General features: G+C 42.7%; 1 protein-coding gene across 1 annotated transcript; it reads right to left on the reverse strand.

The window, feature by feature from the left end:
- Positions 1-30,546: 30,546 nt before the first annotated feature.
- Positions 30,547-102,747, reverse strand: LOC135873831 (ATP-dependent translocase ABCB1-like). The gene is made up of 27 exons (XM_065398444.1): positions 102,724-102,747; positions 101,324-101,383; positions 82,155-82,308; positions 80,917-80,983; positions 80,528-80,719; positions 79,273-79,444; positions 78,428-78,552; positions 74,773-74,950; positions 72,733-72,846; positions 70,405-70,515; positions 67,880-68,005; positions 65,960-66,163; positions 65,289-65,459; positions 61,123-61,284; positions 60,002-60,043; positions 56,764-56,910; positions 55,708-55,812; positions 54,965-55,042; positions 53,503-53,586; positions 50,356-50,559; positions 43,229-43,329; positions 41,143-41,283; positions 36,835-36,991; positions 34,444-34,641; positions 33,355-33,561; positions 32,273-32,419; positions 30,547-30,744 (listed from the first exon to the last, which is right to left on the reverse strand). The coding sequence occupies exons 1-27, from the start codon at positions 102,745-102,747 to the stop codon at positions 30,547-30,549; spliced, it is 3,669 nt and encodes a 1,222-aa protein (XP_065254516.1).
- Between the last annotated feature and the right edge of the window lie 39,756 nt (positions 102,748-142,503).

The following is a 142,503-nucleotide window of genomic DNA, read 5'->3' on the forward strand; positions in this document are numbered from 1 at the left end:
CGCCTTGCTGTGGTTCCTTTTTTTTTTAAAAAAAAAGAAAGAAAGATGTGAAATCAATTTTACATATGCAGTGGTATGGAGGGTTTAGATTATAGGCTACAACAATCTGGTGGGCTATTGTGTTATTGGGAATGGAAAATTCTATAGGGGTGACAATTAATCCTTGTGTAGAACAATGTCTATGCACCACAAATTTCACAAATTTAAGATCTCAGGTTTAAGTGTAACTAAAGAGGGGCACAGTCCTTATGTTGAACCTCTGCACAAGGGTGAATTTTGCCGTCTGGCCCTGCTGTTGGAAGTTGTATCTAATGGGTGTATTGCTGATTTCAGTAAGGTGAATGAGAACAGGTGTCTGCTCACACAAAACAAGGCACAGAAGTGGAGTCTAAGGGTTTATGACTTTAAATTGGTTGGTTTTAAAATTTGTAAGGCACCTAGAATCCCAGACAGGCCCTGTAAAAACGAACGGAAATAAATATAACCATGAAGTTGTAAAAACGCAAAGCAACTATGGAGATTGAGAATAACTCGGAGTTTACATGTGGAAACAATGGCACATGGCTAGTTTAGAATCCCAGAGTCTCCCAAGCTGTAACAAAGCAGATTTTTAATAGGCATAATTCAGAAACAGATGAATAAACAGTAGTTATATGAATATCTGACCAATTCAAGTGTGGAGGAGGGATTCCTTGATGAGGAAAGGAGTGTTCCCTTGAGACTTGAAACCACTAGACAGAACTGAAAAAGCCCGTGTTAAATACTACCAAATACTCCTTCACAGATCCAAGACATCCCTGTTAAGTAATAGCTTGTCATCATGAAAACAGTCCTTTTTAATAGAAATATTGATATTATTAGAATACAACAATTGCTGCACTAGTTGATGCTGTTATAAAAGGCGTATTGGCCATACTTCATTATAGATTTTTGCTGTGAGTTTACAATTTACAATCAGATTCTATATTCAGTTCATAAAACAATGCTCATCTTTAAAGGCATAGAATCAATTTTTTAAAAAACAAAATTCATTTCTCTCTCTCTCTCTCTCTCTCTCTCTCTCTCTCTCTCAAAAAATCAATTTCTTGCAATTTCCCTGCTCCACTGGCACAAATTGAACCTGAAGCTGGCAGTGCTGGCTAGTGGCTGATTACTCTAAAGTACGAGGCTCCTCGGGTGGCATAGATCCAATGCATTGTAGAGGACGATGTTGCAACTTTGCAGTGTCACTGGGTCACTGTATAAATCAATGTGTTGATTTACAGTACTTGTACAACAATTGAGAAGATAATAGTTGATACAGAATAAATATACTAATTTAGTCTCAGGGCTTCGCTGATGCCACAATCTGCAACCGATTCCTTAGCATGAATTAAAGCGCATGGTTACTTACAGCCAGCTCTTTACAATGCATATAATTTTGGGCCTGATTCAACCATGGCATTACGCCAGCTTTATAAATAGGGGTCAATCAAATTTGCAGCCATGAAAATCATGTCACAGACTGTGACATTTGGTCTCCCCCATGAAATCTGGCCTTTGGCTGCCAGCTCTGAAGGCAAAGTAGAGATCAGTGGCTGATGGGCAGGCACCTAGCTCTGAAGGGAGCACCGCTGCCAGCAGCAGCATAGAAGTAAGGGTGGCAATACCACTACCCCCAATAGACCTGTGATCCCCTTTTGGGTTGGGGCCCCCAGTTTGAGAAATGCAGCTGAGACATCACACGTTTTTGTGGCTTGGTCACGGCATAAATAACAAATTTCATGGACGTGTTACACATCCACAAAATTTGCTATTTATGCTGTGACCCCAACCCATGAAAAATGTGGGATTTCTCTGAAATTTAAGTAGACCCCTATTTATCAATGGAATTCATACTGATATAACACTGGAGTAATGCTGTTATGATTTTGCTATTTAACTTTACTCTTTAAGTGTTTATCTTTTTAAACATTTACAATTATTAACTATTCAAAGAGTTAAGGATTTTCACTGACTCCACTCTCTACGTTGCCAGGGAAAATGAATTGCAGATTTTGTCTTTCCTACTGTTGTCTAAGAAATAAACTTACTGACATATTTTACAAAACACAAATATTGAGCAATATATTTGGGGCTTATCATCTCTCTCAATGTGCCAGTACATCAAGTGAACATTCCCATTATCCAGCAAATGAACTTAGTGTCCATAGTTACCCCTTATATGAGCTTCTCCCCTAATATGGCTCCACCATTCAGGCTCCTGTGCTGAATTAAGCCCATTATAAATCTTGGGTGAAATCCTGAGTTCATTGCAAGTCAGTGAGAGATATGCCATTGACTTTAATGGGAGGTGAGAGAACACTCTCCAGCTTTAGTTATAATACAAAGTGTTAGATGACTTTAGGACATGCACCTCATCAATACAAAGAATGTTGCATTCCCAAAAACAAAAATTAGGCCTGGATCCAACAACTGATGGCACGGACTGGACACACCGCTGCACCCAATTACAGGATTGGGGCTTTAAAAGGAGAAACACTTTTTTTCAGCAATCAGTTTGTGAAAAGGATTCTATTTCTGAGAAGTTTCATCACAAGACCAGAAATTTCACCTGCGATCTTGAATTCTATCATGTCCCCATATCAAGTAATTCAATAAAGCAAATGCCATGGTCTGATGGCTTATTGTAGTGAATCAAATGTCCAAAGATGGAGTGTGGGCCTCACCTTTTAAAATGTGGCCAGGAAAAGGAAATTCACTTGGCACCTGCCCAAATCCCACATTTGCACATGCAGTCCATGGGATCACACATCTACTCTAGCTACCCAGGAGTACGTGCAAGAGCAATTTTTGGCAGGTTTGGCCATTGCATCTATGTTTGGAAATTTGGTCCAATTTATTTTAAAATACAAAGAGGAAGGTTCAACTTAATATACAAATCGGGCTAATAATACACATTTCCAGGATACGTTCAGCTTGTGCACTAATTTTGGACTCCTAGCTTCTTCCTTTGTCATAAAATTTCCTCTCCCTATTTGTCAAATTGATTTATGAACAATGAACAAATAAATTCCTAAGTAAAACACAGCCACCGAGAAATTAAATACAATTAAAAATCTTTTCCCATCTCACCGTACCCAATGTTAGTATTATACATTATAAAATGAACAGAAATCTGAGGACTCCTCCACGCGACTGAAGGGCCCCCCGCCGCCGAAATGCTGCCGAAGATCCAGACCGCTGCCGGGTGAGTACAAGCGCCACAGCTCCCCCGCTTTGCCCCAGGCCCCCTGAATCCTCTGGGCGGCCCTGGGGGAGGTTGTACCATATCAGCATGGTTAAAGCACCAAAACGTTTTGTACACATAAAAAGTTGTTCAGTCGGTGTAGGTCCAATATAGGTCTCCACCCCCCGCCTTTCTTTTGGGTTAGAAAGTAGTGGGAGTAGAATCCTTTCCCCCGATGTTGCGTCGGTACATGTTTGACTGCACCTAGGTGGAGAAGATGAGCCACCTCCACGCAGAGAAGGTGCTCATGAGAGGGGTCCCTAAGAGGGACGGGGAAGGGGAAAGGGTGGGTGGGGGAGATAGGAAATGGATGGAGTAACCTGACTGAGCTATTTCCAGGACCCAGCAGTCCTGCGTGATCTGTTGCCAGACATGGTGGAAAGCCTGGAGGCGGTAGCCAAATGGGCAAATAGGCGGCGGAGTCAAGGGGTGGTCGCACAGACCCCAACCAGCACTTCAAAATTGTTTGTTACCTGATGGTGGGAAGTAGTTTGTTGCGCCTCATTTTGCCTGCACCTATGAGGTCTGTTGTGGTTTTTCACAGTGTCATACTGTCTGGACTGGGGTCGGTGATATTGTTGTGCGCTGGGCCTCTGATAAGGTTGATACCGTGGTCTCCTGGGGATGAATGGGTATATGCCCAATGTGCGCAAAGTGGCTCTAGAGTCTTTCACAGTGTGAAGGACTTCATCTTTTTGTTGTTGTTGTTGGAAAAGAGTTTATCTTTGTCAAAGGGGAGAACCTCCACTTTGGACTTCAAATCTTTGGGGATACCAGATGCCGAGAGCCAGGAAGAATGGCGCATCACCACTGCAGTAGTGCGGGCTGCTGGATCAGCCATGTCCATGGACGCTTGTAGTGCCATCCTAGACACCAATTGACCTTCAACGAGGACTAGCTTGAAGTCCGCTCTCCTGTCCTCCGGTATGTGGGAGGCAAATCAAAGAGCTTGTTGAAGTTGTCATGGTCATAGCTTGCAAGGAGGGCATAATAATTTGCAATTCTAAATTGTAGAGTAGAACAGGATGAAAAACCTTGCGGTCTAGGAGGTCAAGGCTTTGAGGTCCTTGTCCTTTGGAGTGGGCCGGTAGTGTGGCTGCTTTGTTCTTTGCATTGCTGCTTCCACCAGAATAGAATTGGGTTGTGGGTGGGAAAATGAGAAATTGACGTCCCTCGTGGGCATGTGGAGGCATGAAGGTGACTTCTGAGGCTGATGGCGAGGCAGGACTATAATCTTAAGTCAAGGCTAATATAAAATCATTGAAACCAAAAGGGCCTGGTTCTTTGGCTGGAACTTAATCCAACTAATTTTTATTTTTGATAATATGTAACACAGTAGATGGTCCGTTTTCCCTCTTTCATACAACAATGTATTTTCTTAATAGGAAATTCAACTTTCTGCTGGTTTGCAGAACAGTCTGCATAAGCATTCTCCTTCATATCTATTCTTGAAGAAGAAGAATGAGAAAACATTGATCTCCTAATTGTTTGTCATATACAAGGTCACACTTTCAAAGTCCTGTCCAATAACTGAGCCATGGAAAATATGCATGTAAGTGAGTAAACTCCATGTATTCCCATGTGCACAGATACACAGAGAAATGTCATAGTTACACAAACGCATGTTTATGCTCACTCACAACTAAGGTATTTGATGGGTACTGTGGACATTGTGTGGCATATCCATTGCAGAGGCCATGAAACAATAGGCCCCCCAGACTACAACTTAGCTTGAGAATCCCCATTTATTTTAGGCTGGATAGTCCCGAAAGAAACAACTGTTTTTTTTCCATGCTGCAAGAGACCCAGAAGGCTGTGGCTGCAGAGCAGGTCAAGTTGACCCATTTGAGAGTCTCTGTGCCCTGCACAATAGACTTCCTTCTCACCAAAAAAATAAAAAATAAAAAAATAATTACCAACATTGCTGAGAAGGCCCTTTGAGTCAATGGGTGAGATATCTGCAGTGAGGAGTCCTCAGTGGTGGAAATCACGATCTCCATCAGCCAAATTCAGACCTGTTTCGAGTGCAGTTCTGTTGATTTCAATGGAGCTGCAAACTCTTTTACAGCAGTAATGAATCTGGCCAAATGTGTTGGTTTCTGTTTGCTAATTAAAATTTGACTGAATTTAAAAATGTATTGGAGAGCCTCCCTTCAGTAACTGATACCTGAATGATTTGTTTTGCTGGTAATAGTTTTATTGCATCTCTATTTACATTCAGAAATGTCATTACAGAACAACAACATTCATATGTTGGGGCATTGTTTGGTTTGAAGTCAAGAAAATGATTAAAGGCCAGATGATGATCTGGGCTGAGTGGAAAGCACAGGAGCTGACGCGGAGCATGCCACACTCTCGCCATGCAGCCTTGGGAGGTCCTGGGTCCAGGTATTAGAGGTTGGTGAGTGCTGTGCACCCACTACTTCCCATCATGGGGAACAGATCTTATTTACTGGGTTAGCTAAACATTTAGGGGTCAGTTCTTTGGACATGCGCACACACGCACTCTCCCAACAGCATCAACGGGAGCTAGCAGCCTCAGTACCACAAGCTATTCGCTCATGCTGACAGCACAGGAGATATCGCCCTCTCAGACAGTTTCAGGCCAGGCAAGTTTTCTGTACAATTAAAGTTTTATTTATTTCGTACATTTTAAATGTTTTGTTATAAACCCAGCGTTGCAAGCGCATATTTCCAAGGTTCTTTATTGTAGATCAACAAAATAAAACCCTCCAACACCCTTCAAAATCCGCTCTTCTGCTAGTAATGCTCAGCTCGATAACAGCTTCTTCTCCTCGCTCCCCCCTCCCACTGATCCCTTTCCAGTTGCTATAGTGCCACCATGTACTCCAGATCTTTACTCAAACCATCATTGTGCTTTTTAACACAGATCTTTTTGGTCAGCTCTCTCTCTCACTCACGCAGACACAGACGACTCTTACACTTCTTTAGGTATGTTGGGTCAAATCTTGCCCTTAGTACAACGGGAATCCTGCAGAGACTGAAATTACACAATAGGGGAGTACGCCTACATCACTGTTGTCAAAGAAGTAGTTGAAGTCAGGGCCTCTTTCATCCCTAGGCTCTAGAGGCTGTAAGATAGGTTTCCCTTCTCTTCTGAGAGCTTGAACTACAAGCTTTTTTCTTGTCAAGGGGATCTGCAAAACAATATGAGTAGCATTAGATTGGAGCCAAACCACCTTAATCCCTATTAGGATCACTGACTATGCAATGAGCTGAATGACGTGAATAATTATAAGACATTATGCTATAATGGTGCCAAAAACTATTACTATGTGGACAAATAGTCCAGTTTAATAGCTGCATTTCACATCCTATGTGGAGAAAGAGAAAGGCTTCATAAAGCTCTTTTACCATCATTCCACAACAGGGGTGAGCACTGGGAGATGCACCACATAGCTTGGTACCAGGACCACTGTTGTTAATGGGGACAGGGCTTTGTAGGGCATACGTTTATTTGCTATAGCTCATACTTTGCCTCTAACAGTTCCTCAACTTCGTCCTCTTCCACTGAAATTATGAAAATTGTGGTCATCGTTCTAACATTTGAAAGAAAAAAAAGACGTAAAATGATACATTTTTCCTTTTCTTAACATTTAGAACATTCTCTTCTTATGTTGCCCTATATCATTTCCAAGGTTTCTCTCTTGCGTTGCTGAGTCCAAGGGCTCATGTAAGTGACATACAGATTGTCATGAACACAGCAGCCCTTACTTGAATGCTAAGTCTTGTCCCGGCACTGTTGTGCTATTTTCAATTAAACAAAAACAGTTCTTGCCAGAATTAGCAATTTATGGTCACGATGAAAGAATGACTAAGGGCTAGGAAGTGATTTTGTGAAACAAAACTGAGCTAAAAAGGTTAATTTTGGTGGTGTCACATCATGGGCAAGTTTTGAAAACAGCTCTGCTCATTTAGACTTTCTTGGCCCCCTGTCGGTCTCTGTAGTTGATCAGGTATGTCCTTAAAGCATAGAAGTCCTTTTCATGTCAACAGTTTGGCCTAGAATTTTGTAGGGAAACTATTATGACCAGAATCAACACAAGAACAAAGTGCCTGTCCCTTTCACAATTTACATTTTGGCCAGTGTTAGAAAAGCAGCATAACTGTGTCTTATGAGGATACAGATGTGTACGGGGAGACTTTGGCAAACCAGTAAAGTTCTTGAAACCACGATGGCTTATTGTTAAAAAGCAACCTAGTCAGCAGGCTGTAAAATGGCCATGCAGCTTGACCAAGGCAGGAGGGGAGGGGGTTTTGGGTGCCACAGAAAGGGCAGCTTGACCCCGCGTCCTTCCTGATAAGAATTGTGTTGAAGTTGCTGATACATGCGTTTTAAAAGAGTAGGATATGCCCCAGGAATGTCTATTGAGGTCTCAAGGCTGCAAGTTCTGGAAAAACCCACACCTGGTTAATCAATAATCAGAAGGAACCTCTTGCTTGAAACTGCTTACTTAACAAGGTTTCTTTAAGGGACATGTCATTCTATTACTAATGTATAAATAAGGGGACTCGTTTGGGGACTCTTCGGGACTGGTCTCTCCCTCTGGATGCATCTTGTGTTCCCCACTGGCAGACGGGCTGCCACTGTGCCACTCGAGAGCCACACTCAGCTTTGGTAATTATCAAGGGTTGGGGGTGTTTTACTAACCTTGTTGCAGACGTGTGTAAGTGCTGAGTCTAAGTAAAGTTTAGCTTTAAGTGAAAGCACTCTTGTGTTGTCCTGTTTGTGCCAGCCATCTATCGGTCGGATGGCCGTGTCTCCCCTGATTTATTTCCTGACACCTCCTCGCACAGAGTAAAAGTTACCAAGAGCTTTGGGTTGAAAGAACCCCGGGTAAGAGATGTATGCTCAAAAGTACAACCCTATTCCAAGCCAACCCCAACAAGCCAATTCTTACCCAGAGTAGGAACAATCTGTAGAGAGAGGGAGGAGGGATATTTTTAGCCACATATTAATATTCAAATCATGCCTTCATGCCCTTAGCTATGCTATGTTACACTCTTCTGAGGTTCAGAGACAGTTTACTGAGTAGTGTCTCAGCAATGTTTCAAAGGGCGTGTCTACACTGCATCTGCTAGTGAGCTTCCCAGCCCAGGTCCACAGACTTGTGCCAGTGGGCCTCATGCTAGTGCTCTAAAAATATACGTGTAGACCTCGCAGCTCAGGTTGGAGCTCAGGCTCTGCAACCTCAAAGCACTGTCTACAAAGCTATTTTTAGAGCACTAGCAGGAGCGCTACTAGCACAAGTCAGGAAGGCTCACTTCCAGATGCAGCGTAGACATGCCCAAAGGGGAGTCAGATACTATTCCAACATACTCAATGCTGCCCATATGTTTGCTGATAAATTCCTAGCTACAGTGTCAGACAGAGTTCTGGACCATCATATGCTTTCATATGTTTACCTAAACCTAATAATCATGCTTCTTGAGATTTTGGTCCAGCACTCCTTATACAGTCCTATTCCATCATAGATCAGTTTTAAGCAAACTCCTCTTTCCTTAACATAGTACTACAGACTAATGAACTACCTTTATATTCCTAGAGGAAGTGTGATAGTGAGGATAACAAACATTTTTTTTAAAGCGTCAATGATAAAATACTATGAGTGTATTACAAAACATGACACTCCACAGGGATGAAATACTGCTTTTTTTATTTTTTTTAGAGAGCAAGTACAATAACGTTGCATTAACTTAATGCTATGTCATAGCTGTTACAGCTCTGATAGAAAAATAAACAGCTCACAGTACACTACAGTGTCAATTCATTAATAAATATAATCAAATAGAAGTTAGTAGTCAACTGAAATGAATAAGCAGCTACAAAAGTATACTAATTTAAACAAAATAGTCAGAACATTTTCAGACAAATTTAAGTAGTGATTCATTTAAAAAAAAAAGTCATTTCAAGCTGGAAATGAACAATAAGAGTTACAAATCTATTAAAAACCTGCTTCCCTTTCTAAAATGTTCTATGTATCAAACTTTTTAAATCTAAAGAATTATTATATATCCACATACTTCTTTTTTTAATCAAAAGGCAGCACATTAAACATGAAGATAATCCCCACATTATATTAGTCATTTTCTCACTACTTTGTTAAATGAGACACTTTAAAGTAGTTTTATTTTTTGAAAACAGTAGTAGTAAGTGTGAAATAGATCTTAGCACAGTGAATGTGTCTAAAATGAATGTGTTTGCAAACAGGAAAAAAAGGTAGGTAGCTGGGGTGAAGCTGTAGCACCAATGAAAACTCCCATTGGCTTGAAAGGGGACAGGATTTCAACTCACATCAACACATGCCAGACATTTTACTGATTTTTTCCTAACTACGTACCTTGTTTCAAGAGTGTGCAACAGAAAAATAAAACAAAGAGGAAATGGTAGCTGAAGAAGAATTTCTAAAGCAAAAGAACTTCCTGGACATTTATTTTCAGAAAGAATCATCTTGAACAACATTAAAATATACTGGGCTTTAATTCTAAACTAGCTTGCACTCTGTGCAACTGCACTGATTTGTCCCATTATATACAAATTATTCCTGCTAGGTAATTTTAACCTATTGCTGACATCAATGTACAGTACACTCAAATTTCCCTTGACTTCCATCAGAGTTCTGGGTATAGAGCAATAGCTAAAAACAGTAACAGTCTTCCTAACTACTGCTTCATTATTGTTTACCATATAAGTCTTATTTTTATATTTCAAATGCATGGCATAAACGCTACGGATACATTTAATTTCTAATTTGATTGGACAGTTTGTTGCATTCAGCATTGATTGATTGATAAATATAGTGCAGTGAATCAATAAAATTTCTTGCTCCACACCTTGGCATTTCCAACTAAAAATCAAAGCGGATGTATCGTTCAGAAGTGCATTTTTCTAACTGTGAATTGTACTGCTTACTTAGGGCCTGCTCCAAAGCCCACTGACGCAGGGCCAGTGTAACCATTTAGGCGACCTAGGCGGTCGCCTAGGGCACTAGGATTTGGGGGGCGCCATTTTCTTCGGCAGCGACCGTGGCGGCCGGATCTTCGACCGCGGCGGCCGGATCTTCGGCCGCCCTGGTCGCCACCGGCATTTAGGCGGAGGGAGCTGGGGCAATGGAGCGTGGGGAGGGCTGCCTGCAGCGGGGGGGGGAGGGGCGGCACGCAGGGGAACTCCCTGCCCCAGCTCACCCCTGCCCCGCCTCCTCCCGAGCATGCTGTCGCTGCTTCACTTCTCCCGCCTCCCAGGCTTGCGGCGCCTAAGCTGATTGGCACCGCAAGCCTGGGAGGCGGGAGTAGTGAAGCAGCCACGGCGTACTCGGGGAGGAGGTGGAGCAGGGGTGAGCTGCTTCACTTCTCCCGTCTCCCAGGCTTGCGGCGCCAATCAGCTTAGGCGCCACAAGCCTGGGAGGTGGGAGAAATGAAGCAGCGACGGCGTGCTCAGGTAGGAGGCAGGGCAGGGGTGAGCTGGGGCGGGGGGGGTGCCTCAGGGCGGGGGGTGGGGAGCTGCCGCGGGGGGGCGCCTCAGGGCAGAGGGGAGGAGCTGCCACATGGGGGGCACCTCAGGGTGGGGGCTTGGGAACTGGGGGGGGGCGCAAGGTGGAAATTTCACCTAGGGCGCGAAACATCCTTCCACCCGTCCTGCACTGATGTCAATGAAAAAATTCCCATTGACTTCAATGGGCTTCAATTGAGGCTCATAGGGTCCAGTCCTACAACCCTACCTCAAGTAGTCCCTCTTAGTCAGTTGCCAACATTGCCCTTTGTGTTTACATCAGGGAACAGGGTTAGGTACAGAGGGTGCAAACAGCCTCCTCATCTATGCAGGGGCTGGACACAAAATGGCCCTTACACTCTCCTATGCACAAGGAATATCTTGTGAGTGCCTCTGCCAGTCTAACCTCTTCAAAGTATCTGGGAAGGGCCATGGTTTCCTGTACTGACTAGCAGAACAGGTTGGGCGCAGAGGATGGATACTGTACTCTCTTCAAGAGTGCACTCAAACCTCGCTCCCCAAAGCTCTTGGATGCATTCTGCCTGCTTTAGACACTGTGCCTCTTCAAGCCCCTCCTAAGGCAGTACATTTCTGCACATCCCTCAACCCCGAGCTGTGCCTTATAGGGCATCATAAAACCCAACGTGGCTAGTTGGAAGAGTAGGTGTTGCCTGAAAGTAAGTTTCACAGGTTCACTGCCGTAGTTAACAACACATTCACAATCACACACATGTATGGGGAAAAAGAACTAATTCCCCAGTGTGCCTTGAGAAAGCAAGGGTATCATAATATTTTACCACCTACAGCAAATTATTTCTTCTAATACAAAACCATACTTTACATAGGAGATTTTCGAGCCATCACACTGAAAAAAAATTAATACAATTCAAATAACTGATTACATGTAAAGTATGGCTAGACAAATGTGGTTTCTTTTTAAAGTCCTCTTTAAACACCGCTTGTGAATATATGGGAGTATTTCAATCTGTCACAATGAAAATTCCACATACATCACGTGCACATTTTCTGAATGAACAAACCATTTCCCCATACTCATTTGTGACACTATAATAAATGTATTCATAGAGCTTGGAAGTAATTGACACTGAGTCATTGTAATTCTGTGAGTGTTATTAAAAGGCAGTGAGAGGTTTGTGGGTTTTCTTTAGGAGGTGGGTCAGAGTGGAGTTTTATTTAATACTAGCTGCTAATCTCTTGCTGCCTTGTTTTTAAATGATGAAAATGGGATTTAGACAACCTCTGGGAGGGGATGCAATCCAGCATCACTAACTCTGGTTATTGCTAGAACACCAGCTTTGCTTCCTGATTTATATACGTTAGTGCAGGGCTGATTCAAGCACATCCATGGCCCCCTGAGAATGACCTCAGGTTTATCCCCTCCTTCCGATGTAATAACTTTTTCCTCCTGCCTCTGGGATTATAATTAAAACTGTATGTTGCCTGAAATAAAAAGCTACTAGTTTGATAGCATAAATGGGCTGGCAGGGAGGCTGAGAGAAGGACAGCTGAGGGAAACGTACAAAAGCGCAGCATTGAGCAAGCTGTGGGTTTGAAGGTGCAGAGAAATGTTGTGGAGAGAAGGGAGGAAGCAGCAGGAGCACGAAGCAGCAGGCAGCTCTAAGTGGCAGGGCAGTGCCAGAATTGAGGGAAGGGAACTGCCACAATAAGACAACAGGTGCCGTCAGGTGTAGAGGGCAAAAGTGACAGGGGACCCAGAAGGAATCTTCTCACCTGAGCAGCAGGAGCCACTTGGGCAGAGGTTGGCTCAAATCACCAAGTTCTTGAGGTCAGCAGGTGACAGGAAGGTTGAGGAGGAGGAGGGTCACAGAAAACCCCAGTGAAGGCAGGAGGTGGGCAGCAGGTGAGGGGAAGTGCAAAGGAAGCCCTGGTCAGCGGTAGTGGATCAGCCTTGCAAAAGGGCCAGAGGAAGCCCCATTTGGGGACAGGAAAGCAGCTCCATGAAAAAGATGAGACCAGCTCAGGGGAATAACCTGCTGTGAAGGAGCAGAGCAGTATCCTCAAGGGGGGAGGGGCCCTAGATCAAGCCCAACCAGGGGCTGCAGACCCCTGTCAGAAAGGGTCTGGTAAAAGGCTCTGATTAGGAAGGAACAGCCACCAGGAGGGGGTGGGAAAACTCCTCAGCCAAGGGCTACAATAGGAGCATCATATAAGACACCTGGGAGGCAGGAGCCACAGCCTCTTCCTAGATAGTATTTTAATGCCTTTCTCCTTGACCCCCTTTTTTTCCTCTTAAATCTTCCTTTTCATTTATATCCCACCAGTTGTGCACGTGTGGCTGGGCTGGTGCCCCAGTGCTGGGGAGTGGCAAAATCTAGCCAGAAGGGTTTTGAGTCTTCGAGATACAGCGAGAGGTTCAGCTCAGCTTGCTCACACTGTCCCTTTGCATGCAGTACAGAGAGGGGAAATGAGGAGCAGGAGCAGAACACTTTCTCAAAGCCTTCCTGTGAGGGGTCCCTCCCACCCAGGGCCAGCTCCAGGCACCAGCGAAGGAAGCTGGTGCTTGGGGCGGCCAATGGAAAGGGGTGGCACGTCCGGGTCTTCGGCGGAAATTCGGCAGCGGGTTCCTCAGTCCCTCTCAGAGCGAAGGACCCGCCGCCAAATTGTGGCCGAAAAGTGAAAGCGGCGCGGTGGAGCTTTATCTTTTTTTTTTTTTTCACTTTGCCGCTTGGGGCGGCAAAAAAGCTGGAGCCGGCCCTGCTCCCACCCCAGGTGCAGCCTGTCACCAGTGGGTCTGCAGCTTCTGACACATAGGTCTTGCAGGATCAGTACTAGACTAACAAAATAACCAGTTCTTTAACCTATGTTAATCTCCCTGTTGTTCCCCTAGACTCACTTGTTAATGGCATTTGTACAATTTCCTGTAGAGACCACATGAAGGTCAAGGGGAGCTTTATGAAAAAGGCTGATGCACTCTCATGCTTCTAAAAGGTGGAACCGAACTAACACATTGCTCACCTCTGCTGTCACTGAATGGAGAAACTCTCAGCCGCGCGATCCAAAGAGAACAAGGCTTCTTACTAATATGCAACCTTCTGACATCTCTCTTCCCAGTCATTGGGTGACCAACAATTCCCATCAGCGATTTTCTCTCTTTTTTTCAATCTTTCCCCCATAAAGCTTTTCCCAAAGGTTATTATTCACTGCATGTGGAAATGCCGGGTAGAACTTTGTCAATCTCTTTTAGCTGCAGGATTTGGTTAACCTAGATGCTTTATCATCAATAATAATAATAATAATAAATAATTGTTTGTGTTATGCGAGTGTCTAAAGGCTCTAGTCAGGATTGAAACTGCATTGTGCTAGGTAATATACAAACACATAGGAAGACCGTTCCTATCCCAAACAGCCAAGATGTGGAAAGTGGGTGTGACAGACAAGAGGAGGGAAGCAGGCATAGAGGATACATGGTTATACCATTAGTGCCCTACACAACTTCCAAATCATCTCAAGTAGTTTTGTTCCCCTGTTCAACATGTGAAAATCACCTGTACCTGACTGTCATTCAACTAAGTCATCAATGGTTGGATAACTTTTTTAAAGGTTTACAGCAGAAGTGAATTTTGAGAAAATATTTGGAAACTCTTCCACTGGTGTATGTTCATTTTATTATGTTTCTCATGAGTCTGTCTTTCTAGGTTGATTATTCTTTGGGCCAAAACTCTGTTTTTGGAAAGAGACTAGCATATTTTGAATGCAACCGTAGTCTAAATATTATTAATAATAATAATTAAGGCTGTCAATTTATGTCTGTTAACTCATGCGATTAACTAAAAAAAAATTAATCGTGATTAATCACAATTATAACAGTAGAATACCAATTGAAATTTATTAAATATTTGTGAACGTTTTTCTGCATTTTCAATATTGGTTTCAATTACAACACAGACTACAAAGTGCACAGTGCTCATTTTATACTATTATTTTTTATTACAAATATATGCACTGTAAAAATGATAAACAAAAGAAATATTATTTTTCAATTCACCTCATACAAGTACTGAAGTGCAATCTCTTTATCATGAAAGTGTAACTTAGAAATGCAGATTTTTGGGGGGTTATGCAACTGCACTCAAAAACAAAACAGTGTAAAACTTTAGAGCCTACAAGTTCACTCAGTCCTACTTCTTATTCTGCCAATAGCTAAGACAAACAAGTTTGTTTACATTGACAGGAAATACTGCTGTCTGCTTCTTATTTACAATGTCACCTGAAAGTGAGAACAGGCATTTCCATGGCACTTTTGTAGCTGGCGTTGCAAAATGTTTACATGCCAGATATGCTAAACATTCGTATGCCCCTTCCATGCTTTGGCCACCATTCCAGAGGACATGCTTCCATGCTGATGATGCTTGTTAAAATAATAATGCACCAATTAAATTTGTGATAGTACTCCTTGGGGGGAGACTTGTATGTCTCCTGCTCTGTTTTAACAGCATTTTGCATATATTTCATATTATAGCAGTTTCGGATGATGACCCAGCACATGTTCGTTTTAAGAACATTTTCACAGCAGATTTGAGAAAATGCAAAGAAGGTACCAATGTGAGATTTCTAAAAATAGCTACAGCTCTCGACCCAAGGTTTAAGAATCTGAAGTGCCGTCCAAAATTTGAAAGGGACGAGGTGTGGAGGATGGTTTAGAAGTTTTTAAAAGAGCAACACTCTGATGCGGAAACCATAGAACCCAAACCACCAAAAAAAGAAAATGAACCTTCTGCTGGTGGCATATGACTCAGATGATGAAAATGAACATGCATCAGTCCACACTGCTTTGGATTGTTATTGAGCAGAACCCTTCATCAGCATGGACGCGTATCCTCTGGAATGGTGGTTGAAGCATGCAGGGACATGTGAATCTTTAACGCATCTGTCACGTAAATATCTTGCAACGCCAGCTACAATAGTGCCATGTGAACGCCTGTTCTCACTTTCAGGTGACATTGTAAACAAGAAGCAGGCAGCATTATCTCTGACAAATTGTAAAACCAACCTTGTTTGTCTGACTGATTAGCTGACCAAGAAGTAGGACTGAGTGGACTTGTAGGCTCTAAAGTTTTACATTGATTTATTTTCAAATGTAGGTTTTTTTGTACATAATTCTACATTTGTAAGTTCAACTTTCATGATAAAGAGATTGCACTACAGTACTTGTATGAGGTGAATTGAAAAATACATTTTTTTTTGTTTTTTACAGTGCAAATATTTGTAATCAAAATAAATATAAAGTGAGAACTGTACACGTTGTATTCAGCATTGTAACTGAAATTAATATATTTGAAAATGTAGTGAACATCCAAAAATATTTAAAATAAATGGTATTCTATTGTTGTTTAACAGCGCGATTAACCACGATTAATTTTTTAAATTGCGTGATTAATTGTGATTAATTCCATTTCTGCAGCTTCACGTTGGAGTCCATTTTTGAAGTGAAGCTGCAGAACTGGAATTGATTTGCAAATTGGATACCATCAGATTAGGCCTGAATTAAGACTGGGAGTTGTTGGGTCATTACAAAACCTAAATTTAATTTCCCCAATACTAATTTCTCCCTACTGTTACTCACACCTTCTTGTCAACTGTCTGTAATAGGGCACTCTCTTACCACTTCAAAAGTTATTTTTCCACCCTTGGTATCCTGCTGTTAATTGAAGTATCTCTTTAGACTGACCTCACACTTGGTAAAGCATCCCCCATCCTTTCATGTATTTATACCTGCTCCTGTATTTTTCACTCCATGCATCTGATGAAGTGGGTTCTAGCCCACGAAAGCTTATGCCCAAATAAATCTGTTAGTCTCCAAGGTGCCACAAGGACTCCTTGTTGTTTTTGCTGATACAGACTAACACAGCTACCACCCTGAAACCAGTTCATATTTGTCTTTACTCATACTATATTGAGTAGTAAGGACTTTATTTAAATCTGATCTGATTAAATAGCATATCAAAAACTATGACAATAAGAGATTACGCTGAGCCAAAAACTACCTTAAGATGGAGTTAAGGTTAAGAGTTCATAGCAGTAATTTAGGGTAAAATACTTCACAGGGATGTTGTAATTATCCTCAAAACAAGCAATAGAAACTCAAGAAATTCATAGTTAAAGTTCCATTTAAAAAAAATCAAAACCTGTTAAAAGTGTGGAAATCCTCAGGTAAGGCACTCAAGCAATCTTACTTTGTCCTGTAGCAGGCAATAACCACATCATTATGGCTAAGAAATTGTGGTTTGGTATCTGTGGTCCTATATTAGATTAAACTGATTAGTAAAGATATTAGAGTTTTCTTTATTTTGAACTCATGGGATATGGTGGTCCTAAGCTGCTCCTGCAGAGGGAGAATTCTCCCATAGCCAGTTGTGGTTCCTTTATGTCCCCTATGTGCCACTAGCGTGGCGTACAGGAGCTGGGATCAGAATTGGGCTTCATGTTTTTGTTGAATACTTTATAGGTGCTATGTGTTTGTGGGATGGCTGAGTGGAGAAAGAAAATATGCGACTTTCTAGGCAAAGCTGTATTTTTTTTGGAAGAAGGAATGTCTGTGGGCAAAGAAATGAGACCACACGAGGGGCTCTGATTTTGTGGCCGGAAACGCTTTCTGAAGATTTAGGGTTGAATTCTGCAGCCTTTTATTATGCAATTTCCCATTAAAGCCAAGGGACAAATTCTGGGCTCCTTACATTTCCTCCATCCCCATCATGAAATGATCTAGCTTGGCTATTTAAGTGCAGGGAATAGGACCTTTTCCCAGGAGGGCTGGTCATTAGGGCTTACATACAAGAGGTAGCATTGGTTTAACTAATTGTACAATCCCATCCAACCCCCTGGGTACATACTCAGGCAGCTGCCCTGACCATACTGTTATTTTTAGGAGCTAGCTCAAGCACAGCTAGCATGTGTACATCTACCCGAGCTGGGAATCACCCCTCGAAGCTGCTGTATAGATGTGCTCTGTATGGGTAACTAACATCACGTTGGCACGTGTTCACATGACATCTGTGTGTGATGGTTTACGCGACTGTCCAGACTGAATAGACAACTTGTAATAACAAAGGTTAATTATTTTCTTAAGATCCTATCCATGATTAAAAGAATCCACTGAAAAAATGTAGGAATTTCCTATGATTCATCAAACCGTTTGCTCCCTTCCCACCTGCTCATCACTAGCCAACTTTTGTTTATTTACAAAACTTTTTCAATGTGTATACCTCTGCAAAAGCGATTATGTCTGCTTCACAAGGATGTATCAGACATTTGCTTGTAACAAGCAAGCTCATGAATACATTTATATAGTAGGAACATTTAAAATGATTACTAACATGTAATTAATTACTATGGATGCAGAAAGATTTTATTAGTGTCAGGTCACACTGCCATGTCATGAAACTGAATGCATGAATGAAAAACAATTGCAAATGTTATTTAAAAGGTGGTGGTGGGAAAATGGAAAACATAACAGTGGAAACCCCCCAAAAGGATTGCCACAAAGGCATGGAAAAAGTTGCTTCAGGTCTCAAAGTATGTGTGAAATAAGAAAGTGGGGGGAAAAAACAGGAATGTGAGTCATAACAGGGAACCCTGTTTATTTCAACTAAAACTACTTTACCAAGTATTAAAAGTAAATCACATTACAGATGTCTCTTCACTTCACTCTTGCATCATAAAAGTGACCCATTAAATTTTTGTTTTCATGCTCACTATTGCCAATGTGATATGCACTTCATTTATAGTAAATAAAACACTAAGCCCATTAATGCTGCATAAAGTGGTAGTGGTTTGATCCAGTTTCCTCTGAAGCAACAAATAAACTAAATTGCCAGGTGTGTTCATATGAATAGCAGATAAGTAGAATTCTCATTTTCATATCTCCTGAGGGGAAGGTTCATAAGAGCAGGCAAGGTGTGGGTAAGAATTGTCACAGAAGCCGTTTGTTTTAAACAAAAGTTTTACTTAAAATTGTTCAAAGATCAAAATAATGTCCCACCACCACACTCAAGAGAAAAACAAATCTGTATCCCAGGCTCTCTGGTTATTCACTCAGTCATTCTTGTAAAATGTTCTGGGCGCTACTGCTGCTGTAACCTACAAATAACTTTCCCATTTTATATACTCAGTAAAAATAACCCTGCTTTTCAGAGCTCCTGCATCTACTCCTCCAAAAACCAGGGAACTGATTTCTCCTCATCCTAGAAATCCTCACCAACAGCATGCCTGTAAAATGTGTGAAACCATTTATTCCCTATTGTGTTTGGGGTCTGAGTCCCATTTTTTTTTTTGGTGCCAAGGTGGACCCCCAAAGACTATTTCTGGGGGCTGGTACTCTGACCCTGCAATACCAGACATTCAACACCTGCTCCCCTTTTAACGTACTGCTTCCTCCCATAATTACAGACAGGTACAAAACTTTGTCACCTCACAATTTACCCTCTTTTCCAAATCATTTATGAATATGTTGAACTGCACTGGTACCAGTAGAGATCTTTGGGGGACCCTGCTATTTACCTCTCTCCATTGTGAAAACTGACCATTTTTTCCTAAACTTTGCTTCCTATCTTTGAACTGATCCATGAGAGGACCATCTTTCTTATCCAACGACTGCCTATTTTGCTTAAAAACCTTTGCTGAGGGACCTCGTCAAAGGCTTTCTGAAAGTCCAAGTATGCTATATCCACTGGATCAACCTTATTCACATGTTAGTTGACCCCCTCAAAGAATTCTAATAGATCGGTGAGAGATGATTACATTTTAAAATGCTGTGTTGACTCTTCCCCAACAAATCATGTTCATCTAGGTGTCTGATACTTCTGTTCTTTACTATAATTTCAACTAATTTGCATGGTACTGAAGTTAAGCTTACTGGCCGGTAATTGCTAGGATCATCTCTGGAGCCTTAAAAAAAAAAAAAAAAAAGTCAGCGTTACATTAGCTGTACTGTCACCGAGTACAGAGACTGATTTAAGTGATAGGTTACATACCACAGATAGGAGGTCTGCAACATCATATTTGAGTTCCTTCAGGACTTTTAGGTGAATACCATCTGGCCCTGGTGACTTTTATTAATTTATAAATTTCTTCCTAAACCTCCTCTACTGATACCTCAATGTGGGACAGTTCCTCACATCTGTCACCTAAAAAGAACAGCTCAGGTGTGGGAATCTCCCGCACATCCTCTGCACAGAAGATCGGTGCAAAGAATTCATTTAGTTTCTTTGCAATGACTTGGTCTTCCATGAGTGCTCCTTTAGCATCTCAATCATCCAGTGGCCCCACTGATTGTCTGGCAGGCTTCCGTCTTCTTGAATACTTAAAAAAAATTGCTGTTAATTTTTGTGTCTTTTGCTAATGGTGCTTCAAATTCTTTTTTGGCCTCCTAGTTACACATTTATACTTAGTGTCAAGTATCAGGGGGTAGCCGTGTTAGTCTGTATCTACAAAAACAACAAGGAGTCTGGTGGCACCTTAAAGACTAACAGATTTATTTGGGCATAAGCTTTCGTGAGTAAAAACCTCACTTCTTCGGATGCATAGAGTGAAAGTTACAGATGCAGGCATTATATACTGACACATGGAGAGCAGGGAGTTACTTCGCAAGTGGAGAACCAGTGTTGACAGTGCCAATTCAATCAGGGTGGATGTAGTCCACTCCCAATAATAGATGAGGAGGTGTCAATTCCAGGAGAGGAAAAGCTGCTTCTGTAATGAGCCAGCCACTCCCAGTCCCTATTCAAGCCCAGATTAATGGTGTTGAATTTGCAAATGAATTTTAGTTCTGCTGTTTCTCTTTGAAGTCTGTTTCTGAAGTTTTTTTGTTCAATGATAGTGACTTTTAAATCTGTAATAGAATGACCAGGGAGATCGAAGTGTTCACTTACTGGCTTATGTATGTTACCATTCCTGATGTCCGATTTGTGTCCATTTATTCTTTTGCGGAGGGACTGTCCGGTTTGGCCAATGTACATGGCAGAGGGGCATTGCTGGCACATGATGGCATATATAACATTAGTGGATGTGCAGGTGAATGAGCCCTTGATGGTGTGGCTGATGTGGTTGGGTCCTCTGATGGTGTCGCCAGAGTAGATATGGGGACAGAGTAGGCAACGAGGTTTGCTACAGGGATTGGTTCCTGGGTTGGTGTTTCTGTGGTGTGGTGTGTAGTTGCTGGTGAGTATTTGCTTCAGGTTGGGGGGTTGTCTGTAAGCGAGGACTGGCCTGCCTCCCAAGGTCTGTGAGAGTGAGGGATCATTTTCCAGGATAGGTTGTAGATCGTGGATAATGCGCTGGAGAGGTTTTAGCTGGGGGCTGTATGTGATGGCCAGTGTTGTTCTGTTATTGTCCTTGTTGGGCCTGTCCTGTAGTAGGTGATTTCTGGGTACCCGTCTTGCTCTGTCAATCTGTTTCCTCACTTCCCCAGGTGGGTATTGTAGTTTTACGAAAGCTTGATAAAGATCTTGTAGGTGTTTGTCTCTGTCTGAGGGGTTGGAGCAAATTCGGTTGTATCTTAGGGCTTGGCTGTAGACAATGGATCGTGTGATGTGTCTTGGATGGAAGCTGGAGGCATGTAGGTACGTATAGTGGTCAGTAGGTTTCCGGTATAGGGTGGTGTTTATGTGGCCATCACTTATTTGCACTGTAGTGTCCAGGAAGTGGATCTCTTGTGTGGACTGGTCCAGGCTGAGGTTGATGGTGGGGTGGAAATTGTTGAAGTCCAGGTGGAATTCTTCAAGGGCCTCCTTTCCGTGGGTCCATATGATGAAGATGTCATCAATGTAGCGCAAGTAGAGGAGGGGTACTAGGGGACGAGAGCTGAGGAAGCGTTCTAAGTCAGCCATAAAAATGTTGGCATACTGTGGGGCCATGCGGGTACCCATAGCAGTGCCACTGACTTGAAGGTATAAGTTGTCCTATAACTTGTGTTTGTGAAAATACTCCCATATATTCACAAACACAATAGGGAATAAATGGTGACAGGTAATCCAAAAGTATAGCTATCAGGGGAATGGGGAACTTCAGCACCCATTGGGACTGTCCTACACTAATGCAAATAAGAATACAAGGACATTTATCTCCTAAACACCAGCAGAATTGGCATCTCCTACTATCAGTTTGTCTAAGTATTTATACTATGCTCCTCACCATGGCTGCAGTTTGAATTAGCATGTATCAGTGTAAATTTGATTCCTGACCCCAAAGAGCTAATCAAATTTGACAGCAATTTATGTTGAATTTACAGGTGAGTTGAATGGTTAATTATGTTATGGCTGCTCTCCAAAATCTTGGCGCACATTTGCTCTCTCAGGACTTCATACTTTAGCAATAACCCAGCATGCTTAGATAAGGACTGACCAGATGTCCCGATTTTATAGGGACAGTCCCGATTTGTGGGTCTTTTTCTTATATAGGCTCCTATTACCCCCCACCCCCTGTCCCACTTTTTCACATTTGCTGTCTGGTCATCCTAGCACTAACGTAACATAGATTGTGACATACATGTTTTATGCCCCTCCCCCTTCTTCAATGGGTTTGAGATGCCATTAGAGTCAGTGAGTAGATGTGGGCTGATGTTTTTTCCAGAATGCTGATGACAACCAGCATTGTGGGCCAGGCTCATGGCCACACTGGTTCAAACTGGCCACATTGGGCAGGGGAGGAATCCTCTTAAGTAGGGGAACCCTCTGGCCGTGCACCCCAGACAGCCTGCAAACTGGCCAAGATATGATCTAGTGCTGCAGAGCGGCAAAGATGCTGCCCAGTGTAGCAGCTGTGGCCAGGCAGAAGCGGGTGGGGCTAAAATGCCATTTTAGCCTACAGGTCCTCCGGCGTGGCTCCTGTGTCTTGTACCAGGTTGTTGCCTGTTGGTTCCAGAATTGGCAGCTGCAAAGGTGGCTTAATACCACATTTGCCTCTTCACTGCTGGCCAGTATCTCGACCAGTTTGCAGGCTGTCTGGGCCTGTCTCTCCAGCTGATCTGGACTGGAAAATGCAAGTGGGTCCTTCAGTGGTGGGGTAAGACTGGAGTAAAAATGAGAGCAGGCTGGTGGGGGGTGATTATGGTGCATTGGGAGAAGCTATCAGAGAATATGGCTGATTATGGGACCCCCGACATGAGTGGGAGTGTTTGGCCATTTGTTAGCAAAGCTTGCAACACAGAGATCTGGTTAGATTTATGCAGTACAGCCCACATACTTGAACAGGCATTTGATTGTGTGGGGTTTCTTTTGGAAATCTGAAGAGGTAAAGAGTTTGTTCTGTTTTCTTGGTCACTGGCTGTTTTATGTCGTCTGGGATTTGCTTTTGTTGTGTTGTGTTCTATTGCGCTGGATTGTAATTATAATGGGAGACTGATATTGGTGTGTTTTATTATGTTTACACTGAAAATAAATAAATATTGGTTCTTTTAAGTAGTGGGGGGTGTAGAATTGTGGAAGACAAAGTAAACCGACCCATGTTACCTTCATCATATTTGCCATTTTCCTGTTAAATTTCGTCCTTCGTAATACAAGTGAAGAGGCCAGATGTATACAGTGGGAGTGTAACAGGGTGCTGCCTAGGAGAAACAAGCCAGGCCCCTGTTAGCCCTGTTCCACAGGAAGAAGGGTATTAGTTGGGCTGGCTGAGGGGCCATGCCCTAATTACCAGAGTGGATCCACCTGCAGGCCTGGATAGCCAGACTGCCCTATAAAGCTGGCTAAGAGACAGGAAGCAGGGGGAGACAGGAAAGGGAGGAGTGTGGGCTCTAGATCCCTGCTGGCTGGGAAGTTAGTAGTCTCCCAGAATGTTGTAAATACCTGTAAATAATAGGTGGTGGGAATGGACACAAACAATAAAAGGACACAGGTGCTGCACTTCAGTTGGTCTCTGACTGTTTGTGGAGGGGCCAGGAGCAGGCACTGCTACAGGGAGGTTTTCCAGATTCATTTTTTAACAAGTGAGGTGCAGCCACAGAGTCATGTCCTTTCTCCACACATAAGATCAGCATCATCACTGAACGCACACTCCAAGCATAGACTAAGGGTATGTCTACACTACGAGGGTATTTCGATTTCACTTAAATCGAATATGTGGAATCGATATTGCAAAGTCAAACTTGTGTGTCCACACTAAGGACAGTAATTCGACTTTGTGAGTCCACACTAACGGGGAAAGCGTCGACATTGGAAGCGGTGCACTGTGGGCAGCTATCCCACAGTTCCCGCAGTCCCCGCTGCCCATTGGAATTCTGGGTCGAGCCGCCAATGCCTTCTCGGTAAAAAAAAAGGGTCGAGGGTGCTTTTGGGTAATTCTCGTCATCCGTCTATCACTACCGCCCTCCCTCCCTCCCTGAAAGCGCCGGCGGGAAATCAGTTTGCGCACTTTTCGGGTCAGTGACAGCGCGGACGCCACAGCACTGCGAGCATGGATCCCGCTGCAACCATCGCTGCAGTTGTGGCACTTGTCAACGCCTCGCAGGTTATCATCCACCTTTCCCAGAGGCAGATGCAGATGAACCAGGCGAGGAGGCTACGGCACCGCGGTGAGGGCCTGAACTCTGAGAGGGGCACAGACCTCTCACAAAGCACGGGACCCAGCTCCGAGGACATCACGGTGACAATGGGTCATCTGGATGTTGTGGAACGGCGATTCTGGGCACGGGAAACAAGCACTGACTGGTGGGACTGCATAGTGCTGCAGGTCTGGGACGAATCCCAGTGGCTGCGAAACTTTCGCATGCGGAAGGGGACTTTCATGGAACTTTGTGAGTTGCTGTCCCCTGCCCTGAAGCGCAATGACACCCGGATGCGAGCAGCCCTGACTGTCCAGAAGCGAGTGGCCATAGCCCTCTGGAAGCTTGCAACGTCAGACAGCTACCGGTCTGTCGCGAACCAGTTTGGCGTGGGCAAATCTACCGTGGGGGTTGTTGTGATGCAAGTAGCCAACGCAATCGTCAAGGTACTGCTCTCAAAGGTAGTGACCCTGGGAAACGTGGAGGTCATCATAGATGGCTTCGCCGCGATGGGATTCCCAAACTGCGGTGGGGCTATAGATGGAACTCACATCCCTATCCTGGGACCGGACCACCAGGCCAGCCAGTACATCAACTGAAAGGGCTACTTTTCAATGGTGCTGCAAGCACTGGTGGACCACAGGGGACGTTTTACCAACATCAACGTTGGATGGCCGGGCAAGGTTCATGACGCTCGCGTCTTCAGGAACTCTGGTCTGTTTAGACGGCTGCAGGAAGGTATTTACTTCCCGGACCACAAAATAACTCTTGGGGATGTGGAGATGCCTACAGTGATCCTTGGGGACCCAGTCTACCCGCTAATGCCCTGGCTCATGAAGCCCTACACTGGCGCCCTGGACTCTGAAAAAGAACTCTTCAACTACCGGCTGAGCAAGTGCAGAATGGTGGTGGAGTGTGCTTTTGGCCGTCTCAAGGGGAGATGGAGAAGCTTACTCACTCGCTGTGATCTCAGCGAAACCAATATCCCCATTGTTATAGCTGCTTGCTGTGTGCTCCACAATCTGTGTGAGAGCAAGGGGGAGACCCTTATGGCGGGGTGGGAGGTTGAGGCAAATAGCCTGGCATCTGATTACGCCCAGCCAGACAGCCGGGCGATTAGAAGAGCCCAGCGGGACGCCCTGTGCATCCGGGAGGCTTTGAAAGCCAGGTTCCACAGTGAGCAGGGTAACCAGTGACTTTTAAGTTTCTGTAGAGAGAAGCTGAACCTGCCCCCGTTTTTTTACCCAGTTAAGGATGACTATCCTCTTCAGTTACAGACCCCCTCCACCCCCTTCCAAAAAAATAAAATCAGTTTTACTTTTGTTATTGAACACCGTTGTCTTTAGTACTCTTTTCGCGGGAATCTTTGAAACCGGGGACGCAGACTGTGGTGGGGAGCGGGTGTAGTGTACTGATGCAAATGATCCTTCTAAACTCCAGGAATGACAGGATTCACAGTAGTGGACTGGTTGTTTCAACGGAGCCTGCCAGCCCTCCTGAGTGGGACTGCGTGTATGTGGGGGCTATGTGACTTTATGGCAGGGGGAGGAGGGTTACAGATCCCCTGCTGCGTGGCTCTGTGATCCAGGACAAGGACCGCTGCATACGATCTGTAACTGCCCTCCCCCGCCACAAAGTCACAGAGCAACTAACCCCCCCCCCCCCCGCCCCCCACAGAACATGAAAACCACCTCCCAGACTGACCAGGGTAACTAGTCACTGCACTGTGTATGTGCCCTGCTGCTGGACCTGCCCCCGCCTCTGTAGCCTGCTAAAGGTGACTGTCCTGTCCAATTACCAAGCCCCTTCCCCCCCTGCAGACAGACTCTCCCTCAAAACAGCATGACTGAAACAGTAATGAACAGAAACGTATTTTTTATTAACAACCACACATGAAACTGGGGGGTGAAACTTGGATGGGGGCTTGGGTGAGGCGGGAAGGAAAGGACTTTTCAAATTTTGGGGAATGACAGCCTTCTGGTGCTTGAGCAGTCTGCAGGGGTGGAGTGAGAGTTTTCACGGACTCTGCCGCCCCTCCTTCTTTGGACTTTGGGCGAGGGGGGTATGGGACTTGGTGGCGGTGGAGTGCGGTTACTGATAGACTGCAGCGGGGCTCTGTCCTCCTGCCTCCGTTCTTGCAGAACATCAACAAGGCGCCGGAGCGTGTCCGTTTGCTCCCTCAGAAGTCCAAGCAGCGTTTGAGTCGCCTCCTGGTCTTCCTGCCGCCACCTCTCCTCACGTTCCATGTGTGTCCAGTGCATTTGGGACAAATTCTCCCTCCACTGGTTATGCTGTGCTGCCTGGGCTCGGGAGCAGCCCATAAGTTCAGAGAACATGTCCTCTCGCGTCTTCTTCTTCCTCCGCCTAATGTGCGCTAGCCTCTGGGAGTGTGATGCCAGGCTGGGTTGGGAGACAGTTGCAGATGTGGCTGTGGGAATGAGGAAAAGGCAGTGAATTCCTCCGAAAGATAAATGTAGTTGTGAATCAAGAACATAGTCTTTCTCTGTGAACAAGACCATGAACCACACCTATCACATGTGCACTGAGGACAAGGTCGAATTTTCGAACCTCGCCTTCAGTGCCTGGGCTTTTGCACTGCCGATCTGGGAACCGGGGCAGGACACGGTACTCTCTGTAGCAGGCAAACATGGTAAGCCGTAGACTTGTGGCAGATTAAAACGTTAGGAGTACCACTGGCCACCTTTCACATTGAAAGCACTGCCAGTCTGTGCTGCCAGCAATCGGCCAAGCAGGAACTCTGGCCCTGTCCCACCCCCTCGCGGATGTGCCAGGGAAAGATCCCTGGATGCTGGCCCTCTCCCGCCCCCACCACGTGGCTGTAAACCAGCGGTCACAGTTCTGTAAAGGAACTTGTTGCAAGCAGTTCCAATACTAACAGTCCCCTACCTAATTCAAAGCAGGTTGTCATGAGTGACATTACTCTCATGAGGATCCCGGACACCGAGATCCAAAGGATGCTTCGAGAAAGCCTGCAGAGACCGGGGCCCTATGCCGCCATGCTATGCAAGTCACTCATACCAGAGTACCTGCTTGTCTCCTGGCGCGGGAACGTCTCGTACTTCGGAGGACCAAGTAAAGCCGCTCTCCCCAGGAACCTGATGAACAGGCTATCCCATTACTTGCAGGAGAGCTTTGTGGAGATGTCCGTGGAGGACTACTGCTCTATCCCCGGACATAGACAGGATTTTCATCTAGCTGCAGTAGCAGGGACTAAAGAGTGGAGCAGCTTGGGCAGCACAATCATGCACAACCGGACACTGTTTGATTTTTTTATAAATAGTTGTTACTGATTACTTAAGCGCCCAGGGGGAAGAAATCATGAATCACAGATTGTTATTAGTCTTAATATTCAAGTTTTGTAAAAAATAAAGGTTTATATGTTTAAAGCACTTACCGCTTGATCCTTCCCCTGAATCTGTGTCCGGGTTACATGCTGGGGAGGGTTGGTAGGGGATCTCTGTAAGGGTGATGAAGAGCTCCTGGCTATCGGGGAAATCAGCTTGGTAAGCGCTGTCGACTGCCTCGTCCTCCTCATCTCCTTCCTCTTCTTCCCCGTCCGCTAACATGTCCGAGGAAGCGGCCGTCGACAATATCCCATCCTCAGAGTCCACGGTCAGTGGTGGGGTAGTGGTGGCGGCCGCACCAAGGATGGAATGCAGTGCCTCGTAGAAACTGGATGTGTGGGGCTGGGATCCGGAGCGTCCATTTGCCTGTTTGGTCTTCTGATAGCCTTGTCTCAGCTCCTTGATTTTCACGCGGCACTGCGTTGCATCCCGGCTGTATCCTCTCTCTGCCATGGCTTTAGAGATCTTCTCATAGATCTTTGCGTTCCGTCTTTTGGAGCGCAGCTCGGAAAGCACGGACTCATCGCCCCACACAGCGATGAGATCCAAGACTTCCCGATCAGTCCATGCTGGGGCCCTCTTTCTATTCTGGGATTGCACGGCCATCTCGGCTGGACAGCTCTGCATCGTTGCCACTGCTGCTGAGCTTGCCACGCTGTCCAAACAGGAAATGAGATTCAAACTGCCCAGACAGGGAAAGGAATTCAAATTTTCCCGGGCCTTTTCCTGTGTGGCTGGTCAGAGCATCCGAGCTCGGACTGCTGTCCAGAGCGTCAACAGAGTGGTGCACTGTGGGATAGCTCCCGGAGCTATTACCATCGATTTCCATCCACACCAAGCCTAATTCGATATGGCCATGTCGAATTTAGCGCTACTCCCCTCGTTGGGGAGGAGTACAGAAGTCGAATTTAAGAGCCCTCTATGTCGAACTAAATAGCCTCGTGGTGTGGACGGGTGCAGGGTTAATTCGATTTAACGGTGCTAAATTCGACATAAATGCCTAGTGTAGACCAGGCCTAAAATACACTAACTAGCAAGAGCTGGTTGTTCTGGCCCCAGAAACTTCTAATCCCACAATATTTTAAAGAATGATCTGATACTTGACACTTCCAGGCCTTTTATGTCAAAACAATTTTTCCAGCAATACAGACTTGATTGAATTTGGCTGGCTATTGCCACAGAAGAATGCACTGATGAACAACATTAAGCAACATGCCAAGAATGATGTACGTACAATCATCTTCCTGTATGTCATATGTAATGCTGATACCTTTCTCTAAGATGGCAAAATGATAGGACCACATGTCTAATGGATGTGGCAGCTCATATGTACTGTCGGTTGACCAAAGCAGAGCCCTTTTCTAAACCTTTAATGTCCAATAGTGCATGTCTCCTCAAATGTTTTGCCCAGCTCTATTCAAACAAGTTCAAAATTAACAGATTGGAAGCAGATTGAGCAGTGAAGCATTTTGGCCTCTACTCTACATTATCTGTGTTGATGTGACTATGAGATCCCATTAACTAGCTACAGATGTTCTATAGTTCATATATTACATGGTCTTAAAATAAACTAAGTTTGGCAATCCTCTCTGTGTAATATTTGAATGATTTTCCACATTATTTATTATATGCTTCACCTTTACAGTAAACAGACTTAACAATTGGTTCCAGTGTAAAAACAAAGCCAGACAAAGGGACACATTTGATCCCAGTTTGGATAATGGGGAAATACTGTGAGAACAGCCATTGATTTCTCTATGACCAGAGGTGGAAAGTCACTTTCCTGCACACGTCACGGTGGTGCCAGCAGAAACTGACCAGCCCTTCCCAATGTGTCTACAGAGGCTCAATGCTCCATAGTGGGAGTAGCCCTTCCTGGTAGCTGCTGAGAAAAGCTGATTGGGGATGAGGATGAATGGGGAAGAGTGATCACATGTATTTTGGCGAGGTTGAGAGCAAAGTTTAAATGTTTTTATATTTTGTTTCCCTCATAGACCTAGAAGGAGGGAAACAAAGGAGCAAAAGACATTATAATTTTTAATTTCTGTCTGTCACAAGTAAGCAGAAGCATCTGAAAGTGTGAAATATTCCAAGCTCCTGTAAGGTATAAATACTAAACAAAAACCAAAGGTGGTTTTGATTTTGTCCTTGGCAAACCAAAAGTTGAGTTTGCCAGAAGCAAACCCAAAACAGGGCTGCCCGAGTCTGTCTGTCTGTCTCTCTCATGACATATGTTCCTCAACTGTTGTTTTAAGCATGATGGTTGACTATATTAAGGGAAAAAAACTCTGATAATAAAATATTATAACAGAGCTGTGTAAACCACTATGACTATAGAAGGTTCGATCAACATTTCTAAAACTCCATTTAAAAAGCTGAAAAAAATGTTTAACTCTAACTTCATATGGTAACCCCACCCCAGTTTTTTGTTTAATGTCAATCATGTAAATAATTATTTATCAGCTCCAAAAGGAGCCATCATGGTCACTGGGCCAATAATAATAATTTTTAAGTCTTTTTGAAATAGCCTTAATGATTTCAAAAGAACCAGTAAGTTCCGTTAGGTCAATAATACAGGTTTTAACAATAATTTATAAACAAACAGTTTGTGATCTATTTTGTCAATATATATTTCCATGAAAGGCTTGTAATCATTAATATAAAAGCAGTTTAAAATTAACCAACACGCCCCAAAGGATTTTACCAATAGGATTAAGTAATACTAAAGCTGTGACAAAAGGAAAAAATAAATGTCTCTTCTCTGTTTTTTACTACATGCCTGTGTTTTGAACCTGCAGACATCTCAGTAATGAGGTGCATCCTTAATATTACTTAGCTGTGGGTTGTGTGTGTATTTATATAAATAGATTAGTTTGTAACATTAATGTTAATGAGAAACTTGTGCATTTACAAGTGCATAGTAATGTCCTTCCTTTGCCAGCAGCTGGCTGTGAGTCCCTTGTTCCACTACTTTTCCATTATGAATCACTGCTATGACATCAGCGTTCTGGACGGTCGTCAAGCGGTGAGCAATAATAATGCAGGTTCGACCCTTCCTGGCATCGTCCAAGGCTTTCTGGACAATCTGCAGACAGATGCAGAGAAAAACTTATTACTTGGAGAATCTTCCCGTTCACCTTTGCCTTTATAGTTCACATTATCACTTGGGTGTTCCTCACTGGGGTTTAGGAGTCAGTACTTCCCATGCATGAAGGAGGCCTCAAACACAGGGGCCTGATATTCCAACCTTTATTTGTGTGAGTAATTCGACTGAAGTCATTGAGACTACTCTCATGAACAAAGGCTAGCAGAATGAGCTCCATAAGGATCTAGTTTGGACCAATATAAAACTTAGATTAACATGCAACACAACTAATTTGCAGAGGTGTAATGAATTGTCTGTGATATTGGCTGCTTACCAAATGTGTGTGTTATATTTGACATTGCATGCTGTCTGTTTCCAACTACATGCCAAATTTAGAGAAACTAACAACCTCTGACCTCCCTGCCATATGCACTTGTCCACGTGTTTGTTAGTCAGACATGCACAATACTTAGATCAGTTTGGAGAAAGCAGACCAGCCAAATACATAGACATGACTAAAACTTGCGTGTTCATTGATAGTACCAGCAATGCCAGACACTTCTTGTTGTCCATAAAAATCCAAAATTCAGGATCCTGACATCTGGCTCACAACTGGATGGCGGTTTGCATGGTGGCATTTTTCACTTCTACTGCATCCGCATCCAAATGAACAGTTTATTCGTCCCTATGGAGTCTCCCCCCTCTCCTGGAGATGGTGGATGCAGTGGGGAAGCTCAGCCAGCTCAGCAGCAGAGGATAGTTTAATTACTCTCTCTTCACTGCACAACATCTCCTGAGAGGTGGGAGGTGTTGCTGAAGCCTTTTTTCCAAGCCAGCTGCTCTTGCATGTCACCTCTTACCCTCTGAACGCAGGAGGATCAAAAGACTGGGAAGCGGACAGAGGCAGGACAACATTAAACTTCTTCATTGTTCCATTCTGTCCTGACAGCCAGCAGTTCTACTGGCAGAGTGGATCCCTCTCGGTCTCTGTAGCAACACCTGTTCACCCAGACAGAGCAGGAAATAGTGCAGAAAGAGACCCACTTTGCTGCTAGTGCTGCTGGCTGAAGGGAAGAGGACGGAGCTGGTGACTTGCCTTACAAGGCCTCCTCTAGTAGATCACAGTCTACTGTTTGAAGACACCTGTCTCAAACTCAAAGCTGCTAATTATGAATGGGATTTTCCAAAGTGCTCAGCATTGGCCTAACTGTGAACCCATTAAAAGTCCCATTGATTTCATAACTGACTTTGAAGGAACTGAGGCAGGCCCAAACTGAGGAGTTCTGAAAATCCCACTTTGTCTCCAGCCCCAAGTGTTGCTGACTACCATCAACTCCCAATTTAGACACCAGGAGTTGAAGGCACTCTACACCTTGCAAAAGCAGGCCGTAGACAGAGAGTGAACTAAGGATTGTTCTGTGAAACTTTCAAAATTGTATTGTAGATGGAGCGCCTGTGCTCTTGCAGTGAAGCGTTCGAACCCCGTAATTTTGTGTATATTATAAATGGTAGAATGCATATTACTAACCTTTTCACTTTCCATGTCAAGAGCAGATGTGGCTTCATCCAGAAGCAGAACTGCTGGCTTACGAACTAGAGCACAAGCAATTGCTATTCTTTGTTTCTGACCTCCAGAAAGTTGTGCTCCTTTGTCACCCACTCGGGTATTATACTTCTGTATAAGTAAATATTCATTGTGAAGGAAAGTTAGAAACAGAAAGTTATATTTTTAATAGCAGATAATGTACTATATTAAGCATTTCCACCATGAAAGAAAAAAGAATAATGTAATGGTTTTTAATAAAAAATAAAATTTTATAAGATCTTATTAACTGTTTGAATCAAAATGCAGATCTACAGCTACACATATTGATAACTGCTCTGTAATGAAAATTCATTTCAGCATTAGAAAAAGACTAACTCCTAAGTGGTGCAACCACTGATGTGTCTAGTCAAAGACACCTGTACTTAAACATATAGATCTCAAGAAAAGAGACCCACACTCAGGAGGTGACCGTTTATTTCTTACACATCCAAAACTTTCTTCTAAGTACATTTTCAAAAACTAGGTGGTAATGAAAAAGAAATATTGTTTTTTTCAATTCCATGCAACTCTACAGGAAGCCCGATTTCTCTGGGCTTTTCCAAGGTCTTTCTCCACTTTGAGAACTAAGTCCATGGCAAACATGAAGGTTAAGATGTACTTGAAACATTTTACCTTTCAGATAAGACTAAAACTAGAGAAAATTTCTGCCAAAAAAGGAAAAAGGATTGGCAAAGTTTATGAGGAAATGAAAATAAAGGTTTAGAATCGAATGTCTCTTTTATAGTTGTTATATAACATCACTGTGGTAGAGGAAAACAAGAAAACTGGAGCGCAGATTTTGCATTTGAATTAGCTAATTATGACTGTGTATGTGTTAATACATATTGCAAGTTACATTTTTAAACATCAGCTTCCTATTTTCCTCTTTGAGAATTGTAAACACAAAAAAATAAGCTTTTTTTTTTTTTTTTTAAAGCATATTGTTTTGCATTAATGGGAGTTGCTTAGATAAGTCACAGTGAGTATTTACCCCACACTGAGACTGGAAAGACTTTTTCCTTTACCTCTGGGAGATTTTCTATGAAGGTGTGAATATTTGCTGCTTTAGCTGCCTCTTCAACTTCCTCCTGACTGACAACCCTACTGTTGTCTCCGTACTGGATATTTTCAGCAATGCTGCAGTCAAACAAAATAGGCTCCTGTGACACAATACCCAATTTGGACCTTAACCATTGCAAATGCAAAGACTTGGTATCGAACCCATCTGCAAACTAGAAACAGAAAAAGGGAAAAATCATTCCCTGCAGAATGCAATACTCCTCCTCAGGTGTACAATGTAAATGTGAAACACCAATCTGTAAAAATCCTCTGACCTGTGTTAGAGTTACAGTAAAAGTAAAGTGGTTAGTGAACCACTTCTGATGAAATAATAGATGATCAGATCTTTCATCCAAACTTGAACTGAACCAAAACTCTGAAAATTCAAAAGAAGATCAGATAACCTTTTCTTCTCAGAAGTATTTTTTTGTGCACGTCTGCTCTGCTAGCTTCCATAATAGATGTGGAATTGCCAATCTATAATGAGATGTGCCCACAGAATTTCCATCTTTACTGATGATGGCAGGTACCAGAGATCTCATGAGAAAGTCTGTTCATGAGCTTCTTAGACCTAGACGATTGAAGAGCTCCAATAAGAATCCACATCTTTGGGCATTTATTCAAACGTCCTTTGACTCACCATCTCTAGGCTATTCTTCTTGGAGCTCTCATCATCATTAATAGGACTTGCATCAAAAGTCTCATCAAGTGATGAATTAGACCTCAAATTGTGTCATGTTAACATGACTACAGGACTAGTGGCAAGGGTTACATTATGGGAAGTATATTCTAATGTCCCCTCCAATATATCAAGTAAATCAACCAAGAGATGCCTTCCAGTGATCTAAAGCCAGGATGGGGAGTCAGAAGATCCAAAGTTCTACTCCCGGCTCTACCTTAAGGAAGTCCCAAGTCTTCTCTGCAGTACCCGGACCTGTAACAACACTTATCCACCTCAAAAGGGGTGTTGTGCGGATGATATAATGTTTGTAAAATACTTTGAAGAACAGTTCTATAATCTCTTAGCGTTAACAGCTTCACAAATCTTTTCTTACCACTTGTCCTGCCATAGGGTCATAAAATCTCTCCAGCAGCTGAATGGATGTGCTTTTGCCACAACCACTGCTCCCCACCAAGGCTAGCGTCTGTCCTTTATTAACCTTCACGCTGAGTCCTTGCAAAACTTGAGCTTCTGGTCGTGTAGGGTATATAAAATGGATGTCCCTGAATTCAATGTTGCCATCAAACTGACTCTGGAAACGGTAGAAAATACAAATGTATGACAGAAGACCTGTCTATCTTGTACTGAAGCATCAAACACAACTCATTATGGTCATTTAAATGAAGGCGTGACAAGTCAGTTTATTATTGCTTAAATATGCAGTGCGATTGGATTGGTATCTTCTGTGTACGGGACCTCCTTCTTGAGTGGTTCTTTCCTGCATCTCTCTCTCATTTATATCATTCCTTTTCAGCCTGGTTCACAAGGACTATCATTACTTTAGGTAAGTAAACAACCCTAATACCTCTCTTTTATGTCATCATTGCATATAATCCAGACACTATCATTGTGTGTGGAAAACATAGTTCCTGCCCCTGGGAGTTCACTCTCTAAATAGTGTCATTTAAACACATAGTACGCAGGATGAACATAGTACAAGGCGAACATCAGATCTCAGATTGGGTTAAACATTTTTACTTTGGTGGATTATTAATAGTTTTCAAGGACAACTATGTTTTAAGTGTAGGTTTGAATAAGGAAAGGGTAGCTGATTGTCTCTTTTATGTAGGAAGGGAGCTCTGAGTATAAGAGGTAGCAAGGAAGAAGACTTGAAGACAAGGGTGAGTGAAGGAGATGTTCGGAGAGACTGTGGAAGCCTCCTCTGATGCCTGGGGGATGGGACAGCTCTAGGACCACAATACCAGCACTGCGAGTACAATGGGCTCTTACAGCACCTAGAGAATTGGACTTTCAAGGTTTAAACTCTTTGGGCCAAATCTTAGCTTCACTGAAGTCAAAGGCAGCTGCTTCACTGGCATCAGGATTTGGCCCAGAGTGGTTTCACTTTCAATTAACATCTTTATCCGCAAGAAGATATTTCCCCTGGAGCATTAATAGTCTGGGCATGTGGAGCTGATTCAGGAAAGTAGTCAAGCACATGTGTGACTTAAAGTTGTGCACATGAATTACTGGCATGCTTACAGTATGTGCCTGAGTCCTTTTCTGAATCGAGGCCACTATCCAAAAGCTAGAATTCTAAAGCAATTTCAAGTTTCTGAAAGGCTGGTTCTGCTTGTAAAAGCATTTATGAAAAGCACTGAGAGACAATATGAAATGTGTTCAGTTTACAAATACAAAGATGAGTTTCTAACTGTCAACACTGGACTTTGAGAGACAAGCTGGGTTCTTTCCATCTCACGTATAATCACCAGGAACAAAAGGTTCTGCAGGCCAAGTTACGTCCTCATTAATACTTGTGCAACCCCTTTGACTTGAATGAGGTTACTCAAATGTTGTATGCAGTGTTGTTATAGCCGTGTCAGTCCCAGGATATTAGAGAGTCAACGTGGGTGAAGTAATATCTTTTATTGGACCAACTTCTGTTGGTGAGAGAGACAAGCTTTTGAGCTTATACAGAACTGAAGAAGAGCTCTGTGTAAGCTTGACAGCTTGTCTCTCTCACCAACAGAATTTGGTTCAATGAAAGATATTAACTCACCCACCTTGACTCTCTGTTACACAGATGTAACCGACTGGAACTTAGCAAACAAGTCTGCTGATAATGCACAAGAAGGAATAGACTCTAACTCACTCTCCCCCACAGCTGCATAGTTTACAGGCCTAAAAAGCAGCGAAAACATACTTGTATTACTAAAGAAAGCAGTTATAACTCTGGGCTTGTCTTCACTACCAGGGAGATGGACACTGCTGCAACTGATTCAGCGGGTGTCGATAGCGGAGTGCTCTCTGATCGAGTCTGGTACTCCACCGGAACGAGAAGCGTAAGGTAAGTCGATGGGAGAGCATCTCCCGTCAACGCAGCACAATGAAGACACCGCGGTAAGTCGACCTCAGCTACATCGAACTCAATTACATTATTCACATAGCTGGAGTAGCGTAACTTAGGTCGACTTACCCCGGTAGCGTAGACAAGGCCTCAGAATACATCCAACGGACAGAACAGGTGAATGAAATGTCATTCTTCCAGTCATCTTTCAAAACAGAACCGCACTTAAAAGTATTCTATTAATTTCTCAAGCAAAAAGGTATTAAATGGCACTGGGCAAATATAAAATTATTAAGTTATTGCTGTTAAATTTTACCCTACCTGTCTGGTCCTGTCTTCTGTGACATTGCAAAAGGCAATTTAATAAGATTAATACAATTAAGGACAATACAGTACCACCAGGTTTGTTAGTTTCAAGGACTTTCTGAATGGCCTTACCAGTTTTGTACCCTCTTCACTATAGCTGTCAATTAAGGGTTTCCGATCCAAAAGCTGAAAGATTCGTTGGGAAGAAACTTTAGCTTTGCCAAAATCTGGTGCCAAAGAAGTGGACTGCCCAACATTTATAACACCGTATAGAACTGAGAGGAAGGCTCTGAAAACCAAACACAAAACATCTTTCAGTTCATCTAAAGAGAGACTTTTTTATTATTGTTCATAAATTACAAATATTGTTTTCCTTATTTAACACTATCTATAAATCTGAGAACTGTGACATTTTTACAACTTTATGGTTTAGAAAAATTACACACAAAGGATTAGAAACAGAGGTTTACAGCTACAAACATTTTTAGGGGTGACTTAGGCCTGGTCCACACTACGAGTTTAGGTCGACTTTAGCAGCATTAAATCGAATTAAGCCTGGACACGTCCACACGACGAAGCCCTTTTTTTCGACATCTTTATTAAGGGGACATTCAGAGGTGCCCGTTCCTGCTCGGCTGAACAGAAATGTTCCCCGCTGTTAGCCACGCGGTGGGGGGGAGGGGTGAAGTGATCATCCCAGAGAATTGGGTGTGTGGGGGGGGGGCGGGGTAGTTGGGTTTGTGCTGCATGTTAACTCAGAAACCGCAGCCCCTCCTTTTACATTGCAAACCCATTTTAAATGGCCAACCCAACGGGTCCTTGGTATGGGAAATGAGGGCGCTGCTGTTTGAAGGTTAAAAAAGCCAAAAGACTGTGGCTTACCATGGCTGCCTGCAAGCCGAATTCTGTTGCCTGGCACTGCGTGAGTGATCTCTCACACCAAACCGGCAGGCCCTCAATATAAGAGGAAAAATGCGACCTTGTAACGAAAGCACATGTGCTGTGTAATGTGAACAGCAAAATTTAACGTGAAAGAGTGTACCCATTGTTCTCTAAAATGTGTCTTTTTTTTAACTACCTCTCCCTTCTCCTCCACCAGCTGCAAATGTTTCTCCTTCGCAGAGGCTAGTGAAGATTAGAAGGAGAAAATGGCGGACTCGAGATGATATGTTCTCGGAGCTCCAGATGTCCTCCCACGCTGACAGAGCACAGCAGAATGCATGGAGGCAGTCAATGTCAGAGTGCAAAAAAGCACAATATGAATGAGAGGAGAGGTGGCGGGCTGAATCGCGGGCTGAAGAGAGCAAGTGGTGGGCTGAAGAGGATAGGTGGCATCAGCTTGCTGACAGAAGGCAAGAGTCGATGCTCCGGCTGCTGGAGCATCAAACTGAAATGCTCCGGCTGCTGGAGCATCAAACTGAAATGCTCCAGCGTATGGTTGAGCTGCAGGAAAGTCATCAGGAGCAGAGACCGCCACTACAGCCCCTGTGTAACCAACAGCCCTCCTCCCCAAGTTCCATAGCCTCCTCACCCAGACGCCCAAGAACACGGTAGGGGGGCCTCCGGCTACCCAGCCACTCCACCCCCGATGGCTGGCCTTCAATAAGAGTTAAAGTTTTAAAGTTTTAAACTGCAGTGTATCCTTGTCCTTCCCTCCTCCCCCACCCCACCCAGCGCTTCCCTCCTCCCCCAACCTTCCTGGGCTACCTTGGCAGTTATCCCCGTAGTTGTGTGATGAATTAATAAAGAATGCATGAATGTGAAGTAACAATGACTTTATTGCCTCTGCAAGCGGTGCTCGAAGGGGAGAGGGGAGGGTGGTTAGCTTACAGGGAAGTAGAGTGAACCGGGGGTGGGAGGGTTCATCAAGGAGAAACAAACAGAAGTTTCACACTGTAGCCTGGCCAGTCACAAAACTCGTGTTCAATGCTTCTCTGATGCGCACCGCGCCCTGCTGTACTCTTCTAACCGCCCTGGTGTCTGGCTGCGCGTAATCAGCGGCCAGGCAATTTGCCTCAACCTCCCACCCCGCCATAAATGTCTCCCCCTTACTCTCACAGATATTGTGGAGCGCACAGCAAGCAGCAATAACAATTGGAATATTGGCTTCGCTGAGGTGTATTCGAGTCAGTAAACTGCGCCAGCGCGCTTTTAAACGTCCAAATGCACATTCCACCACCATTCGGCACTTGCTCAGCCTATAGTTGAACAGGTCCTGACTCCTGTCCAGGCTGCCTGTGTACAGCTTCATGAGCCATGGCATTAAGGGGTAGGCTGGGTCCCCAAGGATCACGATAGGCATTTCAACATCCCCAACGGTTATTTTCTGGTCCGGGAAGAAAGTCCCTTCCTCCAGCTTTTGAAACAGACCAGAGTTCCTGAAGACGCGAGCATCATGTACCTTTCCCGGCCATCCCACGTTGATGTTAGTGAAATGTCCCTTGTGATCCACCAGGGCTTGCAGCAGCATTGAAAAGTACCCCTTGCGGTTTATGTACTCGGTGGCTTGGTGCTTCGGTGACAAGATAGGGATATGGGTTCCGTCTATCGCCCCACCACAGTTTGCCAATCCCATTGCATCAAAGCCATCCACTATGGCCTGCACGTTTCCCAGAGTCACTACCCTTGATATCAGCAGGTCTTTGATTGCGTTGGCTACTTGGATCACAGCAGCCCCCACAGTAGATTTGCCCACTCCAAATTGATTCCCGACTGACCGGTAGCTGTCTGGCGTTGCAAGCTTCCACAGGGCTATCGCCACTCGCTTCTCAACTGTGAGGGCTGCTCTCATCCTGGTATTCTGGCGCTTCAGGGCAGGGGAAAGCAAGTCACAAAGTTCCATGAAAGTGCCCTTACGCATGCGAAAGTTTCGCAGCCACTGGGAATCATCCCACACCTGCAACACGATGCGGTCCCACCAGTCTGTGCTTGTTTCCCAGGCCCAGAATCGGCATTCCACACCATGAACCTGCCCCAGTAACACCATGATTTGCACATTGCTGGGGCCTGTACTTTGTGAGAGGTCTATGTCCATGTCAATTTCCTCATCACTCTCGTCGCCGCGCTGCAATCGCCTCCTCGCCTGGTTTTGCTTTGGCATGTTCTGGCTCTGCATATACTCCAGGACAATGCGCGTGGTGTTCATAGTGCTCATAATTGCCGCGGTGATCTGAGGGGGCTCCATGATCCCAGTGCTATGGCATCTGTGCTGAAAAAAGGCGCGAAACTATTGTCTGACGGAGGGAGAGAGGGAGGGAGGGGCGAGTGACGACATGGCTTACAGGTACAGGGAATTAAAATCAACAAAGGTGGCTGTGCATCAGGGAGAAACACAAACAACTGTCACACAGAATGGCCCCCCCAAACATTGAACTCAAAACCCTGGGTTTAGCAGGCCATTGATTTCACGGAGGGAGGGGGAAGCAAATGAATACAGAACAAATCTGGTCCATCTATTTTTTACATCTTAAGCTGGCAGCAGACGTTGCAGCATGACTGATAGCCATCGGCATCTTCTGGATGCTTGGCAGAAAATGATGTACTACGACTGCTAGCCATCATCGTCAAGATGGTTCAATAGGCCAGGAGACAAAACATGTCTGCCCAGGTGCCTCTGATTGAACTCACTGAGGAATACGACGATGACGGCTACCAGTCATACTGCACCGTCTACTGCCAAAAGGCAATTAGCTGCTGCTGTGTAGCAATGCAGTACCACGTCTGCCGGCACCCAGATGACATGGTGACAGTGAGCTGAGCTGAGCTGAGCGGGCTCCATGCTTGCCGTGGTATGTTGTCTGCACAGGTAACCCAGGTAAAAAGGCACGAATCGATTGTCTGCCGTTGCTCTGACGGAGGGGGAGGGGCCTGACAACATGTACCCAGAACCACCCACGACACTGTTTTTGCATCATCAGGCATTGGGATCTCAACCCAGAATTCCAATGGGCAGCGGAGACTGCGGGAACTGTGGGATAGCTACCCACAGTGCAACGCTCCAGAAGTCGACGCTAGCCTCAGTACTGTGGACGCGGTCCGCTGACTTAATGCACTTAGAGCATTTAATGTGGGGACACACACAATTGACTGTATAAAACCGATTTCTATAAAACCGGCTTCTATAAATTCGACCTAATTTTGTAGTGTAGACATATCCTAATGGTATGTAATTTCTCCACGCAGAAGCATTTCACAAAGCCCGTTGTCTGCAATGAAGTGTCAACAGTAAAAGTTTCTCCATAGTAAATAAACTGAGCCAGGCTCTATACATGCCAACACACCTGTTTCAAGCTTCCTCTCCCAGAAATAACTCTTCTGCCTGAATTGAACTCCTGACCAGATTCTAAACTGTTGGACCTCTTGCACTATTGCCTTAGTAACTAGACTTATACACAACTACCATGTGTTGAAATCACTGTCTTTGGACTGATGTGTACTCACATAAATACATTTTCAAAGTTTGTATAACAATTAGCAATGAGCCATGCCCCGAATCTGAAGATTGCTGCCTCAAGAAAGTAGGTTGCACATTGGGCTATTCCATAAGTAAGTCCATATAGGGGGGCTTTTGTTAGAGAGTCCCTGATAAAAAAAAAAAGATTTATGTTAAAGGAAAAAATTGTCATGAAATGCCAAGAACAGAGACTGGCCGGGAGAAGGTCAGACCTTTGGATTAGGGGTGGCAAACCATATACCTCAGTCACTCAAATAATAAATAATAATTAATAAAGCTGCATGCTAGGGGCTCCATGAAGGTGCCTCTGGAGAGAACTTATGGCAAATGAGACCCCTTCATCCCAACCAGCTGTTTGTTGGATAGGACCTTATGATAAAATTCCCTTTAATAGTCATAACATTTTAACACTTGAATGCTGGTTTCCAGAATAAATGTTTATGGATGGCCAAGGATCTGACACAAAGCAAATTGATAATTTCGATAAGTCTCTTATGATCTTTGAATGCTTGAATTTTTGGACAATTTGGATAAATGTAGTGGTCACCATAGAACAGTCAATGTGTACAACACAGCATAACTGAAGCACTGCAGATATTGCCTGTTCTGAGTACAGGAGGGGAAAAAGTAGCAACTCAGACACCCTGTACAGTGGTGACTTTTAAATGGTGACCAATGTTGTTGTGTGGGATGGTAAAACTGGTTCACCTTAATTATGTGCAGACCTTGCTGTGACAAAGAAACTGGCAAAATGATTTTTCAACAGAAAACGCAATTTCTGCATATTTGAAAATTTCCATTGGGAAAAAGGTAACAAAATATTTTATTCTGGGTTGGTTTGACCTGAATTGAAATATTTCTGCTTTGCACGCATAGCCATGTGACTCCGATAATGCATTATGCCAGTCAGTCAGAGGGGAGACCACACTGCATCATGGGAGATATACTCCAACCAGGGAGCCTGGCCCATAAGAGAGGCAATGTTCCAAAACAGGGAAATGCAGTTTGATGTTGAACTAGATAGAAACAAAAAGTTTCAGGTCAGTTAAAGAAAAGAAAATTAAATATTTCAATTATTTGGGAATATAAAAATATTTTGTTTGGAGAAAAAATGCAAAAATGGAATGATTTGCCATTTCTAAATTGAAATTTTTCTAAAAAACTTTTCTTTCCGTGAAAAAAAATTTATATATTTTCACATTTTGTCCCACTTCAGAGCAAAACAGAGGTTGAAATATTAGAATTTCCCACAGGATAGAAATTCAGATTTTCACTCATCTCTAGTGCTCATATATTTTTAAAATGTTTTTCAAAATAGTTTCTCTAAAAATCATAATATTGTGATACAATGATCTGAGAGGACTAGAGACAAGTGCTAAAGCTGAGAATCCCATTTCTCCAATGAAATATAGATTTTTTTTCTCATACTGATGGTTTATAGAATATTGAATCATAAAACTGTCATTGGCAGAGGACTATAATTTTCAATCCCTACTTTTACTTAAAGCATATTTAAGGGGAAAGAAACAAAATGGATGGTAGATCATTTCATTTAAATAAAATGGAGACTAGGAAAATGTCTGACATATTTGGATATTAGAAGTTAGCCCCTGCAGTGGTTAGCTTGTAGAGTGTGAATGAAAAGGCCAAAGGGGAAAAAGAAATGCACCTTATTTCAAGACCTGCAAGTCCTTACTTGTAGTTAAAGTCATAATATATGGTGACGTTATGTAGTAGAAAGTCTTTGCCACTTGATCCATGAAGCTCATTCTGCTGCAGTACTTGTGAAGCAAGTAAATATCCCATATTCATGTTAATAAAAACTTTATACCAGGTCATTACATTCTCTCTCACACACAAATATTACATCACACACAATAGCATCTAAGAATGTATTTTAAAGAAACAGAGTAAATACATTTTACCCTGCCAAAATCTTTTCAAATCATTTATATGTTTAATATTTTCAGTCTGAAAATGAATGTAATATGAATAAATCTTGAGTTGTTTTAAATTAAGAAAATATGTATTCATTGCTTTTAAAAAACAGAATTGTCCGAGAGCAAATCCTACCTGTATGGACCATTCAAACTTGCACTATATCTCTCATAGAATGCATCTTCACTAGTTAATGAAGCCACAGTTCTTATATTTTCAACCGCTTCCATTGAAATCTAAATCGGGAGACAAGACAGCTATGAAGTATTCTCTTATGTTTGAGTCTCCTCCTACCACAACGTAGTTAGCACATCTGTAGCACTTTTCATCTTTCGCTCTCCAAGTGTTTTTCTTTTAAAAAAAGGAGATTAAGTATCATTCACAGGGAAACTGAGGCACAACCATTAAATTATTTTCCTAAGGTCACACAGTGGTCTTTCTACTAAGCCAACATGGCTGCTATGTGATTCCTAAGTACTCCTCCCCGCATCTGTACATTTTGTTGCACAGCAGCATTAGCTGGCACTATAGAAGCCATTAAAAGGTAAGAAGTTGCTCCTTGTTCTGAGTACACATATCCCAGGCAGCAGCTCACTGGAGGGCTGCATGCTACCTTGGTTATGCAGCCTGAGTGGCACATTGAGCTGGGTGAGCCCCACACTCCTACTACCCACCCCCAGTGGGGACTCCTGCTCCTGCTCCTGCCAGGCTACCCCAGCCATGTGCCAGGCCCACCCAGTCCACCCCCATCCAAAGCAGGCCCTTCCCCCACACACTTTGGCCAGCACTCCCACAGGGGTGACGTGTATCTTTGCTTTTCATTTTCTGGATTTCAGATGTTTGAATTTGCATATTCTTTAGCCCTCCTGATCCTGGCTTCATTGGAGGGCAAGGTGAGAGGCTCAGACACTCCAAGAAGAGCAGGGTCCCTAGATCCCAGCTCACATGGAGGAGCAGGGCTCCCCTAGATCCAAGCACACACAGAAGGGGAGAATTCAGGGCTGACAGCCCACCCCCAAATCCTCAACTTCCTCTGCCACCCCTCACATTCCCCATCCTCTCCCCTCACACTCTCCCAATCCCCACCCTCCCCCTTATTTGAGCCCCTAACCCTTCTTCCCTCCCCCACCACCCATCCTCATTAATCCCCCTCCTCATGTGCCGGCTTCCTCCTTTCCCCAGGGGTGCTCAAACCCCCGCTCAGCTCCAGGCCCCACCCCCACTCCACCCAGTCGCCCAAAGCCCCACCCCTATCCCGCCTCTTCCCACCCTGCTTATTCCCACCCAGTTCCTCCCCCTCCCCCGAGCGGACCTCATCCCCACTGCTTTCCCTTTCCCCACAGCATACCGCGGAACAGCAGATTGTGGTGGGCAGGAAGCGCTGGGAGGGAGAGGGAAGGAGTTGATCGGCGGGGCCACCGGTGGGTGGGAGGCACTGGGAGGGAAGGGATGGAGCTGGCTGCCAGTGGGTGCTAAGCATCCACCAATTTTTTTCCACCCACAGAGTCAGCACCTATGCCCCCATCCCTTGCTCTAGACCCCAAACAGCCCCTTCTTCCCACTTACTCTTACATGGCAATCACCCCTTGTAATTAATTTTCTTTTCAAACATAGTTTGAGAGCCTTCTTAATTATCGGCTGTGCTCAGATTCCATTTCTCCAAATTAAAACAAAAGTTTACATTTCATTTTCAGATTTCTGCTCAGGGTGAGCTTACAACTTCAAAGTTGCTAAAATCTGTGAACTTAATTTTTTCCCCCTGGAGGCTGTGGGGAACCCCATACTCAAATGACCCATCTTTGGATCACTCACCCTACCCTATGCTTTCATGACACATAGCAAATTTCAAGACAATCTGTGTAAATACACAGATTTTAGCATACTTAGTAGTCATCCTTTAAACAGGAAGGGCTTCCCCCCCTTAACTAGAGCAGAGCTGGTGCTCAGTTGTAATGCTGTATAAAATAAGAAGGCCAATGGAGCAGAGGTGCTCCACACATCCATCAGCATCATAATAGTCTCAGAGAGCTGTGAAATGGCCCATTCATTTCAATTAGATGTTCTCAGCTGAAAGTGAACACCCAGCCTGAATTCAGCCAGAATCTAGCTCTGAGTAGGGTGACCAGACAGCAAGTGTGAAAAATTGGGACGGGGTGGGGAGTAATAGGCACCTATATAAGACAAAGCCCCGAACATCAGGACAGTCCCTCTAAAATTGAGACACCTGGTCACCTAGCTCTGAGACATATGAACTGCATCATTCATGCCAGTGGATTTTTCCATTCCCCCTCCCCAAGACTGTAGAGTTTCTGACATGCCCATTCTCAGCTCCTCACCCCTCTCTCAGCAGTGTATTCTTGGGGCATACTCTGAGCATGCCTGTTCTAAGCTTCCCACTCAGAGCACCCGGATTTCCCTGATCCAAGCTCACATGGGGAGAGGTAGAGAGAGGGGGCCAGACTCCCTTAGAGGGACAAAGCACCCCAGATTCCAATTCATGTGAGGAGGTAGGGAGGGGGGCTTAGATGTCTCCAGAAAGCAATGCCTACTGCAGACCCTGGCTCACATGAGAGGGGGCATGGAAGGCAGATAGATCCCCACGGCTGGGCAAGGTAGCTTCAGAGCCTGGCAAACAGAGGGGGGTCAGGTGCAGGGCTCAGACACCCCCAGAGAGGCAGCCCCCCCCCCCCCAATTTCCACCTCACATGCAGGGAGTGGACAGAGAAGCTAAGACTCCGCTAGAGAGCTAGGGGGTCCCCGAGATTCAAGCACACACACAAAAGGGACAGACGGGGAGAATGTGGAGCTGCCCCTATTCCCTCCAGACCCTCTGCAACAAACCCTCATGTCTGCTTCCCAGTATCCATTCCCCAAACCCAAACTCCTCTACCACCCGTTCCCATTTATCTCCCTCCCCATAATCCCCCCTCTTCTCTGTGCAGCCCCAAACCCCTCTCACCCTATTTCCTTAACTCCTCCATCCCCTAAAATGCTCCTCTCTTGCCAGCAAGCATTTGCACGCCTATATTTTAAAACAAAAATACTTTGATGACATTACACCCTCCTCCAAAATAAAAGCCTGATAGTAACAGATTTTAGCAACATGCCAGCCAAGCTTTCCCAGGTTTTCAGCAAAGGGGGGCCGTGAACTGTCACTAGCTGGGGGAGTTCAGGAACAAACATTTACTGTGCATCTCTTCAGTCTATCCAGCTGCTTTGACCATATTCTACCTGCAAATCCTTTGGGGTTCGCTTTACATACGTGCTCAGTGTAACTTGTGGAGTGCTTGACCTTTACTCAAGAGCCTAAGTGGATGGCCAAACTCTTTTGCTGATAATGTTCTGAATCTTGCTTCCCCCAAAGGGCTAATGGATGCCATGCATTCTCTGGAGGTAACCCTCAAGTGAGTGAGACCCTTGTGCCAGGATTAGACCCGTGGTCTGATCTCTAGATGTGGGCAAAAAAACATTTCTAGAACGAACCTTTAGAAAAGCTGATTATTTGGTGGGAAATAACATCTTGTAAACCCCTTGGTCAAATGACCCCAAATTTGGATCACTACACGTATCTTGCACCCCCATAAGGTTCACCAATTTATAGTGGTGCACCTCAGGAGATGGTAGGGTAGGGTTAGTGACTCAAACTTGATATCTGTTGAGCCAGACGTTCTGGAGATATAAGCCCTAAAAACAGCCATTTAAAAAAAAAAGTTTCTACGTGGTGGGTGTTTAAAAAAACCCAAAAATTTAGAGCTAGAACTCTAGATCTAGAATTCATAGGTAGATACTAAGGACTGGAAGATGAATCATAGACCACTGGATGGCTGTGAACTCACCCTTCAATTAACACTGCTAAAGATAAGTTAATTACAACACCCACCTAAGACAAAAGGAATTTTGAACTGAGTGGCTGGAGATTGCTACAATGTGAGAGTCATAGGAGGTAATTTCATTTTGGGAGAAATGCAATCAAAGCATTTGGGTGGAAAATTGGATGTGTAAACTTTCTTGGAATGAGGGTTGCCACTTGCCAAACCTCCAGGATTGTCCTGGAATTTCCCAGAATTAAAGTATCAGAGGAGTAGCTGTGTTAGTCTGTATCCACAAAGCCACCAGACTCCTCGTTGTTTTTCAGGAATTAAAGATTAATCTTTAAAGATTGTGTCATGTGAGGAAACCTCCAGGAATAGGTTCAACCAGAATTGGCAACCCTGCTGGGAGGGTGGATTGGGGTAACTAGGAATAGGTGGTAGGGGAGATAAGCGGTTCAGGTGATGGAGGCACGTGACCCCCCAGCTCTGCCAGTGCACCCCGAGCCGTGCACTGCAACCCATGTGCCCCCTTTGCCAATAAACTCAAGCCATCCTGCACCTCAACCTTCCTGCACCCCAACCCCCAGCTTCGTCTTGGCATCCTAACTCCCTGCATCCCACAGCTGTCTTTGCACCCCAACCCCTCATGCACCCCAACTTTCCTGCAGCCCCAGCCCTTCCAGTGTACCCCAACCTTCCTATACCCCACCTCTACCAGTGCACCTGACCCATTGCACCTCCCAGCTCTGTCAGTGCACCCCAACACTACAGGAAACCTACTGGACGCACATTAATTGGAGAGTTCATGGCCTACCAGAAACCATTACAAGCTCTGACATCGCACTGTTCTTGGAGATGGGGCACATCTATCGGAAAGGGGTCAGAGGATTTTTCTCTCAAACATAAAATTGTCAGTGTTTTGGAACACAAACCCTATCTGTGATTTCTCCCCCAGCCTGCTACAAACTCCACCCTCTAGCCATTCTGAAACACGACCAGGAACACTATGCCACTGGAACACAGCTGTCCTTCACCCCAGGCACTGCATGTGAGTCAGATTAGAGGAGGGAGGAAGTGACAGCAATAGAAAAGTTAGTACACAGGGAGTGAAAACTTCAGGGAGAGGTGTTCCCTGCTTGCAACAGGGAGCCTCTGTATGGTAGTGGGGACAGGGGAATGTAGTGAATGGGTCAGAGGCATGCTGGGGGAGGTGTGCTGAAGCAGGGCTGGTGAGGCACAGCTGATGAATGTGTGTGTCAGGGGGTGCAGCTGGCTCAGAATGCTAATTGTGGAACACTAGATGTACAACTACCTGTATGGCCACTATCTCCTAACGCCACCAGAGCTTTTCCTGTTTAAAAAAAAAACAAACACAAAAAACCTTGGAAATTCCATGGCAAAGAACGCCGTTAAATGCAGGGTTAAGGTTGCTTGGGGGTATGTCGTACCCCTGTAGAATGCTGTGTGGAACAAAACTCAAACTACTGAAAACCAGGAGATGCACAAGTAAGGTTGTGCATGCAAGCTTACCTCTGCCCTCTTTCCGCAGTGCCCAGTTAACACACATACCTTTGCTCTGCCAACCCCGCAGCCGCTGACATGTACAAGCTCTTCACGTCCTTTTACAGCCCATTCACTGTCACCCACAGGATTACATCTAACAATATTACAGGACAAGAAAAAAAAAAAAAAAAAAGGCTGCCCACCCCATGTTCCATCTGTTCCATGGAGCTGGCAGTAGCCAATGGGAATTATTTGCATATACTCCAGTTGCAATAAGGATGCTAGGTGTACCCACACTAAATGGTAGAGACGGTAGTTGGGCCTGCTTGGTAAGTGTGTTGGTGATGTGAGGACATGTGGAACACTCTGAGGTATGTGAGAGAGCAGAGGAGAACTTCGGACAGGAGGAACTCTGTGTTTTCCACCCTCCGATGTCTGAACAAAGGGAGGAGCTAGGTATGTACCTTCAGGATCCTGTGTGCATCAGTACAGTGCAGAATCATTAGCAGGGCACAGGGGCTGTATTAGAAAGTGTATTTTCAGTAGCGAGCTGGCATATGAGCAATCTAAGCATTTATTATCTATGCACACTCCAGGCAAAGTGAGTGTGCTCAGTGGCAGATGGAGCTGTACTGAAGAGTGGAGGAAGTAGTTAGCTCTGCTTGGTAGGTGTGTTAGCGAGATCTATGGATGACTTGGAGATGTGTGACAGAGCTGTGACTGAGATATGAGGAGATCTGTGTGTGTGTGTGGAAAGGCACGAGGTGGATGTGTACCTTCAGGATGAAGTATGTCTCAGTTCTATGTGGAATTGTGTAGGTTATGTCAGTAACAGGGCACGGGGCTTTAATTATAAAGGATATTGTCAGCTGTGAGGTGGAATTTGAAAGGATTCTAATGCTTTCAGGATGGCTAAGTGAAAGTGTAGGTTGAGATGGTATCCTGTATGTAACAGTCGCCCTACACTTAAGCTGGGAGGTGCGAGTCCCAGCTCGCATAGATGTACCCACTGTGCATAGCTAGGGTGGCACGAGCAGTGGCTTGAGCTACCCGCATGAGTACAAACCCACCCAGACCCCCTGGGCACATACTACTTGTGAGGCTCGCCCAAGCCACCGTCCTGGCTACACTGCTCTTTTTAGTGCACTAGCTCAAGCAGAGCTAGTATGGGTATGTCTATGAGACCTGGGAATCACCTCCCAGCTGAGATGTACCATCAGGGCACGGGAGCTGTAAAAGGCTGTAAAGCGGTTCTCACATTGTACATGTATGATATTCTTTCTGGGGAGTTCGCGAAGTGTGACAGTGAAGTGGAACCTTCTGAATCTTTATAGTGCCACGGGCCAGTGAGAGTACATGCACAGTGAGGCATAGCTGAAAGAGGCTAGAGGGAAGCTAGCATGGTCAACCTTCCCCTACCCGTTTTTGTCCTTTCATAGTGTTAGATGGAATCCTGGGGGTGACATTGAATGGACTAGAGAAGAAAGTGAAGAGCTTGAATATTTCAGCAACTGTGGGGTCGGCAGAGTAAAGGTACGTGTGTTAACAGGGAGCACTGGGGAATTACTGAAAGAGGGCAGAGTTAAGGTTGCATCAGCAACCTTAACTGTGCAATTCCTGATGTTCAGAAGTTTGAGTTTTGCTCAACTCAAGGTTCTCCAAGGGGACGACATGCCACCAAGCAACCTTAACTTTGTGTTAAAATTCAATAGCAAAAAAATGATGTTAAGGCAATATGAGTAACTGGGTGGATTTTAAAGCAATAAGAAAAGTCATCCTCAACCTTAACTAGAGTGGAGCTAGCATCCCACTATAATAGAATGTCTCTCTTTATCACTGTTTTATTTAATATATTTCAGAGTAATTTCTGTAGAAAATCATCACTGACAATGTTGTCCTTAAAACGATATAACATTATACCCATTTAGTTTATATTGGAGATCTTACTCTGCCGGCCTCTTCCAAAGCTTTTTGATCTTTTGATGCCTGACCAGCCACAGAGCTCAGTCGAATAGCACTTGCAGCAATAACGAAAGGAATGCAGGCCACGATAAGCAAAGTTAATCGCCAGTCATATACAAAAGCAATAATGATGGCGGTCAGAAGGGTAGAGGCAGTCTTAGTGAACAAGCCAAGTCGGCTTCCAGTAGCCTATTAAAAGCAAAAGAGTCCAAAGTTAGAGTTAATTCCTAAGACACAAAATAGAGATCAAATGTATGAAATCATTGTTCACTCAGGATCAAATATTCAGAGGGAGAAGAATCGTAAATGTTGTGCATTTAAAATGGACAATTGTATATGCAAAAACCCATATGGACAATTACGTATGCAAATACCCCTAGCTGTGGGTGAGGTTCAGGAAGCCTGATGAAAATGTGGCCACATGGGCTCAATTCAACAAAAAATATCAGGGTCCTCCTGTGCCACAACAAGGCACAGAAATCATGAAGAGCCAACAGCCTCTAATTTGGGGCATGTCAGTTATTGGGTGCCCAGCTTAAGGCACCTAGGGCCTGATTTTCATAGGTGCTGTATATCAGCTGGAGATAATGGAAGCTGCAGGTTCCTTTAATTAGGTACTTTGTTTTCAGCAGTGTTAGCAGCAGGAAATGCGCGTTCACACCAAAGAGCTCTTCTCTCCCTGAGGATCTGAACATCCATGTCATCAAGAAATGTAAAAGTGATAATTGGCACAAGGGATCTATGTAAACTGTGACAATACTCACGGCTCAGCTGAGAAAATAGTGGATTTTCCAGCTGGGGACCAAAGTGGAAAATGGGTGGGGCGGGGGGGGGGAGGGAAATGATTCGATTAGCTCTGAAACAATAAAAAAAAATTTCTTTGGTCGAATAAAAAAAATAGTAATTTCAAATTGACCAAAACATTTTGGTTGACTAAAAACTCCCCCCGCCACACACACAATTTTTTTTTGATTGATTTGGCCATTTTGCAGTGTTTTTCTTCTCTTTTTTATTTGGTCAAATTTGAAAATGAAATGCCATTTCAAAACAAAAGTAGAAATGGCATATGTTTAAATGGTCAAAATGAAACATTTAGACTTAAATCAAATCTCCCTTCCTATCTCTTTTGACTATTAGTCACATTTTACCTGAATTCATTAATAGATTTGGGGTCCCTAAAAATACATATTTCAGCAAAAATACCATTCACTGAAAACATGTTGGTCAGTTCTACTCATGCCTGCAGATGAAATGGAAAGTTCTGTGGAAACAATCCATCTTTCAAATATCGCACTGTGGACAAACCAAGAAAACCTTGGGTGGGAAGTATGAGTCTTTCTTTGCTAGCCAGAGGCTTTCCTGCTCTCAAGAGACTTGTGTTCAATAAAATTATAAAACCAAACCAATGCCAAGATGAATTATTGCCATGTACTCTAGGGGCTTATACATAAAGATCACTGTGAGACTTCAGCTAGCACAACATACTTAGTTACTTAGCAGTAGCCGTGTTGGTTCCAGGTGATTAGAGATACAAGGTAGGTGAGGTAATATCTTTTATTGGCCCAGCTTCTCTTGGTGAAGAAGACCTAAAGAGCTCTGTGTAAGCTCGAACGCTTGCCTCTCTCACCAACAGAAGTTTGTACAATACAAGATATTACCTTACCCACCTTGTCTCTCACTCACCGATATTTCTTTGTTCTCCGGAGCAGGGGCTCTCACCCCTTTTCTTTCTGAGGTCCCCCCCCAACATGCTATAAAAACTTAATGGCCCATCTGTGCCACAATAACTGGTTTTCTGCATATAAAAGCCAGGGCCAGCATTATGGGGTAGCAAGCAGGGCAATTACTGGGGCTCCATGTCACAGGGCCCCCCACGAAGCTACATTGTTCAGGCTTTGGCTTCATCCCCATGTGGTGCGGCTCAGGGCCTTGGGCTTCAGCCCCATGAGGTGGGGCTTTGGCTTTCTGCCCTTGGCCCCAGCGAGTCTAATGCTGGCCCTGCTTTGCGGACCCCCTGAAACCTGCTCGCAGCCGATTGAGAACCACTGCTCTGGAGAATGCAATGTTCTGATGTTCATTTTGATCTATTAAGCTTTTTTATAGTTTGGATCCCATGCACCTGTTTTACCTTGACAGCTGGGATGATGGACCTTGTCCTCAAGAATTAAGTTGCAGTTTTTAAAGATTCAAGTAATTGTACGTTTGGTCAAATATTTGATTGATTCCCACCCTGTGCTGGCCAGTAAAGAGGAGATGGGAGGGAGTATGAAATCTAGTGAGTCTGAGGATCTAGTGAGTCTAGTGAATCCGGGAGTCAAGGAAGCATTTTTTTTATTTTGTTAAGACAAGTGAAGTAGAAATTTAATTTTATTTTAAACTATTGAATAAATAAGGAAACTTATTACTCTTTGCTCATCAGTGAATTTATTTTAAAAAGAATGGCTGATGCGTCAGAATTTTTTTGATGGAGTCGTGGTGGGAAGGAAAGGGGAGATTGGCAAATTCTGCAGAATTTGCCACTTACCTGCAGGATTTTCAGTGGCTCCTATCCTACACCACTCCCCCAAGTCACACAGTCTCTCGTGCTTCTGCCATCACTGATACTCTGTATTAATGACAACTCACTTCACCCCATAAAGCCCACATAAACAGGCTTCCTGTGTATGAAATGCAGTGGACAGAGCTGGGAAGAAGAAATCTACCCATGTCAACATGAGGCCAGGGCATTGGCTGCAATGCAATTCTCCCACACTACAGCCCCTCCAAGCAACTGAAGTGGGGCTTTAGGGCCACTTCATACACTGAAGACTTTGCTCCATCATGCAGTTTAAGTGGTGCAGAAGTGCTTACACTGGCCCTTGGACATGGCTAACTTTTAGAGTTACTAAGGTGTTTACTTAGCCGCTTACAGCAAGGAAATGGAAGGTGTACGAACATCTGCCGAAGCTTTAGAATCGTCACAAATTGGGACTAGTGAAACTGTTTCCGAGACGTTGATAGTGTGATATTTAAATGTGTCAGCCAGTCTCTAGAGTAGATTTACCAACTCGTTTTCCAAAATAACTTCATCGTCCCTTGCCAACACTGCAATTCACATTTGTAAGCAAAACATACAAACAAAAACAAACATACCCCTTTGACTTGTGAAGCATCTGTAGCTAGTCTGGTTAACAAAACCCCTATGGCATTTTTAGGATCGTCGTACCACCCAATCTCCTGCAAGGGAATAGATGGTTCAGTTATTTTTGCTTTTGCAAATGAAATGTTCTTATCGTAACTCAGACTTGTCAGGGTCATTAGTACAATGTATGGACATTTAAAGCTTGACTAGCACGTGAGTGTGGGGAAGAGACAGAGCCAACATAAGCACTAAGATACTCACTCTTCTTTTGTGATGAATAACATTTGTCAGATAAACTGAAAACAATCTTAACATAAACTATTCTTACCCTCAGAACATTAAACTGTTAACAATCCAGGTGCTAACAACTTCAAAGATTTTAGAATTTAGAGTCAAGTACATGTCATGCACCATAATGACAGGTTTCAGAGTGGTAGCCGTGTTAGTCTGTATCAGCAAAAAGAACAAGGAGTACTTGTGGCACATGTACTCCTCATTCTTTTTGCACCATAATGAGAGTGCCTTCCACGCCCATACCAACATCTGATAGGCACAGTGCTCCTCTCCTACACCTTTTATATTACACTGACTTCTGTAGAGCTATTCCTGATCGATATGGGTGCATGCGGGAGGAGAATCAGCTTTATTATCCTTAAAGGTAGTGGAAAAGAAGGAGAGGTTTGGGTTTTTTTGTAATTTTCCCTCTCCTCCCCTATCCTCTTAGAATGCTCCTGTGCATATGCAGAACCCTGTGATACCAAGTGCTACCAATGGGTGTGCAGGGTGCCTAATCGTTCACCCATAGAGAATCCTCTGCAAGGAACAAATAGAGGAGTGTCCTTTCCCAGGGATCCATCAGCAGGGAGTATCCAAGGGCAGTCATGTTGCAACAGTATTATTGTAAATCATTCCTGATCCAGCTGGTCATCTTGACAAGAGAAATCACTCTAGTGAGCAAAGATAATGCTTTGAGAACCTATATACCTGTTATGATATGGTCCGTTTGCTATGGAGTTTGATGCAAACAGATCTAAACCTATTTATCTAAACATTTATATCATGACCATCAGGGTGAGATAGAGATTTAACTTCTGTTTTGTTAATCTCTGCAAATATACCAATGCACTCAGATACTTGCATGTTTTATACACTCTTCAGTATGGTCGATATTGAAAGAGATGTCATCAAAATTAGACAGCTCTCCTAGCAGCACTGAGTTAATCTGTACATGCTTTTGCTTTATTTTGTTTCGCACGTGTGCTCAGAGACTTGCCGCTTGTGCATTGTTAAAGTTTCACTAAAAGGATGGGTTCTCTCCAAGCTGTATTGGAGGGAGGCTCTACACAGGCTGCAGGGAACCAGGAATTTTCATGGTGTTACACACACATCAGCCCACAAAAGCCATCTGGCTCACATGGCAGGAGTGTTGCATATTTGCTGTCTATCGCTCTGACCCAGAAACGTGGCCCATACCTGCTGAAGCAATGCTTTGAATGACAAAGATCGCAATCTCTTGGTCAGAACTTCCCCAGACTTTCCAAACATGAATCCCTGAGAAGGCAGAATGGGAAATAAAACAGCTGAATTGTATGTGCTGGGCTGTACAGTCATATTTAGAACAACCTGCTGTAAATGTGATGATATGTCAACCACTCAGCCACACAGTTTACATAGTGTTTTGGGATATAGTTTCACATGTTAGTTTAAAGCTGGTGAAAGGTACCACACACATTCCTGAAAACTGAAGTTTCCTCGTACTGCGCCCCCCCCCCCACCCCCCACGCTTTCGCAGCCAGCTGCAGAGGTCAGCAGTGGAGTCACCTTCCCTGCTTACTCATTCCTTAGCCTCACTACTCACTCTGCTATGTAACAGTGCCGACTGGGCCGGTGTTTTTTGTAACGTACACACCAATGTAGTGGAACTGGGCTGTGCCCAAACGCATTCCCCCTAGGACACAGAATGGTCAGCAGCACCTTTCAGACATTGCTGCCCTGGGCTGCTTTGTAACTGGCAATCGGGAAGGGTATGGCTCTGTATTCCATACCAGCCACTTGAGTCATTCAGTGGCTTGGCTCTGGAACAGTTTTTAAGAAACATAGTGAATACAAAGTTGCATTATGTCCCTAACATAGCCTCTCAACGAGATCTGAAAATCTTGACCATAATGTATGTGACCAGATACTCAGCTTTGACTTTTCAATGTAGTGAAGTTTACCTGGATTATGTGTGTTACTAAGCTGATCACTCCCAGTACAAGACACATTAGAGAAAGCAATGTGGTGGTTTTGCTCCTTTTTTCAGGATCTGTTTCTTGAAAAGCCTATGTAAGAAAAGCACAAAGTGACCACCAGTTACAATAGCTCAGGAAACACTGTAGAAACTATTGAACTTCACCTTCTCTCAGCTCTTCCCCGGCACCTGAACTCTGCCACCTCTCAGCTTTCTGCTGCTGGCCAGGAGGTCACTCCACCTCTCCCAGCTGACCTGCCTCTCATCAGCTGCTCCTTCTCCAACCCTCCACCAGACCCTCTCCACATTTGCCTGGGAGCTGCAGTTCCACTAAACCCTGCCTCCAGGCTGCCACTTCACCAGCTCTTATCTGCCTTCCACTGAATGCTGTCGCTCCGTCAGACCATCCACCTCCCCTCCAGCTGACTAAAACACCCCTCTTCTCTTGCCCGAAGATAAAAGATTTCCTAAACATCTTGCTCCAACCATTCCCCCTGGCTGCTGCTCCAACTCCCAGCAGCTTCCAACAATCATATACTGGAATCCACAGGAAGACTCCATTTCTTTCCTGCAATGATTCAGGAATTAAGGGGTTAATTATTCAGACGGTCCCATGGACGTCCTTGGTACTTACAACCATGTTGGAATGCAAAGTACCTTGAAGGAGCTTACTGTCTGAAGAGAATGGGTACAATGCAAAGAGTAGGGTCGGGTACAAGGCAGGGAATGTGCTCAACAGTGGAGAGTGGTAAACGAAAACTGTGAGTTTCATAAGGGAACGTGATTTGCTTCACTGGAAAGGTGAAGTCATTCCAAATACGGGGCTGGAAAATAGGCAAGAAATCTCAAGTGGGGAGAGGAGATCAAGGGCTTGATCAAGTTCCTACTAAAGTCAATGGAAAGACTTGTAGAGTTCAGTGACGGTGGGAGTAGAAGGAGGCTCTAAGGCATCACTAGAGAGGACTAGCTGGAGGGTCGAGCAGGATTTAAAGTTCTGCATTTGTGCCTGGTTCGTTAGTTTACCATACAGTTCTGAACTTACCCCAATGATTTTTCCATATAGAACAGAAAATGCAGGGTGGATGCCACCAGAGAAGGCAGCAGCAATCACGCCAAAGAATATATGCAGCCACTCAGGTTTGTTCAGAGCCAGAATTCTGGAATAAGGCACAGCCGGGAGATTTTCCTCCTATATAAGAGATAAAATTCAACTGTTCCCTGAAAGTTGTGGAACATGACAATTTCCTCAGCTAGGGGGTAAATCAGTAAACTGTCCTAGCAACTGTTCACAGATAATTCGCCCCAGCCTCCAATGTACACACTGAATGAGCAAACATATTGAAGATTTGCCACTCTGTAATTTAAGGTCTTAAAACTGCAATTGCAAGTCAAAAAAATCTGCAGGCATAAATTTAACAAAAGGTTAACTGGGGTGGGTGGATGGGATGGGGTATATATAGTTCAGTGAAATATCAAATAGGGTCAGTGACCATGGATTGCAACTTTAACACATGGATCATTATAACGACCTAAAAGTCTCACTGTTCAGAGCACAAAGAGATCAGTCTAGTTCAGCCTCTGCTAAATGCTAGTGGGTTGGCAGTAATACAATTGGGTCTACTTATGTCAGTTAGTCTGTATTTTGTAAAAGACAAAACAGACTATCATTACCAGATGCATGGAAAAGGCATATGAAACAGTGATTTAGGCTTCATTTCCCTTGAAAAATACATGGCAGCTCAGTTCAGCTTCACTGAACTATTCAAAATGTCCATACATTTGTTGAGGAAGTTGTGGAAAATGAAATGAAAACATAGGAACTGGTACAAATTATTAGATGAGGTTTTCAGCCAGTTGCGATGGCCTCGCCTGGTTATCTTTGCCTGTGTTTCAGAGACTGGAAAAGCCTGTCCACACTTCAACCATACAAGCCTGCTGAACTTTGTGACATCAAAAATTGCATGTCTTCCCATCTGATTTCTTCACTTTACTGCAAACAGTATGAATTCTGAAGCCATGTATCTTGCCATCTATTTCCTCTGACAAGGCCCAAATGCAACGGTTATGAATAGATAAAAAGTGTGTTCTGGACTTCTGGGCATTGTAAGAATGCATCCAGTGCTTATTGTTTGCATCGTGTTCTACCAGTAGACTGTACTATAATAAAAAAAGAGCTCCTAGAGCAGGGTTTCTTCACTGGTGGGTTGCGACCCAAAATTGGGTCATCTGAACATGTTAAAGGATCACAGGGCTGGATGGGCTCAGCTCCCCTCTCTGGCTTTGTGACCAGGTGCACGTGGTCGCAATGCCACTCTCACAAATTTGGTCTGGTTGGCCCCCTCATCAGGGGGGCCAGGCCAAACCTGAGCAGTGCTGCAACTTCTGAGGTTGCAACACCTGGAGTAAGGAGCCAAGCCCAGCTAGCCCTGCGGGACAGGAGCTGGGAGAACAGCTGGTATCCCAATCTCTGGTAAACACTGGCTCCCTGATGTAACCCCCACCTCACAGCTGGGCAACACTCCCTCTTCCATAACCCTTGTCCTGCACCCCATTTTGGACCCCATGATGTAGCCTTCCCCCACAGCCAAGTGATCCTCCCTCTGTCATACCATCTATCCTGGCTCCCAGCCCCCTCACCTCCTTCCCTCAACCTCTCACTGTAACCCTTGTACCCCAAATCCCCCCACTCCTTTACCCTCTTCTCTCCAGGGGCTGCATGACATGTCTGTGGTTTTTGGGGAGCTATCAGTTTGCCACCCTTCCCCTAGACCTGTCTGCCTCCATATCCTTCCCCCAGCCCCCAACTGCACCTCCACACCCCTCTGCCCCCATTTCCTTCCCCAGAACTTCCAACTTCTTCCTCATTACATCCCCAGAATCCCAGTCTCTCCATTTTACCTTCAGCCCTTATTCCTCTCCACCCCTTATTCTCCCCCCCCATGGGCTGTGTGTGTGGGAGGGTTGTGTGTTTTTGGAGGGGGTGTCTTGGTTTACCACCCCTCCCCCCAGTTGCTGGTGGGGGGAGTTCCCCAGCTATTTACATCTGGCTAGAACATCTGGAATCTTAGCTCTGAGGCCCACCAAGCCCCTGACGGATCCCTGCAAAGGGGGTGGAGGGAGGAGTATTGAGTCTAGGAGTGTCTCAGGAAGTCTCTGGGTCATAACAGACCATTACAAATAGGGTCTGAGCTGAGAAAGGTTGAGAAACAAACAGAAACATCTGGCAAGGTTAGGTACGTTATGGATTCTGAAATTGTATTCACTAATCAAACCTTTTATTATAGGAGAAATCCCAGCAAAACTCCCATTGATTTCAAAGTCAGCAGGATTTCACCCTAAATTTATATTCTAGCTCTTTGCACTGGCAGATGATTGAAAAATGTTCTGTAGGTCTTCTACAACCAGCCTCATACAAGGATGTGAATAATTATACTGTGTGCAGTTCAAACTATATATATTCTGCAATAAAGTCCTTGCTTGGCCCCATGGCCAAGGTCTAATCCAGGGACCACTGAAATTCTTTTAATTGACTTCAATGAGTCCATTGAAGCAGGGCCTAAAACCTGAAGCCCTTACCTGGTTTTTATTCAGTTCTAACTCAGGCAAAATACCTTAACATGAAGGGGAATTTTGTCTGAATAAAAATAGAGTAAGGACCTCAGGAGCTGGCCCAATTGAAACAGAGAGAGAGGTGGTTGGAGAAAAGGTAAACCTTTTCTATCGTTTTAATTTAGGCTGCATTTCAAAATAGAGTTTTGAACATTTTCTCTGTTTAGTATGTGACCAACACTATTATTAATTTTGATAATTTCCATTTATATAGCACCTTTCATCCCAAAGTGCTTTAAAAACTGGTATACATATCACAAGGATCGTGTCATCCACTGGTAAAATGCCATGTCTGTGTAAGTAGGTATAATTTAATTACTTGAGTAGGAACTTGGCCAGGACAGTGGCCTTAACACCGTAATCTTATGAAGTTTGACAAGAGGTTGAGAACTTGTTTGAACATCTTAATAAAAAGATAACAAGCATAAAGCTCCTTAACACCATATTGTGTATCAGGTTAATTTGGTCTCAAGAGGTCAGACTGATTTATTTAGACCTGTGTTCTCCCTGAAGATTCCCAATTCAAGTATTCACCCAGGTCAATGATGCATATGACACAATCATAGCAAAGGTGACATGGCTTAAGGCCTTTTAAAAAAAGAAAATAGAATCACCTTTGTTCCTATTCTCACAAGCTATCACTAAACTTTAGGATTAAACTAAATGTTAACACTAACCTCTTTCTCCTTTGTTTTCTTCTTCTTTTCAAACGACTTTTTCTTAGAAGAGGTCTTTCTGCTTTTATGCCTTCTGGATCCCTTAGGAATGCTTCCCATCTCAATGATTCCTGGTTCTTCAAAACCACCAACATCAGTCAGGTTCTCCATCCTGAGATCATTTAGATCCTCTTCCTCATAGTCTTCATCTTCTGACATCCCATTTTGAGTGTTTCCACCATGACCCTAGTGACAAGCAAAGAACAGTGATACACAGTCACAAGACACTTTGCAGCAAGGGGAAGGAACAGTATACTTGGTATGGAAACAAACAAAAACACTGGTTTCATGGTCACTTTCACATTGTAATTTGTATAGGCCAAGTTCTCTGCCAGGATAAGTTGGTGCAGTTGCAACTTAAACCAGCAGAGAATTTGGCTCTGTATGTCCCCCCCCTGCTATCTATAAAGGTCAGTCAAATCTGGGATCTAACAGCTCTATGAGGTCATCCACCTCTTCTGCTCAGTTATGTTTTGACTCATTACTTTGGGTAAATATGAAGCACTGCTACCGGTGAAAAACAACCACTTCCAACTCATAAAGAAGATTGAATGATCAACTTTCACTCAACTAGAAAACATGCAGAAACTGCAAAGCGAAAATGGCCCAGCTGTTTGAGTGCAGAACCTGCATGTGTCAGCAATAGTATCAGTGAGATCATAGGCGCCGACACTGTGGGTGCTCCGTGGCTCAAGCACCCACCCAAAAAAATAGGGGGTGTTCAGCTCTCCCATGGCTGGATAATGTTTTGTGGGCCCCTGGGCTGTGGCCCCGCCCCTGCTCCGCCCCAAGGCCCCGCCCACCACTCCACCCCAGGGCCCCTCCCTTGATTGGCCTCTTCCTCCCTAAGGCCCCACCCGCACTCTACCCAGAGATCCCATCCCTGCTCAGCCTCCCCCTCTCCCTCTCCCCCCCTCCCCCCGAGTCCCTGCCCACAGGTCACACAGGAAGGGCACCCACCAGCGAATACAAAAATCAGCACCTGTGAGTGAGATATACAGATAATTTTCTGGAGTAGAGAGATGGCCAGTACATCTGAAGCATTTAGTCAGGAGTGCTCGATCACATCTCATTACCTGCTGCATCACAAGAGAATAGTAGACACCCTTCTGTGTCATGAGTTCATTGTGTGTTCCCTGTTCAACAACAACACCGTTGTGAAATCCAGCAATAATGTCAGCTGTCCGGATTGTGGAGAGCCGGTGAGCTATCACAATGGTGGTACGTCCAGCCCTAGCCTTACCGGGGGAAAAAAACGATAGATTTACTTTAAAATGTGGTGGGAAAAAAAAAATCTCTACCTAACAGCACAGCAATAGTGTGGAAAATACAAGCGTAAAAGCCCTTCTGACCCTTTATAGCTGATCATTATTTCCATGCATACTGTCTGATTTAACAGCCAAAGGACACTTCTGATTACAAAATATACATTTATAATAATGACAGGGAAAAGTGGATTAATTTTATAGGCTACTATGCAAGTACCAATTCCTATAGCTAAGGTTGCCTGACACTTCCAATTGTAAGATGCTTATAACTTTGCCAAGATTTAATTATTTGGGCTGAAACTTTCCATGCTGGTAAATGCCTCGGCTGTCTTTTTTTTTTTTTTTTTTTTAATTTCAGCAAAAATGGTTCAATGGTTTCTCAGAATGAGGTTAGAGAAAAAATAATGTTGTTTTGCACATATTAAAAAAATTCTTATAACTGTTTGAGAAGCTTTATCACCTAAATGCTCGAGAGCAGGGACTTGAAATTTGGAGGAGATGGGCATGTCTCACTGGTTATCAGGGATGTGCCTTTTACCATTCCCATGAAAATCTGTCCAAATGTGGCCGAGTTATGAGGCTCTGAAAATCTCAATTTGCATGTGTTCAGTAGAGACTTCTTAGAGCTCAACAGCTAAATTCCCCAAAGAGACAGTCTGAGCTCGCTGCATTGTATGACAGGAGTGCACATGCGCCATCCCCACAGAGAGACTAAGCATGTTCCAGCCCAGGACTGTGGGGCCTGAGCAGGACTTTGCCTGCAATTTCTCCTCCCTATAGTCAGGGGGAGTTGTGGCTCCAGGCACAGGAAACAAGAGTAGGGAGAGCAAAATGAACAGTGATTATGGAAGGAATCAAAGTTATGCAGGAAACCCACCTTATTTGTTGCAGAAGTTGTAAGGTGTGTAGTGAATGAGGCAGAGAATTGCAGGAAAAGAAAGGATGGTCTCGTTGTTATAGCAGTTGAATACTGCCCTGGAGAACTGGATTCTAGCCCTGTCTCTGCCACAGAGTTACTATGTAGGGTGACCAGATAGCAAGTGTGAAAAATCGGGACAAGGGGTGGGGGCAAATAGGAGTTATATAAGAAAAAGACCCCAAAATCATGACTAGCCCTATAAAATCGGGACATCTGGTCACCCTATTACTATGTGATGCTGGTACTAATTGTGTAGTCCTCATTTTCTGGATGCCTGACTTGAGGCAGTGGGGTCTGATTTGCAGAAGTGCTGAGCATTCACGGCTGCAACTGAAGTCAATGGGAGATGTACTTTTAACATATATAGTGCTGTATAATGCACAATTCTCTGAAATATTGAGTCCTGGGCATCGCAGATCATGCACCCAAAAGTAGTATGAACTTTCAACATTAACATCTCTGTGTCTCAGTTCCCCTTCTGTAATATGGGAGTAATACTACCACCTTACCTGTCGGGGGTGTTGTGAAGATAAATTCATTAGTGTTTATGAAGCACTCAGATACTAGAGAGATGAGAGGTATAAAAAAGCCCATGAGGAAGTTAATAATTTTGCTTTCAGAGCAGGGTTTGAATGGCATGGGGGCATACATTGAATGCTGAGGATAAAAAGAAATATTGACTAGCACTGAATGTTGAATAGCACCATCCTGTGCACTGAATGAAGCAGGGGCCCTGTGGAAGAAATAGTATGTGATTGTAGCAATGGGACTCACCCCTGAGGCACCTCCTGCTGTCTCTTCTGGCAATTAGCTCATCCAGCCTCTCGAGCACCCTCTGCTGGCCGGTGTCCCGCTGCCGTTTGGCTCCATGTCCCTCCCTGGACTCCAGTGCCTCTTTCATCTCTCTCTCTCTCTCTCTCTCTCGGGGTCTCCCCTCCGCGGGGAACCCCCATCCCCTATCCCTACTTCACCTCAGTTGTAGGCTACTGCCAGTCACCAACTAGCCCCCGTGCCCTGGGGCAGACTGCAGTGTAAGCCACTCATCATAGGCAAGGTTGGGTCTGGACCTGCTGCCTCTCTCTGCAACCCAGTGCCTCTATGGGGCATTGGATAACGCCCTGCAGCCTGGGGAGTTACCAGCTTTTTAGCTCCCCAGCCCCTCTGGCCTTTCCCCAGCCCTGCCTCACTCTAGGCACCATGAGCTTCCCAGCAGCCAGGCCCTTCTCTCTCTGAAGGCAGAGAGAGATTGCCTGGGCTCCTCGCTCGCAGCCTCTTATAGGGGTCAGCTGGGCTCTGTTTGGGGCGTGGCTGCAGCTCTGCCTGCTTCCCCCCCCAATCAGCCCAGTGGCTGCTTTCTCCTCCCACAGCCCTTTCCTAGGGCTGTTTTAAGCCCCTCAGGGCAGGAGCGGGTGTCCACCCTGCTACAGTGATCATGTAACCGAAGACTGTCCCCTAATGCAGACACACAAGGGTTTATTAATGCTGACCAAGCAACTTTAATTCGGTCATTCCCTACATTTTGAGTGCTTGACTTTGGAATCTTAATGGTCTTTTCATGTAGTGTGTGTGTGTAATTCAGTATAAATAATGTTATTATCTATGCAGCATATAAGGGCTCAGCACCCAAATACTACCCTCAATTACACCGTGCACTACCGCTGATATTAGGGTTGCCAACTCTGACTGAAGCTATTCCAGGAGATTTTTTTTCCCAACACGACAATGTCATTTTCTTAAAACATCCCATTAAAATCTCCTGGATTGCTTCCAATGGTCACTGGGAGATCGATGCCGATTCTGGGAGACTCCAAGCCAATCCTGGAGGGCTGCAAACCTAACGGATATCAGTGTGGTCAGATGGGTATAAGTGAAGGCAGAATTTAAGCCCATAGACTTAAAATTTATTGCAGATAAATGCTGGGGGCCATATAGTGCCCTTGAGCCATGCATAGAACTTATGCTATTCTGTGTTTACTATTACTGAGTACTAGTGGGAGGCCGGCTTTTTTATAGAGCTTATTTTTAGGATACACCACTGGTTATATACAAATACACATCAGAAACTTAAAGCAGTGCTGCAGCCCAGTCCTGTAGGCCTCACTCAGGCAAAGCTCCAGATTCTGTCTCCGACTCACCGTGTGTCCACTTGACCTGTCCGTGCCTCAGTTTCCTCATTTGCAAAATGGAGAAAATAATTCCTAAGTCCCAGCAGTGTTATGAAGATTATTAAAACATCTGTTTAGTGATTGGAGAAGACACAGTGCTGGATAAGCACAATGTATTTTTATTATTGCCCTGTAGAAATCCATACAATGCTGGCACCTTGCTTTGATAATGTAGGAGTTAAATTCCTGATGCCACATTCACAGTTTACCACCAGGCAAGCAATTGTGATGTGAGGCAGGATGTGGTGCAGGCCAGCATTAAAGAAGACGACTTCTGTCCACATGCAAATATCCTGGCAATCAGGAATGACGCTAACAGAAACAGAGCCTGTGATTGCTTTAGGGTTACCACCTGTCTGGGTTTTATCCGGACAGTCTGGCTTTTGGCTTCTGTGTCCAGGTGCGATTTAGGGTTTCCAGGTGCCCAGCTTTTGGTGACTTGGCAACCCTATGGCACCTGAACCAAAAGCTCAGTTACCGCAGGGCAGGGAGAGTGCCAGGTCATTAATGCGTACCAGCCTCTGCTCAGCCGGGCCACCTCCTACCTGCAGGCAAGCTCCTTGAGATGGTACAGCGAGCAATGGGGGGCGTGGGGAGAGGAGCGAGTGATGGAGGCAGGGCCTCTGGGAAAGAGGTGGAAGACGGGGAGGGGCTTAAGGGGTGGCAACCCGAGATTGCTTAATGGAGTTTTGATTAAATATTACAGGGTCATAGCCTGACACCAAAATTTGAGCATGCATCCCTATTGATTTCAATGCCCTCCTTGAAACCAGTGGAGAGCTGTGCTTAAAAACGGATGGCATGCTATAGTCTTTAATGTCAAGCTTGCCATATGGTTGTTGTGCTTCTTAATATTGATTGATTGATAACTCTAGCAATAGGATTCCTACCTTATCAAGAGCTGCTTGCACAATAGATTCACTCTGAGTGTCCAGAGCAGACGTGGCTTCATCCAGCAGCAGAATCCTGGGATTCCTTGCCAGGGCACGGGCAATAGCAATTCGCTGTTTCTGCCCTCCGCTCAACTGAGCTCCCCTTTCCCCCACCATGGTGTTAAATTTCTGAGAAAACAAGAGGAGCACAGAGATTGCAGAAGGGGTCAGTTGAAATCCTTTTACACCCCCACTCCCATCATATTGTTACCATCACAAACAGAAATTCCCTCTTTTAAAAGTTTTATGATGGATACTCCAATAAACGCTTTAAGAATAATTACTTCTAAAAGAACTGTCTTGGCCAATTACATTCAGTGTTTTTGGTAAAAAAAAAATCTCTCATTGTCCATAGAAATTCCTTATCCACCCTATTAAAAAATGTTGCCACGTAACATACAGTTAGTATTGTAAATTAAGAACATTGTGGGCCAAATTGTCAATTGGAATAAATGACAAAACATTAGTGAAAAACTAGTGAAGCACCGTCTATTTGCACCAGCAGAGAATTTGGGCCACAAAAATTCAGAAGACCCGAGAGAGAGAGAGAGAGAGAAAGAGAGAGAGAGAGAGAGAGAGACCAAAGAATCCGTCATAGTTATAAGGTGCTCAAAAGTACATGAACTCACATCAGGCAGTCTGGATATAAAATCAAAAGCATTGGCTTCTTTAGCTGCTTTCTCAATTTCATAATCAGTAATACCCTCTCTGCCACAGCAAATGTTCTCAGCTATTGTTGTAGCAAACAAAATAGGCTCCTGGCTTACAAGGCCAATATGTTCTCTTAGCCACTTTATATTAAGTGTCCGAATATCTCGTCCATCTAAGGTAATCTGAGTGGAAAGGCATAAATGAAGAGTTTGGGGAAATGTATTATGTTTAAAATAATTAGTTGTTATAATGGTAAAATAATAATGATATAATAATTGACTTAGGTATTTGTTTAGCAGCTTCTCACATGGAATAAAGCAATAACATTTAAACAAAATGACCAGGAAAAATTAAAAATATATCTTCACGATCACCTCAGATTAGAAGAATGGAAGGAGCAGGATAAACAAAAAGGATATTGTCGGAACAGTGTTTTATGATTGTACTTTGAGAATTAATGTATGATTTGATTTCATCCTGCCAGCCACCCTTTTTGAATAGCAGAAAGGAATGACAGACCAGAACAATCCTTATGATTGATTATGGTCACCCTTTTGTTTTAGGATAAGTTATAATGTCTACTATGGTTTCCTATATGTATTACAAATTAGGCACTCTAGTTAAATATACATTTCTTTGTTTTAAGGTTTTAGTATGTAAGAGACAGGATCTTGTATTGTATCTATGTTAAGGAGATTAGAGGAATGTTGAGGGCCTAAAGCCCCAATGTGAATTGTTTTAGTTATAAGATTTAGCAAGGCTTGATTTACAATGTATTCTGCTGAATATAAAATACTGCTGTCTCTATACCTTTGAAGGTTTCTGTAAGAGATTGTTTGTGTGAATGAGGAATGCGTGCATCAGGAAAAGGTAAGGTGTGAAAGCTATCACAAATGTCCAGATGGTCAAGAAAAAGTGAGAGACTTGGAAAGACCAGGAGACAATCAGTAAACATCCAGGTTTCAGAGTAGCAGCCGTGTTAGTCTGTATCCGCAAATACAATATTTGCAAATGCAAATACAAAAATCCGCAATAGTCTGTATTCGGATATGCATCCGAAGAAGTGGGTTGTAGCCCACGAAAGCTTATGCTCTAATAAATTTGTTAGTCTCTAAGGTGCCACAAGTACTCCTGTTATTTTTGAGTAAACATCCATTGTATCTGATGCTAAACATGTTAACAGCATTGACGACCTCAAAGGTGAGGCAGGCACCACCGAAGGTGAGACAACAAATAGGAGATAAGGATGGGAAGCCCGACAATAACCATCAAATGATAACAGCAGAAAACCCCAAGATTAACACCACTTAAGGACAGGATGACATTGCAAAATTCATGGGCTCAAATGGGAATTTAGAACTATAAAGCTGGGGTGTTTTGTCATGGAACTCTGGGTTCAATCCTGCAAAGCCTCGGAGCACCGGATCGTGATCGACTCGTGCTCAATCTAACTGGCCATTAGATTGACTCGAGCTACAACTAACTGGTAACTATCAACATAAACTGGCAGGAGTGTGTGTGTGTGTGTGTGTTTGTGTGTGTGACTAAAAAGCATATGCTAACTGTTGTATTTTCAATAAATGCAGTGTATTTGCCTTTTCTCCCTCAAAAGATCCCGTGTGCTTTGTATAGCATAACAATATCCTCAAATATTTAAATCCAAATTTTGACTTCCCTTCATATCAGTAAAGTCCTATCTAGGTTTTTACAATATTCTCATCATCATGGCATACAAGTAATGAAAAATCAGTTTCAGAATTTCGTTGGATGCTACGTATCTTTTGTTCTTTTAAGAATCCAATTTTGTGTAATGTCCTTTTAAAATATAGGTGTAATCTAGTCAGGAAATTAATCTTCATCCTAGTAGCCAGGAATATCGACAGTTCATGCAAACTAACCTCTCCTTGGACTGGATCATAGAATCTCTGTAGCAGCTGAATAGCAGTACTTTTGCCACAGCCACTGGAGCCAACCAGAGCGATGGTCTTCCCCGATTGAACTTTCAGGTTCAGGCCCTTGAGAATCTGGAAATATCATCTTTATAGGTTAGTCCAGTAAATATAGAAGAGCTACTTAAATAAATGGTTTGTTTAGAAAAAGATCTATTAAGATGCTTGGCATCATGATCAAGCCAATAAAGAGAGGTCTGGTCTAACAGTGTATTGAACTCCCAGGCCTGCTTTCAGTCCTTTGTTCCAACCCTGGTTGGAAAGCACTTTGAAGATGACAAGAAAAAGGTTTTATTACTAATAACAATCTTGCTTTGTTCTATTCTTATTCTATAAAGACTGCCCTAAGAAAAAACCTTTGGCTCTGAAAACAAAGTGGGTGTTTTAATATCCCCAATGGAATGAAGAGTCAGGGTTTGACAATCTCTAGTATTTACTAGGGAGGGATTAGTTATGGAGTAATGACACTTTTGTTGCTATGTTCACATTTAGGAACATTTTACCTCAGTCCGTTTATCCCATCTTATAAATGTCTAATATTATTAGTGGCCAAAATATTTGTCTCCTATGGGAACTCTTATGTATATTGACATTTAGGCTGATTTATGACTACACTTTTTTTTGCAATAGAAGATCAAAACAACAGTAATATTGTTCTCGTCTCCTTATACTATACCAGAAGAGCTCCAGTTTTCCAGTAAGCTGATAGCAGATAAGCTTTGGTGTTTGCTTGACCAAGCAAGAGCATCATTCTCCACCCCTTTAACATCATTTCTCATCACAACCATCCCATCTCTAACCTCCCTTTTTAGGTAAGGCAGGAAAGGGCATGTCAAGTTAACGCTGACAATAACTAGAATCTTCAGCTCTCTGTGACCCGGTTCATTCCAAATTTAGGTACGAAATGGAGATTGCCTTGATCTTGTATGTTGATCATCTTTGGCTGGTTATTGATGAGAACCAGGTATCCAGGATGATTCTTTTAGCTTTGCCAGCTACCTCTGATACCATTAATAATGAGCCACTGCTGACACAGGGCGAACTCTGGAAGGGATGGATGGAATCATTCTTGAATGGCTCCATCCCATTCCAGCCACAGGCCCAAAGGGTGGCTCATCCGGTCCAGAGTTTCTCTTGTGTAGAGTGATGTGGGATTCTGTCTTGTCACCCTCCTGCTCAAATTTGTATGCAAGACCATTAGGGGAAGACAGTGAGAAAGTACAGACTACACTGTCTTCAGTATTCAGATAACATAGCTCTAGGTCTCTGTTTCATAAGACCCAGCTGGGAGAAGTTGACTGGCTTAGCCAGCAAGTTACAGGGTGGGTTTGATGCAGGCAAGTCAGCTATGACTCACCTCAGAGATGACTGAGTTTATGCTTGTAGGTTGGAGGAACCCATCCGAAGAACTGGCACAGCTAACAGCAGCACACTCAAGTGAGTTTGTAACCTGTTGGATCCACAGCTGCTTTTGCACGCAGGAAGCAGTAATAGCTAATAGCATTTTGTTTGTCATTTACACTTGGCCAGAAGGTTCTGAACTTTCAATTCTGGTACTGATGTCAATCCAGAAAGAAGTATTGGATTACTGCAAAGTACCATACATGAGACTGTACAACAAGATGACTCCCCTCACAAACTTCAGCTGGTGGAGAGTATGGCAGTCTGTTTCTTAGAGGGCATTATCTGTAGGGAGAATCTTACCTCCATGCTCTGTGATCTGCACTGGCTTCCATTTCATGGTCAGGAGTGATATAGAATAATGGCTTTAACCAATAGACCTTAAAATAGGTTGAGTCCTGGCTATCTCCAAGATTACCTCTCCCCACATGGGATGTCACAGCAGCTGAGATCTTCTGAAGCACTGACACAAACAGCTTTCTGGATTTAACCACATGAGGGCTGGTGGTGAGGCATTCTTGGTGAGAGAGCTTGAAAGAAGAATTTGCTTCTGATTCAATTCACCAGAGGCCAAATTTACTCACCTTCAGGTTATGCTGTAAGTCCCATTTGTTCTCCCTTGCTTTTTCCAGCAGGTGAAAATGAAGAAAAGGTGGATGATGGTGGTGAAGACAGAGCTTTAGTTTTGGAAGTACATTCATCCTGCATTATTGTTGTATTTTTATAACTAGTATAATAACATTTCACTCTCATATAGTACATTTCATCCATATATCTCAAAGGACTTTAAAGAGGAGGTCAGTATTACTATTCCCATTTTACAGATGGGGAAACTGAGGAAGAGAGAGGTGAAGTGACTTGCCAAGTGTTACTTTGCAGGACAATGGCAGAGCTGGGAATAGAATCCAATGTTCTTTCAACTAGACCATACATCCAGAGTACAGGATGGACATTTTATTTTAATTCATTTTTTTTAAACACATTAAATTGATAAAATATCAGTTTTCTTTTTGGTCACACAGATAATGGCAGCAGCTTTTCACTGCAAAGATTAATTTAATAAGATCACTTACTTTAATATCAGGTCTAGATGGGTAACTGAAATGGATGTTTTTGAATTTAATGTCTCCTTTGAGCTTGTCTGGTCTGTATCCTTCCTTGGCACTGCTATCTAGAAGACGGTGCTGGAGAGAGATTTTGAAAAGGTATTACACATTTTTGTGATTTTACAGTTGTGGCTTTTGATGGATAAGTTGTTTAAGACAGTAAAAGAAACACTGCAACACTACATAGCAGTTTAACTGATCAGTGGTTGCTGAATTTCACCCCAGAGGATTCTGCATATCAGTGAAATGCAATCCTTGTGTATACCCTGCAAAGCATTTTGGGATAGGGGACATGGGAAGAACAGGAGTAACTAGAATAATAAAACATCAACTATACCTTAAATCATCCATCTCCCAACATTTACAGTGGACCCAAATCCCTTAGCTCCCTCCCAACATCTGCTTAGGCAGAATGTGGGTTGAGAACTAGTTCTTGGAGGAATGATGCAGCCTGTAATTGTTGGTGGGCTTAAAATGCACAAGCAAAATAAACAAACTGGGGATTTATTACAAAGTCTTCACCCCTAAAAAGATACCATCATCCTGAGGCTCCCTGGTCTGAAGTCCAATTGAAAATTAGCCTGGCGCTAAATAGCCTGACCTGGAATTGCTCCTCCACTTCCCAGGTTGCTGATCTCTGTTGGACTGACACTTTTCAATGACCCAGTAACCACCGGCAGAGTTCAAAACTTCTCTTTGAGTAGGAATGGGAAGATTAAAGGCGACCTCCTCGGCTCTCTCTGCTCCACTCCAAGACCAGCACAACCAAAAATAAAACCAAACCCTTTGTCTCTGAGTTCTGGTTTCCGATTGGTTCTGGTAGTAGCTTCCAGCTTGTTCTATCTCCATCCAGGACTCTGCCCTTATATAAATCGATGGTATGCCCACATTTTGAATACTGTGTACAGATGTGGTCTCCTCATCTCAAAAAAGATATACTGGCATTAGAAAAGTTTCAGAGAAGGGCAACTAAAATGATTAGGGGTTTGGAACAGGTCCCATATGAGGAGAGATTAAAGAGGCTAGGACTTTTCTGCTTGGAAAAGAGGAGACTAAGGGGGCATATGATAGAGGTATATAAAATCATGAGTGATGTGGAGAAAGTAGATAAGGAAAAGTTATTTACTTATTCCCATAATACAAGAACTAGGGGTCACCAAATGAAATTAATAGGCAGCAGGTTTAAAACACATAAAAGGAAGTTCTTCTTCACTCAGCGCACAGTCAACTTGTGGAACTCCTTACCTGAGGAGGTTGTGAAGGCTAGGACTATAAAAGCGTCTAAAAGAGAACTGGATAAATTCATGGAGGTTAAGTCCATTAATGGCTATTAGCCAGGATGGGTAAGGAATGGTGTCCCTAGACTGTTTGTCAGAGGGTGGAGATGGATGGCAGGAGAGAGATCACTTGATCATTACCTGTTAGGTTCATTCCCTCTGGGGCACCTGGCATTGGCCACTGTCGGTAGACAGGATACTGGGCTAGATGGACGTTTGGTCTGACCCAGTACGGCCGTTCTTATGTTCTTATGTATGTTCTAGGCAATCTGGGAAACAGAGTCCTGAGCCTCTGTAACCATTGTTGCTGTAGTCCGGGGCAAGTCCCCTAAAGACTTGCTTACTGTAATAGGTCAGGAACAACCAACTCCAGAGGTGGTTACACAGAGTTTGATCAGCCTTAATTTAGTTTCTCTGGGCAAAATTCCACACTTTGTTACATCCACACAACCTCACTGAAACCAATAGACATTTATGGCCATAACAGAAGACAAAACTCAGCCCTTTGTTCTAAGCTAATATGAACGTGAGACTGCAGATATATAACAAACTGCTGTACAAAATTCTAAGAGTTAGTTACTGAAAGTGTGGCATCCCTCTTCCCCAGCAACAGTATTACCATAGCTTTTAACAGCACTGTTAATCTCCAAATCAAAAGCAGTTGAACTGAAATCATGTCTACTCCATATACTTGTGTTTTAAAGAGCAATGTAATCTCACTTAGCTCTTCACCACTTACTCTAATAAATAAATAAATAAATAAATAAATAAGGGAATGACAAACCTAACAGGAAAGAGGGCCCCAATCTGTAAAGTTGAGCTATAGATCTGAATTTCCCCCAAGTTTGCAATAAGCATATTTAGGGCTTTGGTTAAGGCTCGAGTCTTCTTAATATGAATAGAAATGTCGTCTTATTTTTGTTTTCAATGGTATGAGTCTATGGAGTTCATCCACTTTTTGAATTTTTTGAGAAATAAATCAGAAATTTCAGACTGCTAGAAAAGCAATATTAAGTACCTTACTGATAACCTTGTACACTTCATAGGCAGCACCTCGAGCATTGGCAACACTTTCTAAGTATGGGTAGCCCTGTCCGAGATAGAATGTGCCACGGAGCAGAGATAATAATACCTACAGGGAACAAAAACAGGAGCTAGCGTACAGTGGTTCCAGACCTGCAGTTTTCTTAGTGCTAAATGTCATGGTAATCCTGGTGGTTCTGTAAGAGCTTTTCCAGAAATAATATAAAAAAAGAAAATCAAAACTAAAATTTCAGGCTGCATTTTTCCAGCTCCCCCAGTTTTTATTCTTTCGCTGGATTTGACACAGGAAGTGGTGAATGTAGCTATTGTGTGCAGCCACATGCCCTTTAACAGTTGGATTAGCTTTCTTTGTTGCTGCTGCTTTCACTATCTCCCATGAAGAGAATAAATAGTGAAATTAGCCATCTCTCCATCTCTTTGCAATATTAAAAACCTCAGTGTCCTCAAAGAGAGTTAATCCACAGTTTCCTGAGGCCCCAATCCTTCAAAGTGCATATTATGCACTGTGACTACTTCCACTGAAGTCAAGTTCTGATCAGAAGTCAATGGGGCTACTCACAGTGCATAAAGCACGTACCTAAGTCTTTGCAGGATCAGGGCCTTATTCCTTTCCAAAGGAAAAATAATCTAAAAGTATTGGTAAAGTACAATAATCCCTTGCAGGGATTTAAAAAAAATGAAAGATGGTCACATGGCTATGACACCGGCAGACCAGATGCCAGCTCATGCCAAAGCCCCAGACTTCACTGAATGCTTACAGATGCATAGCTGGAAGCCAGGCCAATTCACTTGTGTATTAGTATAGATCAAAGTGATTGTTAAATGTATCAGAATGTATTTGCTGTTTAAACTTCATGAAAACTAATGGGATGTTAATGCATTGTTTTAACTAATGCATTGTTTTCACTTATCTGGATCCGGTTATAATGCTGTAGCAAATATTCACATAGTGTATGCCCCTGTCAGTAAATAACCCATTAAATGAGAAAGAAGCCTTGTGGAATGCAAATGAAGAACTTTAACAGAAAAGTATTAATTTCAAAGCAAGTGGTCATTGTGTGTGATGATCGAAGGTCAAAGACTCCAAATGTATTCCTCACTCTCTGCCATCAAAGGAAAAGCCCACAGGGGTATTGACTCTGTCAGCTTGTTTTCTGTGGGAAGAAAACTATGAGTATGGATTCAGGGGAAAATCCTTCATCTCTACACTGTTTGGATTCTAACAGGGCAGAATAAATGAACATGGAGATAGAGATTCCATGAGTTATTCTGGGTTGCCCTGAGAGACTTTTGGGAAACCGGCAGATCACTACATCTCTGCTACCATTTGGAATTATAGACTGACTCATCTGTACATATATTTTATCTTCTTTAATCTCTCAATAACTCTTATTACCTTTTCTTAGCTAATAAACCTTTAGTTAGTTTACTATAGAATTGTCTACCAGCGTTGTCTTTGGTATAAAATCTAGGATACTAATTGATCTGGGGTAAGTGATTAGACTCTGGGACTGGAAGCAACCTGAATGTGGTGTGATTTTTGGTGTAAATGACCCTTTATCATGAAGTCAAGTTTGTCTGGGTGGCAAGATAGACTAGAGAGTCTGTCTGTGACTCCATGGTAAGACTGGTATAGTGATCCCGGAATTCACATTTGTTACTGGCTTGGTAAAATCTAATTATAGAACACACCACCAGTTTGGGGTGTCTGCCCTGTTTTCTGACAGCCTGCCCTGAGATAGGCATTCCTGGTCGTGAACCACTCCAGACAGCATGACAGTGACCAAATGAGATATTTGTTTAGGAACTTTGAGGTCTTAAATATGTAGATTCAACATCTCTGTTGATTTATATTAAACATATTTTAACATTTAGTCTGATGGGTACTTTGTGCCTGAGTAGAAATTATAGATCTTTTTACGCGGTACTTAAACAACAAAGCATTTTCTCTAATTTATAGACCATTTTTAAAAAGTTTGCCTCAGCTAATCAGACTATACTGTGCTGTACTTACAATTAACACACATCCGAGGTCATAATTCTCTTTCTCCTCCACTGTGAGTTTGGTTCCATACCAAAATGCAAGAGCAAAGGCTCCAAATAAAATAAAGTCTGTGAAACCCAAAGATGTGTAGGTGGTAATGGATTTTTTGACTCCAACTTTCCTAGCATTCTCTAAGTTAACATCATATCTGAAAACAGATGATAAAATGTTAAATTTGGTATTTACCCAGATGACATTCAGTTCCCGAGCTTCCTTTCATGCTTCTAGGGTTTTCTGCCATAAAAATAAATTATCTAGATTCTTAGATCGTGTGAATCAACCCAGCTTCATTGATTTTCATCAACAGAGGATCTGGCCCGTGGCTGCTCTGAGTGAATTATCAGGCACACAGATAAACATGATATGTTGGGGAACAGTCAACACGGCTTTTGTAAATGGAAATTGTGCCTCACCGATCTATTAAAATTCTTTGAGAGTTTCAGCAAGCATGGGGACAAGGGTGATCCAGTTGATATAGTGCACTTGGCCTTTCAGAAAACCTTTGACAAGGTCCCACACCAAAGGCTCTTAAGCAAAGACATGGGATAAGAGTGATGGGAAACAAAGTGTAGGAATAAATGGTCGGTTCTCACAGCAGGGAGAAATAAATAGCAGGTTCCCCCAAGGATCTGTACAGAGACCTGTGCTGCTCACATATTCATAAATTATATGAAAAAGAGGGTGAACAATGAGGTGGCAAAAATTGCAGATACAAAATTATTCAACATAGTTAAGTCCAGAGCTGACTGCAAAGAGCTACAAAGGCATCTCACTGGGTGACTGGGCAACAAAATGGCAGATGAAATTCCATGTTGATAAATGCAAAGTAATGCACATTGGAAAACAATCCCAACTATACATAAAAAACGACGGGGTCTAATTTAACTGCTACCACTTAAGAAAGATCTTGTAGACAACATGGACAATTCTCCGAAAACATTTGCTCAATGTGCAGCAGCTGTCAAAAAAGCTAACCGAATGTTAGGAACGATTAAGAAAGGGATAGCTAATAAGACAGAAAATATCATCATGCCACTGTGTAAATCCATGGTATGCCCACACCTCATATAATGTGTTCAGTTCTGGTTGCCCCATCTCAAATCAGATGTATTAGAATTAGAAAAGGTACGGAGAAGGGCAACAAAAATTATTAGGGGTTTGGAACAACTTCCAGCTGAGGAGAGATTAAAAAGACTGGACTGTTCATCTTAGAAAAGAGATGACTAAGAGAGGATATGATAGAGGTCTAGAAAATGAATGAAGAGAAAGTTAATAGGAAACTGTTATTTACCCCTTCATGTAACATAATAACCAGGGGTCACCCAATTAAATTAATAGGTAGTAGGTTTAAAACTTACAAAATGAAGTACTTCTTCACATAATGCAGTCAACAACTCTTTGCCAGGCCAAAAGTATAACTGGGTTCAAAAAAGAATTAGATAATCTCATGGAGGCTAGGTCCATCAATGGCTAATAGCCAAGATGGTCAGGGGTGGAACCCTATGCTGTGGATGTCCCTAAACGTCTGAGTGCCAGAAACTGGGACTGGATGACGGGATGGATCAATCAAAAATTGTCCTGTTCTGTTCATTTACTCTGAAGTATCTGGCACTGGACACTGTCAGAAGACAGGATTCTGGACTAGATGGACCATTGGTCTGACCCAATGTGGCCATTCTTATGTAATATTGGAAAAATTGGCCCGAAATCAACAACATGAAATTCAATAAAGACAAGTGCAAAGTACTACAATTGGGAAGGAAAAATCAAATGCACAAATACAAAATGGAGAATAACTGGCTAGGTAGTAGTACTGCAGATCTGGGAATTCAAGTATATCACAAATTGAATATGAACCAACAACGTGATGTATTTGTGAAAAAAAGATAATATTCTGGAGTGCACTCAGGGGAGTGCCATTTAAGACATGGGAGGCAACTGTTCCACTCTACTTGTCTCTGGTGAGGCCTCTGCCAGAGTAGTGTATCGGTTTAGGAAAGGTGTGAACAAACTAGAGAAAGTCTAGAAGAGAGCAACAAAAATGATAAAAAGTTTAGAAAACCTGAGGAAAGGTTAAAAGAACTGGGCATGTTGGTCTTGAAAATTGAAGACTAAGCGGGGACCTGGCTAACAGTCTTCAAATATGCTAAGGAGTGTTACAAAGAGCATGGTGATCGGCTGTTCTCCATATCCACAGAAGACAGGACAAGAAATAATCAGGGTAATCTGCAGCAAGGGAGGTTTAGGTTAGATATTAGGAAAAACTGTCTAAATATTAGGATAGTTAAGTACTGGAATGTGTTACCAAGGAAGGTTGTGGAATTCCCATTATTGGAGGTTTTTAAGAACTGGTTAGACAAACACCTATCAGAGATGGCCTAGGTATACTTGACCCTGCCTCAGTGCAGGGGGCTGGAACTGATGATCTCTCAAGATCCCTTCCAGCCCTACATTTCTAGGATTCTATGAATATCAGCTCTCAAAGGGAAGAATTAGTGCTCACTCAATTGTTGAAGAAAAAACTGCTTTAGATAAAACCAAACAAGTAAACAGAAGCCAGAATCCCCTTTGACTCCACAACCTGGCCGTAGTTCGCTCTTGCTGAACACTGTTGGAAGCCAGGAACTATTCTCATAAGCTAAGTTACCAAGATATATGCCAATAGCAAGCAATCAAATACAAATTAAGCACCATATTATGCTAGTTAACCCCTGTGAGACAAGGACAAAGATTAACAGTTAGTTAATGAAAAAAATCACTCTTTTTCCTTGCCATTCCTTTACAAGCTTATGGTTTTCCATCAATCCATAACAGCTTCTGTTCACTCATTAGCTATCTAATCCCCTTTAGCTTCTCAAGGGCATTACAGAAAGAACCGCTCAGCCCAGCCATGTTCTCAGAACATTTCAGGAGGACGTACATATCATTTTATTGTTCAATGGCATGCTCAGAAGCTTTGTAGGAACCTCTCAACACATATGTACAAAAATGCCCTGACCAAAAGTGGGAAGCCCCAAAATGAATGGCACAGTTTGCGCAGTAGTGAAGGGATACTAAAATGATGTGTAATTAATTTCTTCCACATACACTATATATCATTGGTGCTGTTCAGATTAGATCAAGAAGAGGAATATTTGCAAAGCACTAAGCACACACTTAACTTTAAGCATGTGGGTAGCCCCCTTGAAGTCGATGACATAGGAAAGTGATAGGCAATTTTATCTAAGGTCATGATCCAGTAAAGCATGAGGTTAACTGTAAACACTTTAATCAATGATTTCAGTGGGAGTGTGCATGTGCTTAAAGTATTTGCAGAAGTGCTTTGTTGGACTGGAGCCTTAGAGAAGATTGCATTTTCTATAGCTTCAGCTTCCAAATTCAACTTCAGGTTAGAGTCAGAGGGAAATTGGGCCTTACAATGCCCCTCCATAATGTAGGTCAATTGAGTGATTGCAAATATTCATGGGTGACAGAAAACATCTCCTTCCATATGCTCATATTTATCTTCATCTGAACTTCTCAGCTGTCTGGGGAATAAACTGATGGATCATCTTTGATTTTTTTAAAATAACCACATCACTTTCCCAAATATTATGTACAATCAATATTGGTTAAAAAAACTCACTTTGCTAATGCCTTCATCTGTCCATTGAAAGGAACAACTGTTCTGATAGCAGTCAAAATTTCTTCCGCCACAGCTCCTGCTCTAGCATAAGCAGTCAGCTCTTTTGTAGTGAACGATGCCAGGAACTGGAAAATTCAGAGGGTGGGGGGAGGGGAAAGTATTTTATTGCAATCTATTTAAGTGGTGTAAATTATGTACAGATACAAAGGATGATCAAGCACTTAGGGAAGAGCCTAGAATTTAGGAGACCTGGGTTCAAGTCCCCACTCCAACAGTTTTCCTGGGCAACTTCGGGTAAGTAATTTCTTTCCGTGTTTCACTTCTTCATGTGTAACATGGGAATCCCCTATCTTGCATGCTGTTGTGAGGCTAAATACAATGAAGATTGTGGGGCACTCAGAAACTATAGTAATGGAGGCCATGTAAATAATTTAGCTATCTTAATTATAGGTCACAATCCTGTTTCTTCCTCCACCATTTTCAGTGGTTGGGTGGGGGAAAGAAAACAAAATACAACCTATAAATGGAAACACTTTATCAATTTTTCTGTGCATTACAAGCAATATCTACTAATGTGGGCACAGTTGATGAATGCTGATCATCCTCTTCCCATGTGGTGAGTGGTGGTTACTGGAAGCAGTCCAGGCCTCCATGGCATGCCAATGCCTGCCTGCTGATGCTCAGTGTAGACAGAGCTCTGCAAATTTTGGGGCAGGAGCCAGTGGAGTAGGAGAAGGGCTGCTCTCCATGCTCTCCAAATTTTGGGGTCATGTTGCTTTGGGGTTCACTCCCTCTCAATCTGTTTTTAGAAGTAGAATTCTTATTTGTTTTCCCCCAGCACTTACGATTGATCCAACTGCTGCTGCTGCAGCAAGGAGAGGGATAACTGACAAAATCACCAAAGTCAGTTTCCACCCGTAGACGAATCCTATAACAATCGCTGTCAGAAACGTGGCAAAGAATTGTACAAATATACAGAACTTGTCTCCGATGCCTTCCTGGATGGTGTTAATGTCACTGTTAATTAAAAAAAGAGATTTGTTAACTTTGATGAATGCCTCCTCCTCACAAATTTTTCTGTTTTGCTGGAGAAAAGCTTGTCAGAAGTTTAATTGTTCAAATCATTGGGCAGTAGGAATTTTGGACATGGGTATTGAACAGCTCTTTGTGGGGCTAGGAACTAGCAGATCACAACTCATTTTCTGTGATGTAACCTCTAGATAGACTTCTGCCATTGCTACACCTGCTCATTCACACATGACCCAATTCATTTATGCAATATCCAAAAGGAATAATCCATACAAAAACAAAAATTCACCCCCAAAACCTTTACAGTACTTTTTCCTCCAAGTTCCCCTATGTATTCTATCTTCTTCAATTTTGTTATTAGATTTTAAGATCTTTGAGGCCAGGAATATCTCCATTTTGCATCCTATACAGTGATAAGCACAGTGTTAGTAAATTATTATTTGGAAAACCATTGTGTGTCACACTAATTTTCTCTTGCTAGTTACATATGTGGGAGCTAGGATTGGTGAAATTCAAGCCTCTCTCATTCCCTTCAGGATTCACATCTTCCAAAAACTGGGCATATCCCTCCCTGCAAAAATAAAATCTGGAGAAACTCTTCATACCCTGATCATACCTTCCTCTGAATCCCTGCACAAGGGACCTGATCCAAAGATTCCTAATGATTTTAATTGGTTTTGGATCAGGTTCAAAATGATAACACAGTGCCCATAACTATGAGTGCAGTTTCATTTCATACAATGTCAGGGTTTTCAGTGTTTGTAAACTAGCTGAGACAGCAGAGCTGTTCATCTACAGTAGTTTGCAAAATAGCTCATAGACACTACAAAGCCAATGTCAGAGGAGTAAGATATTGCATTTCACAGCATAGACCCTCGCAACGGAATGTCACTGAAACTCTGAAAATGAAGTGCAAAATGATAACGAATTCCTCCCTCAGACAGCAGTAATATGTTGAGTCTTAGTTTAAAAGGTTTCCTGGACATTCCCTGTAGCTAATTCTATAAAGGTAAACATCAGACTTCTTTTTGGCTCATGTTCCGGATGCATAGATAAATAGAGCCTTCTCACTCCGTCAGTCGGGTGTTCAACGTTCCAATCTGGCTGGTATCAAACCAAGCCATCTCCTGGTGAAGTATTGCAAAAAAAAACTTTTGTCGGATTCTTGCTGTCTGTCTTGCAGCTGAGGTCAAAAATGTCCCGACTTGGATCGTGCTCAATATCACTACAGCAAAGCCAATACCTGCATAGTAGTAGGCAAACCTGTGGTAAAACAGTAAAAGTCCATAAGGTCAATTGCATCTTGCAAGATAAGTTGGACACATCAGGTCACGTTCAACCCTGCTGAAGCCAATGGGATGTAATTGAGGGCCAAATTTGGCTTACAGTCTAATGGACAAAAAAAATATATAGAAACTACACAGTGCTATTCTTATGAAAATAATTGCAGAGGTTCTTACCTGGTCATTTCAGCTTCTATATCCAAACCTGGAATTGCTGGACAAGTAGAGCTACTATTCATCACAACTGAAAGATTAATTGTAAGAAAGAAAAATATTCAGTTTTATTAGAACAGGCATAAAACAAATCATGGTGGTTTTAGGCCATAATCTTATGGGTGTTTTGTAGGACACTACACTCCCTGCAACAGCTCTGTAGATTTATAACTTTCATGGTGGCCATCATCCTTCCAGTGGAGGATCAAACAGGGCAAACTTCTGAGTCAGCTCAGAGGGTTACTGTAGAGTGATGTCATGGATTTAGCTCACTACGTCAAAGGGCACTGGTCAGATCATAGCTTCATCTGATCTGACCGTCTGATTCCAACAGTGGCCAATATCTGATTTTTCAGAAGTTGATAACTCCCCCTTCTACCTCACACAAGGCAAAATTCATCCATACAGACACCACAAGTCTGACTTTTATGCACCACTTAGGTTCCACCCAAGCCTCAAAACTGGGCCCAAGTTGGGTCCAAGTGGTGGCTCAGCCTTTTGCTGGCTGTCTGCAAAAAGGTAAATTTCACTAATAAGGCACCTAACCAAAGGTGCAAAACTGTTCAGACCAGGGAGAAATGGGAGACCCCTTCCAGGTGTCAGCACATATATTTTAGGGAAAGTTATGATTGCCCTTATCAGAAGCTTAGCTCTTATAAAGGCAAAGTAGTATTAATGGTCCTATTTTGTTGTTTTAAAAATCCAATCACAGAACTTGATTTGGTGACCTCCTGGGACAGTGCATTCCATGGATTAACTATACGCTATAGAAAGTAGTAAATTGTTTTACAGTTACCAAATGTACTGCTCTGTAATTTATCAAGTGTCTATATTGCTACTGTACTATACAGCAGGGTAAAAAGGAAGGACTGCTCAGAATTTGGGGGAGGGATAACTCAGTGGTTTGAGCATTGGCCTGCTAAACCCAGGGTGGTAAATTCAATCCTTGAGGTGACCAATTAGGGATCTGGGGCAAAATCAGTACTTGGTCCTGCAAACAAAGGCAAGGGCTGGACTCGATAACCTTTCAGGGTCCCTTCCAGTTCTATGAGATAGGTATATCTCCATATATTATATTATTTAATTCACTATGCTCTTCATGGCTTTTAACACCACAGCAGCACTCCATCCTGAACCTCTGCCAATCCAGTAAATAAGAGACTCTAACAAATATTTTCAGAAGTTGAACAAACTTTGTTTACCTGAAGACATATTTACTGCTTGGCCAGTCGTCACAAATCTGTTTGTCATCTCTCCAAAGACAACGATTAAAAGTGGCAGCCCTGTTCCATTTGCAACAGCTGCAATCAAACCTATTATCATCAAAATGATATCCAGCCAATCGGCATACCCAAACTACACGAATATAAAGAAAAAGGTATTAATTGAAGGTTGAAAAATTCACATAATTGTGACAATATCCTCCTAAGACACATAGAATAGGATTTGTTTTTACATAGCACCATTCATGATTTGGGTATCCCAAAACACATTATGAAGCAATGAATTAGAGAATGTGAAGGCAAACACAACATTTCGGATGCACTTTGAAAAAGCTTACACACAGTTTTAGGCCAGCTTTTATTGAGGGAGTTAGGACATGTTGGCAGAATGGCAGGATGAATCCCCTAATCTGCAGAAAAAAGAATCTATCTTACATTTTTCACAAAGTGATAACATCACCTGTGCAACTCACTGCCTCTCTGTGTGCATTCTACTACATCACACATTTACTCAGTGCATTTAAAATGTGTAAACAAGAAAAGGTAGTTGACAAACATTTGGCTGCTGCCTACCAATAGAAACGGGTATGTAGCAGTTATCACATTTAAGAAAAACACAGCACTTGTTTCCCTGGATAATTCATGAGACATTATGCACAAATGGTAAAATTATCTCCAGTTGAGAGAGCCAGGGCAAGGCCCTACCTACCGCACATGCTTCACTTCAGTCCTTAACATGGGTGAATTTCACTCCGTCATGGTGCTAGTGCTGAAACATCGTCAAGCACTGGCCGTTAGCTGTGGGGGGAACTTTGCACAACAGGCCATATTTTTAAAGCGGGAAGCCTGAGATCAACACACAAAAATGGCTGTGCCCAATACTAAGTTTTGCACAGACCTCTTTCTTCTCTTTCGAAATGCAGTATTGTGGTTGCACATTAGTCAGTCACCATAACGTACAACAGGCAAAGAAAAGGAACAATGAGAAATAAAAATCAAACCAATAAACTATGCACTAACCAATTTCAAAATGCCAACCATCTTTTCCTTTGACTTCTCATTTTTCTTTCTAAAGAGATTAATGCAAAATTAATCCAGGCCCTTTCTTGAAAGGCAGGGCAAGAAATTTAACAGAGTATTAAGATCAAGGAACCCCTACTTGTTCTTGTTCTGTAACTGGTCATTTTGCTCAGGTTTTTCATCATGTTGGAAAGTAGGATTGCCATAGCCATTCCTTGCAGATTCTGTGGAGGGGAAAGTAGGTTTTGCTTTCACAAATAGTAAGGTCTTTTAAGTCAGCTTCTTATGAAGCACATTAAATCCCTTTCTGAATTATCTGAGCACCAAAACAGTTGATTTTTTAAAACAGGAAAACTGCATTTTTCTCATGCTCTTGAAACAGCTCAATCACTTTCAATTTTTTCCTCCCCAAAAATCACATCCAAGCTGAGAACAAACAAACTAATTTTAAGGGAAGTCATTAAAGACGAACTTGGGCCTCAGTCTTGCAAAAACTGAGGGTATGCCTAAGTGTATGTCTACACTGGAAGTGCTACAGTGGCACAGCTGCAGCTATGCTCTCTGTAGCATATACACTTACTACAATGATGGAAGGGATTAGTGAATCCACCTGCTAGGTTGATGGAAGAGTTCTTCTGTCAACCGAATGGTGTCTACACTGGGGCTTAGGTCGGCTTAGCTATGTCTCACAAGGGCATGAATTTTTCACACCTTTGAGAAATGTAGCTAGGTGGACCTAACTTTTAGGTGTAGACCAGGCCTTTGTCTTTGCAGGATTGGGGCCTTAGAGTGGAACAGGCATCTTATTATTTGTTGGTATTTCAGTAGTACCTACAGGCCTCAACCCTACTGTGCTTTTAGAACACCTTTGTAGAGTCTTACAGGGCACTATTGTTTGTTTTGATTATATAACAAATCAAATGCAGTTAACTGGCTCCTGACTCACATAGTGGAGTATTTGCATGCTTAGGCCCCATTGCTGATGCATGTAAATAACTTTAGGCATATGAGAGGCCACATTGAAATTCAATGGGACTACTCGTGTGCATAAATGCTCGCAGGATGGGAGCCTTAGTTATTGTTAAGCTAGAGTGCCACACCAGGGTCACTTAAGTTGGTAGAAAGGCCACACAGAGCTACGCCCAGCCAGTGCTGTGATTAAGTTACAAGAGAATACATGTATTCAGTGATAACTACGAATATTTTCTGAATGCTGTTTCCTCCACATAGATCCCCAAGAAGGGTCCGTACACGCTGGGTAAAGACACCACAGAAGAAAGCTTAATAGCCAGAGTAGCATGATTTGTGGAGGACGATGGGAGGTCTGATCAGTTTTTCCATAGAAATCCCTCATGGCTACCAGACAAGATTCAAAATGTGGCTTAGTTTCGTGGCAATGGAGTACATCCTTCCAACAACTAGCCTAACATTCAAAAGAAGAAACAACTAACCGAAAAACTTACTAGGATCAAGTGGTTCCTTTTCTGTGTAATTCATGAAATCATCCTTCATTGTGTTATTCTGTTGTATGGTTCTTAGACTTGCAGAAGTAAATCACTTTGGGTAAAATCTGCATACACAAGGAAACAGCACAACCTTTCAGAGACAATAGCCATTCAAAGAGTTCACATTAAGATATGTTTATGTTTCTTTATTAATTATTTGTTTCCTTTCAACAACTTTTCCTAGAGAAGAAAAAATATTTATCATTACATACTACTTTTACATCAGGGTAAATTACTTTTCTAAAGAACTATGTTCTTTTTTAAAAATTAGGACAACAATGTGGCCTGCTTCCTGGGGGTACCCAGGGCTGTGGCCACCTGCCCTTAGCATGAGAAAGACTTGTCTGTGCCTGATGGGGGTCAGCTCCCCAACTCTAGTGGCCACAGGCAACACAAACACTCCCCTCTAGGCCTAGGCAGGCCCTGCTGTCTCTTTACAGGTTAGCGATAGGCACATTCCAACCCCTGAGCTCTCCGAGCATCTCCCTGGAGTGTGAAGCCCCTGCTCCACTGCAAACTCACAGTATTTACAGATTTGCTCTTTGGAAAGGAACAAAACACCCCAGCTTACCAGTTCCAGATCAGATCACCTCTTTGTTTAACACACGACACTTAGATACGTTTATAGTGAAAACGAGCAAAAGTTTATTTAACACAGTAGAGATGTAACTCCCCTTTCAGTGCTGGCTTAGTACCTGAATGCAGTCCAAACAGGAGAGGGATACCTCACAGCTTTTGGACAGTTCCAAAATTTCGGTCACCCTGGGCTCATTTCACTGTGCTGCTGGTAGGTGACTGCTTCCCCCTCCTGGTATGCTAAAGGATCAAGCTACTTGGTGATGCTTTTCCCTACTGTGCTCTCTGAAGGCTGGTTTAACTCAAAGCGCTCTACATTTGCAAGTGTAGCCATGACCTAATACAGGATACCCCCTCAGGTTCCATTTCTGGCTGAGTGGTCAGGAGGCTGATTCAGGCAAGCAGGTCCTGCCTAGGGATCACTGGAAATGGACTAACCACCCACTCCCTTCTGACACAGTGCTGACAGTCGTTAAAGCTTGGAACCCATGGGTTCTAAAATCCCGGATCTGGTGTGAGCTGGCTGCAGGGCAGGCAGGCTGGAAGCAGTAAATGGCAGGAGAGACAGGCTGTCTCCTAAGGTTGCTGGCAGGTGGCGACACGAGGATTGTCCCCTCCTGGGGCTTTTCTGCAGGCTGGGGTTACAAGTTAGGCCAGTTGCTGGGCCTGGAAGTGCTGTGCTGGCAGACTGCAGGCAGCCCTGCTCTCCCCTCTGCTTCCCAACTGGTCTCTCCCACATGGTGGGAAAAGCTGAGCTATTCATAGACTTCCTCCTGCTTTCCCAGGGCTCCAGGGCTCCAAGGGTGATTTAAAGGGCCAGAAGCTCCCGGCCGCCCACCGCTACCACCCTGGGCCCTTTAAATCAACGCCCGAGCCCCGCTGTCGGAGCCCTGGGGTAGCGGCAGTGGGGCTCTGGCAGTGATTTAAAGGGCCAGGGGCTGCCGGCCGCAGCGGAGCCCCGGGCCCTTTAAATCACCGATGGAGCCCCGGGGGATCCCAGCTGCTGCCGCTACCCCAGGGCTCGAGGCTCTGGCGGAGATTTAAAGGGCCCGGGGCTCTGTTGCAGTAGCGGTGGCAGCGGCGGCAGATGTAGTGTATTAAAGTGCTCTCCATAGTAGTGTGCTACTTACGGTGTACTGAGCATGCTCAGTACATCTGCTGAAGCCACTGCCCTTCACCCTGCCCTTATTAGCCGTAAGATTCTGCGGTTTGCTTTTGACGGGTTAAAAAGTGGCAAAGGGTCTTTGGAGGAGGGGGGTGGCCAGGGTGTGAGAAGGGGGTGGAAATTTACTGGTTGGGGGGGTCAAGCAGCTGGATGCAGCATTAGGAGAGGGGCTAAAGGGAAAATCAGGGCTGGGGGGAGGATCAGGAGTTAAGCTCGGGGTGAGGTGCTGGCAGAGGGTGACAGAGGGCAAAACCCAGCACAGGCAGGGGCACAGGGGTAACAGTTACCCCAGTGGCATTGAGACACCCGTGTTTGCAAAAATGGTGGGGGGCAAATGGGCTTTTTTTATTTCCCCTCTCACAGACAGCACCTCTCAGCATCGGCTTCCCAGGGCTGGGTTCTTAAAGGCACAGGCATCCCAATGCCTAGTCAATGCAACTCCTCTTTGTCTGATCTAACCTACTGAAGCTATGTCTACACTACAAAGTTCAAAGCGCTGCTGCGGGTGCCAGTGCTCCTGGTAATCCACCTCGATGAGGGGATTAGCTCTGAGCACTGGGAGCCGAGCCTGTCCACACTAGCGCTTTAAAGCACTCAAACTTGCTGCGCGGTGTGTGTGTGGGGGGGGGTTGTGTGTGTGATTTTTCACACCCCTGAGCCAGCAAGTTAGAGCGCTTTAACTTGCCAGTGTAGTATCAGATTGCATAGAGCAGTGTTTCCCAAACTTGGGAAGCCGCTTGTGTAGGGAAAGCCCCTGGAGCAAACCGCAGCCAGTGGGAGCCGCGATCGGCCGAACCTGCGGATGGGGCAGGTAAACAAACCGGCTCGGCCCGCCAGGGGTTTTCCCTACACAAGTGGCGTCCCAAGTTTGGGAAACACTGGTATAGAGTCTCCTAGCAGTTGTATTATCTGTTGCTGGGATTCCCTGAATTCCCTGAATTTTTAAATGTATTTTTTTCTTCTCATTTTAGAGCTGACTGAATTTCTGGCCTAGTGTCAAAACTTTGTTTTGAGTCAATCCACCAATGGGGATTGCATTTTTGCAACTGTTATTTTGCATCTCAGTCTAGCCCTTAGTGTTTTTCCGCATGCCACTGTGTACAACTTGATTCTCAAATATTCAATAAAGGCAGTATATTATCTCCTATAACGTCTTTCTCCCTGGAAAAAAATCTATTGTAATTACTGCCATTGTGGGTCACACCAATAGTCCGCCTAATCTAGTATCCTGTCTTGTGACAGTGGCCAATGCCAGGTGCTAATTTGGGAATGATCAGACGAGGCAATGACTCAGTGAACCATCCCATTGTCCACTCCCAGCATGAGTTATACACCCTCGAGTCAAGAAATTTTAATAAATAAATGATTTTTTTTTATGTGCTTCTTTGTTCTTGAGCCTGTAGGGTGCAGTAAGGCCAGTTCCAATGCCTTGAACCTAAACACCTGAATGAATCTTAGTCTACCCTCATACAGTTCCTGTTACCTCTCCCAAACATTTAATATACCTAAGGCCATATCTACACTTTAAATGTGGGTTAACTCAACTTATGTCAGCATAGAGTCACTATGTCACTTGTGTGCATGCCTCCTGGACTCCTTGTCTCAGCAGTCAGGGTACTCACCAGAAGCACTTGTATAGAGTCAGAGTGAGGTGCACCATGAATAGATATCCCACTGTATTTTGGGAAGCTTTGTTTTGGCAGTGTATGCTGGGTACCAGACAGGTGAGACAGGGGTGGTTGTGGCCATGGGATCCAACTTCTTATGATGCATTGTTAACCATCCACTAATTTTATATGTATCCCATACATAAATGTATACATAATGTTTACACCTTTTTTTCTAAACCCACTAAGCTGCCTGGCCCTCCTCACTGTCTGCCACCTCACACAGAATCATGGAACTTGCATGGCTCTGCACTATTGTCATGAGCGTTTGCACCCAAAGGTGCATGCTCCTTTACTGTTTGCAGATCAGCAAACATACATGTGGGATGTGACATTATACTCTACATTCTTTATGAAAATATGCTTATGATATGGATATGACATAGCTAATATATGCTTTATGCAAGACGTCTGATGTGGGGTATCATTGCAAAATGGAAGACCTATTGACTGTGTTTATCCAACCTGTATGCATGTAACGTTTATCTCTGTATTTCAAAAGTTGTCTCTGTATTTCAAATGAAGTAAAAATCTTAAGTGAATCCGCATGTTCCATAGAATCTCTACGGATAGTAATTTCATGCTCTAATAAGAATATAACATGAGGGATCTATTATCAACCACCTGACCAGGACAGTGATAGTGACGATGAAATGCTGAGGGAGATTAGAGAGGCGATCAAAATTAAGAACTCAATAATAATGGGGGATTTCAATTATTCCCATATTGACTGGGAACATGTCACCTCAGGACAAAATGCAGAAACAACATTTCTCGATACTTTAAAGGACTGCTTCTTGGAGTAGGTGGTACAGGAACGCACAAGGGGAGAGGCAATTCTCGATTTAGTCCAGAGTGGAGCGCAGGATATGGTCCAAGACGTAACTATAACAGGTCCGCTTCAAATAGTGACCATAATATAATAACTTTTAACATTCCTGTGGTGGGAAGAACACCTCAACAGCCCACCACTGTGGCATTTAATTTCAGAAAGGGGAACTATGCAAAAATGAGGGGGTTAGTTAAACAGTGACTAGAGTGAAATCCCTGCAAGCTGCATGGACACTTTTCAAAGGACACCATAACAGAGGCCCAATTGAAATGTATACCCCAAATTAAAAAACACAGTAAAAGAACTAAAAAAGAGCCACCATGGCTTAACAACCATATAAAAGAAGCAGTGAGAGATTAAAAAAGCATCTTTTAAAAAGTGGAAGTCAATTCTAGTGAGGTAAATAGAAAGGAGCATAAACACTGCCAAATTAAGTGTAAAAATGTAATAAGAAAAGCCAAAAAGAAGTTTGAAGAACAGCTAGCCAAAAACTCAAAAGGTAATAACAAAATGTTTTTTAAGTACATCAGAAGCAGGAAGACTGCTAAACAACCAATGGGCCCCCTAGACGATCGAGATACAAAAGGAGCACTTAAAGATGATAAAGTAATTGCGGAGAAACTAAACGTATTCTTTGCTTCAGTCTTCACGGCTGAGGATGTTAGGGAGATTCCCAAACCTGAGCTGGCTTTTGTAGGTGACAAATCTGAGGAATTGTCACAGACTGAGGTGTCACTAGAGGAGGTTTTGGAATTAATTGATAAACTTAACAATAACAAGTCACTGGGACCAGATGGCATTGACCCAAGAGTTCTGAAAGAACTCAAATGTGAAATTGCAGAACAACTAACTATGGTTTGTAACCTGTCCTTTAAATCAGCTTCTGTCCCCAGTGACTGGAAGATAGCTAATGTAATGCCAATATTTAAAAAGAGGTGATCCTGGCAATTCTAACATCAGTACTGGGCAAATTAGTTGAAACAATCGTAAAGAATAAAATTGTCAGACACATAGAAGAACATCAATTGTTGGGCAAAAGTCAACATGGTTTCTGTAAAGGGAAATCATGTCTTACTAATCTATTAGAGTTCTTTGAAGTGGTCAACAAATATGTGGACAAGGGGGATCCAGTGGACATAGTGTACTTAGATTTCCAGAAAGCCTTTGACAAGGTCCCTCACCAAAGGCTCTTATGTAAATTAAGTTGCATGGGATAAGGGGGAAGATCCTTTCAAGGATTGAGAACTAGTTAAAAGACAGGGAACAAAGGGTAGGAATAAATGGTAAATTTTCAGAATGGAGAGGGATAACTAGTGGTGTTCCCCAAGGATCAGTGCTAGGACCAATCCTATTCAATTTATTCATAAATGATCTGGAGAAAGGGGTAAAAAGTGAGGTGGCAAAGTTTGCAGATGATACTAAACTGCTCAAGATAGTTAAGACCAACGCAAACTGTGAAGAACTTCAAAAAGATCTCACAAAACTAAGTGACTGGGCAACAAAATGGCAAATGAAATTTAATGTGGATAAAAGTAAAGTAATGCACATTGGGAAAAATAATCCCAACTATACATACAATATGATGGGGGCCAATTTAGCTACAACTAATCAGGAAAAAAGATCTTGGAGCCATCGTGGATAGTTCTCTGAAGACGGCCACGCAGTGTGCAGCGGCAGTCAAAAAAGCAAACAGGATGTTAGGAATCAATAAAAAGGGGATAAAGAATAAGACGGAGAATATCTTATTGCCCTTGTATAAATCCATGGTACGCCACATCTTGAATACTGCGTACAGATGTGGTCTCATCACAAAAAAGATATACTGGCATTAGAAAAGGTTCAGAGAAGGGCAACTAAAATAATTAGGGGTTTGGAATGGATCCCATATGAGGAGAGATTAAAGAGGCTAGGACTTTTCAGCTTGGAAAAGAGGAGACTAAGGGGGGATATGATAGAGGTATATAAAATCATGAGTGATGTGGAGAAAGTGAATAAGGAAAAGTTATTTACTTGTTCCCATAATATAAGAACGAGGGGCCACCAAATGAAATTAATGGGCAGCAGGTTTAAAACAAATAAAAGGAAGTTCTTCTTCACACAGTGCACAGTCAACTTGTGGAACTCCTTGCCTGAGGAGGTTGTGAAGGCTAGGACTATAACAGGGTTTAAAAGAGAACTGGATAAATTCATGGAGGTTAAGTCCATTAATGGCTATTAGCCAGGATGGATAAGGAATGGTGTCCTAGCCTCTGTTTGTCAGAGGGTGGTGATGGACGGCACGAGAGATATCACTTGATCATTACCTGTTAGCTTCACTCCCTCTGGGGCACCTGGCATTGGCCACTGTCGGTAGACAGATTACTGGGCTGGATGGACCTTTGGTCTGACCCAGTATGGCCATTCTTATGTTCTTATGCTCTGTTAGATGAGGCCAGACAATGTTAGTGGCTTATTGAAGGAATGCACAAACACATAAAGATTACCCCAGGAACTGTGTGCAATAGGAACCTCTAAATGATAGTGCTATACAAAGGCCATCAGATGTAGCTAACTGCTGCAGAGAGCAGTCTCACGTACCTACAGTGTGAGAAACTGCCATCTGTAGGAATTAGCTTCATCAGATTGCAGTGTTACAGGTCTCCCATGACCTTCTCATAAACAAACGATGGAAATGCAACCTAGATGGAGCTAAAATAAATGGGTGCAAAACTAGTTGGAAAACAGTCCGACAGTAGTTATCAGTGATTCACAGGCTGAAAGGGCTGACTCAGGCTGAAAGGGCATAACAAATGGGTCTCTCTAAGGATCAGTTCTGGATAATTTTCTATTCAAAATCTGAATCAGTGATTGAGATAATGGCACAGAGAGTACAATTATTAAGTTTGTGAATGATAACAAGCTGCACACATTCTAAATGGGAAATGACTTCCTAGGAAGGACGACTGCAGAAAGAGGTATGGGGGTCACAGTGGACCACAAGCTGGATATGAGTACTGTGGAAAGGGATCTATTCCAAAAACAGAACATCACTCTGGGATATCCACTCTACTCTGCGCTGATTAGGTCTCAACTGTAGTAAAAATTGGAGAGAGTCCAGAGAAGGGAGAAAAAAATAAGGTCTAGAAAACCTGACCTATGAGGGAAGTAGCATCTTTTTACAAAAGCTGTTTCTTACAATCTAAAAGTATAAATAACTGCTACAGATAGCACATTTCTACACTTAGCAATTTCACATATACTACAGTGCAAGAAACTGCTACCTGTAGGCATTTGCTACATCGGGTAGCAGTTTACTACAATAGCAGTTTCTTATACTCCATTACCTATCGGTAACTGCTACCAGTAACACAGTCCTACCCAGAGCAGTTTCATACACTACATCTGTCTGGTCCCGCAGGGCGGACAGGATCGGACCCGGTTACTTTCACCTCCGCCCCCCGCAGTGGCCACGATCCCTTTGCTTTCAGTCCCAGCGGCCAGGGCTCCCTTGGTGCGTGTCACTCCGAGCTGCCATTGGCCATGGAGCGCGCAGCCCCCAGAGACGCGGCCCCGATCCTGCCGGGGAAGGTGCCCCGCTGCCCGCGTGCGGCAGCCGGGGAGCGCCGCTGAGCCCCCGTGGGAGGAGAGCGAGTAGCGCGGAGGGGCTGGGCGAGGGGTTTGCTCGGACACGCCGCTGGCGCCAGAGCGGCTGGAGCTTCCCCATCGCTCAGCCCTGGGCCGACCCCAGGCGGCCTCCTGCCCGGGGCGGGGGTGTGTGACTGTGGAGGCAGCTAGGTAAAGCCTGTCTCGGGGGATGGGAGAGATTCCTCAGCAGGAGACTGTCCCCGTCCCAGCAGTTCTGAGCCTCACCTGCCCGCTGCTCCCTGCGCTGCTCCCAGAGCGGGTGTGACTGCGGAGTGCCCACACCTGCCTTCACTCCCTAACCAAGGCAGACTCCCCGGTGTGGTGTGTCCCAGACGCTGCTCTTCCTAAACCTCAGTGCCCGCTTTACCCTGCCCCTTATAAACAGCAGGCTGCTTCCTGCCGCCCAGTTTTCAGCTACCTTGTTTCCCTTCCTCCACGTACCGAAGGATCAGGTTTCAAGGTAATGCTCTGGGCCCCCTTTCCACATCTCCTATCAGTGATTCCTTCCCCACAGTTATCCCCGCCCAAAAGAAGAAAACCATTTCTGGTGAAGACATGCTGCTGTGTGGACTAGAAATGGGTAAAAGGACTAAAGCCTCCAATTGTGGTTCTTTCCTGCTTAAATGAGTTTAAATGTCTCCTAAAAAGTTCAGATAGTTGATTCAGAAAAACACCCCAAAGCTCAGATTCTTCACCACACTTGTAGGGACGTCTATCAGTTACTAAGGGAAAACTTATGCAGACCTTACAGTACCCTGTGGCTCCCCACCCCTTTCCACTGTGCAAAAACAAAATCCCATAATTATCTTCCCCTCCATCTGGGTGCTGATATCATCCTCATCATGCTGGAATCTGAGTGCCCAAGGTTTTTGGAAAGTCAGGGAAACCAGTGGTAATTTTGCCTGATTAAGGTGTTCAGGCCTGGGCACTTGGTGATGATTCCTCTTTTCATTCCCCCCCACAAGGTTCAGGGTAAAATGATACAATTCCCTTTGAAAGAAAAGGCAATGTTTCCCATCGCTTTCTTCACCCCACCCCACCCCACCCACCACCATTACCTTTTACTTTCCAGCTAGACTTCAATGTTGCTCAAAACCCTACACCTCAAGTCTGTTTATTTCTAGGGCCCCACGCTCTCATTACCATTACATTATTTTTTTAAGCTAGGCATTGTACAAAACACATTGTGACAGGGACTGACTCTTCCTAAGAGTTTATTAACTCCTTAGCTTCCATAGCTCAGATGTCTGTGTCTGTAGATTAGCAGGGGGGAAAGGTGAGAAGCACAAATACATGATTGTCCCAAGCCCCAAACTGTGTTATTCCCAATGGAGTCAATGGAATTTTTGTCATTTCAGTGGAACAAGGAACAACTCCTGCATCCGCACTAGGAGCGTTTTGCCGGTGTAGTATACTGGGATAGCTTTACTGGCAAAGGCTTTTCAAGAGTAGACCTGGCCATCGGTTTAGCTGTGCTCATGGTTGAACTCAGATACCATAGCAATGAATGCCATATAAGAATATAAGCAGAATTAAATAGGGAAGTCTTGACCAAAAGTTTGAAGCTGCTAAGCACCCACAACTCTTATTTGAAATCTCGAGGAGTTGTTGGGTGCTTGGCACATCAGAAAATCAGGCCATTTTACTATTACAGTAGAACCTTGATTTTATGACCACCAATCTGACGAACAACCAGTTACAGGATCATTTCCTCCTCCTCCCCCCCACCCCCCGACTGGGGGGAGGAAGTAGAAAATCACAGCATGAATGTGATCTGATGAAGAACAAGTTGACATCCCTTCACATTTTGAGGCCTTCTTCAGTGTGTTGGAAAATGTTTTGCTGTGGTTTGAAGGACAAGAAGAAAGTGATGCAGTGCACCATGCTGCAACTCACACTGTACCTACTGTCAGTTCGAGATATTCAATGTTATGACCTTTTCAATGTTATGAACTCCTCAGTCCCCAATTAGTTTGTAAAACAGAGGTTCTGCTCTTTTTGTGTGTAGACGCCCCAGCCAAGACTGGAGCCACATTGTGCTAAGCATTGTAAATACACGTTATTCAGCATTATCAAAATGCTTTCCCCCCCCCAAAATAAAATGTTGTCAGGGTTGACACAGTCCCACAGAAAGTTTAGATTTTGATGAAATGGCATTTTATGATGGGAAAATGTTCTATCTGAAAATTTTTGACCAGCTGTTATGTTAATAAGCAACTTTAAAAAGTAAAAACCAGGGAAGCAAAGGGAAAGTGAGAGGAGGAGAAAGGGAAGAGTTGGCAAATAATTCCTGCAGTAACCCAGTGAGATATAAGGGCCCCACTACTTATCACTTGGTAGAAGACCAGGGAAAGTCAAAGCAAATTGCATTATTTTTTTAAACCTCCTTTATAAGTAAAAGATGACCACAATTACTTAAAAGTTGAACAGAACTGATAGTAGTGGACTGAAATAAATGCGATGGTAACTAGAACGGACATAAGCTTATAAATAAAGCTTCAGTATTTAACTGTTGTGGAAGAAACAAACTTTATTTTTAGGTTGGAAGCAATAAAATGAGAGACAGCTTTATTTAGGACATGCAATTGTAAGGGAAGAACGTAGCTGACAGAGAGCATTTTTGTTTTAGTTTTTTTAAAGTACAAGCAATATTACACAAGCATTTATATAGTTTAGTGGCATGTATTAATTAAAAACATTTGTAGTTCATTTATGTTATGTTTTGCTTATTTTTGTATTTTGTATTTTTGTTTTTAAATATAGCTATTTTAAGGCTGGGTTACATTGATTATTTTGCTGTTTTTATTTTCTTTTGACGTGAGCTTTGCTTTTATAGGTTCTGCGATATTAGGCTAAGACTTAGCTTAATAGTTGCTTTGTTTTTGATACTTAAATGGCAACTTAACCGCCCCCCTTTTTTTTTTGCTTTTACACTCCCCCTTTTGTGCTTTTTTTAGCATAACTAACATTTTTAAATTTTTAATTGCATTAAGCTTTTTATTTTTGTTTTTAGCTTAGGAGGATTAGAATTAGCCTTATAAGTTTTAACTGGATATAACAATAATGCATGATTAGTATGAACATGAAAGGCATTTTTGTTATTACATTTATTACAACAACAAGAACTTATTTTTAGACTAAATAAAAGCAATACACCCATTAATGTTTTTATTGTAATAATATGCTGGGGTTGTTTTACTGCCTTAGTTATATAGCACATTACATTATAATTAGTACATAAAGTAAACACTTTATAGGCTGTATGAAAAGCATGTTTTTTAATTTAATATATATTTTGAAGCACATGGCTTTGACCCTGCAAGTTAGAAATTTTTTGAACCTTTGGTAGGAGTAAGCGCAAATTTTGAAATTGGTTAGATATTAAAGTGGTTCAATTAAAAGAATTTGATACCTAAGGTTTGATTGTTGGACTTGTTTGCAAGCCAATAAATAATGTGATTTTTTGCAGTTATGGTGACATTTTTTAGATATTATGGTGAATTATTTAATTTTACATGCATTTTTTTTATGGGCTTGGCAGGATTTGGTATGTGGGAGCCTACACCTCTCCTATCGGCCCATATGCTTGGAAGGAAGGAGCACTGCGAGTACTTGCACATTTATTTAGAAAATTTTTAAGTATATTTTTATGGCCACAAATTAGATGGCATTTTTGAAGCACTAGTAAGGGCAGTGGGCCACGCTTGATGCTTGAGATTATTTTGAATGGCCATTAGTTGGTCATTTAGGAAATTTTGAATTTTTGAACATGCTAGATTTTATTGCAATTTTTTTTTTGCCTTAGTGATTTTTAATATTATTTTTGTAAACAGCTTTTGGGTTATTAAACTAAGGGCAGAAATAACATGTAATTTACCAACTGTAGCTTGCACTTGGGTTCGCTGTCCTTTAGTAATAAGACCAGTGGCTTTTTTTAGTTGCTTTAATTTTTTATTATGTTGTTGGCCCTTAAGAATATTTCAAATTGCTGCTGAACTATTTGCACCATTTTATAAATATTTAGCTAAGCCTTTTTTTTTTTTTTTTTAGAGGAGACCTGGGCTTTTTGCTGTGCTAGCCAAATAGCAGCTCCTTTGAGTGATTTAGATACATGAAAGTGATTTGAAAGCTGTATAGGGGCAGGGTAAATTTTACAGTTTTGAATGTGGCATTAATTATTGTTATTTGATATTTTAGTATATTTTGGGGGGGATAGCATTATATTATATTTATCGTTTAAATATTTTTAGGTACTTTTGAGAGGCATTAACATTAATAGCATAGGAAGGAGTATTTTGTAATATGGTACAGGTTAAATTATTAGTTACTGGGATAATTTTAGTACATGTACAATTTTTAGTAGCAGAACATACTCTTTGAGTATGAGTTTGATTATTTATTAATTGGGTAACCAAAACAATAAGGACTTTTTTTTAATATACTATACACTTTTTGTTTGGCCATTCTATTAACCCCATTATAAAACTTTAATTTTAAATTTTTGAAGCTTATTTGTAGTGATGTTATATATTTTTATTTGTTTTGATTAGTTTTTTTTTCTATTTAATTGTTTGCTTATATGGGATATTTTGAACTTTAAAAATAATTTTTGTAAACAATATTTAAATAAATTACCAAAGTGTGAAGGCTTTGGCCATTGGGTTTTATTAGATATATGGCATTGTTTGTATTTGGATGTATTACAGGGGTAATAGTGTAATGGAGGAGATGGCGGGAGTAGTGGCAACAAGGTGCCTTTGGTATTTGTTATTTAAAATTTAATTAGGGAGGGAAATACATGCTGAAGATACTTATTTAAAAACACAGGGCGCAGCCTGTAGAATAAACCCCAAAATTTAATTAATACCACATTCCTAAGCATGGGTTTTACAAGGTTTTTTCTTGCCAGTGTATAATTTTTTGTTTTTTATATTAGGGTTAATTAATAATATTTTTTGTAGTTAGGAATTTTTGGACTTTGGCAATTTTAGCGGAGTGAGGTTTTTTTTTTTTTTTTTTAAGCAATTGTGGCTTAGCATTATAAAGGGGAGAGGTCACGAGCACATTGCCCTGTAGTGCTTTGGTTTTTGTAGCAAATACTGAATTCAGGTTAGCTTTGTCAGTGGACAAGGGAGAGGTTACTAGCACATTACCTTGTTTTTCTCTTTTGCTGTTTAGGAGGAAAAGAAATACTAGAAGGAGAGACAGGCTGATTAATAGTAGGAGTGGAATTATTTTGAGGCGGAGGGGTTTTTTTTGCAGTGAGAAACATGGGTCCAGGCAGTTAGTTTTTGGCACTTTACAGCGGTGTTGGTAGTTAGCAGGACTTGGTAAGGGGCTTTTTAGCGTGGAGCCAAAGCAGTTTTTTGTTGGTGGACCTTTACATAGATCCAATTTTTTGGTTTTAAGGAGTGGCAGGGCTGCTACGGTTTTTGGGTAGCGCTTTTTTTATTTCTGAGAAAAGAAACCTAACACATTTTATTAATGCTTGGCAGTGTTTTGCAGATTTTACAGCTGCTTGGGCATATTTAAGTCCCCCCCCTTTTTTTTTGTTAGCCAATTTTTAGCGGTGAGCAGCGTCTTTGAATAGGGCCAGCATTTTATTTGTGGACTAAGCTTGCTAGCTATGTTTTTTTTGTTTTGTTTTGTTTTTTTGTTTGTTTTGTTTTGGGGGGGAAGCTTTTTGTTTGTTTGTTTGTTTGTTTGGGGGGGGGGGGCTTTTTTTAATTTATAGGAAATTTTTACTACGCTGCATCGGGTTTTTTTCTCTCCCTTTTTTTTTTTTTAACCTGAGGCATCATCACAACCCCTTAGTCCGGACTGAACACACTTGTGTGCTTTTTTGAGGGCGTTACCACAACCCCTCAACTCAATAGGTCTGACCTAAGCCACACATTGGCTTACCCTGGGCAGGGCCGGCTCCAGGCACCAGCTTCTCAAGCAGGTGCTTGGGGCGGCCGCTCCGGAGAGGGGCGGCACGTCCAGGTATTCGGCGGCAATTTGGCGGACGGTCCCTCATTCCGCCTGGGAGCGAAGGACCTCCCGCCGAATTGCCGCCGCAGATCGCGATTGCGATCGCGGCTTTTTTGTTTTGTTTTGTTTTTGTTTTGGCTGCTTGGGGCGGCCAAAACCCTGGAGCCGGCCCTGACCCTGGGGCAACAACACATTTCCCAGTCCCGCACATGCATATTACTGACCTTACATGGGGCAACCAATTCCCCAACACTGTTCTGCGTCTGATCTTGTTGCATAAGCAAAAGTTCGCATGGCGTGAGCCCAAAGGGACAGACGGCCCCACGGTCAGTCCTCCTCCGACACCCCAGCAGAGATTTCAAAAGGTCTCTTGACGCCTGGAGTTCGAAGGAGAACGGTCCGTAGTAGTGGTCACTGCCTCAGCCAGGCGTAGCCATCCGAGTCACAAGGCACCAAATATTGTGGAAGAAACCAACTTTACTTTTAGGTTGGAAGCAATAAAATTAGAGATAGCTTTATTTAGGACATGCAATTGCAAGGGAAGAACACAGCTGACAGAGAGCATCTTTGCCTTAGTTTTTTTAAAGTACAAGCAATATTACACAAACATTTATACATTTTAGTGGCATGCATTAATTTAAAACATTTGCAGTTTGTTTATGTTATGTTTTGCTTTTTTTAATTTTTGTTTTTAATTATTGCTATTTTAAGGCTGAGTCACACTGACCATTTTGCTCTTTTTATTTGCTTTTGATGTGAGCCCTGCTTTTACAGGCTCCGCAATATTAGGCTAAGACTTAGCTTAACAGATGCTTTGTTTTTGATACTTAAATGGCAACTTAACCCTTTTTTTTTGCTTTTACACTGTCATGATTCACAACACTATAGTTTACAATCGTGTCTCTGTAGTATTATGGGCCATTACTGTAGAATACTTTAGACTGTTTTGTTTATGATTTAAGGAAGGTGTGCGCTTTGGAAGGAAGAATGCCGTTTCCTTTTTTAGGTGTTCTATTTTATCAAACCACTCAATTAATTTTAAAAATCATCTTTGGTTAGAAATAGACAATCTTCAGGCCCAAATGTCAGACTTTGAGGCCAGAAGCGACAACCGGATCATCTAGTCTGACCTGCTGTATATCACAGGCCACCAACACCCAGGTATTAAACCCAACAACTGAAATTAGACCAAAGTATTAAATCCCTCAGGAGATTAAACTGTCACAGGCAGAGAATAGGAGGCGCGGAGGTGCACCAGGCATGGCAAGGAATTGAATTAATAAGATATATCCTGATGATTCTAACACAAGAACTGCACCACATGCTACAGAGGAAGGCAACCCCCTCCTGCCCCCAGCTCACTGCCAATCTGACCTTCCCAACTCCACATATGGTGGTCAGTTAGACCCTGAGCATGTGAGCAAGAGCCAGCTGGCTAAGCACATAAGAAAATTCTCAGTAACACCTGAGAGCAGCGGCCCACCTCATCCAGTGTCCCATCTCCAGCCATGGCCATCTCTGATGCTTTAGAGGAAGGAGATAAACACCAGAATACAATGGGGGGCGGGAGGGGGGAATCCCTGCAGGTGACCAGCTGAAGCCCTTAAGCATGATATTTTAGGAACATAAAACATGAACCAGAAAGGACGCTCAGGGCTGTGAAGTCAGCTCCCCTAACCAACCACATCATACAATCCCACTCATAAATTTGTCCAGCTCTCTCTTAAAATTAAGTTGCTTGTCCCAGCAACTCCTATTGTGAGGCTGTTCCAGAACTTCACTGTATTTGATTGCCCTTCCAAGAGGCAGCTGCTAATGGGAAGGGCCTAATCACTACAGTGCAGCATCAGTCAAGTTGAGTTAACTAGCATCAGCCCTAACTGGTTAGACTGGAGAGTGGTATCTGCTTAAAGGAAATACTGGTTACAGCTGGACTATACCCACTATAGCATTCATAAAAAACAAGCTACACTTTGTTTTCCTGAAGTGATTGAGCTGAAAATACCCCAATGTGTGGCAACTTTCACATTAATATATCTGCATGTGGCAATGGTAAAATAATAGATACCGTTTTCGGCTTACCACCCCCACCCCTGATATAGTAGGCAAATACCAGGAAGATAGAATTCCTTTCTTGGGTGCCTCTCCCAGCAGTACCCAGACCTGGTTGGTGTTGGACAACTGTTACAGAGTTAAGAGTTTGGTGGCTAAATCCTTCCTTCAGTTACAACCATGCAACCCGTGTGGGGTTAGAATTGTGTAACTGAGGGCAGAATTTAGCCCATTGTACCAATTCTAGTTGATAGTGTAAGCTACTACATTTTAAATAGAGACATAATTAGTACTCCATCACCACCACAACCAACAAAAATTCCTTCTGCTCCAATATTTGTTAAAAATCAGGAGCTGGGGTGGAAACTGAGGGCACAACACTCTGCAGTTTCCTAGGTCACCTCCACAATCCCAGCATTCCCCACTGTCACACGCACCTTCCCTAGTTCTAGGGCATTATTGTGAAACATAAAACACAACATTTATTATGACATTTATAGTCTGGAGGTAGCACCTCAAGGCCCCAACACAGCCAATTCTTATTAACTAAACTAAAATTTATTAAAAAACTAAAGAGAGTATGGTTAAAAGATCAATATACATACAGGCATGAATTCAGTTAATTGAGGTGCAGATTCATAGCAGAGATGGTGAGCTTTGTAGTTGCAAAGAGTTCTTTCAGAAATAGTTCATAGGTTATAGTCCGATGTCCAAATATCATATTCAGGGTGTACCAGCATAACTGGGATCTCGGTCTTGCGACTCAAAATTCTCCCGATGAAGTCCAAGTAGATCTGAAATGACAGAATCAAGACCCAAAGATCTTTTATACAATTTCATATCTTTTGACAAGTTGGAGTTCCTCAGGGAACAAAAGGTAATTAGGATGACTTTGAAGGAGGTCCATCACTGGTACTTAGCTATACGAATTAACATAAGGCCATTTGCTTGTTCCTCCTCCATTCACAGTACATTTCAAAGAGAGATGAATACCAAGATATCCCATGTTTACAATTCATTTAAATGATAGGATGTTCTTTTGACCTCTGAATTATCAGAATACAGCATAGACAGGGACTGTTGGTTACATTGTCAACCCTACTCATACATATGTAAACACACAAAAACACAAACATTATCTCCCCACATGTCTTTTGAGGGTTATTTATTTTGCAGGATATTTAACCACTTCTAGCCGTGCGTCACAGCACCTATATCCCCACCCCAGAGAAAAAAGTGTGCCAATTTTTCACACTTGTTATCTGGTTACACTAGCTTCAAGTCCCTTTCATCCAGGGGGATCCCAGTATAAAATCCAAGCGTGTTTAAGATGTCCTTATGTGCATCATGAATCTCACAATCATGTCACTGAATCAAATTGCTGCCTTGCCAAAAGTGGCAAGAATGGAATGGATTTCTATTTTCTGTGAGAATGTCCATGGGCATTGCCTTTCGGTCAATGTCTAATATTTAATCTTGATAGGGGAATGGCAGAATAAGAGGCTAAAAATAATAGTACTTGGCATTTACAGAACACCTTTCATCAGAGGCTCTCATACTGTTCAAATACAGGTGTGGTAAATTTAACTCAAACATACCTAAGAAACCCAAAGGAAATGTAAAAATAAGTTCACTATCTTGGTAATCCTTATGGGTACTTACTGGCTGTGTTATTCTCTTTGGAAGACAAATGCCTGGGAGGTCGCCTGGCATGGGGAATCTGCGGGGCGACGGGAGATGAGAGCATGGGTCTGTGATCAGGGCCGAACGACAAACAAAGTTACAGAGCCCAGCCCCTGGTCAGGGCGGGGCAGCAAAGAGTCTCTGGCTCAGGCCTGCACTCAGGCTGTGCAGCAAAACAGTCGAGCCTCCTAACTGTAGCGGAGGGCCAACAAGCGCAGGCTTCTTGCCTAAGAGAGGGGGAGACTGCCACCCACGGATTGGGGTGGCAGGGGGGGACGCAGGCCCATCCACTCCCCTGCGTCCCAGCAGGGCCCTAGCAGTGCCAGAGCGGTCTGCCAATGGGTCAGCGGGGATCCTGAGCGCACCACACTGACTCACTTGCTGACAGTGTTGCAGCCAGACAGGGGTCGGCTACCTCTGGGCCACTTATTAACTCTCCCTCAGGGCGTACCTGGCTCTGTAGAGGGTCGTCCATGTTGTCGGGGAAGAGGGCCTCTGTCAGGGCTTGCAGCTCCTCCGTGTTTGGGTCTCTAAATGGCCCTGGCCACTCCTCAGATTCCTCCGGGTCTGTGGCAGCCTCCCAGCTCGGGAGCTTGCAGGAAGCCTCTGGTGCCTCCAGCACCTGGGCCCCAATTGAGTTTTCCAGCCCAACTTTTGTACTTCCTGTCCCGCCCACTGACTTCCGGCTGGAGGGTTGAGCGTGGCGTGGCTCTGCCCACCAGGGTTCAGTGAGGAGCCCCTCCCCTCCGGGTCTGTGGGCGGCCAATCCGCCTCACTACAGTCGGTCAGTTGAAAGTGATATGTTTTTGTTTTTGTTTTAGGATATAAATGGTGCAAGACTTCCACTTCAGAAAATTCTTTGTAAATTTAATAACAGCTGTATTTGCACTGCTAAGGACCTCCTGCAGAGACTGAATAATTTTTGAAAAATTAAGAACCTCAGCAAATAGGAATAGATCTTCAAATTTTGAACAGTGCTTCAGAAGAACTGCAAAATTAAAGCCGGAATTTATCTAGTTCCTTGGAATTAGTAGCAAGCAATACTCCTGCTTCTGAAGAAATGAGATCATCTGAAAGCAAATGGAAGGAGTTATGTGAGGAAGCTGAACACATAGCCAAGGAACCTGAAATTGCCTTTTCCCCTCAGGCAGTAGCAAAAGTTGACCTCAGCACTGCAAACCAGCAAGGCCACAAAGAACAAACAAAATATACTCCAAGCTGGCACAGTTCTTTGTTTCTGGCACACAGGATCAGTCATCTGCATATGATGTTCTGAAGAGCAGTCAACAATATATAAAAACCGGTTTCTGCTATCCTGTGCTGGATGAATTCTTGCTAAGCTTGGCAGATGATTCACCTCTAACTCTAGTTAGCTGTCTGATTTTTTTACATTTTATCCTTCAAAAAGATCCATGAGTTTATAAGGGCCTAAGTAGCTCCTGGGCCCTTGCTCAAAGTTGGGCTCCCCCACCCCCCCGCAAAATCTGAAATGTCACCCCTACAGCAGATTGCCACTTCAGTAAAGATTGCTTAGAATGGAGTTAATAATGCAGACACTGACACGGTCTGTAAAGCTGTATTCTAGTCTAAAATCCGGAATATTGATAAAATACATGTTCTGAAAAAGAACTAATTTGACAACAGTTAACCACATATGAACAAAAAGACTATACTTCCACTACACTCAATTCAATTTTTAATCTTTCTGGAATAAAATCACTTTTATTCCAGAATATTACTGCACATCCAAAATGGAGTAACTATTCCAGAATAAGGTGATTTTTATTCTGGAATGCAGTGTTCACGTAGGGAACTGTTCCGGAATAGCTATCGCAGAACAGCTTATTCCCATCAATTACTCCACGCTGACAAACAAGCCCTAAGGCAAACTGAGTAAGGGTTGCACAACCAGGTGCTTAATGATCATCCTTGAAATAATAACACATGATGCACTTGCACTTCCCTTTGTGGTGTATGTTTCATAGAATATCAATATTTTTATTGTAAATGACGGTGAATGAGACCATTGACTGTGGTATTTAAAAAAGAAAATAGAAGTGGGTAGAGACCTTAGAAGTCATTCTTGAAAGTTTGGGTTTTTCTTTGAATGAATCGGCACCAAAATAATACAGTATGTTGAAAGTCCAAAATAGAAAGAATAAGAGGAGCATTCACAAAATCTCATTGAAAAATGGCTCAGGACTGTATTATTCTTAGTTATTTTGGATTCTACCTTACACCCAATAAGGGAGGCACAATTGGGACCAAAATACTTATGTCTTTTATTGTTACATATCCAGGCCCATTTCTACTGCAGTGCCCCAGAATTCAACATTCAAAGACATCACAGCTACCAGTACTTCTAAGGCTGCGAAAGAGTGGATCCATCTTGCAGGTGCTAAGGTAAGATGAAGGTTTTTAAAAATATATTTTTAAAACCTATTATTTGCATCTGGATATTTTTCTTCATATGTCAAAACATGTTTTAAAAATCTGACACTGGTGTACAGCAGAGAGTAACAGCTCTAAAAGTGTGGTGACTGTCTATTTGCACTCTACAATTTGCAAGGTGAATTGACATTCGGAGAAGTCACTTGGTTTATTGAGTCAATGCTCCCATGCATTCAAAGAGATTATTAAAAATTCCCAAACCTGTTAAACATTTGTTAATTTTATTGTTTTGTTGGTTTGTTATAAACTTAATTTTAAGAACAAGGAATTTAACTATAAGGGGTCTGACTCAGCTCCCATTGAAATCTATGTTGAAACTCCGTTGCTGAAAGATCAGTCCTTTAGGCTTGGTCTATAAAGCCACTTATGTCGACCTAACTAGGTTAGTGTCTACACTACAGCCTTGCTCCCGCTGATGTAAGTTCCCTACTACACCAACACAATAACTCCACCTCCAGGAGAGGCATAGGGCTTATGTTGTTGTAGTTAGGCAAGGCAGTGTCTGTGTAGACACTGCTCCTTATGTCAACTGTTGGCTGTCAGCCTTGTCAATTTCATAGTTCCTCTGGAGCCATGAAATTGACAAGAAAGTCAGCTCCTGGCCCCCCCAGCTGGGTGGCTGGTCTCTGCTCCAAGTTAGGCTGCCACCCAGGGTACCAGCTTGGGCTGCCGCCCAGGCTCCCCACTGGAGCCCTGCTGCCCCCTGAGGTCCTGGCTGCTTGTTCCCAGCTGGGAGCATGGTAACCAGACTCTGGGTTTGGATCTCCCTGCCAGAGGTGAGAAGCCCGGGCTCTCAGCCCCCCACAATGCCCCTCTTCAGTTGGTGGAAGCACTCCTGGTGAGGTCATGCACCTTTGACAGATGGAAGGTAGTGTGGACATCAGCCAACACAGTAATTACTGCAGTGGCTGTAAGTCAACGTAACATAGGTCTGCTTAAGATTGTAGTGTAGACAGGCCTTTAGTTTCCTGGGTAAAGCTTAACTGATCCTGCTATGACCATTTATTGCTGGAGTCTACAAACAACAGATGTTTTTATGTATTGTGCCTATGATGTCCTGTAATAACTAACCACAAAAGGATATAGGTGGAGAAGAGAGAGCCTTAACTCTAAATTTCCCTGAATTTTTTGTTGGTTTGGATCACAGTGTTAAAGGGAATCACCAGTGTTTTTCTATCAAATCCCATATAGATATTTAGAAAGAAAGCCATAAAAATAAAAAGTAATGTTCAAACTTGTTTTCTGCTTCAACATTAATTTCAAAGGGAAAATCACTCTTTTTTGAACATTGTTTTCAGGTAAGTTTCAAAATGTATTTAAAAGTGGTGGGGTTTTTTTGGTCGGTAAATTATTTTTTCTTTATATTTGAAATGACACTTCCTTTTCATAGCTTATGTACAATAACATTTTCAAAAATATTTTAACCAGGTGTAATCCAATATGCAGCATAATCCACAAATTCATTCAATAATAATTAGAACTTATTTTTTTTTAACTGCAAAATTTACCCCAAAAATTGCAATATATTTGTTTTAAAAGTAGCTTCCTAGCATGAAATATTTAAACCCCTTAATACAGATTTGAATAGAACACGATCTTACAGACTACATGGTGATATAACATTAATATCAACCAGACACGTGTCCATACATTCAACTAAACTAAACTGAGTCCTCCCTAGAGAAACCAGGACTGTTCATGTGAGAGACAAGTCAAATTTGAACAATGTTAATGTTTAATGTAATATGTCTTTAGTATTCTATAAATAGATTAGGAGTAAGAGGAACACAAAGGAAAGTGTAGGTCCACTGCTTAGCAGGGAAGGAGAGTTAATAAGAGATGACATCAAGAAGCCTTGAGGAGTTTAATGCCTGTTTTGTTTCAGTCTTCATTAAAAAGGGTAACTGTGACCAGAGGCTAAACACAATTAATATTAACAACCTGGGGAAGGAACGCAAGCCAGAATAGTGAAAAAACAGGTTAAAGAATATTTAAAGAGGTTAGATGTATTCAAGTCAGCAGGGCCTGATGAAATTCACCCTAGGATATACTTAAGGGACTAATTGAAGCAATCTAGGAACCCTGAGCAATGTCTTCAAGAACTCATGGACGATAGGTGAGTTCCCAGAGGGCTGGAGAGGGCAAACCTAGTACCTATCTCTAAAAGGGGAACAAGGAGGACCTGGAGAATTACAGATCAGTGACCCTAACTTTGATACCTAGAAAAAACTGCAACAAAGTATTTAACAATCACTTTGTAAGCACCTGGAAGATAATAGGGTGATAAGTAATAGTCTGCATGGATTTGCTAAGAGAACAATCATATCAGGCCAACCTAATTTTCTTTTTTGACAAGATTACTGGCCTACTGAATAGGGATGAAGCAATAAATATAATTTATCTTGATTATAGTAAGGCTTTTGACACTGTCCCATATGACAGTCTCATAAGCAAACTAGGGAAATGTGGACTATATGACATTACTATAAGGCAGGAGCAGAATTGATTGAAAAACCAAACTCAACAAGTAATTATCAATGGTTCACAGTCAAACTGAGAGGATTTATCTGTACTGGGGTCAGTACAATTCAACATTTTAGATAACTACATGGATAATGGAATGGAGAGTATGCTTATAACACTTGTGAATGACACCAAGCTGAGAAGGGTTGCAAGCACTTTGAAGGACAAGATAAGAATTCAAAACGACCTTGACAAATTGGAGAACAGGTCTGAAATCAACAAGATGAAATTCAATAGACAAGTGGAAAGTCACTTACGAAGGAAAAATCAAATACACAACTCCACAATGTAAAGACAGCCATACTACGGAAAAGGATCTGAGAGTTATAGTGGATCACAAATTGAATATGAGTCAACAATGCCTTGCAGTTAGGAAAAAGGCTAACCCCATTCTAGGGTGTATTAGCAAGAGTGTCATATGTAAGACATACTTCCACTCTACGTGGCTTTGGTGAGGCCTCAGCTGGAGTATAGTGTCCAGGCTTGAGTGCTACACTGTACGAAATATGTGCACAAATCGGAGAGAGTTTTGTCGCCAGAGGAGGGCAACAAAAATAATAAAAGGTTTAGGAGACCTGACCCTGAGAAAATGTTTTAAAAATTAGGTTTATTTACTCTTGAGAAAAGAAGACTGAGGTGGGACCTGGTAACAGTTTTCAGATATGTTAAAGACTGTTATAAAGAGGATGGTGATCAGTTGTTCTCCATGTTCACTGAAGGTAGGACAAGAAGTAATGGGCTTAATCTGCAGCAAGGGAGATTTAGGTTAGATATTAGGACAAACTTTCTAACTATAAGGATAGTTAAGTATTGGAATAGGTTACCAAAGGAGGTTGTCAAATCCCTGCCATTGGAGGTTTTTAAGAACAGGTTGGACTAACACCTGTCAGGGATGGTCTAGATCAGGGGTCTCAAACACGCGGCCCGCAGGGCTCTTGCATGTGGCCTGCCAAGCTCCCCGCGCCCCCCCTCCGCCCCTCTGCCTACCCACGGGATTGCCCCCTATGGTGCTGCGAGCCCCGCGCAGCTCTCTGAAGCAGCTGGCAGCACGCCCCTTCGGGGCGGGAGGGGGAAGGAGGCAGAGGGCTCCTGCATTGCCTCCTTCCAGGCACCACCCCCCACAGCTCCCATTGGCAAGAAACAGGGAACCGCGGCCAATGGGAGCTTTGAGGGAGGTACCTAGAGCAAGAGCAGTGCACGCACGGAACCCTCAGCCTCCCCCCTCCCCCAGTGGCTGCAGGGATATGGTTCCAGCTGCTTCCTGGAATGGAGCGGCGTGGGGCCGGGGGCCAGGGCAGCAGGCAGGGAGCCTGCCCTGGCCCTGGTGTGTGCCACTGCCACCCCGGAGCCACTCTAGGTAAGCGGCGCCGGGCTGGAGCTCGCACCCTGCACCCCTCCTGCACACCAACTCCCTGCCCTGAGCCCCCTGCCACATCCACACCCCTCCTGCACCCCAACCCCTGCCCTGAGCCCCCTGCCACATCCCACACCCCAACTCCCTGCCCTGAGCCCCCTGCCACATCCCACACCCCAACTCCCTGCCCTGAGCCCCCTGCCACATCCCACACCCCTCCTGCACCCGAACCCCCTGCCCTGAGCCCCTTGCCACATCCCACACCCCTCCTGCACCCCAACCCCTGCCACATCCCACACCCCAACTCCCTGCCCTGAGCCCCCTGCCACATCCCACACCCCTCCTGCACCCGAACCCCCTGCCCTGAGCCCCTTGCCACATCCCACACCCCTCCTGCACCCCAACCCCTGCCCTGAGCCCCCTGCCACATCCCACACCCCTTCTGCACCCCAACCCCCTGCCCTGAGCCCCCTGCTATATCCCGCAGCCCTCCTGCACTCCCTGCCCTGAGCCACCTGCCTCACCCCTCACCCTCTTGCACCCCACCCACCAACACCCTGCCCTGAGACCCCTGCCGCTCCCTGCACACCACCTGCCCCTCAACTCCCTGCCCTGAGCCCCCGCTGCACCCTGCACCCTTTCTGCACCCCCTGGGCGCAGCGTTGGGGTGCGGACTTCAGGGAAACGGTTGGAATGGGGCAGAGAAGGGGTGGGAAGAGGTGGGGCAGGGACAGGGCCTAATGGAAGAGGTGGAGTGGGGGCGGGCCCAGAGGCAGCGAGGGGGGTGTCAGTGATGCGGCCCTTGGTTCAATGCACTAGTCCTCATGTGGCCCTTGTGGTCATTTGAGTTTGAGACCCCTGGTCTAGGTATACTTGGTCCTGTCTTTGCACAGGAGATCAGCCTAGATGACCTCTCAAGGTCCTTTCCAGCCCTACATTTTATGATCCTATATGACACAAATCCTACAATGGGAAAGTGTAAACAGGAAGTTAAAATGGAACTCTATATGAAACCTTAAGTATGTCATTTGCTACTGTATCTGTGTAGCCTCTAGGCTTGAATTTACATCTACTGGAGCTTGCCTCTGAATCTTTAAAGTAATATTGGTCTGCCTTCAAACAATAATTTGTTAGAGAGATTAAATGGTAAAGAGACAAATGGTCTGTTTGTGTGTGCTGTGTCCACATTTGCCCATTGGAAGATCTCTGTATGGCTTTCAGGAACTCAGAAGTCAACCAGAATTTATTTTAATTTGAAAGACTAATTATTTCCAAAACAATGCAATGAAGAGAGGGTTAAAATTGTACACTGTATAGAGAGGTATATTTCTACACCTCAGTAAAAATAATGCTATACCCCAGAAGACTCTTTCAACTAGTCTCCATTGATTTCCAATTGAGGACCAATAGCTCCAGGGATTTGGAGATATCAATAGACCTGTTACTCTGATTCAAATCTCAGGTGACAACTGGAAGCAGCAGTTGGTGATCAGCTGCACAGGCGCCAACTTTCTTTGGCACTGGTGGGTGCTTGTGCCCCCCCCCCCGCCCCCAACCCCGCCCTGACTCCGCCCCCTCCCTAACCCTAATGGACCCCTCCCCAAATCCCCACCCTGGCCCCACCTCTTCCCTGAGTGTGCTGTGTTCCTCCTCCTCCCCCCTCTCTCCCAACGCTTGCCGCGCGAAACAGCTGTTTCGCGGCACAAGTGCTGGGAGGGAGGGGGGAGAAGCAGGACGCGCTGGCGCGCTCAGGGGAGGAGGCGGAGGTGAGCTGGTGTGTGGGGGATGGGTCTGGGAGCTGCCGCTGGGTGCAGAGCACCCACCAATTTTTCCCCGTGGGTGCTCCAGCCCCGGAGCACCCACGGAGTCAGTGCCTCTGATCGGCTGTGACTACTAGAGACTATGGATGGTTTAGTGACTAGGAAATCTACCTGGATCTTAGAAGACCTGGGTTCAAGTCCCTGCTCTGTTACAGACTTCCTGTGTGATCTTGGGCAAGGCACTTCGCCTCTCTGTGTTGCAGGTCCCCACTTATAAAATGCAGATAATAACACTTCTCTACCTCACAGAGGTTGTGACGCTAAGCACTGCAGTATTTACACACTGATGTAATAACCTTTGAACAAAGTATGTCTTGTGAGATATCATTTGAAAACTAATTAATCCTGATCATTAACATTCTTGTGTGATGTATGTATGCAATGTGTATTAAGAGTTATGAATATATGCTGGAATTATTATTAAAGTGTGTCAGGGGAGTTTACAACAAGACAGCAGAGGGAGGAGATGGCAGGAAACAGAACAATTTGCATTTCAGCAAACACAATTGAGGGAAGAAAGAGCATGTACCTCCATGTTGCCTTCCTCACAACTTGAACAAACTTCACTTTGAGGGGTAACCTTCAGAAGAATCTATTTTAAAGGTTTGCGTGTGTATAAACATAGGCGGTTGAACCTCAAGTAATAAGCAATTGAATCAATGGATTGTAAAAAATATTACTGTATTATAAGAGTGTATAGACCAAGGTCTTTTCTGAAAGCTAATGACACACTAGTGATGATATCATTATGAAATGTGTGTATTACCACTATCTGAGGACATATGGATACTTAATGATGTTATGTTTTAAATTCTGCAGGCAAACAGAGAGGAACAGTTTCTCTCCCATACAGGAGAGGAGGCAACTATTTACCTGTCTCCTGTGTAAATTAAGCATGCTGGAATCAAAACAATGGAAACTCCAGTTACATACAGGGGGCTGGGAAGCCCATAGGAAGCAAAGAACAACATAAGGTCATCCTGCCTCTTGAAACAAAGTAATTGAACTTTGGAAGATATGAGCATAGACAGAAGGCTTCTTTGGCATCCATCACTAGACACACAAGGGAACCGAGCTCTTCCAAGCTAAGAAAGATAGGTCCTTCAACCAAGGGTGGGAAGGGGGTGAAGTCTATGGAACTGAATATAGATGAGAAACCTACTTTAGTAAAGATCTTTCAGCCTAAGAAGACACGGAAAGCCAGCACCTTGTACTTTTGTGGAAGGTCCTGACTGAAGGAATGTCAGCCATGGCTGGGAAGAAGAATGAGAAACCGTCTTGAACAAAGCCTGTAACTTGCTAGATTAAGTTTTAGACTTTTAGAAGCATGTTTTCACTTTGATTTGCTGGTAACCCTTTCTAACTTTATTCCTTTTAGTTGGCATCACTTAGCCTATGTTCTATTTTTAATAAAATTTGTTCTATTTTTATTATAAACCAACTCCATGGTGTGTTAACTGGAGTAAGTACACCCTTCCCTTTAAAGTTACTAGGCTGTGATATGCTTTTGGGTCTTTAGAGGAACAAATGGACCTTTTTATTTCTCTGAACTCTCCAGGAGAGGTCTGGATAATAGAGAACACACTATTTTGGGAAAATTCAGGACCAGGAGTTTGTTGCGGTCATCTTTCTGGTTGTAACCAAGGCTGCTGGGAGTCTGAGTGGGGCTGTGGTGTAGTAGACAGGGTGCTGCGGTCAGAGCTGCTGAGTTAGGGTTGCCTAGCGCACAGAAACTTCAGGGTGTGACCTGCATGCTTGTAGGCTGGTTGTGAGCATCCCAAGATGGGATCTAAGTAGCAAAGCATTGTAAGGTACCCAGGGTTGTAGACCCATGGTGACAACCTCTCTCTCGTCAGCATACCACCCCCAGATTCCATCTCAGAGGTGTTGTGAAGATAAATACATTAAAGTTTGTGAAGCAATCAGGTACTGTGGTAATGTGGGTCCTGTAAGTATCTAAGACTAGATAGACTATTGTGATTAATAATGTAAAATAACTTGCCTCTACGGCTACCTTCTACTTCCCTGTTTGTCTATTTAGTCATCTGGTGTATATTGTCAGACTGCGCTCTCTGGGGCAGGGCCTCTCTGTGTTATTTGTTAGTACAATGGAGCCCTCATCCCTCTCGGAGGTCCATAGTCTTTACCATATAGAAATAGTAAATAATAAGAGGAACCAATTAAAATTTTTCTAGTAGGTCATTGGACTACAGGAGTCTATACATGGCTCATTTGATGGGGTTAATTTAGCCTCAGTTCTCCAGTGAGGTAGCAATACTTTTTGGATGGGGAAACTGAAGCACAGAGATTAATGGCTTGCCAAGGAAGTCAGTGGTGGAAAATGAAATTGAACGTAGATCTCCTGTTTATCAGTCCTGCAGTCACAAGGCTATCTGTCCTTCCTGCCATTCATATCTGTAAGCATTTGGTATATTATGCCTGGAATAGACAGTGAGAGATTGGGGTGTGAGGCTCCTCCCATTATAAGGTCCTGCCCTGTACATGTTCCTATTAAAGTCAATGGCAATTTGAGGTATGCAGGGAATGCATATTTGGGATGATAAAGATGCACAGTTTGACCACTGTATAATATGAGCTTTGCTATTAAATCTCACAAGATCTCTGGTTAGTGTTACACTTCCCAAAAAAAGTTACAGTTAAAATTCAGATGTTGAAACTGTTCATAACACAGGCCCAGTGGAACTGAACTGAAAGGAGCCGACACATCATGCTTTCCACCCCATCAACTGCCATGTATAGACTCCAGTAGTTCAATGACCTACTAGACTGAGATGGAGACGATTGGAGATGCTAAGATAAGAGAAACTTCCTTATTGTTCTTAGCTTTTGGATTTTGTGAGCATTACACAACATAGCAGTAGTCCCTTCCTCACCTTCACTCAGCCTTTTTTTTTTAAATGTCTCCCTAACATTGACTTTATATGACATGCAGCACAGTTTTTCAGTGTCCTTTTGGTGTGTCAGATATACTGTCCTCGGCTTTATCAAAACTACGTTATCTTACCAACCACTTCCAGAAATCAAAAGCACTATCTGAATTTCTTTCAAATGTTGCCTTGAATATTTTAGGTTCATGTTAAATATTTTCAGCAGATAAAAAACCCATCCACTGGGAATGGGTGGGTTGAAGGACCCACCTTTCTTAGCTTGCAAGAGCTCAGTTCCCTTGTGTGTCTAGTGATGGATGCCAAAGATGGTTTCTGTGTATGCTCATATTTTCCAAAGTTTAACAGGAAGGGGGATAGCTCAGTGGTTTGAGCATTGGCCTGCTAAACCCAGGGTTGTGGGCTCAATCCTTGAGGGGGCCCTTTAGGGCTCTAGGGCAAAAATGTGTCTGGGGATTGGTCCTGCTTTGAGCAGGGGCTTGGACTAAATGACCTCCTGAGTTCTCTTCCAACCCGGATGTTCTATGAACCTATACCTGGAGGTAACGCAGTAGAACAGAGATTGCATGGGGAAGTGGCTGGCCTCTGTACTCAGAATAAACATCCACAGAACAGAGGTTTGGCCATATGGATAAGAGGACAGCTTTATAATAATGCAGAAGGTGATATAGCAAACTAGGAGCACAAGATCATTAACACCTGGTGAATAAGGTAGAGTAAAGTAACAAAGTTACTCATTGCTGAGTAAAGTAACAAAGTTGGAGAATCTATACATTCTATTAGATCTTTTGTGTGTGGACATATACTAATAGAAAATGTAACATGAGCCCTCCTTACACCATCTTGAACTTCTTGTTATTACTTAGTTTACAAATCAGGATATTTCTCTTCCCCACTGGCAGCATCCTAACATTTTTACTAACTGATGTAATTTCATCCAAACAATTTCTATAATTTCATGATAAGGGCCAACACCATGTGCCAGGCATTTTAGAAATTTAGCCTGAGAAATTGATCTGGGCAATTTCCAGTGGAGGAATGTGGAAACCTTAAGGGGTGGGGAAACCAAGATTTTTTATTTCAAATTTTGGAAAATGGTCTGATTTCTTAAACAAAACCCCTCCAAAATAACCTGAATTCTGGCTTTTCCACCTAATCAAAACCAGAATCTATTTTCTAAGCAAAACATGAACATTTCTGGACATTCAAAATTTATTTCAGACTGTAAAATCAGTTGGCATGGAAATTGGAACATTTCTAACCTCTCAGATTTCCCTGTGAAAATATCTCTTTTGTGGAAAAAAATTAAGTTACTGTCTCACAAAATGACCTAGAACAAAATAATATGAAATTTTACACAAGAACCCTCACATCTTTCTTTAGTATCTAGTTGCTATAAGGACAAGGTTTATTATTTTTAAATCTGCTTTATCAAAGTCTCTCTCTACTCCTCTCCCTGAAGCACTGATGCCCAGAAATGGTGGATCCAGGATACCTCCACTGAACCTTTGTCTCCCACTCTTTTAATTTGCTGTTTCCTATTGTCACTCCAATCTATCTGCCAAAGTTTCCATCTGCTTTGGAAGTACAGCACTTGGAATTTTTTCCCATTGATGTGATATTTCAGTGAGACTTTTCCAAGTGACATTAAGTTCCTTTCCCAAAATGTCTAAGTGGCTTGTGTCTGTGTTTCTTGTAGTTTCCAGGGTCTACTCTAGCAGAGCTGTCTAACCACTTGACTATCAAAGCACCTCCAAAGTGATGAGATTTCTAGACAGTAAGTGCTGCTGGCTAAGTTAAACAAGACCAGAAAGATCAAGGATTGATACACTTAGTTTCCTTCATTTTAAAAATTACTTTTGATAAGCACAGAAACTTCATCAGTTCCTTTTCAGACAACACATTTTTCTCTTCACAGGCATCCAAGATTCAATATTTTTTTAAAAAGTATATATTTCATGGCTAAAAAGAAAATCGACAAGTTTTCTGACTTGAATTCAAGAACTCCACTTCATCCACTGGAGTTACAATCCAATCCAATATCTTATCAATAAATTTAATCCTTAACATAGTGCCACCACACACACCTCAATTCCCCCGGTATATAATAATCATAGAATCATAGGAATGGAAGGGACCTCCAGAGGTCATTTAGTCCAGTCCCCTGCACTCATGACAGGACTAAGTATTATCTAGACCATCCCTGACAGGTGTTTGTCTAACCTGCTCTTAAAAATCTCCACTGAGGGAGACTCCACAACCTCCCCAGGCAATTTATTCTAGTGCTTAAGTACCCGACAGGAAGTTTTTCCTAATGTCCAACCTAAATTGCCCTTGTGCAATTTAAGCCCCATTTCTTCTTGTCCTATCCTGAAGTTAAGGAGAACAATTTTCCTCCCTTCTTGTAACAACCTTTTATGTACTTGAAAACTGTTATGTCCCTCCCCCCGCCCCATTCTTCTCTTCTCCAGATTAAACAAACCCAGTTTTTTCAATCTTCCCTCATAGGTCATATTTTCTAGACCTATAATCATTTTTGTTGCTCTTCTCTGGACTTTCTCCAATTTGTCCACATCTTTCCTGAAAATAATACTTTCCTGGATACAATACTCGAGTTCCTAATCAGCATGGAGTAGAGAGGAAGAGTTACTTCTCGTGTCTTGCTTACAACACTCCTACTAATACAGCCCAGAACTATGTTTGCTTTTTTTGCACCAGTGTTACACTGTTGGCTCCTATTTAGCTTGCAATTCACTATGACCCCCATATCTCTTTCCACAGTACTCCTTCCGAGCCAGTCATTTCCGATTTTGTATGTGTGCAAGTAATTGTTCCTTCCTAAGTGGAGTACTTTTGCATTTGTCCTTATTGAATTTCATCCTATTTATTTCAGACCATTTCTCCAGTTTGTCCAGATCATTTTGAATTATAATCCTCTCCTCCAAAGCACTTGCAACCCCTCCCAGCTTGGTATCATCTGCAAACTTTATAAGTGTACTCTCTATGCCATTATCTAAATCATTGATAAAGCTATTGAACAGAACCGGATCCAGAACTGATCCCTGCAGGACCCCACTCGTTATGCCCTTCCAGCTTGACTGTGAACCACTGATAACTACTCTCTGGGAATGATTTTGCAACCAGTTATGCACCCACCTTATAGTAGCTCCATCTAAGTTGTATTTCCCTAGTTTGTTTAAGAGAAGGTCATGCGAGACAGTATCAAAACCCTTACTAAAGTCAAGATATAACACATCTACCGGTTACCCCCCATCCACAAGGCTTGTTGCCCTGTCAAAGAAATCTGTTAGGTTGGTTTGACAGAATTTGTCCTTGACAAATCCATGCTGACTGTTACTTGTCACCTTATTATCTTCTAGATGTTTGCAAATTGATTGCTTAATTATTTGCTCTATTATCTTTATGGGTACTGAAGTTAAGTAGACTGCTCTGTAATTCCCCGGGCTGTCCTTATTTCTTTTTTTATAGATTGGCACTATATTTGCCCTTTTCCAATCCTCTAGAATCTCTTCCATCTTCCATGACTTTTCAAAGATAATCGCAAATGTCTGATATCTCCTCAGTCAGCTCGTTGAGTATTCTAGGGTGTATTTCATCATGGCCTTGTGACTTGAAGACATCTAACTTGTCTCAGTAATTTTTAACTTGTTCTTTCCCTATTCTAACTTCTGATCCTACTTCATTTTCACCTGGCATTCACTATGTTAGATGTCCCATCATTACTAACCTTTTTGGTGAAAACTGAAACAAAAAGAGTCATTTAGCATTTCTGCCATTTCCACATTTTCCCCTCCTCACTGAGTAATGGGTCTATCCTGTCCTTGGTCTCCCTCTTGCTTCTAATATGTAATAATGTATAATAATATTTCCTTGTCAATTTTAGGTGACTCAGGAATGTGAAAATAATTAACTATTGGCCTTCTACCCCATGCAATCAATTTTAGATTCCTACAGCATGGATTAATGAAGGGCCAATTCTCAACAAGGTATTGCCCATGTTAGGTCCATTATTATTGGTAGGGGACATTCTTGGAGCAAAGGGAGCTATACAGCTGATATACTCATTGCTTAAGTGCTGTCATCTGAATTTAGCACTCAGCATTTTGTGACTATGCTTCAACTTTCACCTGGAGTGAGAAGAGACATTATGATTAATTTAGGAATGTGAGAGAGTTTTCTCATTTATCCTCTTACCATAAAAGGAAACCAAACTAAACTCCATCTTTAAAATGTATGCAGATTCTGCAAAACCTTTGTATTCAACTCCTATTGTACTCAATGGTACTTCCTTATGCAGAAGATTTGCAGAATAGGGTCTATAAAAGGGTATTTCTTATTTGTTTTATCATGTAGAGAATCTTTAAATACTGACAGCATGTACCATTTGGGGCTTTTGAAGACACAGAGGTGCACAATGAGTCTGCTTGATGTTAAAAGAAAACTCACAATGAACACTAGACCTGTTTATGAACACGACTAGAAAAAGTAGAAAAATGCAGGCAGAGAGAGAATCATGTTCCCAACTGATTTTAGATACAGAACAGGCCCCACTTCAGACCTACCATCAAAGCATCCACACAGGGCCGTCCTTAGGCACACGCAAAATACGCAGCTGCGTAGGGCACCTGAAAATTTGGGGCACCACTGGGTCTGAGTGTCTCCCCCTCCCCCCCACCCCTCCAGCTTTCCTATCCCTATTCTGACCCTTCCTGCAGGCTCCCACAGCTGGCTGCTGCAGCCTGGTCACTCTTACTCCATAGGGGATCTAGTAAGTTAATAAAGTTAATAGTGAAAAAGCCTCCAGCCTGCCAGACCTATTAGCACAACACTGAAACTGTTAAAGAGCCATTCCAGGGGTAATGAAGCCATTTAACAGGCATTTGCCAACCCCCAGGTATATACTATCAGTTTCTGAATTTACTGACAAAAACAGTTGTGCATTACTGTAATATTTACTCAGAACATGTCAGTCTACAGGACCTTAGTTTAAAATTTGCTTTCAAAATATTTCATTAGTGAGTTGGTGAAAATTATAAAATCACATCTCTAAAAAATCCTTGCATAGATTTTTAGATGCACAATCATCTTTAGCCTTAAATGTTTGGATCTTCAGACATATAGTTTTTCCAATAAATCCTTCAAAAGACCACCCTTATCTAAAATACAACTTTTAATTTTAATTACTATATTAAAAATACTTGCTTCCAAAGTCCTCTCTGTCCTTCCCTTTTCCCCTTCACCTCCCTCCTTCTCCTCCCTCCCCCATTGAAGAGAGCCCTTAAAGGGACAACACCTCTTTCCTTCCAGATAGCTGGACAAAGAGTTTCCCTTTCTTTACTTCTGACTATCTGATGAACTAGTTTTAAGAGAACCCTCCAGCAAAATCAGTACCTTAGTAAGATATAAAATCCTTTGTTATGCCTAAAATCTTTGGAAACATACTTTTTAAAGTAGGTGAAATTTCATAAACATGTCTATTGTTAGGGAGATCACACAGAGTAAATTAGTGTTCCCTTTTTCTAAAAGCAATGAACATTGTTATGAACACACTAAACCTCTGTGACTGATTAATTTAAAATAATGTCTTTGTTTCAGGGAGTTGAATATATAATAATCTGGAATGATTACTTTATGAAGGTTTAAGACTACATTTAAAACATAAAATCAGCTTAGAAATACTGATTAAGAAAATGTAAAGCAGAGAAGAGCTGCATCATCTATTCCATGATATTTAAGGTTGTATTCAGGAAGACAGCTGACTCGCCCTTACTACAAAGTTTTTGCAAATAAATGTCTGACAAATTTCAGGGCATATCAAAAAACCTGTGACTGACATTTTTTATTCCAAAGTTTAGTGCTTTTAATTAGGTACCTTCTGCATGTCCATTCTGCATGAGGGAGAGGGTACAGGGGTCTCTATGGGGAACTGTGACTCCCCTCCACCGTGAGGTGGGCTGGGCATCACGCTATCCTTTGCTGCCTCGTCCACCCCCGCATCGGGCTGCGAGCCGAGGCTCCCATCGGGCATAGGAGCACTGGTTTAATAATAGTGCATAGGGCTCCATAAATCCTAAGGATGGCCTTGCATCCAAAACACATAAAAATGAGAGGGAAGAAATCTCAGTGCTTGTCTACATAGCACCACAGTCCGGTCTATGGGAGTGTAAATTGTAGAGAACTCTAAAGTGTTCCCCATATTGTGACAGATTTATGTTACCAATCTGTCTGAGGCGTTAGGTGACTAGGCTGAGGCCATAGGATTGTAAGGGGAGGAGATGAAGGAGCACACTAAGTGACTAATTTTAAAGCTTTATTAATTAAATAACGATGAGTGAGCGGTGAGTGCTGGATTTTCCCCACATCACTCAAAGGAAAGAAGAAAGCGTTAGTGCCCAAGCCCTCACCCGCTTTCATACTCACACACGCACAACCCAAGGCTGGCCAAGCCCAGGTGTAATGTAAGAAGAAGAGGGGGAAGGGTGGACAAGAGTTCTGTCCTGTGCACAGGCCGTCCAGGGTCCGCTGTTGATCTCCGACTTGCTTCAGCTCTTGGGAGGATTTTTAAGCCCTGGGTTTTTCCGGGGGCAGCTTGTTTGTGTGCATTGGTGTTGAGCGGCACTTTCGCTCCTTATCTTTGAGCCTAGCTGAATCGTCGAGTTAACCCGTTCCTTTCTCCCTTCCTCCACCTTCGGCCTCTTGCAACCTGCAAAGGAATATTTCACTCCACACTCACACCTCCAACCCTTCCCAAAATCCTTTCCAATGTGTATAAAAGCATTAGCAATATACAAAGCTGGTGTTTACCCAGGGGACCTCCTGGGGGGGGGGAGCAATTTTATTGTGACATTCCCCCCCTTGACACTGAATCAACATTCTGTTTTGAGGGGTCACCACTTAGGTTTGCACCCTCCCTTCGACACCATTGCCAGTGTTACCATTGGCCTCCTACACAAGCAGCAATATAACCCAAACAAAATTATTAGGGCAGCAACAATTGCATACACAAGCCAGTAATGGCTTCTGGCTTTATTAGTAACATAGCATAACACATTCCCTTGTTGACATAGATGCCCCATCTGAACGGCGGTGGGAAAGGCAGCTTTCTCCACATTGAAGGTGTGCTGCAACACTGTAAAGGAGGAGGCATTACACCCAAAGAAAAACTTTGGGCGTAATCCATGAAAAATTAAACACAATATAGTTAGAAATATTAACCATACTTGGCATAATTGCGGGCCAATGCACCAAAAAATTTTGCACCTGAGAGTGTAACAGCAAATCAAGGGGCACCCTGGGGTAGGTGGTCCTTCAAACACACACAGAGGTATTGGTAAACATATTTGCCTTAGTGGGGGCATTTCCTGATGTCTCCCCTTTTCAGCAGATGTGTTGACCCACCTCATAAAAACGGCCTGGCATTGCTTTTTTTTTACACATTATTTGAGGGGGCTTTATAGGCCATAGCTGCCAGGTGTTGCCCTTTGCAATTCATATGTGCTGGTAGTCAGAAGATGTTGTCAGCACATACCGCTTAGCCATGTCATTGGGGGGGCGCCACCTTCCACACGTTGTGATGGACCACCCAGTCCCAGAGGCAGCCTTTCCAAAGGCCCGGTTGGATTTTTATAGTGGGGGCCCACATTCCTTTTATAGGGCCAAAGGCGTGCAGGAGCAGGCTATACCTGTGCACTTCCAGTTAGTGAGCCTCCAGGAATAGCGAAAAGGCCATTACTTCAGGGAATCCTTGAGTGGGAATGGATTTTCCCAGGTCAGGCTCCATGGAGCACATCCTTATAGCGGCTACGGCCTTATTGGGTTAACTATTGTTGGAGCTGGGAGCACACCAAATCCCACGCTAGTTGGTCCCCGGCCTCCATTATGGTTTTAATCAGTTCCCACAAGGTGTCCCACGTGTGGAGGGCCAATTTCGCAGAATGTTTGAGGGCGGAGGTGGCCACTATAAGGTGCGTAAGAGCCGCACTTGTGACCAGCCCCATGGCCTTTTTTAACCGTTTTAACTGTTTGTTTTTTATGGCCGCTTGCTGAATATTTTAAATACTAACTGCCGAATTGGCCCCATCCCACAAGGAACTTACTAAGGTTCGCCTTTTTCGGGGGGTGCAAGGACAACGTCTGCGTAAGTTGGAGGGTGGCCCCCCCGGTGCAACTGGGGAGGAAGGCTGGGCCCTGGAAGTGTGTCAGGGGTAGGTGAATGTTTACAGCTTTTAAAGTGGCATTGAGGAGGATTTAGTGTTGAGTGGCCGCTTTTTATTTGATGGCTGGTAACATTTGCCACCACTGCTGGTGGGGGGGAGATGTGGAGGTGCTTTTTTAGAGTTATTTTTTGAAGACTGAGGGCTAAGCGGATGCTGGAAATTGTTTGGGGCATGTAATATTTACCTTTTTACACTGGCGGGATGTGTGTGTGGATGAGTGGGTGATATAGGTGATATACTAACATTTGGAACTGCAGGGGTTAGGTTGAACCCTACACCATCCGGGGACCAACACTGCAATCACATCCTGATGCCAGCTGCGAATACTGAACTTTTTTGTGACATTGAAAACCTCCCCATGTACCCTCCCATCGGTGGTTTACTTGAGCCATTGCTTTTAGATTTTTTTTTTTTTAGTGGAACCACAAGCACTGGCAGTATGGATAGAGATTTTTTTTTTTTAAAGGTAGGGGCCATTGTTTCCAGGTGGAAACAAACTTTTTGGGATGGGGGCTTAAAGGGAGATGGGACGCACTATTGTTTCGGGTGGTGCTGTTTTGCAGGGTATGGAGTTTTTTGGAGTTAACCCTGTTTGGGACCCAATTGGGGAGGGAGACACAGGGCCAGGGGACCTGGGGCTCTCGTCAGGGGCCCTCCCCTGGAAAAACGCCCAGGTAATACGCGGTGCCACACTTCCAGGATGACACACCGCAACTGCCCCCTTGCCAATGGACAATAGACCTTTTTTTTTTTACCATGGCCAATTTTGGATAATGGTAAAATTAACGAAGGAAGACAAAAACATCAGAAACCCAAGGAATTTCATAAAACTATGCCACCATATATACATTGTATTACCAAATGAAGGATTTTGCAGGCTTGAAGCAGCAAGAGCAGTTTTACCACTTTTGTTTGGTGTGTTCCTGGGTTTTCGCTATTGCTACCTGTTCTGTTAACAAAGCAAAAGGGAAAGAAAAGGGACAACGTAAATGCACCTATTGGGGAAACTGAGACACATACAAAAATTTGTTAAGCCATTCGTTGTCCTGTTACAGCCCACCCTGGCTTCCATTATGGATGTTGTTTGCCTGGTTTAGGAGGTTACAACAATGATATTGCATTTAGGGATTAATACTTGCTATTGCCCGCCAAAGGGCCTTTTATTTCGCTTCAGGCCACCACATGAGGAACAGAGTCTGCCCCTTGGGGGTCCATGGGAGGTCCGGGGCCACCCACCAGATATTTTGCTGTGGCCCTGCTGTGTTTATTTGGACTATGCATTGCCTTTATGGCTCCTCCTCTCCAGCCTTACACCGCACTGTGGCTTTGGCCCCATCAGTTGATTGAACCAGGGAGAGGCTTTGGAGGTACTTTCCCGCCTCATAATTATAATTATCCAGATAATCCCATGAGCAGATGGAGACCCGGATAGTCCAGGCAGATGGCAGGTCCACAACCGAGGCCCACGACGCCATGACCGGAAACCTAGGGAGAAGCATATGTTTTGAGCTGATTGACATGCGCCCATTTTAGTTTACCTGGTAGCTGAAGTTGGTACACTACCGGGAAGATACGATTTACAATGGAGTATGGCCCCACCCACTTGGTGTTCAGAGTGTGGGCTGCCTTTTTTAGCTTTTGCAACATTACTTTGTTTTTAAAGTGCCATTTTTAGATGTTTGTAACGACGATTTTTTTACACTTGGCCTTTTTTTAATTTAAAGCGGCCTTTACGGCTTTGCAGGTTTTACATAGCTTTTTTTTTTTTTTAACTGGGCAAAGCTGAGACTTTTTTGGTTGTGGCAAACAGTAAATGTGATTATTGGTAAAGACAGTATTTACATTACATTTACATTTGTTTACTAGCGGGTTGCTAACACTTTTATTTTTTTTAAAACACTTTTTTAGGAATTAACACATACACATTGCCCATTATACAGTACTTTGGTTTTATTATTTAATTTACTTTATATACAGGATTTTAGTAAAATGTTTTTAATAGGGCTTTGGAGCAACAGGCAAGGACAAGCACACCCACTTTTGAGGAGTTTACTTGGTACAACCTCTGGTGTTCAATAGCTTCCCTCCCTCCCCAGCCCACTGGCTCGAGGTCTGGGGTAGCCAGAAGGATTTTATGTGCCATATAAGGAGTGGGGTAACTTTTTATATTTTTGCTTTTAGAGCTTGTTGGTGTGCATTTTTAATAACAATTTTTTAATTAATAGGTTTGGCCTTACTATGCTAGAAACACACTGCATTTATTTGTATTGATAAGTATTAGACAGTGATTTTTTTTTTGCTTTAGCAAGTATATTAAAACCTTAGTATTTTTTGATATTACCCAAAACATTTTGTGTTTTAAGGTGGACAAAGCAAGTATTTGCATTTTAGTACATTTTATAGCTATAGCAGTATGTTTTTTTATTTTTATTTGGTTTTGTATTAGGCTGTTTTGTAGCTGGGACAGAGAGCTTAATTTATTTTTAATTACCTTTAGGTATACAGTATTTATAATTTTTGCTTTAAAACCAATTTCCCCTAATATGGTGTTTACTACCTGAGGATGTTTTTTTGCAGTTTTTTTTTTTAATAGTGCTAGCAACAAGACAAACACCACAAGATAAAACAGAAAACACAATTTTTATTGTGACTGTAGATTTATGGTATTTTGGGTTGCTTTTTTGCTGGTATTAGCTTTTTTTTATTTTTTTGAAAGACAAAAAGAACATGTTTTTACCCCTTGGAGGGTGGCAGATTATTGCTTAAAAATATTTTTTTTTCTTATAAATACCCTTGCTGATTGCAGGCAAAACAGAGGAATTACCCCCATATTTTTTTGTGTTTGTTTTATAGGCAGGCCAGGTTTTAATGGTTTTTACCTTTATTAGTTAGGTAATTTGCATTAACCCAGACGCTTTTTGGCTTGCTTTTGGATTCAAAGCCATTAGCAGCTTAGAGACTTTGTTTTTAAAGGGATACAATTAACTTTTACCAGAGTTTTGATTACTTTTAACTTTTGCTTTTAAAAAAAATTTGAAAAAGAAAACACAACCTATTGTGGCTTTCTTTGGAGCCCTAATAGGATTTTAATTAAGTAGCATGGCATGTTTGCAATTTTTTTAACCCCTTCTACAATATACACTGCACATGTTCTGGGGAAAATGCACATTTTTTTACACTGCTTTGTTTTTATATAGATGTATATAGATTACATTTTATATATATAGATTTGGGGCAGTTAAGTTTTAATAGAACCCTCTTATATTTTTTTTAGCAAATTTGACTACATTGTTTATAGTTAAATGATTTTAGTTGGATAGTTTTTTTGCCTGGATTATTTACAGACTTTTTTTTTGGCCCATTTTTCTTCAGAATGGCTGCAAAGAAACCAAGAATTTTTTTTATAACACTTTAGAAAAATATATTTTTACTAAGTTTAACAGCTAATTTTTTTTTAGCCTTTGCAGAGTTCACTTTTTACTTTTTTTATAATTACTTGCTTATTTTTTAAAATGATACCTTACTTAACTTAGATTTTACCATTTGAAGTACTATTTTATGGATTTGAATTTTCCATTTCTGCACTTACTCCTTTCCTTACTCCTGCCACTATGCCCTCAGGGCTTCCAACCTGTTTTTAATTTTTTGTTGTTGTTGTTGCCTGCCTGCTTGTTTGGGGCCAATTTTGTGTTGTTGTTGTTGAACCATCCCTTTTCATGAGCACAGGCTTGGGTTGCTGCCTGGTTAGTAATTTGCTCTTTTAGTTGCTTAATTTTTACTAGTTGCCGGGTACACACTTCTGCCCTTTTCCCCAACTTTTTTTTTATTTTGACAACATTTGGTACCACATAGCCACTGCAGTTTACATCAATCCCATTGTTGCCCCTAAGTTTTTACCCTTCTGCCTTTCATACTTGGCATACTGGTTTAACAAATTTTGCCAAGTATGCACGCCTTTTTGAAGCTTTGCCACGGAACCCCAGGGATTGTATGCCACCTTGGTGAGGTTCTTACCCCCCCTTTGAAAGAGACAACAGAATCCCGTCCCTTCTTGTCGCCCCTTCCATGGCACGGGCATCAAGTCCACCAGCCTCCCGTGACACCAGAGGGCCATGCAGCGGGACTCCCATGTCCGCGCTCCCTAATGCCCGTCCATCCAGCCTTGAACCCATTGTTGATGCCATCGCCCATGACTGCAGAACTTTCGAGTCCGCAGTTGTACCCTTCTGTTTCCTGAACATGTTGTCACAATTCATTAGTACAACTTTTAAGGTTTTTTTAATTACTTGATATTTTACACTGCCCATGCCAGCACCGGGGCTTACAATGTTAACCCAGCCTGCGCCAGAGGGAGAAACGCTAAACCTTCCCCTGTATTACTCGGCCTACTACCACCGAGGGTCCATACACCAAATACAAAACCCATCCCGGGCAGAGCGAGAAACCCGAAGTTCTTCTTTTATGCTTAGTTATGCTACGGCTGAGGGTGTATGCACCGAGGATTTTTTTTTTTTTCGCTTGGAGTGGGGATTTTTAAGGGTTTTTTTTTATTTTCCGGCACTTTTACGACTGGGGTATACCCACCTGCAACTATGTCCCCCACCGCCTGGAGTGGATGAGGGTGGAGAGAGGAATGCTAAACCACTTTTTGTTTTTTAGCCCTGCAACGACTGAGGGTGGGCATACCTTTAATTATAAAATCCTTAACATGAAATACCAACAGTGCCGGGCAGAGCAAACATGAAATACCAAGGGCAGCACAGTTGGTGCGCTCAATATTTCATTGTATGAAAAGACCTCCAATCCACTTTCTAAAGCATAGGAGGTCTAATATTGTTATCAGAGAAGGGCTGCCGGTTGGAAATTTTTATTGTCTCTTTATCATACCAGCAAACCAACAAAAGGTTAAACTTTGTATAGCGTATGAAAGGTTATTTACTTTAAGATTACACATGTTTTTAATGCTCTGTAGTTTGTTTGCTTAGCCCTTCCTCTTTTCTGTCAAACTATATGCTATCAACACAGGAGGAGGAGAATCATCAATCAGTTTTAGAAATACTTAGAAATACTGTTATAAAACTTCCTGAAGTAGGTCATCGAGCATGAGATTATGGCTGAGTTATGTCAGGTCAGTTGTGAATAATGTGAATACTTTCCATGACTACCCTTAATGTAAATTTGTTTGTCTAGTAGCGTTGCCTCCCTCCCTGGTTATCGTAATGAGAAACGAGGAGTCTATTAGGTACAGTAATTGAGACTGAAATATTTCTAGATAAACAAACACTAAAAAGAACTTGGGAAAAAAATCCAGTTCCCAATTTTTTTTTTAATCACTTTAACTTAATTGGAACTGGAAGGGGACTTTTAGCTGCATCTACCTAATTTTTTTAATTAAACATAATACTGAAGACTTGTTAATCTACCCCCTTGTTTCAAAAAGCTGACTTATGAATGCTGAAAATTAGCTAATGGACTCTTTGACCTAAGCGACTAACTTGGAAAACATAATGAGAAATGGAACTACAATACAGTAACTCCTCACTTAAAGTCGTCCCGGTTAACGTTGTTTCGTTGTTATGTTGCTGATCAATTAGGGAACATGCTCGTTTAAAGTTGTGCAATGCTCCCTTCTAACGTCGTTTGGCAGCTGCCTGCTTTGTCCACAGCTTGCAGGAAGAGCAGCCCGTTGCAGCTAGCTGGTGGGGGCTTGGAACCAGGGTGGACCAGCAGCCCCCCTATCAGCTCCCCGCTCCCTTAAGTTCCCTGTGCTGCAGCATCCAGAAGGCTAACAATCAGCAGTTCAGCTGTCCCTGCCCCCAATGCCATGTGCTGCTCCTGCCCTCTCCCTTGGATCTGCTCCCAGAGACTCCTGCTTGCTGTTCAGGAAGGGAAGGGAGGGGGCTAATTTCAGGGTGTCCCTCTCCCTCCTGCTCCTGCACCCTGCTTACCCCTTCTCCATATAAAGCAGGGAGGGGACACAGATGGAGGGAGACAGAGAGAGCTTGGAGCAGCAGCTGCTGTCTCACTTCCTGATCCACTTAAAAAGACAATGCACTTAAGAGTGGGTCAACTTACTTAAAGGGGCAGTGTGCATCTCTCTCTCTCTCTCCCACACACAAGGTGTGTGTCGGTCTTTGTCTGCTATGCTGTCTCCCCTCCCTCCTGTTTATGTTGCCTTGTGTGAGAGGCTACATTAACAACAATGTGTTAACCCTTGAGGGCTCAGCCGAGTGCTAGTTCTTCATTTAGCAGCAAGGCATTCCCTGGGAAAAAACCCTCCCCCTTCCACCCTCTAACTTCACCACCTCAACCAAGCTTCACAATCATTATAGCTGTGAAGAGTATTAAATTGTTTGTTTAAAACGTATACTGTGTGTATATCTATATAATATATAGTTTTTTGTCTGGTGAAAAAAATTTCCCTGGAACCTAACCCCCCCTATTTACATTAATTCTTATGGGGAAATTGGATTCGCTTAACATCATTTCGCTTTAAGTCGCATTATTCAGGAACATAACTACAATGTTAAGTGAGCAGTTACTATAAAATAAAAAATAAATTAATGGAAATATCCTATCTCCTAGAACTGGAAGGGACCAGTCATTGAGTCCAGCCCTTTGCCTTCACTGGACAGGACCAAGTACTGATTTTGCCTCAGATCCCTAAGTGGCCCCCTCAAGGACTGAACTCACAACCCTTGGATTAGCAGGCCAATGCTCAAACCACTGAGCTATCCCTCCCCTTGCTCTACTGCAAAGGAGGAAAAATTATGTTACTGTACCCTCAAATGGTGAGCAAAAATGAAGTAACATCAGATAGGCACAGCTCCAGCGAGGAAATGTAAATAAAATAGTCCAGTGAAGAGTAAATGTGCTCTCATCTTCAAATATTCATGCCCTTACCATCAGCTTTTAAAGTTCTGGGAATAAGGGTCTCTATTCATGTGCACAGTCATTACTTGTGCCTAATGAGACACAGCTACCGTAGGCATCGTACCATTGGCATTCACCACACAGACTGTTAGAGCAATTCATTTCCAAGAGCAATTGGTTTCATAGTGTTTTGCAAACACTATGCTGCATCGCAGTCAGAGCCAGGAAACAATAGAGACAACACTACTGACAACATGACACTACAGACAGAACACTATAGACAACGTTTTACATGGCACTTTATCTAGACACTCTGGTGTGGCAGGCCAAAAGATAAATCATTTCAGCCAGGTAAAGATAATTCTCCTGAAGGGTCAGACTCAACTGTTCTGCCTTCCGCTGTGTGTGGGGGGTGGGAGTGAAGGGGCAGAGGATATCTCCACATGGTGCAGTTTTGTACCAAATACACATAAAATACCATGGAGCAGAGGTCTCAATATGCTTTACTGGGTTAGATCCGTGTAAACTGGACTGATACAAGAGTGAATCAAGCTCTCTAACTGATAGGAATTTTCTTGCATTTACATCTCTGAGAGTTTTGTCTGCAAGGACAGCTGGCTCTCGAAAGGCAAAAAAAGAAGGAGAAACTTCAATGGGTGAGACCTGTAGACTCAATACATGACATAAAGCCAATGAGATATGCTGCCTCCAATGATTGCCATTGTTCTTCAACTCCAGCCTGTAGTTGCTTTGAAAGGCTTTTGGCTACAGGCAGTTAGAAATGTGGGACAGCAACATTGCTTTCCTTTCACTCATACGCAGAACTACTGAGCCATTGTCACAATCTAAGGTACATACAATATACCATTACATCTGATCACCTCATAGTCTTTAATGGGGATGGTATGAGACTGCCTACAATGGCATGTAGCTGATTTGCGACTGCTAGCAGCAAATATCTCCAACAGCTAATGATGAGACACTAGATGGGGAGAGCTCTGAGTTACTACAGAGAATTCTTTCCCAAGTGTCTGGCTGCTGGGTCTTGCCCAGGGTCTAACTGATGGCCATATTTGGGGTCAGGAAGGAATTCTCCCCTGGATCAGATTGGCAAAGAACCTACTGTTTTTTGCCTTCCTCTGCAGCCTGGGGCATGGGTCACTTGCACATAAGAACATAAGAACGGCCGTACCGGGTCAGACCAAAGGTCTATCTAGCCCAGTATCCTGTCTACCGACAGTGGCCAATGCCAGGTGCCCCAGAGGGAGGGGACCTAACAGGCAATGATCAAGTGATCTCTCTCCTGCCATCCACCTCCATCCTCTGACAAACAGAGGCAAGGGACATCATTCCTTACCCATCCTGGCTAATAGCCATCAATGGACTTAACCACGATGAATTTATCCATTTCTCTTTTAAACCCTGTTATAGTCCTAGCCTTCACAATCTCCTCAGGTAAGGAGTTCCACAAGTTGACTGTGCGCTGAGTGAAGAAGAACTTCCTTGTATTTGTTTTAAACCTGCTGCCTATTAATTTCATTTGGTGACCCCTAGTTCTTGTATTATGGGAATAAGTAAATAACTTTTCCTTATCCACTTTTCCACATCACTCATGATTTTATATACCTGTATCATATCCCCCCTTAGTCTTCTCTTTTCCAAGCTGAAGAGTCCTAGCCTCTTTAATCTCTCCTCATATGGGACCCGTTCCAAACCCCTAATCATTTTAGTTGCCCTTCTCTGAACCTTTTCTAGTGCCAGTATAACTTTTTTGAGATGAGGAGACCACATCTGTACGCAGTATTTGAGATGTGAGCGTACCATCGATTTATATAAGGGCAATAATATATTCTCAGTCTTATTCTCTATCCCCTTTTTAATGATTCCTAACATCCTGTTTGCTTTTTTGACCGCCTCTGCACACTGCGTGGACATCTTCAGAGAACTATCCACGATGACTCCAAGATCTTTTTCCTGACTTGTTGTAGTTAAATTAGCCCCCATCATATTGTATGTATAGTTGGGGTTATTTTTTCCAGTGTGCATTACTTTCATTTATCCACATTAAATTTCATTCGCCATTTTGTTGCCCAATCACTTAGTTTTGTGAGATCTTTTTGAAGTTCGTCACAGTCTGCTTTGGTCTTAACTATCTTGAGCAGTTTAGTATCGTCTGCAAACTTTGCCACCTCACTGTTTACCCCTTTCTCCAGATCATTTATGAATAAGTTGAATAGGATTGGTCCGAGACTGACCCTTGGGGAACACCACTAATTACCCCTCTTCATTCTGAGAATTTACCATTAATTCCTACCCTTTGTTCCCTATCTTTTAACCAGTTCTCAATCCATGAAAGGACCTTCCTTTTTATTCCATGACAGCTTAATTTACATAAGAGCCTTTGGTGAGGGACCTTGTCAAAGGCTTCCTGGAAACCTAAGTACACTATGTCCACTGGATCCCCCTTGTCCACATGTTTGTTGACCCCTTCAAAAAACTCTAATAGATTAGTAAGACACTATTTCCCTTTACAGAAACCATGTTGACTATTGCTCAACAGTTTATGTTTTTCTATGTGTCTGACAATTTTATTCTTAACTATTGTTTTGACTAATTTGCCTGGTACCGACGTTAGACTTACTGGTCTGTAATTGCCGGGATCACCTCTAGAGCCCTTTTTAAATATTGGTGTTACATTAGCTAACTTCCAGTCATTGGGTACAGATGACAATTTAAAGGACAGGTTACAAACCATAGTTAATAGTTCCGCAACTTCACATTTGAGTTCTTTCAGAACTCTTGGGTGAATGCCATCTGGTCCCGGTGACTTGTTAATGTTAAGTTTATCAATTAATTCCAAAACCTCCTCTAGTGACACTTCAATCTGTGACAGTTCCTCAGATGTGTCACCTACAAAAGCTGGCTCAGGTTTGGAAATCTCCCTAACATCCTCAGCCGTGAAGACTGAAGCAAAGAATCCATTTAGTTTCTCCGCAATGACTTTATCGTCTTTAAGCGCTCCTTTTGTATCTCGATCATCAAGGGGACCCACTGGTTGTTTAGCAGGCTTCCTGCTGCTGATGTACTTAAAAACATTTTGTTATTACTTTTGGAATTTTTGGCTAGCCGTTCTTCAAACTCCTCTTTGGCTTTTCTTATTACATTTTTGCACTTAATTTGGCAGTGTTTATGCTCCTTTCTATTTGCCTCACTAGGATTTGACTTCCACTTTTTAAAGGAAGTCTTTTTATCTCTCACTGCTTCTTTTACATGGTTGTTAAGCCATGGTGGCTCTGTTTTAGTTCTTTTACTGTGTTTCTTAATTTGGGGTATACATTGAAGTTGGTGTCTTTATTATGGTGTCTTTAAAAAGCGCCCATGCAGCTTGCAGGGATTTACAGGGACTGTACTTTTTAACTTTAGTTTAACTAACCCCCTCATTTTTGCATAGTTCCCCTTTTTGAAATTAAATGCCACAGTGTTGGGCTGTTGAGATATTCTTCCCACCACAGGGATGTTGAATGTTATTGTATTATGGTCACTATTTCCAAGCGGCCCTGTTATAGTTACCTCTTGGACCAGCTCCTGCGCTCCACTCAGGACTAAATCTAGAGTTGCCTTTCCCCTTGTGGGTTCCCGTACCAGCTGCTCCATGAAGCAGTCATTTAAAGTATCGAGAAATTTTATCTTTGCTTTTCGTTCTGAAGTGAAATTTTCCCAGTCAATATGGGGATAATTGAAATCCCCCACTATTACTGAGTTCTTAATTTTGATAGCCTCTCTAATTTCCCTTAGCATTTCATCATCACTATCACTGTCCTGGTCAGGTGGTCGATAATAGATCCCTAATGTTATATTCTTATTAGAGCATGAAATTTCTATCCATAGAGATTCTATGGAACATGTGGATTCACTTAAGATTTTTACTTCATTTGATTCTACATTTTCTTTCACATATAGTGTACAAGCACTTTAAAAACGTGCGTCTGTTTATTTGTCTGCCCTTTTAGATGTGTCAAATTCTTTTTTATGTGAATGTTTATCATCTGATCTGGCCCTTACATTATCCTCTTCCATCCTCTGCTCCTGACTATAACCTGGAGATTCTCTATCATTTGACTTTCTCCTAAGAGAAGTCTCTGTCCAAGCCACATGCTCCTCTGCAGCAGTCGGCTTTCCCCCATCTCCTAGTTTAAAAACTGCTCTACAACCTTTTTAATGTTTAGTGCCAGCAGTCTGGTTCCACTTTGGTTTAGGTGGAGCCCATCTCTCCTGTATAGGCTCCCCCCATCCCAAAAGTTTCCCCAGTTCCTAATAAATGTAAACCCCTCCTCTCTACACCATCGTCTCATCCACGCATTGAGACTCTGAAGTTCTGCTGCCTACCTGGCCCTGCGTGTGGAACTGGGAGCATTTCTGAGAATGCCACCATAAAGGTCCTGGATTTCAGTCTCTTCCCTAGCAGCCTAAATTTGGCCTCCAGGACATCTCTCCTACCCCTCCCTATGTCATTGGTACCTACATGTACCACGACCACCGGCTCCTCCCCAGCACTACGCATAAGTCAGCAGGTTTAAACTAGTGTAAATGGTGAATTTTCTGTAACTCAAAGTCTTTAAATTATGATTTGAACACTTCAGTAACTGAGCAGAGGTCCGGGGTCTATTACAGGAATGGGTGGGTGAGGTTCTGTGGCCTGTAGTGTGCAGGAGGCCATACTAGATGATCATGATGTGTCCTTCTAGCCTTAAAGTCTATGAGTCTAATTCATTTATCCTCACAATGCACCTGTGAGGTAGGGAAGTGCTGTCATCTATATTTTACAGAGGGGGAACAGCAGCACAGGGAGACCAAGTGATTTGCCCAAGGTGAGACAGGAAGTTTGTGGTGGAGCGGAGAATGGAATCTCTGTCTGTAGAGGTCCAGGCTAATGCCCTAACTGCTAGACCATACTTCCTACCAGGGAACAGAGCATACTCCCTGCACCATGTCTCACTGAATACATAATTCTTAATAAACGTATCAGTTTAGAGAATCTGCGAGATCTATGATGTCATTGCTGACCACACAATGTGGTGTTCCATCCTTCTTTCATATCGTCAGTCCCTGTAAAACTTGCCTCTGATTTTCACCTAAATCACTCCATCAAGCTACCTAATCTTTTCCCCCAGCCCCATTCAGTACCTGGGGCAGCCAGGCTGCAATGGTTAGAAACTAAGCTTAGTAGGCCTTCCCATCTCATAAATCACACAAAGCCATTGTTACTCATGGGGATGATGTTAGAAGGCCACCCAGACACTGTCCAATGTATGAGTGAAGACGTCCTGATGCTGAGTATTCTCTGGTTGTCCCAGCCTTGCCCTCTCTCGGCAACCAGTCCCACCACCTCTTGGGGATAGCTGGGTTCCTGCTCACCCAGGTGCTCACTAAACTACATGGGGAGATTTTCAAAAAATAGGAAATTTAGGAACTCAAGTTCCACTGGAACTTGGTAAAATTTTCAAACAAATCTAAGCAATGCAGGAGCCTAAGTCCTATTCAAAGTCCCACACAGTTACTCCTGGTTAATAAAGCAGTGAAGGAGATATTCAAAAGCACCTGGGCTTCTAAATCCTTTAGCTGCTTTTGAAAATCTATCTCATGGTATTTACTGAGCAGGAGTGTTAACTGGAAAAATATTATGGTAGGCAGAAAGTCATAAGTCATAACATCAGCAATCCAGTTTCCTCATTTAAAGCTCACTCTGAAAACATACCTTCTTTTGGGACCGAATGCAACTCCCATCAAAACCAATGGAAAGATTCCTAGACTTAAAGGGGAATTAAATCGGGGGCCTTAATTAACTGTTAACTAAATCCATAGGATTCAATGTGTGTTAATAGAACAATATATATTATTTTAAAATCTAAACCATTATTTCTCTAAGATAAAGCATGCTTCACATAATACTCAATACAGTTTCTCATACTTTGCCCCTTTGATTTGGGTTTATTCTAGACAATTGGAGATGGATGCAATTCTGATGACTTCACAGCCGTCCCTTTTTCAAACACAGGCATTTTATTTTAATTTTAGGCAATGTCTCTTTCCTTCCCAGTCAGCACAGTTGGAGCACCCGGGGCCTTTTTAGGGTGAACTGAAAAGGTTTTGTAAATGAACAATGAAAGAATGATCCCCCAATACGTGAGTCAATTATAACAAATACTGAGTATTGTCTTTAAAAGCCACCTTTGAATTCAAACACCAAGATGTGCATGTAACTAAATGGAGTACCAGTTTGATCTTACTTTGTAATCCTCATCTTTCCTTGCCCCTTTACCTTCTACTGTTTGTTATCCTATACATGGTGTCTTTTCTTATATTATATTTTATGCTCCTCAGAGAAGGGACAATGTCTTTCTCTCTGTGCTGTACAGCACACAGCATATTTGGCACTAACATAATAAATGACATCTCAGGAAAGACTGGTGTATTGTCAGTAGGTGTGACAGAATTCTGTTGCGAGGTTTAACAACAGGTCTTCAAATTTCAGGGGCACAAAGAAATAATTAAATAAATATTAAACAAAAATGGGGAGAATGTGGGTGCAAATTACATGCAAACCAGTTCAAAGAAAATTATTTATGGACAAGTAAGAATGGACATTATGAATTAGAGACATTTAAGTAGGATATGGATTAGCCAGGTTTACTAGTCTAAATAGCAACACGTTCCTCACATTCAATTAGTTATTTCAAATACTTCCCAGGTGTGAGAGTGTGAAGTTTAATATTTTATAGTATAGCCAAAATATGTATTAAAATTTACTTGGCCAGGGCACAAAATTAAGACAAACTAGGACTTTTTATACTCACGCAAATAAAGGAGAACTTACTTTCCTTTAAAATCCATGATATTTCTTTCAAGCATAGAGGTTTTACTAACGGTGATGTCTTTTCTTGCCAAATACTAAGGTGATTATACTCTACCTACGTGAAAATGAGTGACACCAGATCTCTGTCATGCATACTTTTATGTACCCTGGTACGTGGTTTTCAATCTTTACTATCTAGGATTTTATTTTTATTACTATCTAACAACGTGCTACTGTGACAGCTAGCTAGTTTAGCACTTATATGGTCTCATTAGTGTTGTTACTGAAGCCCAGATTCTCAAATATATTTTGCTGCTGATTTCAATGGGAATTAGGCACCTAAATACCTTTGAGTATCTGGGCCTGACTGCCTTCCAAACACTAATGAATTTATCCTCAGAAGGAAATTTGGAATGTGGGGGATTGATGTGTATTTGCTCTAGAGATCGCATAGAGCCTTTTAAGAGCAGATGAAAGGACCAAGTGATACTCTCTTGCCCCCCACCTCTTCCAGTTCTAGTCAGAATCTAATGAATTATTAGAAGAGCTCTCGCCAGCAGTTCTGGATTTTACACTCCAACCCATGTATCTTCACTATGTTAAAATAAGGCAAAAGTAAAAAAAAAAATATAGAGCAGAGACTTTCCAATCCCTCATGTTGAGGTCTTCTGGAAGGAAGCCTGGAATGCCACCTACATCTCCTACCTCTGTTCCAATCAGCCCCATAGCCTATGTCAGATACAGCACCAAACAGAGAAAGTTTGCTAATAATTTCAAAGCCCTCTAAATAGAACCAATACCACCCTCATTGCCAAGAATCCTAACTGTGTCTGGTGCCAACCAACCTTTTTTTTCTGTGTGAGTTTTCCTATGCCTAAAACCAGGTTTCAACTGGAAATACCATGAACAACAAGCTGCTCATTGATTTGATTAAATGTCCCTCATTTTCCCCATTTTGTGTAGAAGATTAAACTTATTTTTTTTAATTATGTGTATAGCACCATAGCTATGCGTGGAGTTTTGCTGCCAAGTACAAAGCTCTGTGCAGAGTATGCAGTCAAAATAAGGCAAAAAACTCATGATGGGATGACAAATTAAATATGTGGGTGGAGGTATGGGTACCCAACATAAAGAAAGAGTGAGCTATGCTTATTGTTACTTAAGTTGCACCATGCAAAATTTATGCAAGCATTGATGCAGGCCCAATATTTCACATTTACACACATTTGTTAGAACAGCTTAGATGCCTGCCTTTGAAAAGATAGCCCTTACAGATTCATACCAAAGATCTCATCTCTGTTACGTATCTGCTTGCAGAAGTCCCACTGACTTCACTTGTGGGTTCTATCTTTTGTACACTTATAGGATACCCAGCAGAGACTTGCACTGCAGATAATAATGTGGTTGGAGTGCAGTATAAGAATACCTATTAGCACTTTCCTGCTTCAAAGGACCTCACAAAGGTTAATCCAAGATCCAGTTCTAAACAGCTTGCCCGATATCGCAGAGGCCCTGGGTCCTACTCCTAGTGAAGTCAATCAAAGTTTTATCGACCTTGAAGTTGTCAACATCCCTTCTCCCAAACGGAATTGCATTAATGAGGAGTTAAGTGGAACCTTGACTGAGAAGCTCTTATCAGCTAACCAGGACTTGATTTCCCTTGGGGACCAAGAACAGGTGGCTCCGGTCAACCTTAACTTCTCCTCATTACATTTTATCAGTGGGAACTAGGTCCAGGCCAAGCTTACCTGTTTTTAACAAGCCTTGGTCTTCAACTATAAGGAAAACAATAAGAACTGAGAAAAATTTGAATGGAATGAAATACAAACAAAACAAACCGATTGTGCAATTTTTGAGTTATCTAAGGACAAATAAGTATCTGATTTTTTAAGCATGAACAATCGGACTTTCCTTGAAAGAAAAACTCAAAAATAACTCAAAACCAATGTAAGGTTACTAAATTTACCAAAAATTTCACCCTCAGCTTGAGACCAAATATGAGATTTCAGGGCAATGGATTTTTTTTCATGAAAATTGGCAATGTCCGAAAACAAAGGTTAATAATAAAAGTGCCTTTTTCAGCCTCAGTGCTACAATATAATGACACATACCAAAGCTGTTTTACAGTTGTGGATATTTTTAGGGGGACCCGGGCATCTCAGACTACATTCTAATAAATGACTAGTGATTTTGGATGCCTTACTTTTTGTGTGTCCAAAGTGACATGTCTTGGAGGGCCCTGATTTTGAAAAAGGGCTGAGCTCCCACCATCTGCATCTGAAAACAAAGCCATTTTAAGGTGTCTTAAATTGGACATCAAAAATCCCAAACACCCCAACTAACTAACCATTTAAAAAAATTTAGGCCAAGGTATAATTTTGAGTAGCTCAAAGCACTTCCCTCTCAAGAGACATATACTGTTTCCATAAGAAGTATGTTACACCTGGGTCAACTATTCTTTCCTATCAAACTGCAAATTAACCCATATAGTGAGAACCCACAGAAGGTCAAGCCTTTCAGAGGCATTATCACACTACAATGTTACCAGCTGCTGACTGTGCAGTTATTATCCCTTGTCATACAGAAAATACATATTCAATTCCCAGGGAAACATTTAATTATTTACGGACAATATCATGATTCATTAAGCCATGGTCCATGTTAGGGCTGTGTGGAGAAAGAGAACCGTGACTCCCTGATAGTGGTGGTTCTAAGAGTTAATATGTCTGATTCAGTCAGAATTCTTCTGGGGGAGCACACATCAGAGTGGGAGCTGCAATACAGGGTGCAACATATGCCTTACGATGGGAGCTCTGCTCTCCCTTGCTTCCACTCCTTTCCAGTCCCTTTAGGTAGTCTTTGTACTTGAACCTGGGGAGCACAAGGCCTGTGACAAGCCCAAGCAGAAGTGCAGAAGGATGGGAAAAGGCTCCTTGCATCCTTCTCTACCCTGCAAACTCTCTTGCAGGGGCAGCAACAATATAGCCCTTTACTTGTATTGTAACTTGGCATATTTCCGATCGTACCATACACAGTGTATTGCACTATGAAACAGTGCTGGTTTGGGCACTTTTGGTGTTGAGTAATTCATGATCCACAACTTAGCAATCTAACATCCTTGTAATGATGGATTCTTTCTCCAAACATTGACTCATGGAGTGGTGCCTCTTACTGTGTATCATGTCATTAATGTCTATATACAGAAGAGGGTGGCTATTACATTGAATTTCTAAAGCCTCGAATTTCTCAAGCATGTGACAGCACCAGCACAGTCCATAGGAATATTCATCATATTCACATTTTTCTGTCTCAAATATCTATTTTTAGAAAATGCATTGAGTGGATTCTTGCACATCCACAGCATCCAGTCTGTTACTCTTGTCACATTGTAGTCATTTACTTTAAAAAATCCGTATTTATTAAATCTATCCTTAAATAAGAAAACTACCTACACTAAAACAGTTCATATGAGTTCATCTAGCCAGCCAATGGATGGAACAATTGCTCTACTTAAATAATGCTAAACCAGTTTTTCTTTTACTGAAATAAATAACTTGAACAAATAACATGAACAGTCTCAATTTGAACTACTTCTCTTAAAAACAATGTAATAAATGTAAGTGCAAATCCAACAAGGTACAGCAAGGAAGAAGCACAATGTTTGAATCCATAAGTCTATAACATTCTGCAAAAACTACTAATTTTAACAAATAAAAAAAATCAATTATTTGAGCAATAGATAAATGGCAGAACTCTGCTTTCATTTACACCCGTGCAACTTCATTAACTTCAAGGGAGTAAACAAAGGCAGAAATAAAGACAGGTAAGTCTTCAGTGGCAATACAGAAGTTTAACAGAATTAAATTTGGGCTGGTTATTATCCACTTGAGTTTACAGGGACTACGATTTGGCTCCTCATGTTTCCAGGACATTATTTATTATGCAATACACAACACAAACTATTTTATCTAGCTGCATAGGTGCTGGAACTAGGACTGATGGGGGTGCTATCGCAGCCTTCTGGCTTGAAGTAGTTTCTATCATACACAGGGATTACAGTTTGGTTCAGTGGTTTTCAGCATCCCCACTGTACAAATTGTTCCAGCGCCCCACCTTGCTGTGGTTCCTTTTTTTAAAAAAACTAAGAAAGCGGTGAAATCAATTTTACATATGCAGTGGTATGGAGGTTTTAGATTATAGGCTACTACAATCTGTTGGGCTATTGTGTTATTGGGAATGGAAAATTCTATAAGGGTGACAATTCATCCATGTGTAGCACAATGCCTATGCACCACAAATCTCACATAAGATCTCGGGTTTAAGTGTAACTAAAGAGGGGCACAGTCCTTGTGTTGAACCTCCGCACAAGGGTGAATTTCGCCGTCAGGCCCTGCTGTTGAAAGCTGTATCTAATGGGTGTATTGCTGACTTCAGTAAGGTGCATGAGAACAGGGGTCTCCTCACACAAAACAAGGCACAGAATTGGAGTCTAAGTGTTTATGACTTTAAATTGATTGGTTTTAAAATTTGTAAGGCATCTAGAATCCCAGAAAAAAGGAACAGAAATAAATATAACCCTGAAGTTGTAAAAACACAAAGCAACTATGGAGATTGGGAATAACTCGGAGTTTACTTGTGGAAATAATGGCACATGGCCAGTTTAGAATCCCAGAGTCTCCCAAGCTGTAACAAAGCAGATTTTTAACAGGCATAATTCAGAAACAGATGAATAAACAGTAGTTATATGAATATCTGACCAATTCAAGTGTGGAGGAGGGAATTCCTTGATGAGGAAAGGAATGTTCCCTTGAGATTTGAAACCACTGGATAGAATGGAAAAAGCCCATGTTAAATACTACCAAATTCTCCTTCACAGATCCAAGACACCACTGTTAAGTAATAGCTTGTCATCATGAAAACAGTCCTTTTTAATAGAAATACTGATATTATTAGAATACAACAATTGCTGCACTAGTTGATGCTGTTATAAAAGGCGTATTGGCCATACTTCATTATAGATTTTTCCTCCGAGTTTACAATTTACAATCAGATTCTATATTCAGTTCATAAAACAATGCTCATCTTTAAAGGCATAGAATCAATATTTTTTTTTAAAAATTACATTTCTCTCTCTTTCTCTCAAAAAATATAATAAATTTCTTGCAATTTCCCTGCTCCACTGGCACAAATTGAACCTGAAGCTGGCAGTGCTGGCTAGTGGCTGATTACTCTAAAGTAGGAGGCTCCTCGGGTGGCATAGATCCAATGCATTGTAGAGGACGATGTTGCAACTTTGCAGTGTCACTGCGTCACTGTATAAATCAATGTGTTGATTTACAGTACTTGTACAACAATTGAGAAGATAATAGTTGATACAGAATAAATATATTAATTTATTCTCAGGGCTTCGCTGATGCCACAATCTGCAACCGATTCCTTAGCGTGAATTAAAGCACATGGTTACTTACAGCCAGCTCTTTACAGTGCATATAATTTGGGCCTGATTCACCACGGCATTACTCCAGCTTCATAAATAGGGGTCAACCAAATTTGCGGCTGTTGAAAATTATGTCACAGACTGTGAAATTTGGTCTCCCCCATGAAATCTGGCCTTTGGCTGCCAGCTCTGAAGGCAAAGTGGAGATCAGTGGCTGATGGACAGGCACCTAGCTCTGAAGGGAGCACCGCTGCCAGCAGCAGCATAGAAATAAGGGTGGCAGTATCACCCCATTGCAGGAGAGGGATAGCTTAGTGGTTTGAGCATTGGCCTAATAAACCCAAGCTTGTGAGTTCAATTCTTGAGGGAACCACTTAGGAATCTGGGGCAAAAATCAGTAATTGGTCATGCTAGTGAAGGCAAGGGGCTGGACTTGATGACTTTTCAGGGTCCCTTCCAGATCTATGAGATAGGTATATCTCCATTTATTTATTTATTTTATACCCCCTAATAGGCTTGTGACCCCCTTTTGGGTCGGGGCCCCCAGTTTGAGAAATGCAGCTGAGAAATCACACATTTTTGTGGCTTGGTCCTGGCATAAATAACAAATTTCATGGACGTGTTACACAGCCACAAAATTTGCTATTTATGCTGTGACCCCAACCGATGAAAAACGTGGGACTTCTCTGAAATTTAAGTAGACCCCTATTTATCAATAGAATTCACACTGATATAACACTGGAGTAATGCTGTTACGATTCTGCTCGTTAACTTTAATCTTTAAGTGTTTATCGTTTTAAACAGTCACAATTATTAACTATTCAAAGAGTTAAGGTTTTCACTGACTCTACTCTCTACGTTGCCAGGGGAAATGAATTGCAAATTTTCTTTTTCCTACAGTTGGCTAAGAAATAAACTTACTGGCATATTTTAAAAACACAAATATTGAGCAATATATTTGGGGCTTATCATCTCTCTCAATGTGCCAGTACAGCAAGTAAACATTCTCATTATCCAGCAAATGAACTTAGTGTCCACAGTTACCCCTTATATGAGCTTCCCCCTAATATGGCTACACCATTCAGGCTCCTGTGCTGAATTAAGCCCATTATAAATCTTGGGAGAAATCCTAAATTCGTTGGAAGTCAATGAGAGATATGCCATTGACTTTAATGGGAGTTGGGATAACACTATCCATCTTTATTGATAATACAAAGTGTTAGATGACTTTAGGAGATGCACCTCATCAATACAAAGAATGTTGCGTTCCCAAAAACAAAAATTAGGCCTGGATCCAACAACTGATGGCATGGACTGGGCACACCTCTGCACCCAATTGCAGGATTGGGGCTTTAAAAGGAGAAACACTTTTTTCAGCAATCAGTTTGTGAAAAGGAATCTATTTCTGAGAACTTTCATCCAGGGCCGCCGAGAGTGGGTTCAGGCCCCGGTGAAAATTTTTTTTCGGGCCTCCCAGCAAGGGCAGACCGGCTAAACAGGGCCGACGAGAGGGGGGGAGGCCAGGGAATCCGGGCCCCGAGACCCCTTCCGGACCGCGGTAATTTGTATCGGCTTCCCCCCACTCTCGTCAGCCCTGCTTTCATCACAATACCAGAAATTTCACCTGCGATCTTGAATTCTATCATGTTCCCATATCAAGTAATTCAATAAAGCAAATGCCATGGTCTGATGGCTTATTGTAGTGAATCAAATGTCCAAAGATGGAATGTGGGCCTCACCCTTTAAAATGTGGCCATGAAAAGGAAATACACTTGAC

Source organism: Emys orbicularis, chromosome 2, assembly GCF_028017835.1.
Source record: "Emys orbicularis isolate rEmyOrb1 chromosome 2, rEmyOrb1.hap1, whole genome shotgun sequence".
Lineage (NCBI taxonomy): Eukaryota > Metazoa > Chordata > Testudines > Emydidae > Emys > Emys orbicularis.

Bases quoted from the DNA above. Each gene is read 5' to 3' on its own strand.
- LOC135873831 (XM_065398444.1), bottom strand. From the start codon at position 102,747: ATGGACGACCCTCTACAGAGCCAG. The intron at 72,847-74,772 runs GTAAGTACAGCA...TGTTCCCTGTAG, and splicing joins ACCTCGGATGTGTGTTAATT to GTATTATTATCTCTGCTCCG. The intron at 33,562-34,443 runs GTAAGAAAAGAT...TTCTGTTTCTAG, and splicing joins ACCCTATGGCAGGACAAGTG to TTTGCAGATGGGTTCGATAC.